Source organism: Apteryx mantelli, chromosome 1 (assembly GCF_036417845.1).
Source record: "Apteryx mantelli isolate bAptMan1 chromosome 1, bAptMan1.hap1, whole genome shotgun sequence".
Taxonomy (NCBI): Eukaryota; Metazoa; Chordata; class Aves; order Apterygiformes; family Apterygidae; genus Apteryx; species Apteryx mantelli.
The window spans coordinates 199374924-199519102 of record NC_089978.1 but is presented as its reverse complement, the minus strand read 5'-3'; the positions used below and the strand labels follow the sequence as shown (position 1 = coordinate 199519102).

General features: G+C 39.1%; 2 protein-coding genes across 5 annotated transcripts; both read left to right on the top strand.

Moving 5' to 3' along the window:
- Positions 1 to 17288: 17288 nt before the first annotated feature.
- Positions 17289 to 31576, top strand: ZNF800 (zinc finger protein 800). 4 transcript variants are annotated; one of them, XM_067289968.1, is made up of 6 exons: positions 17289 to 17324; positions 18052 to 18159; positions 20437 to 20532; positions 24360 to 24503; positions 27663 to 29409; positions 30085 to 31576. In XM_067289968.1, the coding sequence occupies exons 2-6, from the start codon at positions 18099 to 18101 to the stop codon at positions 30092 to 30094; spliced, it is 2058 nt and encodes a 685-aa protein (XP_067146069.1). In that variant the 5' UTR covers positions 17289 to 17324; positions 18052 to 18098; the 3' UTR covers positions 30095 to 31576. The 4 variants fall into 4 exon arrangements, with proteins under 4 accessions (XP_067146069.1, XP_067146072.1, XP_067146070.1 ...); XM_067289971.1 differs by having other exon boundaries at positions 30081 to 31576; XM_067289969.1 differs by having other exon boundaries at positions 17295 to 17324; positions 18049 to 18159.
- A 39073-nt stretch (positions 31577 to 70649) lies between these two features.
- LOC106495901 (metabotropic glutamate receptor 8-like) lies at positions 70650 to 139006 on the top strand. The gene is made up of 3 exons (XM_067298739.1): positions 70650 to 71159; positions 133104 to 133320; positions 138891 to 139006. Exons 1-3 carry the CDS (start codon positions 70650 to 70652, stop codon positions 139004 to 139006), a joined length of 843 nt encoding a protein of 280 aa, XP_067154840.1.
- The last annotated feature ends 5173 nt before the right edge of the window (positions 139007 to 144179 follow it).

Below are 144179 nucleotides of genomic sequence, written 5' to 3'. Positions count from 1 at the left end.
ATGCACAGATCCATGGAGGCACAACCACAGCTGGCAGCTGCTAGCCCCAGGGATAACGAAGCATGGGGCACAGTGTGTTTAAATCTGTCAGGTCTGTTCTTTGCCTCATATTGTAAGTCTAGCCTTAGTGTACAAATGCTGCCAGCAGATTGCGCTAAATGTAAAGCACAAACTGCTCCTCCGCTGAGCAGGATTAAGCAAGATATCTGGGTGATCTGATCTGAGTTTTCTGCCAAGGTAATACTGAATAAGGGAATTGTATCTATCTTAGTATAACATGCTATGCTTCAATTGTTATATATTGTGATTTTAAACATAAATAAGTAAAAGGTAATTTGAAATTGTCCTTATAAAACTAAGAACAAATCACCACTGTCTGTTTGAAAAATGAGAGAGGGGAATGTGATAAAACACAGGGAGAAAGACTAAGCAGTGAGTGGCAAGTCAATGGAGAGGAATTTGACTGTGAGGAACAGTTGCTGAGCATGTAAATAAAATTATGGATGGTTAGAGATGGAGTGAGAAAGAAAATAAATATATATACAAAGACAGCGTGCTTAGTTGGGTGCCAGCATACAGTCAGTCATCTTCAGGGCACATGTGAGCCCCATGGCCAGAAAGTCCTTTTCATAGGAAAATGTTCCTCTGTAGAAAGACGCTGGTATAAAAACTCTGAGTAATCAAGACTTTTGGGGGGTTTTTTTTGAGACGTGCTCTGAATGGTTTCTATATTGTCACAACTACTGCTGCAATCAAAAAAAACCCTCACCCAAACCCTTTCAGTGAGTAACTCTCCTTTTGTGAAAGAGCCAATAGGGCCTGAGGCATTTTGGAAATGAGTTTTAAGGATAAGTATGGCACAAGGTCTGAGCACACAGTCAAACATGACCAGCAGAGAGAGTGTGTTGTTATACAGTGGAAGTGGAGTCCGGGATACACAATGTAGTCAAGCTGAAAAACTTGTGTGTTGGAGAAAAATGGGAACTGGGTATGAAATGCAGAAAGCCACCTCACATACTCACTGAAACTTCCTGGGAATATTACTTTTACGGACCAGATATGTTAAGGAGAAAAAAGAGTTATAGACTGAAAAGATAGGGAGAAAATATTATCAATTTACCACATACGTTTCAGACAAGCCATTCCTCAAATGTCAGAAAAAAATAGGGCTCTAATGGACCTTGAACATTTATGTAGCCCATTAACCTCTCCAAGTCAGGATGAACTGTACTTAAACTCTAAAGATATAGATCTAACAGACTCTTTAAAAAACTAGGATGATAGAGATTCTACACCTTTCTGGGCAATCTACCCTAATGCTTGGGATATTCCTATTAAAAAGCCTTCTCTAAGGCCTAACCTAAATCTTTTTTTTCCTCTGTTTAAGCTTTCTACATCTTATTCTTTCAGCAGAGGACCTAGTGAACAATTTTTCTCCCTTTGATGCTATCTTTTACATACTGAAAGTCTAAATTAAAGATCTGTAATTCCTTCAATGTTTCTCATACACCGTATATTTTTGACATTTTATCATTCTAATAGATTTTTTCTGGACTATTCTTTTTGAAATGAAGTGCCAAAAACTGGCCAGTTTTCCAGCTAGGGATTTACCAGAGCTGAGCTGAACAGGAATATTCCTTCATATCCATGTTTATGCTTCATCGCTTGATGTTTTTTGTTTTCTGGAGATGCATGACATTGTTGACTCTTGCTCTCTTGTCATCCACTATATCCTGAAGAAGCTTTTTTGCAGAACTGGTGTCTAGCAAATAATTTACTGTCCTTCATTTCTGCATTTGAGAAGAATCTATGAACTTTCATGCTAGACTGAAAGCCAGTGCAACCCAGAACCTTGTTCACAACAGAAGCCAGTACATGATAATTACAAGAAAAGCATAAAAGTGATCCTCTTTTCTCAGCTTAGGCACTTCCCAGACTAAAGACCATCATGTTTTACAGCCACCAGTGGACTTGTTCAGTATCCAGTTGTCCATGACTTTCACAATTCATTTGTACTTTTGCTATCCAAAGCACTCTGTGGCAATGAAGCCCACTAATTAGATATTACATGAAGAAGTACTTGCTTTATTTATGTAAAACTCACAGACTGATGCTTTCATTGAGGAGCCGATGATAGTTTTTGTGACTTTGAAATAATTAATAAGCATTCCCTCTTCATCTAATTTGAACCACTTATGGTTTTATGGACCCATATCATATCCCTCTCCATCATCTCTTCTCCAAGCTTGGAAAGTCTTGGCCTGTTTTTCCCTCCCTTGTAAAGAAGCTGTTATTCACCTTAGTGACTGACTTTTTTGTAGTATTTTTTAGTTCTATTACATCTCTTTTCAAAAGATATAATCAGAACTGTATCAAGTGTTCAAAAGGAGGATCAAGATGGGTTGATACAGTGACATGATGACATTTTCTGTTTTGTTCTCCTGTCTTTTCCTAATAATTTATAACATTCTGTTTATTTTTTTTACCACCAGTAATTTCATATGTCTTTCTGAAATATAATAGATAACATAGTTTGAGCCAGCTGTGATGCATGTATAATTAGTGTATTTTTTCTTCATGTGCATCATATTATACTTGTCAAAATTGAATTTTGTTGTTTTTATTCCAAAGCCATTCAGTATTATGAGATCCCTCTGCATTCCTTTTCAGTCAGCTTTATATTTGATTAGCTAATTTTCATGCTGAAAATTTTGTCCTTTCACAATCCATCCCCTTTCCAGATGGTTATGACTGCATTAAACACCAAAGATTCTCAGGGGGGCCTCCACTGGTAATGTCTTCCCATTGTAAAACCTGATTATTTAACCTTATTCTTATTTTTATGTCTTATGTATGATTGTGTAACTTATTTAAGAGCCTTTGATAAGAGTCTCTGTGAAAAACATATCAATCAGATGACATTTATCTTATTACCTCCTTCAGAGCACTCTAATAGATTTTTGAGGTATGAATCCTGAACAGAAACTATGCTGACTCTTTGCCAGTATGTTATATTTATCTATATATCCACTAATATAATATTTAATTATGTAGAAAGCAAACTGATTGAAAATATAAATCAGATTTGTGGATCTGTAATACCCAGAATTTCTGCTGGAGCCTGTTTTAAGCTTGGTGTCATGTCTGTCAGTGTCCAGACCTCTGGCCTTAGAGACTAATTTAAACCATAGGTTTTGTACCAAAGCACTACAGCTCAGCAGTTTCATATTTAAAATTTTTAACAACTCTGGGATGATTACCATCTTGGCCTTGTAATTTATTATAGTTAATTTTATTGGTTTGTTCTAAAGCCTCTCATATTAATACTTTGAATTGAGACAGTTCCTCAGACTCATCATTTGTAAAGAATGGCTTCAGGAACTGCCCTGACCTTCTGTTTAGTGAAAACTGATGCAAGGAATGAATTTTGCTTTTTGTAACTTAGTTTATCTTCCTTGAGTGCTGCTTGTCATCATTGAACAGTTCCACTGATGGTCTGGTGAGCTGCTTCTTTCTGATGTGGTTAAAAAGGCTTTGAACCTTTCAGTAGTGACTCTTCAAAATATATTTTTCTGGACTTACTGCAGTTTTACATTTAACTTGATATAGCTTCTTCTTCCTCTTTCCTCTTTTGGACATGACTACTGCTTTTTGAAGGTTATTTCTATATTTTAATATCTTCCTTTGCTGTTTAATTACACTAGTGTTGTTTTCTTTTTAAATGCTTTTGATATCTTCATGACTGAGGGTATTCAATGACTCTTGGCCTATAGCATGATGTTCTTAAAAATCTCCATCCCAGTGCAAACTATTTTTATCTGCTTCTTTCAATTTTTCCTTCTCTTTTGAAAAGTTGACTGTTACTATGTGCCAGAGAAGTCTCATCTCCTTTTTCCATAATCTTTTCCATCTGAAGACGGGTTACTGCCACCTGCTTCCTCATTGCTGGGGATTCTAATCTCATCACAGCAAGTAATTGAAGTCTCTCATTATTACCGTTTCTGCCTCGCTAAATCTCTTTAGCAGTCCATAGTCACTATTGCCATTCTGGTAATCTGATAGACTGTAGTTCTAATATTATACTTTTCCTGTTTAGGAATATAATTCACAGAGATTCTGTGGTACATGTAGACACTAGTAGCATCTTTAACTTATTTTCCTGTCTGCTTTTTTTAACTACTAATGCATGTTTACCACCCACACAGTGTTTATCCTAAGAGCAGAATTTCACATTTTCCATAATGAACTGTGTGCTATTTTTCTAGGCTATTCATTCAGTTCATCAAGACCGTTTTGAATTCTAAAGCTGACCTGTGTGCTTACGGATCCTTCAGCTTGAAATCATCAACAAATTTAACTAATATACCAAGTTATGAATGAATACATTTAATGCTATTGGACCAGGATAGAGCCTTAGATAATTTTCCAGTTTGACAGTGAACCATTAATAAGTTATCTTTACATGTGGTTTTCTGGTCACCATAATTCCTTAGCTTGCTTAGGAGGATACTGCATAAGACGACATCAAAAGCCTTCTCGAAATCAAGTTAGATTCCACTTCTCTTTTTCCCAAGGCCTGTTTCCCAATAAGAAGGAAACGAGATGATTTGTCGCAATTTGTACTTGGCAGGTACATATTGGCTTTTACATATTCCCCTTATCTTCCAAATGCTTACCCATAGTGTCTTTCATTGCTTGCTTCAGTATTTGGGGGGACTGAAGATAAACTGACAGGTCTGTTAAATCCTTGGCTTCTCCTTTTCCCTTTCTTTAAATATAAATAGTGTGTTTACCATATTCCAATCTTTGTACCTTATAATACAGGATGAGTTAACATCAGTGCTAAGTTAATGGAATCTAATGATTCTTTTGTTATGTAATAGCCCAATACTATAATTCTCTATGGGTTATAGCTTATTCCTTTGCACATAGTTAACTGAATTCACTAGCTGCCTGGGACCCAGTCTATGCTACCTACTCTTTACAGTAAAAATGAAGAGATACAACATGTTCACCTGATAAGACCAGATTTATTTGGTTTTCAGAGCTATTCTCTAATAACTGTACTGTTTAATACTAGATAATTATGTTGACTGTGCAATGAGTTCAAGGAGAGGTACTATAAGTGGAGCAAGTGATAAAGGTGATTCACCTGGGAGGCAGCTGTCATGGTGCTTGGACAATATATTTTGAGTGGCCAATTAAATATCACGTCATAAGTTATTTCTGAGGATGTATCACAAAAGTGTGTCCAACTGATGAATGAAAAAAACCCTGCTTATTTGCACACAAAGCTTTTCATTAACAAGTTTTTTAAAAAATCAGTAAAAGTTGTGGGATAAGACAGCTTGAGCAAGAGTCCTAATGTCCTAAAGCACTCCTGCCTGGACAAAATATCCTCTGCAAGACCAGTTCAGCTAAACTTCATTAGCCTAGCAAGCTGCACAGGTGGTGTCAAAATATTAAAACTAGACCCAGTAGGCCATTGTCAGTGTAGATAAGCCCTGCTCATTATAGAGCTTCATCCTCTGTTGGCGGTTTGATTGCTTGAGACTATCTGTCATTGCTGTCTAATTTCAGCCTGGATGCAGGCTGCTGAAATGATGTTGCTTCTGACATAACTGCCCACCCTTCTTATTGACAAATACTATTTTTGTCATCACTTAATCTTCTGATTCCTGGTATTTTAGTGTATATCTTTCTTATGCATTCATGGATTTTGGACATTGGAATAGGAACTGCCTTGTGTCAATCTTTTTTGTCACATTTGTTGTACAGTCTTTTTTCTTCAGATTTGTGTTGTGCTTTGTACCTCCCAATTTTTACCTTTAGTTTATTGTCATTAACTTTACATTAATGAAAGTGTCCTTTATTTTGCCATTCCACTGTACAAAGGAAGACTTCTGCTCCAAATTAAACTTGCCGTGTACTACTGTCCAAGAGGCAAATCTAATCAAGCAGTGCAAATGATTTGTTTAGCTTTAATGTAGTGGCAAGCAACTGTCTATTTTAATAAATCTTATACTGTGCAACTTACTATATCCTTTTGCTTTCCTACAGTTTTAGCCTCACTTCCTAAAAGACCAAAACTTACTCAGTTGTACATCCTGTCAGTCTGTGAGTCTTGCAATGACTTTGGAACCTGCTTGAAAATTTCAACAAATTTTGACAGAGTAGTCAAGGTCTCAAAGCCACAACATTCTCACAAGCTGAGTGGAACCAGACGGAGGGAAGAAACCAGCCGTCTCTTACGGAGGGCAGATATGCACCTCCACTCATTTACATAGATATGCACTGTATGCAGAAAGGATACCTTAAATTTCCATCCAAAAGAGAATTTTCTATTAAAGCTTCCTCTGCATTAGACTTATGTAGACTAACTGATCAGTCATTGATCATTTACCAGTATTCATTAGGCCATGCAGTGTTTCATTTTCCTTTCAATTTATTATATAATTTATCATTTCTAATACTTTTTATATGATACAGGATTTTTATGCTGGTTGGGTTACTTATATTTAGCTATTTTATTTATACATTGGATTTCTATAACCTCTTGTTCTTGGGATCTTGACAGTGTTATTTCTGAAATTCAGCTTTCTTAATTTTTCAGTTCTCAGGTCATCAAACATCATGAAGTAGCTGCATTTGTTCCTTGATGTTGAGTAAAATCTTGCAATTTTGTTAATGAAATCAGTAGTTCCCAATCAAAGTTTAAAAGTTTGCTATTGTCTTGCAGTATGTGACTTGATTTATATACAGACACATACACATATATAAATAACCTCATGAAAAAAGTTTCCATTTGAATAGAAATAATCTCACTATTTCTGGATTTGCCAACATTGCTATCCTGATTAGAGCTAGGGCCTGGATGCTTGTTTTTATACTTTCTGCTTGCTTTTATTGCTAATGCTGAGAAAATGGTCAGCAAAGAGGATAGTACCATTACAAGTCATAAAACCACAGGAAACTAGACTGCTTGTTATTTCTTACTTCTTCCTCACTTTCTACCTCTCCCTCCCCTTTTCTATTATACTTCTTGCTGACAGTCTTGCTTGCATTATTTTTAGGCTATTGCACCTTCTTACCTCCTTTCATTATACATCTTTTCTGTGCCTTTCCCAGTTCTTTCTCTCCTTCTCCCATGAATCTGCCTTTCTCGCTTTACTCTCCCAGGTTCCTCCCAAATCTGTTTCTCTCACTCTCCTGTTTCTCTAAACTACCTCCCACACTCTGCTGCCTTTCACCACCTCCTACACTATATTTATAGGAGTGCACATGTACATATACACACACATACATACATATGTGCGCACAGAGAAACATGCCCTTCACCACCTCCCACATGCTATAAGCTACAGGAGTGCATGTGTACATATACACACATACATATGTGCACAATTGTCCACCTTTCTTCAATACCTTCCCCACACCAGCACATCTAGAGACAAGTTCAGAAGTATACTTCATCCTTTGCACTGAAAGGATTAGGCATTCTTCTGCCTTCTCTTCCTCCCTTTTCTCCCTTCAACTCTCTGCATCCTTTGCCATTACCTACAGAAAAAAAGAGGGAGCTGCTAAGGTTTTATACTGATTGCAAACCTTATTAGCTTCATAGATAGGAACAGTTTTTATATACACTATGTGGTACAGAACATGATCACCTTGCGAATCAGCAAGCTAGACCACACCTGCATTCTGCCTCAAATCACTTATCTAGATGCGTTCTCTTCCATTTCCTAGGACAGATCTTAACTATAACCAAATTCTTAAAATATACATATATCTCAATTAAATGATTTCTAGAAGCATGCATCTCACTGTGTTGCATTTTGTGTTTGTATTTTGCATTAGATTTATTAATTAGGGATCAGAACATGAATTAAATTAACTTTATGTTCATTCTATAGGAAGACTGTACAGAGAAAAAAAATCACTGGACTGGATGAAAACTGAATGTGGTAAGAAGATGCAAATTCATTTTATAATACTGTAAGCAAGACTTTAATGTTTCCTAATAGATTTGATTAGATGCTTTTTTTGGTTAAATAATCTATCTGCATTGTGAGAAGCATAGTTTTGTCCCAGCTAGGTAGGTAACAGTAAACTAAAATGGAACAAAAAGAAGGGAAGAGTATTTATGTAGAATTATGCCTTTCTTAAAGAAAGATATGTAAAAGAAATTATTTTCAAGTTTCAAACCATGCTGTACCTACTGGTGATCCATGAGGAGGAAGTGAGAATACTGGCAGATATGTCTAGAGAGAACTTCTTGGAGAGTTGAGCTAAGCTGCCAATGCTACACACAAACAATTTCCATTCATAAACTATCTAAGCTCTGTCTTCAATGCAGTTAGGGCTTTTTTTCCCCTTATTCTTTATAAAAGAGGGTTACTGACCACACTGGTCTTATGATTCAGAATGTTTTCTGTGGGTGCATTACAATGACTGCTTACTGTCACCTCCAATATACCAAAGCTTTTCTCCTCAGTTGTTTCCAGCTGTACAGACTTGCAAAAAAAACTTTTACTCTGTATGCTATCTAACTCTTCAGCCAGACAGAAAAAGGTGCAGCACGGAAATGGGAAATCTCGATTCCAGTCCCTGTGCATCTTTGGTGGGGACTGAACCACCAGCTTATGCTTTCCAGGAAAGTGCTGTAATCACCTGCTACGTACTAACTTCTAGGGTGGAACATTTTTCATGCCTCCCTGTTAAGCTGAGTCACTGTGCAACCATGAACAGTAGCTGAAGGGTACAAAACATGATCACCTTGTGAATCAGCAAGCTAGACAAGGCCTGCTTTCTGCTTCAAATCACTTATCTAGGTGCATTCTCCTCCATTTCCTAGGATAGTTCCTAAGTATAAACAAATTCTTTATATATCTATATATCTATATATCTATATCTCAAATGATTTCTAAAAGGGTTCTTTGTGCCCTTCAAAGCTGAAGAATACAAAGGGAATAAACAAGAGAAGTTGATCAAATGATGAAAAGGGTCTCCTAAGGAAGAGGTGAGCTGCAAATCATTCCCTGTGCTAAAGTTTATAGCACTGCGCTACAATGCACAGAAGGGATTTAGACCCCATTAGAGGCCTGGTTAATTACAAGTTTTATTAACTTTGTAAATAAATGAATTATGTGTAAAATAATACACAGAGCACTTTATTTTTACCCCAAAAGGGTAATGAAGCTTTCTGTTAACTGGGGAACAGGGCATGAGGATACAGCCGCTTGTTAGATTAGCAATTATGCAAATGTAGATTTGATGCAAATATAACTCAGTTAATTTTTAAGATTCCTCAAAATAATGTAATGCATACAAATACATACAGTTTAAACCAGCGAATACTGTAAGCAAGTTGTATTGCGTTATAAAATGGCATGGTAAGAATTAGTTCACATTTTGTTTCATTTGTACTGCACAGACAAATTTTCATGTACATTTTCAGAGTGATTGGCCTAAGAATGAAAGAGTTTTCTAAGTGATCCTCTTCATCTGAAAGTCAACAAGTCTGTGATTGAAAGACCTGTTTATTCATTTCCCATTTCAGCATCATTGCATATAAATAAATAAACAGCATTGGGAATTGCAACCAGAACTCAGTACTGATTTTCTCCTTCCCCAAGTTAATTGTATTCTCAATAGAATCAGCCTGTCTTTATTAATCTCTTTTTAAACCTCCAGATCTTGCAACCCTGATTGAATCATGGCATGTGTTCAACAAAAGGGGTCTCTAACCTGCAGTTTAGGACAGTTTCATGGAAAGACATGGGTTCCCGTCTCCCAAAGATCAGGAGAACAATGAAATCAAAGTCTTCTGCTTCCTTGGTGTGTGTTCTACGCATCTGGCCATCATGGAAACATAGACATTAACACATTCAGGCTTCCCAGGAGTCTTAAGGTGCTTGAAACAGTCTGAATTGCTCTCAGACTGTACCTGAAATTTGTTTAATCTGGAATTTATGAATGTACAGTTCATCATGAGATGCTTTCAGCGAGGGCATCAGATGAAGCCACATGAAAGTCAGTAAGATAAACTGAGAGTGATATGTTAAGGAATGCTGGAATGTCTGTGTTTGTAGTGACACATTTTGTGACTGTGATTTGTGACTTTGCTTGATTAGCTCATATTATGGGTGAGACTTTTCACGGCTTATTCAACTCTATTTCACCTCTGCTAAAATGAACTCTGTTCAGTGATGTGTCACAGCATTAGTTCGCTCCAGCTTAGAATTATTTTTTCTTAGGGAAAACGATTGTGAAGTCAGATGCTTCATCCAAGGTGTACTTAAATACAGCAAAAATGTCATAGTGTTCAGAGGGTATAAGCAAAAGTTTTGATAATGCAATCTTACAGCTCTTAGAGGTATAAACAGATGGCAAGGCATCTTAGCAGGTGTTACCGCCAGCCCTTTGGCAGAACAAAACATCTCAGTGGACACTAAACCTCCTATCAAAACTATTTGGGATGATGCTTCAACATCATCTACCAAAAAATACCTCCTGTTGTGAAAATACTTCATTATAAATCTTTGAAACACAATCCAATAACTAAGAGAAATTGTTCTGAATTTTGGATTTCTCAAAGCCATTAAACATGACTGAGAAACAGAATTAAAAAAATAACGTAATCAGAAAATTGCAACACAACTCTCATTCTAAAACATCTCACCAATTCCATATCATCTACAAGGCAAGGAATAAGCAGAGATGCTGTTAAAAAGTCTGCCAGCTATGTTGAGAATATTACCCAGTGGACAAAAGCAAAACTGAAAAAACTCCCCAATAATGTGTTCTATGCCTATAATTTACATGAAATGAATCAATGGGATTTTCATCTTTCTCTTTGTTATATGGAAAAGTATCTTGCACTTTTTGACAGCATGTGTGATTTAGCTGTGAAATATAAATCTTCGTTGGATACAATAAACATTTCTAATGATTCCCTCTCATAAATGGTACAGCAGAACTACTAAAAGTGCAGAGAAGGGTAGCAAGGACAGTACGAAACAGCTTCTGTGCAAGGGAAGATTAGAAAAACTAGAATTCTCAGTCTGCAGAAGAGACAATTGAGCTGGGATAGAACAAAATTGTGAGTGCCATGAAGAAATGTTGATATGTTGAATATATTGGTATGTTGAAATGTTGCATAGTTGATTCTCCTCTAATTCCTAGAATAATAATTCATCAATAACAATTCACTGATTCCTACAGGAATTAGTATGGAAGTAGTAGGCGATCGATATCAGGAGGCATATTTAACACAAAGAAATCCACAATACTTAATTTTGTGGAAATTATTGCCACAGGTTGTTTTGGATGCTAAAAGCATATTAGTATTTTCAGAAATAAGTAAGCAAATTCATGGAAAAAAGATCCTCATTTGAAACTATGGTGGTCCAAATGCAACTTCTGGTTCACAAACAGAAGACACAAAGAATCACTTGAGAGTATATTTTATGAATTTTCAGGACTTGTAAACTTCATTTGACAAGTCAAATGAATGACCTCAATGTTGTATTTTATTAGTAGAAATAAGAAGGCACATTCAAGAGAAAAGAGAGCACTCATAAGAAAATGTTAGGGTCATCATTACCTGAGACCCTGTCCTTGTTGGAAGACAAAAGTGGGCAAACCCAGAGAGTACAACATAGCAGCAGCAACTGGGAGTGCTGTGAAAGGAGACAGCAGTAATGAAGCCTATGCAGGCTGTACTTGTATTTTTCAGGATTCTTGGTTAAATTATAATTTGATTGTAAAAAACTGTTGTCTGAGAGGGCAATTATGTCAGAGATGAAAACAGCAAAGGAGATTTAACAGCTTGTATTGCAGTATAACTTAGCTGCCTAAGGATAGCATGCTGGACAGGCTTATGCAGATATACTAACACCCATACTGCTGCTTCATCACTGACATTCATCTCTTAATAGCACTCACACCAGCCAGGTGAAAATGAGGTGTGCTTAATCACACCTCTGACTGCAGTGGATTCTTAGCCTAGGCATAGGCATTAATTAATTAATAATTAGCAGTAATTGCCCTAAACTCATAAATTAGCAATTAGCATAATGTTTTAGTATCAGAAAGAATAGTGAAACTCTTAATTCTATGAGATTTTTTGTTACAAAGGTTATTCATCCTGAATTGAAAACACTTATAAATTTAAAACACTCTCTTAATATTTTATTTCTGCAAGATTCTTCAGCTGGATGAACCTAGTATCGATCTAATATTAAATCTAAATATTATTGTTATTCACATAGATGCCCACCTTTTTGAGGCTGAATTATTGCCATAATGGTTTCTTTTGACAGCCAGTTCTACAATCTAATTATGTATTGTGTGAAGAATTACTTCTTACTGTTTTAAAAATGCCTGTCTTTTAATTTCTTTGAATCTTTTTTTATTTAAGACAAAAAAGAGTTTATCCTGGTTTTGCAAAGAACCCCCTCCCCACCCCTATTTATAAAATCCATTTATAAATCTAATAATTTATATTATAAGGTATTTATAGATTCCAATTATCTTTCATATTGGAGAAATATTCCATTTTTCAAAGTTACGAAACATCATCTCCTTGTTCTTCTTTTAAACAATGAAACTCAAAAATAGATCTTAGTCCCAGTTTATTCTCTTACACGAAGAAATACAGCAGTTTGTTGCTAAGTGAACTTTCCTGGGATCTCTGACCTCTTGATCAAAAGTTCTCAGCTAGGAGGGCCAGTCACTGTCAGAATGGGTTCCCCTCTGCAAGTGTCCTCCAGGAGGCACCTTTAGCTGGATCAAGTGCAACTACCCAAGCTGTGCTGGTAACTTTCTTCCGCACCAGCGATGCTTTGCACATTATGGGCTATCTGACTGGTCAAAGTTTGGGTAAATTTCCTTGCCCACAATCACTAATTGGTTACATTATAAACTATATGATGAGTTAAATGCAACAGTTCAGGTCTTCGCCCCAAAACAAGTTACAAGGTCAAAAAAGTTACTGAGATTCATACATCTGTGCGACACTGCCTAGTTTTTCTGGTCTTTCTTAAGAGTGGAACTCAAAAAGTTATGAATATGTATGTAAGATAGAATGAGATTTCAGCTGTTACTTAGCCACTCTTTAAAAACAAACAAAAATCCCCCCCAAACAACCAACTAACTAGTAACTAGTGCTAGTTAGCTGTTAACTAACTTTCATTTAATTGGATTCCTAAAACTGGAAAAGGGGAAGACGAGGGCAAATCATGCTTGGTCAAACTCATTGCCTTTTATGATGAAATGACCAGCTCTGCGGATGAAGGAAAAGCAAAGGCTGTCATTTACCTTTACTTTAGCAAAGGTTTCCACATGGTCTACCAGAGCATGCTTGTAGTTAAATCCAGATCTAATTGGTTGGGAGGACTGCAAGGTAGGTATGTAAAAAACTGACTGGACTGTCAGGCTTAAAGAGTAGTAGTCAGTAGTTTGAAATCTAACTGGCAGCTGGTTATGGGTGGTGTTCCTCAAGAGTCAGTACTGGGGCTGATGCTGTTTAACGTATATGGTGATCTGGATGGTGAGTCAGAATGCACCCTCAGCAAATTTGTGCATGGCACGAAACTGAGGCAGTGGCTGATATGCTGGAGCATGGGGTTGCCATACAGGGAGACCATGAACAAGCTGGAGGGATAGCTGGATGCTGGAGGGATAGCTGGATGAACAAGCTGGATGGATGATAGGGATCTCAGGAAGTTCAGCACAGACAATTGCCACGTCTTGCACTCAGGACAAAATAACACCATGCAGTGGTGCAGGCTGGGGACTAACGGACGAGGCAGCACCTCTGCAAAAAGGGACTTGAGGGTCCCAGTGGATAGGCTGAACATGAGTCAGCAGTGCACCTTTGAGGTAATGGAGGCTAATTACATAACTGGGCTACACTAGCAAGCGCAAAACCATTAGGTAAAGGGAAGTGACTATTCTCCTCTATTTGGCACTTGTAAGGCCACATCTGGAATGCTGTGTCCAGTTTGGTCTCCTTAGTATGAAAGAGAGATTTCCAAGCTGAAAATAATACAGAGGAAGGCCACCAAGAAGGTTCCGAGACTGCAGCATATGACATACAAGGAGAGGCAGAGGAAACAGGGTTTCTTTGCTTGAAGAGTGTAGTAAGAGAGGACATAATCCCTGTATTCCACTCCCTGAGTGTGTGTGTGGGGGGGTTATTGAGAAGGTGGAACCAAACTTTACTCAGAGATGAACATCAAAATGACAAGAGGCAATGGTCATAAGATACAAGAGAAATTCTGAATGGCTATAAGGAAAACAAATCTTGAGAGTGGTCAAACACTGGAGATGCCCAAAGAAGTTGTGGAATCTCCATTCTTAGAGCTTTTCAAAACTTGTCAGGGCAAGGCTCTGAGCAACCTGACTTAACTTTGAAGGCCCTTTGAAGGCCTTTGAAGAACTTAAGCAAAAGACTATGCGTGCTAAAATATGCCTCACTGGGGTACTGAAAGACCCATCAGTGGGTTACAAATGAGGAAAGATATTGCCACTGATTTGGGCAGGCACTCTTGCTCTCCAACACTTCACTCTGTGCAGTGGTTCACCAGCACTGGATTTCTTCTCTCACTGTTTAATTCTTCAAGCATTGTCCTCATAAAGAAGCTGGCACTGGAGCGATTTCATTAGATTTTATCAGTGGAGTCCAAAAAATGGGTGTCTACTGTGGGCAAAATGGGATAGCCCGCCTTTGAAGGGACCATACCTTACCAAGACTTTTCTAAGGCAGGAGCGGACTTCTGGATGATTATTTTTGGAAATGCACAAAACCTATCTCCCTTTTGAGTCTGAGATGGATGGTGGCTGGGATTATAAGAAAACAGCGAAGGTTAGCAGACTTCCATTATTACAGTTCTCTTTGCTGAGGGTTTACCAAGAGATGAAGAATGATTATTTTCTTCTTTTTGTGCCAGCTGGTGGCACTCAGACGCTTACAAAAGGCTTTATTAATTCTTTGGTCACTGGAAATAGAGCTGAAGAGTTCTGAACTTCCACTGCTGATGTTTATGATCTGCAGTCTGCTTTTTCTTTCTTACTTTTTGGTCATTCAATAAAATGATATTGGTAACAGGTCTAATCCTTCTACTCTCATTGTAAATGGCCATGATATGAAGTTAAGCTGCTGTTACTATTTTGGCATTTGTAGCAGTGCAGTGGCTGTGCAGTGACATCAGCGAGGATGGAAGATGATCTTACCATCTCCTCTTTAAGGTGGGGAATGTTAATTCTCCAAGATCTTTTACTTCATGGGTGTTATGGAAAATATTAGGCTCACTGGCCACCATAACAGGGTCCGACCCTAGGTTCCCGCTGAGGCAGAATTTTGAAGTCAGATTGGGGAGAAATAAAATTTAATGATACTCGTGTGGTAATTACAGCTCGAGCTGGGTGTCTCTGAAGAGGGACCCCGAACAAAGAAATCCCTGGGCAATTATACCCTTACAATCTAAATTCCCCACCCCTTAAGCGATAGTTTGGACCAATAGTAACAGTTAGGTCTGGGGTCTTCCCCTTCTTCACTGGGCCCCTTCATTGTCTCTAGGCAGGCTGCTTCTTATCTTCAAGGTTGGCTGCTCCTGCTGTCATGTAACTTCTTTATCTCTCCAACTTGAACCGGCTCTGGGGCCCCCTTTTACTTATCTAAGTAAAAGTTCACAGCCTGAGGCCTAAGGCTTAAGCAAATTTAGCTACTAATGCTAAGCAAGTTATGCTAAGCAATTAATTCTAGACAGCTTCAGTCCGATATTCTCTAACAGTGGGCAAGTGCTACAGTGACTAGGTTACTGTGAAAAAATAAAGAGTTGACTCCTCTCAGCACTTTGTTACCCATAAGCTTTGCAGTTTTACCCAAGTGCATTATATATGGGTTCAGCATGCCTACATGGTTGGGTGAAGTTTAAGACTCTCCCTGCCTGTATCTAAAATACAACCGAGCCTAGGCTGCAGCTAAGTTCAAGACCAGAGCCCTTCTGAGTATACGCAGAGACCTCTGTTTGGATGCCTAACATGAAAGTTTGAATTGACTTTTGCTATGCTCCAGAGTTAAAATGCTACTTGAGACTGGGCTGTTTGAACTGTTCGCTGGTACTTAAGATGCCTAAAATTCATTAATGAAAACTCAAATGGAATTCATGTAGTTTGAATTTGGCCTCCTGCTGCTTTGGAGACAGATGATTGTTGGTGAAATATCAAAATCCTTATTTTAAAAGACTGTGTTGCTTACAAGTTGATGGTCAGAGATGGTAAAAATACTCAGTCTGATTTGAAAAACAGTAACAGGAAGACATTTTACTCCAACATAGTAGATTTGACTTCGAACTTTGAAACCATGAATCCTGTCTCCATTAAGAAGTGATTCTATCACAAGCCAAAACTTGACAGATCAGTTCCATGTTAATACCATCAGTCTTAGCATTTTTTTTCTGTAATAACGTGTTCATTCCTGGCATTTCCTTACAAATGCATTCCCTTAAATGCTGGAAGCTTTTCTGTAAGTGAGTGAGGATTTACTCACGCCCTTTTCTTTGGCAAAAACTGAACGCTACTTTTTCGCTACTCGAGTGGTTAATAGCAGTGCACCACCACAACCTGTTATTAAGTAGTCACCGTGTGGGAACACATCCGCAGGCACCGGCTTCCCAACCGTCTGGTACAGTGCACCAACGTCCTCTGGCTGATTTTTGAAACGCACACCGTGAAAGCCTCTCTCCGAAAAGGGATCTTTTTGTTGAAAGCACCGATCTACTCCTTCTCGTGGTGAATTTGCTAGGGCAACCGGTTTTTAGCCGCAGGAAGGGCAGGCCAGGCGGCAAGGGGCAGAGATGCCGCGGCAGGTGCCGCTGGCTGCGCGCAGGGCGGCAGCGGCGCAGCAAGGGCGCGCGCGGGCCGGGCCGGGCCGGGCCGGGCCGATCCGATCCGTCGCGGAGGTCCCGGCCCCGCGGCGCGCGCCGCCCGAGCAGCGAGCCCCGAGCAGCGGCGCGCGAGGCACCGGGCGGCGGCGCTGCTGCCCCGCGCGCGGCGGCCGCTGCCCCGCGCGCGACGGCGGCGGGGCGCCGCGGGGCCCCGCCGCGTGCCGCCGCCCGGCACCTGTGCGCCGCGGGCGGGGGCGGCGGGGGAGCGGCGGGCGAGGCGCCTGCGCACTGCGCGGCCCCTCGCCGCCACGGCCGCAGTCACTTCCTGCCCCTGTGCCCATCCGGCTCCGGGGTCAGCGGCCGCCGCTGTGGCGGGACACGGGAGAATAAAGTTTTTTGCGGGGAGGGGGGCGCGCACCCTTCCTCTCCCAGGTAGGGCCCGCGCGGCGGCGGTCCCGCCGCGGCCCGCCCGCTCCTCGCGGCCCCCCGCGGCGCCGCTGTCACCTGCCGGCTCGCGCCCCCGCCCACCGCTGCCGGGGCGCGTGGCGCCGCGGCGAGCGCGCCCGGCGCAGGCGGCGGCGGCGGCTCCGCGAGCGCCGAGCCCGGCTGCGCGGGCGGGCTGGGCTGCGCCGCGCCGCAAGTTTTTCCCTCCCTTCGCGGGAGCGGGCGGACGCCGTCCCGGCGGCGAGGGGGGCTGCGGGAGGTGGGGACAGAGCGCGGCGAGAGGCGGCGGGAGAGCGCGGGGAGCGGGGCCGGGCGGCGGCGGCGGCGGCCGGGAGGGCGAGGGGCGCGCGCGGCGCCGCCGTGCCGAGGCGGCTGCGGAGGGCGAGACCCGGCGCTGGGCCGCGGGCTCGCCCCGGCGGGCCGGGGCGCAGGTGGGGAGCGCGGCGAGGAGCCCGCGCCGGGCGGGCGGGCGGCCCCGCGCTGTGCGGGGCCCTGCGGGGGCCGGGCCGGAGCGGAGCCGGCGGCGCGGCGGCGCGGGCCGCCGCAGAGGGCGTCGTAGCTGCGGGGCAAACAAAAGCGGCTCTCCGCCCCGCCGAGGGCGCCGCCGACTCCGGCCTGCTGCCGTGGGGGCCTCCTAGGCAGCGGGTGTGCGCGCTTCGCGCTGCTTCAGCCCTCTGGACTTCGAAGGTGACAGTTAATTTGCTTGTTTTAGCAGAAACGAGCTGCTGGATGTAGAAGGAAAGTAGGTCGTGTGCGCAGAAAATGCCTCTAAGGGACAAGTGTTGTCAGACTGACCACCATCACCATGGATGCTGTGAACCAGGTATAGTGCAGTGCTTCGCTTGTCTTAACTTATTGCCACATTTAACAGTTTTCAGAAACTGCTGTGATGTTACAAATGTGCACTGTTAATGAAAGTTTCAGATATAAAAAATTCCCAAACTTTATTTGGAAATGTTTTTTAAATATTCTAGAGCTGTCATATTAAATTACTTCAGGTCCGTAATTTCTCAGTTCTTGGAGGATGTGTAATAATCCCTAAGCCCCCAAATGGGCAGAGGAATACAGTGAGCAGAGGAAGGCCAGAGATTACCTAAAAGCAGCTGGCATTTGTGCTTACAAAAAGTGTGATACTCTGAAATTTTGGTAATATGTCAACTCCTGCCATCTGTTTCACTCATTGTTTATGTTTATAATTTACATCTCTTCTTCTAATAAGTACTGATGAACTCAAAGGTCTTGCTCACAAGGAGTGGGGGGACGGTACCCTAAAGTCCTAAAACCACTATTTTCATTCCACTGCTGTATGACATGGAAGATGTTATTTGTGAAAGTATAATGCATACCACGAAGGTTCAGCCGTCTTTGTAATCTTTTTGTAATTTTTTTTTGGCCTACTGTTATAATATGTAACCCAAAAGGAAATTTGATTCCTTTCCTGTTGGTTCTTCTCTCTTGTTGCCTTGTTGTAGGGTTTGATGTTTGGATGCTTGTATTTATGTTTTGAGAAGAAAGACATCAGTTTTTGGAATTAATAGAGGAAAGCGTAGACCTGGCAACTTTGATAATACACCTTTAGATCAATGCAGTTTGAGAATAGGCATTATTCAGCTAGTAGAAACATTTCTTTGTGTTTAAATGTTTTTGAGTTGTTCTAATATATTTAGAAGATAGGCTAAAATACTTTTCTTGCCTTACAAATACTAATCATGTGTTATGTCTGCTTCACACATGTCACTTCTCTGGATGTCAGTGGGTGTTGCACATGCATATTAGAGGCAGTGTACCAACCAAAATATACTATTTTGAATAATGGGGAGTAGGCTAGTAGAATACAATATGTCATTGTGTTAGAGATCCCCAAACGATTAGCTGATTTGTAATGGTTGTTATGTATTCGTATATATAATAGTATATTATGGGGCCAGCATAGTTAGGTGGAGTGTTCTGTCTGTTGTTCTTTTCTTCCTGATGTTCTTTTCAGCTTGAATTTATTTATAATCTCACATCTTTTAGAACAACTTTGTTGTCAAAATGTGTTTAATCTATTTGCTCTTAGTGTCTGTAAATAGTTTTATTCTATGTCTCTACTGCTCTTTATTAAAAATAATTTTTTTAGAGATGCTTAGTACTTTGTTTTGAAATGGAAATTTTACAATGGGATTAAAAATCAACCAAACGGGTAAGGTAGGAGCCTTAGGTAGGAACCCATGAACTACAAAACTAGTTTTTTTTGTCGATAAGAAATTAACAAGATGAGCTGACTAATGATTTTCAAACACATGCTTGAATAAGTGCTCATATTCATTTAAATGCGGTTTTCCCTCTAGGGAAAGCTTAATTGCCTTATGCATATATAGCAATGGAATGCTATTAATTTCTATATGGATAAGTACTGCATAGTGGAATAACTAATAATTATCTTGATCAATAAATGTTTTAGTTGCAATACATTTTACAATGATTGCAATGTGGAGTGAAATTTAGGAAAAAAGGTATTACCTCAGCAATTTGCTTGAACCAAAAGTACTTCTTGAATGTTGTTCTAGTGGCTGCAAAAGAAATTGCCTCGTCAGAAGTTTGTATCAATTGAACTAATTCCCCAGATCTGTCTACTTGACTCCCATCATTCAAACAAACACAACAAAACAGATGTACAAAAAAGAGCTACCAAATTCAGTACATCTTCACAGTGTATCTGTGTGATTCCAATATTGTCAGTACATACTTAGCACTGAATTCAGATCCAAAAGTAGCAATGGTCAGAACAAAACACAAGCGTAACTAACTAGTATGTGCCTCAAACAGCTATTATAATATTTTATATAATTTTATGTATATTATATATAATATTATAATATTTTTAGCCACTAGAACCACATTCAAGAAGTACCATCAAAAGATAACATGGCTGGAAAATTCGGCAATTCATCCGATGTTTTTTTAATTCAGTGTTGATGACATTTTCTGAGTAACACAACCTTTACTGTAGTTCTTGGTCTTTCTTTTTAGCATGCTTATTGTATGCATAGAAAATCTGTAACTTAACAAGACATGAAAGAAAACTTAGGTGATTTTTATTATCTTTCGTGTATTTCAGTGCATATGTTGGAACCTGGTGATCCTCCGTTATTACAGCAGCCTCTGCAAACATCAAAGTCTGGTATTCAACAAATCATTGAGTGTTTTCGATCAGGTATGACTTTTGTCATATCATGCCATGTCAGGCAGATATACCATATCTGACTTTTTAAAAACACATTTACCTTGTTTTAAGAGTTATATATATTCAATATACATATAAAAAAACCTAACTTTCTACATAACTGCAAAATATATATATAGGTTTTTGCTATTAAGTACTGTTCCTTTTAATAAGGATTTTTATATAAAGTAGTGAAGAGACAGCTCCTGCTGTGTAGTCATCTGTCTAAAACTCAAAAAAAAATAGCTTTCTGTTCTGCTTTGTGTCATCCCTCCTGCTACTATTAATAAGTTTATCCTAAAACTCTAAAAGGATGAGAAAATTCAGTGTTTGCCTCAAACTCTTGCATAGGTAGTTATATTGCTATATCGTATTACTTGTAAGGTGTTATTCGACTGTTTTCTGCAGTTACAATACATAGCAATGGACCTAAGAATAACAATCGAGTGTTTGGGTGAGCATCCCAAAGATGATAGAAAACCCTGAATTTTTACTAGCTGGTTCTGCACTTCTAATATGGTGAAATAAACATTTTATTTTTACAGCCTTTAATGGAAGAACACAGCAATTATTACAAGAGTTAAAGTGAGTCTTTATGTGAATATATATTCTAGATTTTTCCACATAGAACTGTTATACATAAGAAATACATGTTTTTTTGTATGCGTTAGGATGTGTGCCTGGGTTGAATCTTGTAGAGTGGCACAATATTCAGTTTGTTCTCCACTTGCATTTGAACAACTTAATACAAGAAGGAAAGCTGGATGTGAGATCCGTCATTAGTGATCTGTTTTATAAGAAGTAAGTGTTTGGATGAAATTGCCTCAAATACGTGTGGCAGACTTCTTTCACTTGAAGCAGGTTAATGGAATCTCTATTGGTAATAGTGTGAACTAGTTGCAAGTAATCTGTCATCAGGCCATTTCCACATTATCCTCACTGTCCTGTGATAAATTAGTAACTTTATCCTCTTCATTCATCTGATCTGCACCAGGGAAGTTGGACAGAAAGTGAAAGGACTTGGACCAAGATTTTACTACTTCTGAAAAAGCAGTGTTTCATTATGGAAAGAAACTATTTTGATTCTTCTGGTAAACTTTTAAAGAAACAGAGATTAAAACTGGAGTGTTCTTAGTAATTTGAATTTAACATCATTAGAAAGTACTTACTAATATAAGTAATAAAATATTCTGTAGTATAGTAATATTCTATAATATAGCAAGTAATAATATAATACAGAAGTCTATAATTTTGCTATAGAATATAACGTGATTGTATAAGAAAACAGACTGAGGTTTTTTTTAAATATGCAATTGCTTGCCAAAAGCATAAACTTTAGTAATTCTTCTAGAGATGTATGTGTAATAGCTATGTTCTTTACCAGTTTCCTGTGACCATATTATTTTAACTTCATCTTTTACAAATATTAACAGGATATGACAAAGTATCCCTTGCCACAAGTGGATGTAGCTACAAAATAGAGATGGTTTTAGTAAGCTGGAGGCAATAAATGCTGGTGGGAAAACGGACTGCTGGTTGCCACAATCTACAGTTGGTGTAGTATAAGGAGATACTTACTTTTTTCTCTGCGTATTGTGTCCACAAAAGCAGTAGATGTTTTAAATGTCTCTTGCTTCCACAAGTCTCCAGAGCTTTACAGTTTAATTCACAAGGACCAATTTTTTTTTCACTGCTACTTATGACAAGTTTCATAGCTGGAAAAGGTTTGAAGCCAGAGGGACCACTACTGCGTCATCTAGTTTGACCTCCAGTGTGTCATAAGTCATTAAATTTCAACCAGTGCTTTTAAGCTCAGTAATTTTTATTAGACAAAAACATTTAAGTCCTGAACTGAAAGGATACTTAACTCCTGTATGCTGTCAGCATAACAACAGAGAGAATGAGGTATCAATAGACTTGTGTGTCCCTGCAGTGGGAGAAGTAGCATTTGTGAAACAGACAATTATTTTTCTTTAGTTGGGGGAGTGGTTTGTAATTACGACATGTATCAGCAGCACTGGCCGAATTTTGGTTTATCTTGTGTGCTGTCAGCAAATTTGAGGACTTTTTATTTGAACTGTAATTTGGTAACTTACTGGGATTTTGTCTATGTAGAGCATCGTCAGTTTTGTTCAGGTGGATTTTCTTCTGTGATTTTTCTTTTTACTCAATTCAAATGTGGATTGGTAAGATCTGGGTAAACAACTTGATCTGGGGGGAACTCTTTACAATTTTTAAATTTGGAAGCTTCGCTAAATCTAAGTATCAGTCCAGTAATCTGTGTTGCCTGTAAAATGCAGGTCAGGTGAAAGTGAGGTTGGTAACATTTGAGGAAAGAACAGCAGGAGGAAGAGGCAGGAGCCTAGGGCTTTGACACAGGGAAGGCATGGGCAGGGGGAGAAACTGGAAGGAAGCCTGATAGTCAAGTTTGGGCCCTAGTTTTAAGTAACTGTAGAAGTAGGGAAAGGCACCATGCTTTGCTAAAACTCACTTCTAAAAATTTTTAAAAATATTATTACACCAAGAAATAAAAGCTTGCTGTGGTAAGGACCATTTATATTGCAGAACTATTAGGTATTGTGAAATCTATTAGTATTTGAAAAGGCTTGGTCTCTGAAATAATTTTGTAATGCAACTCAGAGTTTGAGCTTTAAAAGGAATTCTTATGAGGAGTGTCTGTATGATGCCAGAAAACTTGAACTTCTTACTCTGTTTCAACTTGAAGAATATCTTGATGCTGTTTTTCTAATTCACAGTTTTCTAATTGTGATGTTATTTGTTCTTGGTCCAGTTTCTTTATATTTCTGCTTCTCTGACTAATTTTAACTTATTCCATTAAATAAAATAAAAACGAGGTAGAGAAATTCACTGATTTTGGTCAGCTAGTGTTTCTTCCAGTTTGGAGTAGGTAAGTGTCCATCATTTAGTGATCTGTTGCTAATGACTGTAGGGATTATGTTCATAGATTTAGCATGGTGTAAAATGAAGGAATGGGTTTGAAATGTAGCTTAAACTCTGAATCCTTTAGTTGATTAAGCAAGGCAGGAGCTGGAACACACAAACAATGCCAGATCAAACTGCATCTGCATCTTAGTGGGGTTTTTTTTGAAATATACAATGTATAATCTTGAAAACCTGCAAGTTTTGTCATACTACCTATTTTCTGACGGGAAAGTTTCCAAATTAATTTATTTGTATTTTACTTTCAGTAGGCTGAAAATGTGTCTCCAGTTCTGCTTTCTTAATAAGCACAATCGCCTTGATCTTGGATCAGATGCCTGGATGTAATAACATTAATCTTGACCCATTATTTATTCTCTGTATATTTTATTGTATGCTCTGTAGCTTTTTGCTTTACCTGGTGCTACTTTTACATGAAATAGCTGTATACATCTTGCTTTCTTAGCATAGGCGGAGGAGTTTTAAGAAAAAATGCTGCAGAATTATTTAAATACATGCATGACTATTCTTTCCTATTAGGCAATTGTATCACAGCAAACAGATGCTGTAGTATGAACTGCCATACTAATGTTAGCTGTTGGTTTTGATCATAAATCATCATTCATTCCCTGTTAACTGTAATGTGTATAATCCTTGTTTTGTTTTTTTGTTTTTTTTTCCCCCCAAGCCTAGGCTTTTTTTCATAGTGCAACTCAGAGTATGTCTAGTAAACGTACAGTACAATGAAGTAGAATTAACACAAGATAAAATGTTGTGTTAATGTCATGTTTTAAAACGTTTCTACTTTCATGGGATGATGTGTGATCTAGCAGATGAACAGAAAACCTGCTTTAAGTATAACATCTCTTTTGTTACAGGAACTAAACAACTTAAACATATCTTGTTAAAAGATGTGGACACCATTTTTGAATGTAAATTGTGCCGGAGTCTCTTCAGAGGATTACCAAATTTAATTACTCATAAGAAGTTCTATTGTCCTCCAAGCCTCCAGATGGATGACAGTAAGTTTTGCTCAATGAAATACTTGATAAATCTAAAAGTGAGAAACTTACCTTTCTGTACCATTTGTGAAAACAGACCAGAAGCAAGATGCAAAAAAAAAAAAGGCAGCCGAATTAAATGTTGATGGTAACATATGTAGATCACATTTGTGCCTATAAAGTAGATACAGCATGAACTTCAATATGGCAGTAGCAACCAGGACCCATATCAGTGTCATAATTTGGTAGCTGGTCTATAAGTCCAACCTTTTAATGCAGGGTGTCACTGGCAACACTTTTTATTCCTTCTGCCCCTTTTTCTTTGTTTTGTTTTCCCTCTCTATTATGAAAGATACTGAAAGGTATGCCAAAGTGCTCGGAAATTGACTCTCACAGAAAAGCTTGGATCTAACAAGGTTTTTTAGTTCTAGATCAGCATAGCTCTGCTGGACTCCAGCTGGATCCTGTAAAATCACTTGGATGAATCTGCATCACTGTCCCGTACTTGGGAAAGTCTCCGTATCATGGATGCAATCCTTCAGTCTTAACTCATTATGAAACACAGAGTAAAAGGCGGCCCTTTTCTATAAGAGCTGGAGCTTCAATAATACTGTCTTTCTTTCCCACCTTCTCACCTCACCTGACCCTGCTTTAAGATACTCTTGGGCCCTGTATGTAATCATGTCTAGTCCACTTCCTTCTTTGGAGAAATTAGACTTTTTTATTAGTAGTAAGTAATTTAGATTATGGGGAAATTTTAAATAAGTGTATTTTTATGGAAAACAACATGTATTAAAGTCTTCTCATTTCTAGTAATGACCTTTTGTTAATCTTTATCTATGAAAGGCTGATAAATTTGAAAATGTGCCAACATTTGAAAATGTTTTGTGGAACTCTCTGATTATCTTGATCCCTTCTTGACTAGATTATCATAGCTGCAATGAGGATTCTTTTCCTTGAATAATGCCTTCCTGCTTCAGTATTTCAAAAATTAGGAACCTACAGAGATTTACTTAGATGATTCTTTTCCAACCTTGTATTAGCAAGTGTTGTAAAGAAGGAGAGGAAAGTGAAAAGACTAGTAGTGTCTCCTCCCTTAGATTAGTGTGCTTGGCTAGTTGCACAGTCATAGAGCTCCTTTGTTGAAAGGGATGAGCTGTATTCTTAAAGCAACATTGGAAGTGCATCTGACTTAGATGTACTCATTTCTAAGCAAAATAAAACTACTCTGAATAAAGATCTCCAATCCAGCTCCTGGCATTCTAGTCGTCATTTAATAGGTTGGTTAGCTTCTGCATTTCATTTTTGACTAGGAAGGGTGCAAATGAAGAGAATAACACTAGACGCTCTCAATAAAACTATATGAAGACTGGTTTTATGTAATTTTGAGTGTGAAAATTATGGAATAAAATGCAAGTTTTTTTCAATGAACAAAGTTAAAAGATAGTGAACAAGAGGTAGGAATAAAAGTTCTGCAGTCCCTATGGTGGAAAATTATTGTTTCCTGAGGATCCCTTTTGAGATGTTTTCTATCTAGCGTAGTCATTGCATGGTCTGAAAAGGTGGTATAAAATGGGAGGAAGCACTTGATAAAAAATTATAGGTAAATATATTCTATATATCTATAAATTACTGATACTCTATCTGTAGTCCCATTTGAAGTTGACTGCAAAGGGTGTTAATCGTCCAGTGTCAAAAAATTGTTCTGAGCAACAAAACAGCCTATTGCTTTTACAGATACTCTTTTTCATGTACTTGTTGGGGATGTGGAAGAAAAAAACCTAAATAAGTATGGGCTTTTAATTTGCCAGGAATGAAATTGTTAAATCATTGTGGATAAGTTTGAACAGTATCACCTCAGTGCCTCACCATTTTGCTGTACTGCACTGGTTTCTCAGTTGTGCCAGTGCATGTGCTTAGGGTGCTGTGCTGGGAGCTAGATCACTGAACAAATTTAGAACTTAAAAACTGAGAGGATATTACTGAGGATTGTAAAATCATATGAATGGCATGAAGGGAAATTGGAGCAATCATTTGTTCATACTTTATAGTGCAAAAGCACTGGGGTATCCAACAAAATTACCAGACAGCAGACAGTATGAAAGTACTTCTGACAAAAATGAATCCCTTTATATTCTTGGCTACCACAATGATGTTATGTGTATTTAAAAAGCATTTGAAAAAGCTTTGTGAAAAATAGCTCTATTAAAATAGTGTTTTACAGGCAAACTTCAGCTTGAGAAATCCCCAACCAACATTTTCTGGGCTCAGGCAAAAAAGGAGGGTTACTGTATCCTTCTTTCTTGGTTTTTTTTTTTTTTTTTTTTTTTTTTTTTTTTTTTTTTTTTTTTAAATCTGCTCCAACTCATTATCAGAACAGAACACAGGAAGAACCTTTGGTGAAGCCCAGTGAAGTTATTCTTTCTTAAAATAACTACTTTGGCTCAGTTTTCATTGTTTTGAGAGATTGGAACAATTTTTTTTAGAAAACATAGATTTTTGTCTGTCCTTATACTTATTATCTTACTGTATCAGTAACTGATTTTTACTAAAAACTTTCCCTTCTCCAGAAGTTGAATTCTCTTTTATATCCTTATATCTTCATGCACTATTCAGGTTACATGGATCTTGCACTCTTCCTTAAAGGTCAGTTACTCCGGGATTGACAGAGAAGAGTATATTTCCAGAAATAGGTTCTTTTATTGAGAATGCCTGTCTCCAGTAGTAGGAAGTTCAGTTTCTAATGATACTTAAGGCTTAGCTGCACACCTGAAGAACAAGCTCAGTCTTATGTCCTTATTTCTGCAGTTGGTATAGATTTTTAGAAAATGGTTTAATTCAAGGCAAACAAAGTTTTGCTTTGGGTGGCCTTGACATGAGAATACTACAAGGATGTACTACTTCAGTTTGCTGTTGATAAAAAGGACACTTATACTGATGTCTTACTCTGATGTGATAAAAATTACTTCTCTAGTCAAAGCAAATCCAATTTGAATTAGTGGTTCAGTTGTTAGATTAAACAATACTTCTTCAACTTATAACTAGAAAAATAGTAAAAATGAATGATTTCTGCAAATACGGTAGTTGAATTGACAGTGAAAAGACACTTTGAAATCTGAAAAATTGAAATAATTTGAAACTATCAGTTCATTTTAAAATACCTTTGCTTTTTTTGTACAGACCTCCCAGATATAAATGATAAACAAAGCCAAGCCATAAATGATCTCCTGGAAGCAATCTATCCAAGAGTAGACAAGCAAGAATATATAATTAGATTGGAACCTATAGAAACTAATCAAAATGCTGTATTTCAGTACGTATCAAGGACTGATAGCCCAGATGAGAACACAGAAATTAGTACTACTGATCAAGCTCCAGTACAAATACAGGAACCCACCACTGAGCCACCCAAGACTGTTTCAGCTCCAGTTCCAACTCCAATTGGGGAAACTTTGGAATTACCTCCTGCTGATCCTGTTACAAACAAGGTGATACCTACTTCTGAAGAGCAGCCTCCAGCAGTAAATCCTGAGTTGGACTCTTCAGATAATTCTGATTTTGGCCACCAGTTGATTTGTTGCCTTTGTAGGAAAGAATTTCATTCCAGACGCAGTGTACGCCGGCACATTAGAAAAGTACACAAGAAAAAGATGGAGGAGCTAAAGAAGTACATAGAAACAAAAAAGAAACCAAATCAGTGCTCAACGAAAGGAAGAAATAAGAATGTTCTTGTAACATTAGGTAGAAGTTGTCCTGTATGTTATAAATCATTTGCTACAAAAGCCAACGTAAGGAGGCATTTTGATGAAGTTCATAGAGGATTAAGAAGGGATTCCATTACTCCTGATATAGCTACAAAGCCAGGACAACCTTTGTTCTTGGATACAATTTCTGCTAAAAAATCTTTTAAGACCCGAAAACAAAAGTCATCTTCAAAGGCCGAATACAATTTAACTGCGTGCAAATGCCTTCTGTGCAAGAGAAAATATAGTTCACAAATAATGCTTAAAAGGCACATGCAGATTGTTCACAAGATAACTCTTTCTGGGAAGAACTCTAAAAGAGAGAAAGGACCCAACAATACTGCCAATGGCACAGAAATAAAAGTAAAAGTTGAACCAGCAGACTGTGTAGAACCTTCACCCCCTTCCATTACCCTTTCTCCACAGAATGAATTAAAGGGAATGAATCATTCAAATGAGAAAAAGAGCACTCCGTCAGCACAGAAAAATAAAGTTAAACAGGACCCTGAAAACTCTAAATCAACCACTAAATCGAACTCTAAATCAACCACTAAATCAACCTCTAAATCAACCAATGCATCTGCTGCAGGTGGCCAGCAAAAAACCAGGAAGCCAAAACTTTCAGCTGGCTTTGACTTCAAGCAGCTTTACTGTAAACTCTGTAAACGCCAATTTACTTCTAAACAGAACTTGACAAAACACATTGAATTGCACACAGACGGAAATAACATTTATGTTAAATACTACAGGTGTCCCCTCTGCTCTTACGAAACACGTCGCAAGCGTGATGTGATAAGGCATATAACTGTAGTTCATAAAAAGTCACCACGCTACCTTGGGAAAATAACTGCAAGTTTAGAAATTAGAGCAATAAAAAAGCCAATTGATATTGTTCTAAATAAGGTGACAAAAAGAGGCCCTCAGAGGGATGAAACAAAACAGATTGGTTCAAAACAGGATGTCACCTCTAATTCGCCCAATAAAAAGTATGAAGGAGCTGATGTTGGCATTGAAGTAAAAGTAACAAAAAACTTTTCTCTTCACCGATGCAATAAATGTGGGAAGGCATTTGCCAGAAAGACTTTTCTAGAACATCATAAGAAAACCCACAAGGCAAATGTATCTCATTCACCTGAAGACAGTAAAACCAAAGGCAGAAGTACAAGATCTAAAGCTGTTGTCTGGTGAGGAAAAAATAGTGTTTTTTCTTTTTTTTTCTTTCTTTTTTTTTTTTTAAGAAAAAAACACTGCCTTTTATATGCTATTGTTGATTTATTGCTGAAAACATACTTTTCCATAGATTTAATGGTTTAGCAACTTAAGTACTAAGGTAAATGTCAAGTTTATTTTTTAAATTTTGTTTTTAGTGTTTTGGAAAGAAGTTATTTTCTAAATTTATCTTTGTAGGAAGTTGAAATAGAATATAGTTAAGCTGTCCCAAGTAAACTCTTTTTAAATTGATAAAAGGCATCTATTGTAATCAAACTAATACAGTACATTCCTAAAATAGTAAAATTAACAGTGCTTTTATCTGATTTTAGCACTGTTAATGAACATCTCTGTAACCTAGTTGCAGAAGTTCTAAAGGTACTGTGGTAAAAGTGGTTGACTGCAAAAAAAAATTCTATGAACAGACTGGAATTACCATTCTTTCTTTCTTCCCCCCCTCTTTCCCCCCCCCTTCCCCCCCCCTCTTTTTTAATCCTAATGTGTGCCTATGTAAAAAGTAAGGGTTTTTTTATTTTGATCATGAATTAAAAAATTAATCTCACATACAAGTTATTTATGTTGTACAACGTAAAACAGAATTAGATTGGTAAACTCAGAGTATTAATTTATTCCCATTTTTCCTCAGATAGGTTCAAGTGATGTTCGGAAAGTTTGGAGTTCATTTGAGTGAAAAGACTTTAATTTGGTGTTGGAACCACTAATGTCTTGATAATGGTAATATAAGGAGGAAATATTTTCATAAACTGTTGTTTTCTTCCTAAATTAATAACCATTCTGACTGCTTGTTGTAGGACAATGCCTCCTCCCCCAAACACTTTGAAGTAGTTAAATTGAATTCACCTGTGCTTCTAGCTTAGCAATTAACTATACTTATCTCTATGCAGTTGAAGCTTGACACAGTACAGGATGAACTTTCTGAACTTAAAAAAAAAACATACAGAGGCAACTTAACAAACAGCAGCTTTGGAAGAAGACTTTTATTTCTTATTTAGGAAATCATCTTCAGAGAACTCATCATGCTACTGACCCTCCCTAATACTGCTAACTGATGAACAGCTCTAACTTTTTTGTGATATCCTACTTTGGCAAATGTTGTGTTATGTACTGTTTTAAATATATTACAAATGAATGTGTAAGAACAAACAATGTAGTGTATATTGGCTGAATTGTACTAATTATTAGTATTTGCCGTAACATGTTTGTTCATACTGACTAATTTCCCAGTTTTGAGGCATTCCGAATTTCACAGTACTGAAGTTGATTCAAGGATTTCCATTTTTGTTTCCATATGTGGTTCATAGGACAACTTTGTAAACATCCAGGAAGTTTACAAGAATATCCACATTCCTCTATTTTTTAATTTTTTTTAAAAAAAATTTATACACAAGCACTTTAATGATAGTTGCAGTTTATTTTTCAGTTTATTTTTTGAAAGATCGACACACTAATGTTAATATGAAGGTAGTGAATATTTGCTGATGTATTATAGACAGACAATCTGTGCACAACCACTTATAATGTTAGCTTATTTCATTAAATATTAATAAAAAGGGAGGCTAGTTTGAGAGAAACTCAAAATATTTTTTCTCTCGAGATCATAAATGACCACTGTAGGTAGCACTTGACTTTGTATAACTTGGAAAATGTTTTAGATCCCTTTTTTATCTTTTAATCAGGATTTTAGTAAAACAGTTGCATGCCTACCATTACGAAATTCTTGGCAGGTTTCATGCATCAGTGGTTTGGGGGGTTGTTTTTTTTTACTTTTTAGAAAATATTTTGTTTAGTGATTTGTGTCAAATTGCTACAATTTGAAAGGTACTGTACATCAAAGAAATACCATGTTTTTTTATATAGGTTCACTCCCTTACTTAGGGAGGTGCCTCATGTTCATATATACTTCTTGTATAAAATATATCTAAAAATGTTGATCACAAGATCAGGAGTAAAAATACTTTTATGGATAGAGAAATACTTGGCCCTGTTAGTGCATTGCACTAAAAATACTGTGAATGGGAACTGGACTGTAACTGTTGCTCAATATGTTTTATACTGAATGTACATGCTTCTGTTTGGATAAATGTACCGTATTTGGTGGAAAATAAAGCAGACTGGAAATTACTTTTAAGTGTGCTTAAACAAAAAGATGTGGTGTTTATAAACCTGGAATGTGTGTCAGTTCACAATCTGCAACTACACCGTTTGCAGTTCTGTAAAATTTTATTCCTTGATCATTGAAACAAATTGCTTGTAATATTCTGTTATAATAAATGTTTTTTGTTATGAAAAGTTTGGCACTTGTGGAGTGAACACTTCTCCACATTGATGGTTGACCCTTGCTATATTTTTAAGAAATCCATGTTGATATTGACTTTTTGTCACTTGTAAAGGTATATTTTTCTAAACTAAGCAAAGCTTGCTTTTAAGGTCTTTTGAAAAACAAAATTGAATATTGTTCTTCTGTAAAGAAAGAAAGAAATCAAGTTATTCATGTAAGTGCAGTTTAACCCATGTTCCTGAATGTCTGTGGATTAAGATTAGGATATTAAAATGCAGGAGTAGTGGTAGAGTAACTGTTGATGTCTCAACTAATTCTTGTGGTTTCTACTGTCTATTCTGGGTAAGCATGCAGTTTGCATCTGAAACACTCGGAGGTGAAGTTACTCCTATTTCAAAGGTAAGCTTTCTGCTAAAGGATCTCCAGTTTTGCATCCATACAGGTAAGCAGAGTTGCAAAGTTTTTTTGCTCCACTTAAGGAGTGTACTTTCAGCTGCTGTTTGTACTGATAGTAGACTATTCCAAGAGGGGTTGTTGGCTAGGTGTAAAGATTCTCTACTGATCTTGAAAAAGGGATGAGAGGGGAAGTGAATTACATGGAATAATTTTTAGTTCCCTTTTATAGGGAACTCAGAGAGCTTGCATCCCAGTATTTATCAGTGGCAGTCTTCAAGTAGTAATCTCATAGACACAAAATGGAATGTAGCTTGAGAAGTTATGATAGTTGGGATTCCTTGATCCCTTCAGGGACCTGTAAGGTATTGGTAATCTCAATAAAAATGTTGTAAACTTGGAACAGTATCTCACAGGAGGAAAGAAAATCATTGACTTCAGAGGATTTATTGGGAAGTGAAGATAGCCTAGGCCTGTGATCTATGCTTAATATGTAGACCAAATATGTTTTTCTTTACAAGAGATTAAACTACTAACTCTGTTTCATCGTGTTGCCTGGAGCAATGCTGACATGGTTGTTATGACGTCTGGATGACTGAAGAGTGTTGTATAGTGCTATAAACCTATTCTACGGAAGTGGATTTGATAGTGTTTTTTACCTCACACTTGTGGATAAGATCGAGGTTCTATGTGTCTGTGATCCATTGCACTAAATCTGTTAGCATGGTAGCACTGGAAATACTGGTGATTTTTTGTGGTGGTGGTGTTTGTTGTTGTTTTCCTGCTATTTCAATCTAAGGCAATTCATGTTTTCATGGTCTGTCCTCTCAGCACTGAGCCTTTCCAAAGTAATAGCTAATTCAGTTCTGGTGGCCAAACTGGATTTGTTTTTTCAAATTGCTTATGTCCTTTGACCCTGGGAGTCAGCTCTTTTATTAGGGCAAAAGAATCTGCTTTGCTGATTTTGCTACAGTCATTAATGTTACCAGAAAGAGTTCTGTGGGCTGTGATACAGCATGTAAACTAAAAAGCATGTTCAGGGGTTCGTAGGATATTTTGTGCACATGTGTGTTCTTAATTTTTTTCCTCCCTTGCTTAAATGTTTTATTCTCCAGGATGCTCTGGTTTTACAGTTATCCCTGGTTCATAACTTTCTGCAGCAAACAAAGGGATGAAGTAGACAACCAGAGCACTGGTTCAAAGTGTCTTGTGGCAAGGCAGGTCAGGTGCAGCTTAGATATAAAATAGATGTGATCATGCAGAAAGTAATAATCCATTTCCTTCATTATAGTATGCCTAAATCCAAAGGGATTTAGGGATATCTGAATTTAGGGAAAGAGATTTAGGGACTATCTGTCACTTTCTCTTTGAAGAAGCATAACTAGCCAAGAATGAACAAGCCTAAAATGGACACATTCCCTCGTATAGATATGTAAAGCTGCATTTTCCACCACGAATACATTCATGATATTGACAAATAATTGAAAATCAGTAATCTCTCTTGTATCTAAAAGTGGAAGCAGCTTTCCAAACCCATTGAGAAATTTCCCTGAACACTGTCAAACTGATTATAGATTAGGTGCTGTTTAGGTTCTGTGTTGATTTTAGGGTATTTATTCCCATCAGTATAAGTGAGGATAACATGGTGCACACCTCTTTTGACCTTGGTCAGAACTGAACAGGCTGTGGGTGACTTTGTTCTTTTGTGTTAAATCTCGGTGGGTAAATATGGACCCTCGCTCCTCAAAGAACACTTGAATATGATAGACTCCACTGTGCCATTCCATCCTTTATTCTGTGTATCCGTGCGACTTGGGAACGGAGTTGGTAAGGATGCACGTGAGGCAAGCTTTTTGGTATGCGTACACATAATTGTGCATGCGTGATGAGACAATGTAAGTTAGCACTTCAACATAAAAATGAGAAAGTTGGGGGAATGTTGGGTTACTTAGGAAGAGTTTAGGCAGTGAGGCTGAGGTATATACATTCATCTTTAAATGATGGGATTGTGAGGTGACCAGAGTCTTGAGCTGAAAATGTCCCACCTCTTTTTCTAAATGGCTACATCAGTGACCTTCCAGCCTCTAAAATACACATCTTATTAGAACACAAAATATTAAACTAGAAGAATAATGCTTTATATCAGAACACAATCTGCCAGATTTAAAAGAAAAGAAAAGAAAACTTTGAAAAATGAAGCTCCTTCTATCCTGTGTGCTTGCAGGCACATTCTTTTTAGTACTTGCTAATTTTCAGTGGCTTTCTGGATTGCACCAACTGCCTGCTCTCTCTCCTGGGGTTTCTCAAGGACTCCTGTTCACCATGACTTTCTGATCTTCAGTTTGCTGCAAGTCCCTTGCTCCTCTTAGAAGTCCACTAGCATTATTGCAGGGTCCTGCCTTCCTTTCTCTCTGTCCAGCAGCCTGGTCACCTCTCCTCGCTGACCATGCTCAGTTATCCTCAAGGAAGGAGCAGCTCCCTCTTTCTTGGTTCTACTTGCCCATGGCAGCAGCAGCAGCTGTCTTATGGCAACCCAGTGTCTCTAATGAGCTTGAAGGTTCTCCCCCCACCCCCAGAAATAGCCTATGCCATTATCTATTGGGAGATTGAGCTATCCTGTAAGAACCATCTGGAGACTGATGGCAATGTAGAAGCTTGCGTATGAATGGGGCATCTTCCGTGACTTGTACTGGCTATCCTCTTCTTTCCTTTTGTCCAGAGCTATTACCACTACTGGTAAATCTATTGCACTTATAAATGTCCTTCTGAGGGAATCACCACATTCTTGTGATGTGTTGGCACCACTACAATACAGTAGGCATACACCCTCTCTTGTCCCGTCATTTACATAGGAGCAGTGCCTAGGTGGGCTGTTCTGACTTAAGTCTGCAAGAATCTAATATGCTTTTTGAATAGTCTGTGTTTGGGGGCTTCTTAGGGACATTGTAAGTTTCTTCTTTTTTTTTTTTTTTGAAAAAAAATTATATTTTCATAATGGAAAAACTCTTTACCTAACACTAAGTATCAGTCTGAGTCCTGTGGAGGTGATGGGTACATTTTGTGTGTGTTGTGCTAATGATGTGAGAACACTGAATGCCTTGGGTAGATGCAAAAATGGCTCCTTTTAATGAGGAGTTTTGGATGGAGTGTTGTTCCTAGAAGTTGAAGCCAACTGTTTGGTATTATGGATTCTTACAGATGCAAATGCTTACAACTGATTTAGAAAGCAGGCAGGAAACATGCTTGGAACTAATAAAAAATTAAACTTGAAAACTGCCTTCCAAATTTAAAAGATATAATGGACTATATTTTAAAATTTCGGATGCTCAGTCTGGGATTAGTCCCATTTGTGCAAGCTATAGCTTTTGCAATATAACAGCACATAAATATCTTGTAACTTGTTCTTAATCTGGCCGTTGCTATTCTGAGCTAAATAGTTATTATTTCATGATTCAAACTTCCAAATTTTTGCTTTTCTGCTACTAGAATCTCTTTTCAAATTTTTGCTTTCAATAAGATGTCTTATGGTTTATACTCATCTTCTCAAGATGCAATGATAAGTTTGTTTTCCTTGTCCTATCTTTCTGTAAATGTTAGTGGAAGGCACCTAACTGATTGCAGCAATGCAGAGTCAGGTACTTAGTTATGCTTTGAGTGATACTTCCTTTTCAGAAGAAATTTCATCTTGGAAAAACATGTACTGAAAAGAGTACCTTTGAAACTCTGAGAATGCATGCACAGCTATGGACTGACTCACTGTGGTAGGAAATGGCAAGAAAAGAGAGAACTATTAACATTCTTGACTTCAAAAACAGACTAATGGACATTTATCCTGAAGTACAAAACAATAAATGTGGGATTTTAGAGCTAATTTTATAATCTCGATAGCTTTGTTCCTAATGCTCAGAACAGTGTAACACAGGGTAGTGTTGTAAAGAGTGGAAAAAATGTGAAGATAGTTTTTTGACCAAGTATGGGGCAAGGCTTAATATGTGAGTAGGATCTATTAACTGAAAGGACAAAAGGATAGAACTAACCTTTTAGCTATGACATCTACAGCAGGACAGCTTTAGGACAATTCATCCATTCTTTAATAAAAGAGCTCTTCCCTTGTGGAAGGTGCTGACTGTCATTTTTCTTGTTTCAGTGAGGCAATCATGTTCTTACTTAGCTGTGTAGTCTCCAGTCCAATTTTTAATATTTCACTATTTGGATCTGTTTGACTTATACTGTATTATTATTTAGCTGCTTATTATTACTATTTTAGATGCTTTAAACACTCTGATCAACTCCATTTATTGGAAGTAGCAAGTTTGTTTTTTTTTTTTTTTTGACCTGCTCTAGTTAGAAGTGAGAGTGAGATTATGTGTCTAACATGCTGCAAACTAAAAGTTTTGCCTACGTAGTTGTTTTGAAACCACTTGGCATTTCATAGTGATGGGTCAGTGATTTGTTTCTGGAGAGAGGCGATACAAAGACCACTGATTTGGGAGTTTAAAATTTGGTTATGGAGTGACCTAGAAGATAATTTTGGAAAAGGCAAGGCAGAGCAGTGAGAGACCCAGGAAAGAACAATGTGGAGCCTCTTATATTTAGGCCTTTAAAAATAGGTTAGAGAAACAGTTGCCAGGAATCATGTATCTCTCCTTGCACTAGGACAGGTAAATGGCTTGAGATCTTCAGGTCCTGTTCTGCCTTATTTTTCTCACTATTTCTGTGTATCTGAATCAGAAATGAAGTGCTTATTTTTCTCTTGTGTTTTTTCAGGAGAGGTTTAGTGCACTTGAATTGTTCTCTTCATAGTCATTAAGTTGTCATTTTGAAACAGTGAATGCTGGCACGTACCTGAATCCGTTAAGAAATCCTGGTTTCTACTCTTGTGGATGGCCATGCTGCCTGTGGATCTGCACCTTCTTTTTATCTTTGGAGGGAAAAAAATGAAGTATCACAAAATGAGGAGTACCCTGTGCTTATAGATTCTTAAATGTTTAGTTTAGCCCAATTGTGCAAGTCTCATGAATGGACTTGAGGCTAGTGTGTTTGATTCGAAAACGGCTTTATACACAGCGCATATGAGAGGAACAGGGAAGTTCCTACCCTGAGGAGTTCACAGTCTTAGAATTGTGGTTTTGTCTTCACTTTACATAGTGGAACTTGGGGCTGATAGATGGTCAGGTATGAAGAGCAGTGGGCTTTGGGTGAGTGTTTTGCCTGTGGACAGGAAGCAAATGAGGGCTCCAATTATTGTTAAGCTATGTCTATCTGCTGTCATACAATTGTGTCCCCTTGCAAGAGAGGGGTCAGAAAAAGAACAGGGAGAATCTGAGCCAGGAAGGAATCTGGCTGTTCAAGTGGAAACTGGAAACGAAGAGCAGCAGAAAATCAAAATGTGAGTGAGATGTGTTGAGGGTGATGGGATGCCCAGGAAACAATGGAGCAGCTCAGAGGCCATGGGGGTTACGGCTTTTCAGGCACAGCAGCCAGGCTCAGGGTTGCAACGGCTCAAGAGGAGAGAATCAGAATTTGGGTAGACAGCCAGAGCAGGGGTAATCCAGTGAAATCTGGGGGTCTCATTAGAAAGTCCACACACACTTTTTAGTCCTTTTTTAGGTTGGAAAGGGCAACCTAGGCTGTAGGCCTGAGCAGTCTAAGCTCCTACTAGTCTGACTTTCAGCAGCTTGAATGAAAATCATTGTTGTTTGTTTGCATTATAACTTTTTTTTTTCCATAAAAGGCATTTCCAGTGTTTGTTTTACTTTAACCTGTTATCTGAGTGACTTGATGTTCTTAAGGGCTAAATGGCAGAAACTTTTTACTAGGATGATACTTCCTTAATTATCCGCAAGATGGCAGCACACAGTTTGCTATCAGGAGAGACAAACTGACAAGAATTTTGGAGATGGCAAATCTGTAAGCATTTTTAATATAGCTCATTTCTCTAAGCACATCCTTGGGGAAAAAAAGACCAATATTGTAAAAGTGAAGACAGCTGTCTGGAACTGGACAGTTGTTCCAGTTCTCTGGAAAGGTCAGCCCTGGTCAAGTCTGTGACAAAGGAATAAGTCATTGATGTGTTTTCCATAAACAATTTCTGGATTGTGACATTTGAAATTCCTGAAATGATATCTGTAGGGACAAACACTTTAAGTTTGGAAGTTGGGACAGGGCTTGGTCACATTTATGTGATATTTGTCCCCAGGGTTCTGAGATATCTGGGGACAGTACATTGTTAGTGTTAAGTGTCACCTCTTAGGATGCTGGCTTGTAATCAGCACATCAAGAACCTGCACAGTTCAACAGCATTTAAGCTCAGTGCTGTTATTTAATCCCTCACTGAATATCGACAGAGGAATTGTACTTTATCAATGTCTGTCACCTCCTCCAAGCTTCATTTAACTTATCTCTGCATTTAAAAAGCAAAATACTGACAGCAAAATTACTTCCACCTTTCAAAATGCGGACACTTTATCTTGGGCATGGATGAAGAGATATCTTAAATAGAAACTTCTGTGTTGTTACCCTATTTAGTATCTGTAAACATGTTGTTTTCAGTCCTCGAATACATTATATTCTCCGGCTTGTCATTTGGAAGGAGAAACACAAGTCATGTCTACAAATAGATACTGCCTTCTTTACCCTTTTGGTAAAGATGACTACCTAACTTTCAGTTAGCAAAGCTTCTGCCAGAGGAAAAAAAGAAAAAAAATAAATACAACTAACATTTTCCAAATAAGTACCTCAGCCTTTTTTTCAGCAAAATGGGGAAATAAATTAGTATCTCATATTTTGGGGAGAAATTTCAGGTGATACAAAAAAATGTTGGTAGCTATCATGAGGTATACTCTGTTCAGTATGCAGTATAGTGACTATTCTATGTCTTGGCTGATGGCCAAAATCAGTAGTGCCACGTCAGAGCCTCTCATTTTCAGTTTATGATTGTTTGGGAAGAAATGTTTATATATACTATTTAAAACATATGTAAAGAGCCAAATTATTCTGTGTGGTCACAGTCAATCAGATCTCTTCAGAAGATGCTGAGTTTACTGCATGGATGCCAATCCGTTGTCTGTGGGCCTATTTACATGTGTGTGCACTCTACAGCACTGCGTCAGATTTATTGGGTCCACACAGTATGCAGCTTGAATTTAATACTTAAGTGAAATGATGGGGTTGCTGCAAATGAACTGCAGAATTTGCTTCTGCAATGGTTATATCTGCAATTCTGAGCATTCAGAAATCTTGACTCAATGTGCTAAATCCCTAAATTGCACACCAAAACTTAATGCTGCACAGGTACTGTGGGACTGTGTCTGGCTGGTGAGGAGGCTGCCTGACTCCCCTGCCTGACTCCCCAATGTCGTGGTCACCCTCAGCTCCCAGCTCATCTTCCCTCGTGGAGCAGCCCCACACTTGCTGCTTCCTGACAGTTCCTGCTGTCCAGCCCTTTGCTGCCTATGTCATCAGTTACTAATGCTATCCTGCCAACTTCCTTGACACTGCAGCGTTTTATGACAATGAGGAAAGATGTGTCATCTGGGACCCTGGGATCAATATAGCTGTCTGGAGTTAACTTACCTGGTATCAAGTGCATTTTTGGCATTGAAACTGCCTGTGACTGTGGCATAATTTAGGGCACAGCTTGAGAGTGTTCTGGCCCTAGCATGACAGTTTTTCCTCCAGTTCAGAAAAGTGACACTGGCTCATTCCCTGGGCTATGGAGGTTCTGACTGTATATTATTGACTGTGTGTGCCCATGCACTTATGACTTATTTTTGTTATCCTAGACATAAGATTTCCAAGAATGCTATTTCTCTTTGGGCCTTCTGCTTATCACTATGTACTGCAGCCAGCACTTTCACCCAGGTCAGATCTCTTGCTCCTCCTAAACTTGGGGATTGATGGGTAGCTGAAGCTTCAGTTCTGCAGAGTGAGCGATATGCTTCAGGCTCTGAAGAACTTCAGCTGGAGGATTGTTCCATCCTGGTATCCATCTCATCACTATCATCTAATATAGTTGTTGCAGTATATACCTCACAACCAGATGATTTTAACAGAGATGTGTGACAGCACAGGAAGATATCAGAATTAGAATATATTATTATTTTCCTACTGCAGTCTGTGTATTGCTTTTAGGTGAGTGAAATGCTACCAGCATGAAGTTCCTGCCTTTCAGTCCTTGCTGTCACTTGGGAATTGCAGATCTTTCTGTTCTACCTCAAAATAGCAGAAGTTCGGTGATTCCTTATAGATAAGTACCCCTTTTTGGAAGGAGTCTCACATTGCCCCAGGCAGGAATGTCTCTGTCCATGGTGTCTCATTAGCTGTCTGGCGGGTTTGAGGTGTTCATGCTTGCATCCATCAAAAGACTTTTTAGTAGATCTAATATCTGCTGCAGGGCTGGGAGGGATGTGAGTGTTTGTGACAAAACCTCTGACCACTGTGCACAGTAGAAGTGTGTCTAAGGACCTTGAGACCCCTTGAACCTCACTGCATTTCTCTTACTGAAAGGGATTCTATCCCTATCCATTTTCCTTCCCACACCATTTCCATTAAAGGGGAAAATATACTTCATACTTTTGGATGCTGACCTGCTGGAAAGCAGCTCTGCGGAGAAAGACCTGGGAGTCCTGATGGACAACAAGTTGACCATAAGCCAGCAACGTGCCCTTCTGGCAAAGACGACCAATGGTATCCTGGGCTGAGTTAGGAAGAACGCTGCCAGCAAGTCGAGGGAGGTGATCCTCCCCCTCTACTCAGCCCTGGTGAGGCTGCATCTGGAGTGCTGTGTCCAATTCTGCTCTCCCCAACACAAGAGAGACATGGAGCTACTGGAGAGAGTCCAGCGGAGGGCTACTAGGATGATGAAGGGATTGGAGCATCTCTCATATGAGGAAAGGCTGAGAGAGCTGGGACTGTTCAGCCTGGAGAAGGGAAGACTGAGAGGCGATCTTATCAATGTGTATAAGTATCTGAAGGGAGGGTGTAGAGAGGATGGGACCAGACTCTTTTCAGTGGTGCCCAGCGACAGGATGAGAGGCAACGGGCACAAATTGAAACACAGGAAGTTCGGTCTGAACATGAGAAAAAACTTCTTTACTGTGAGGGTAACAGAGCACCAGAACAGGTTGCCCAGACAGGTTGTGGAGTCTCCTTCCGTGGAGATATTCAAAAGATGTCTGGACACAATCCTGGGCAACATGTGCTAGGTGTCCCTGCTTGAGCAGGGGAGTTGGACTAGATGATCTCCAGAGGTCCCTTCCAACCTCAACCGTTCCGTGATTCTGTGATACTTCAGATATCTGTTAACATAAAAGTTGATGGAAGTAAGCCAGTTAATATGTGTCTCAGTTTGTCATAGGACACACTGTATTAACACAGACACCTTCTGAATAGAGATTTTCACCTCCATTGAATTGTGCTACGAAACAGCTACATTAGATCCACTAAACAACTTGTATGGCTGTAGTGGCACAAACTTGCAGTTTGCACAATTTGTATGGGTCTTAAGCAATGTTGCAGTACTAGAAATCTGTATAGGGGATCATATATTAGCCTATTGTTGTTCTATGGTAAAAGGGTCACAGATGATGTTAATTTTGGCAAAGTGGTCCTGTAGTCATTATTTAGAAAGATGCCAAGCAACTGCTCCCTATAAATTATATCACTTCCTGTGAAAACTGACGGAGGAGTATATATTTAGACAGAGATGTCAAGAAGAAACAGTTAGGCTTTTTAAATACTGCCTCTGCTATCATGATAATGTATGTTTTTTAGTTCCATGTAGATTTACGCTTTTCCTTGATTTTATGCTTAGTATTCACTTCTGTCTTCATACAAGTGTTTAGCTTTCTGAGGCCAGAAAGGACCATTACAGACACATAATCTGACCTGCTGAATAGCAGAGGCCATAGACTACCATAGGCTATTGCCTAAGGCTATGCCTACGTTAAACATGTCCTCTCCACCTGATTTTCAACCAGTTATTTAAAAAGATCTCTAGTGTTGATTTTAATATTAACCTTCTGTTCTTTTTTTCTCTGTTTTGTTTTATCCTCTGTTACCTGTCTCCGTCTCCTTTTGGCATTTTCTATCATGCTTCATGCAGATGGAGTCCCTTTAATCTTTAGTTAATTGCTTTCCTGTTCTTCTAATAAAGCCTGAAGACTTCTTTTTCTGTAAGGAAAAAAGATTTTGTGTTAATTAGCCTCTGTGCATATGTTCAGAGAAAAAATATTCATGTTTTGTGTGTTGGGACAGTAGGAGTCCTGAATCTAATCCATGCTATATGTCAAACATTCAGGAAGCTGTTACACACCTTTTATTTTCTGTAGAGAGTGTTATGCTTTCATTATAACTTGAGAAATGAAGGTTAGTTTTAGAAGAAACTGTTTTTATGATTTCTGGTCCAATTACCCATTTCTCTGAATGCCTATTGTCCCTGTCTGCTGAAATAATACAAAGTTGAAATATTCTAAATTACGTATAGTAAGTGCATCTACAGTTCACTATATAATAGCTACATTTGGGGTCTGAAATACTGCTTCTAGAATGTATTTAAAGTTTACTGAGCAGTGGTGGAAGGTTGGTGGGGAGAAGTATCTTGCTCACCTGTAGAGCAAGTGTAAGAAGTACTTAATTTTTGTTTCGGTAACAGGTATATAGAGAATAAGGTCTTCTAAAGCTTGTTCTAAATTCCCTATAGAGTCAAGGAAGAGAGATAGGCAGCTTTGAAGGCTTCCAGATAGAGGCCTTGTTTCCCTAAGCTTGATCATCTCAGCTGTCCCCAAAGTATAGTCAGATACCTTTCTAGATAGGCAACACAGCCATGCATTACTGGGAGATTGTTTCACCAAGTGCAAATAAGACATTTAAGTTGATATGAGAAGAAGACTACCTTGTATATCACACAAGAATATTGGATTAGATGTAATATTCTTTGGATGTTAAGCAAATAAGAGGTTTGTATTTTCCTTGAAATAATTGTTAAAATGCCTTGTAAGAAAGCCTTTTTTTTTTTTTTTTTTTACTGTCATCTTTTCCCACAAGGAGAGACTAGTAGGTCTTGCACATGCAGTCTAGGTTTCTGTAGCATACAAAAGTTGCTTATAAGTGCTAGATCTTTATTTTATCATTTGTTTAATTTACATAACCACCATATGGCAACAGTCCATCTACCACATACTGTCTGTAACTAATTTTAACATTATTATTCATCTTTCTTCCAGTAACATAAGGAAAGAACTTCTGCTGTTTTAAATTGTATACATTACCCAGTGTGTAGTAAAATGGTGTGTTCTCCCTTAGATACAATGCAGCCTGATCAGTGCAGAGCTGAAAAGGGGAAAACTGAATACAGAGAACTGGAAAACTGAACTAATTCCTGAATTACTTCTGTGTCGTGATATTTTCTTTTGATCAATGGTTACAGTCTCTCTGCTTATCTGTTGGGAATGCAGCAGTGATGGCCTGTTGAGCAAAGTGGTGTAAGTCAGGAATAGACATCTGAATAGATGGTTAATAATGAAGAGAAACAATTGAAAGAATGAAGGACATTGAGCTGAACAGTCACTCTGTTTGAAAGAACAGAAGAGAAGCTGGCCAAGATCTAGATTAGCTGACTGATCCCTAAGATGTAGTTTCTAAGCCTTGAAAGCTAGCTATTAATCATCCATAAAGGTTTTTGTATCCTCTGTAGGGTATTGCGTACAGAAAGCAGAAATAGCCCTAGAGTATGCACAGGAAATTGGAGAGTATAGGCAGCAGCTCTGGACTAAATAAAACCTGTGTGCTAATCCAAGGAGGGCAAATAAGAGAGCACAGAAACACAGTTATCTAATCAGCCAAAGACGGTGGCAAGTCATGGAGGAGAGATTGCTTTTAAAGGATGCAAGACCTTTGCTTCTTTTTTTATTATATAGGCAAGCTGAGAATGATAGGGCTGAAAAGGAAATTTGGAGTTTATCTTTACTCCAAAGCAGGGTCAGTTATACCTTTTATCATTCTGGAGGAAGGTTTGTTTGACCTCTTCTTCAGGCAATCCATTCCCGCATTTCATTATTCTTGCCAATGGAGAAAATTCCCTTGTGTTAATGTGGAATCCTTGCTGTTAAAATTTAAGTCTGTTGCTTTTTCCCCCTCTCTTGGGTGGACACAGAGAACTAACTGTTCAATCCCTCCCTGCAGCAGCCTTTTATGTGCTTGAGGGATGTTATTATGTCATGTCTTAGTCTTATGTTCTTTAGATTCAAAACATCACTGCTCGATTTTCCTCCAGGGTCATGTTTCTTAGGCCTTTGATTGTTCTTGCAGGTCTCCTCTTCATTCCTTCCAGCTGGCCCACATGGGTGGGTTTTTGCAGAGGGAAATTTTGTTTTGAGAACAAGGCAGTATCCAAGGCAGTATCTTCGACCCTTGTAGTGCAGGGTAGAAGAACTATTTAATGTATTTTGCGTGCTATATTCTAGCTCTTTGGTACTTGCAGAATCCTGTTAGCACCTGAAGGAATCTGCCTTTCCTGTAGTATTGTGATGTTGACTTAAGTTCAATTCCTGTTCGATATAGTTTCAGATCCTTTTCTACAAAACTGATTTTAGCCAGCTGTTTTCCGTTCTGTATCTGTGTGGTTGATTTGATTCTATAGTACCTTGTATGTGTCCCTGTTGGAATCCTTTCCGTTTTTTCCCCGTACCTTATTTCCATTTTTGTCAAGATCATTTTGTCCTTTTCTAAACTTTCATTTCCTCCTAGGTTCTTGCCTTCTGCAAATTTAATATGCATGCTCTCTTCCATCAGCTGAATCATGAGGCAAATACTGAAATGTATTGGAGCCAGGACAGGCCCCTGGAGACCCCACATAATAGAGCCTTCCTTTTTGATGGTTACTCATATATAGCAATGCTTTGGGATAGATGCAAGCCTGCATTCCCAATCTGAGAATTTTCTGGCCACCAGATTGTCATTTAACTTTCTTCTTGATTTATCTATCTGCATTAATTAATTCTATCTACTTTAACCTGGGGAAATGTAAATAAATATGCCATCTAGAAGGATGCAAAAGTTGAAAAAGTGTTAGTCACAGATAGAACCACTAGTTTTGAACATAATCTTAGCCTTTTTTCTTTTCTTTCTGAGGACAAGAAAAATTGCTACTGCATATTGTTCAGGGCAGTTTGCAAAGGACAAATTGGCTCATACAGGGGAAGAAAGGGAAAGAAAGACTGTGTTGTTTGAAAAAAAAACAAACTATAATTGAAATTGGAACTCTTGAAATAAACTGCATCTTAGTTGGCAGCAGGGCCTGCAAACTTAAAGGAAGATCAGCTTTGTGGTTAAAGAAAAGAGCTTTTGGTGTGTGTGAGTGTGTGTGTGTGTGTGTGTTTTAACTTCCCATTTTTTTATCCATACCATTAAACACTGGGGCTGTATTAACCACATCCATGTTTACCGTATAGCACTGCCCTATTGTAACTTTCTTTATGGGAAGATCAGAGGGTATTAGAAACTTCACTTTCCAAAAAATGCACCTCTTTTCTAGGTACTGAGCTGAAGGAGGAGTTGAGCATTTATGTCATCTTCCTCTTTTGAAAATATAACTTTGTAAGGAAAGCTAATTGTTTTTGTGTATGATCTATATTTTATATCATTTCCAATTGTTCTGGAACCTTTGACTCTAATATCTACTCTCTAAGGGGATCTCAGATCATCTTATCTGAGCAGTATTTGCCTCCTCACTCTTAGGCTCAATATCACAAGAAACTTTCACTCAATTTCGGTCAATTAAGAGTTATTTGGATGATGGGAGGGAAATATCTTTTTATGTAGTTTGTTGCTCTGCTTTTCTTCTTTTGCTGCCAACCTTTTCATGATTCCCAACCTTCCTTTATCCTTCATTTCACTTTTCTTTGTTCCCCTTGAATACTTTCCCTTGCTTTTCCTCTTCATTCACTTTTGCTTGTTCTCTTCTGCACCTGTCCTCCATGAAGGAGGACCTTTGGTGTGTGGAGGGGTGAGAAGGCCTGTTTTCGTTCAAAATATCTCCTATTTTTCCACTCTTTTCCTTCTTTCACACTTATTATTCCACTTCTGACAGCAGTGAAGCCTCCCAGTGTGAAAAAACTCTATTCTTTCTCATGCTGTGGGGACACTACCAAAGGCAGTCCTCTTTCTGTTCCTGGAACGTGTCATAGGATCCTGAGTCAGAGAAAGTTTTTAGGTGAATTTGTATAGACCTTTTCTTATATTAAACTCTCCCTCAAAAACTATTTTTTTTTGTACCTGAAACAAGCCAATTTTTTTTTGAGTAAAAGCTAGATAATTGAGTTTTGAAATCAAGAGAACTTAAAGCTCTTAAGAAAGGCAGAAAGGAAATGAAAAACTATCAATAACTATGCCCTTGCAGATGAGTCCTTGCTTTAGCCAACTCAGTGACCTGCTGAGTTGAAGCAAACTCTGTCCAGTCTCCTCCATCCTAGGAAGTTCTTGTGTCCTCTCTGAGGCCTGGCTGGCTACTTGTTGCTCCTTGATGCTTCCTCTTTCCATGCTATGACTCCCTTGCTTGATCTGTTAACTTAAGCATCCCTTAAGCATGATAAGGAGCACCCAAAAGAAGTTTCAGGTTCTTCCCTCTGAAAGGTTTCAACTAACACCTTATTTTTAAGAGGAAAAAAACAGCAACTTAGGAAATAAAACAGATGATAGAATCTGTTACAGAGCATTTGAGAAAGAGGGATTGTCTTCAGCATCAGCATTTGCCTAGGGAAAGAGTATATGAAACTGGAAATGCATAGTGACTCTAGTATTTTGTTAAAAGAAAACTTCTAATGAAACAAGATGAATGAAAACCAGGATTCTGAACTTCATTACTCATCTGGGATTTTGTAAAAGGAGCCTAATAGTTAAGACAGGGTATAATTTTACTTAAGCATCCCCAATGACAATAGTGTTATTATTTATTTGTGCCAGTGCCCACAATTTGCTGAACACTTTCCAAACATTCAGCAAAAGACAGTCTGTGGTCTGAGAACTTGCTGCCTAAGGACAGAGAGATGAGTAGATAGAGATTAGCTATATTTATTGAATTTCAAATAGATAAGGAAGATGCTTTACTTATACTGATGCAAACATCTGCTTATGCTTGATCTATTGTATAAGAACATTTTTTTTGCCTGAACTAAGAAAATTTTCTTGTACTTGAAACGAATAAATCCACAGAATTACCTTTGTATTTATAACATTATCTGTTTTAATAAGTCTGTTTTTCTGAAACAAGCATAATACAAAGATTAGCAAGTATGAAAAATATATTTCTTAATCTAAAACTGTAAGGCAAAAGCATTGTTGTTATGGACTTTAAAAAAACTTATCTGGTATATGAAATTTTTAAAAAGCAAAAGTTGTAGTTACGCTTGAAGAAAAGCTGACTGACACAGAATTTGAGTCAGTGATGTGCCAATGATCCGCATGGAAAGAAATTTTTCATGGTGTGTTGAGTGTGTTGTGTGTTTCTCTTTTTCATTTAGTTCTCCAGAGTTTAGATTTTCTTTCTCCTTTTTTCCCTCGACAGTACTGAATTATTGACTGGAATCGTTCTGCCCACTTGGTCCTGTTCAGAGCATTCCACCTATAATCTAATATATCACCATAAAAAAAAAAAAAGTCTACTCATATTTTTTTTCTTTTTAGCTCTTGCATGGAAATGGTGGGGACATAGGAAGTGCTTTGGCCGTAGTGCTGTACCTGTAGATATAAGGCTGCACTTGTTTTCGGGTATCTCCTCCTCTGCAACTGGTCTATAATCTTTAGTTCTTCCCATTGCAGGACTGGGATCCTACTTCTGAGGGCTCCTGCCATTCCTGACCCCTTTCCATCACGTCAGACCCTTTGGGAGGTGGTGCTGTTTCTTCCAAATATGCTTTGGTATGGAAGGCAGCTGCTTGAACGGAACAGGGTCTGATCGCTGTCTTATTTCTTTCCCCATACTCTCAGGCTTAAAACTAAGACGATCTCCTGCATAGTACAAGCTGCAGGACATCACCTCAGAAATTCAGCATTGAGTCCTAAATTTGTAACTGAACAACAGCACACCTTTTAGAAAAGTAAGGACTCCAAGTTTTGAATGGTTTATGGTAATCCCAGGTTATTTGTTCCAGTGGGTAATTACCTGCCCTAAAAACTGTTACCTAATTCCTAATTGAAATTCATTTGGCTTCTGGTTCTCCTGTTGGGCTTTGTTATGCTTCTGTTGAACTAGTAAGTTACGGGAAACATTTGGTCTCCCAGCCCGTTTCCAAACTATATCTTGAAGAAGTCTGACTTCACATCATTCTTGCAGCTTGTTTATAACGTTTCTTGGCTTCCTGTATTTTTAAATATTGGCATTGGACTCAGCATCCAATATTTGAATTACAATTTCAACTGAGAGAAAACTTGATTTCAGAGATTTCCTTTCCCAAATCATTATAAAAAAGAGAAGATCTTAATTTCTACAACTGTAGATGCAAAAGTAATCTTGCAGCAAGTATCAAACCCTTCATTTTAGTTTTGACTTTTTAATTTTTTAATTTTTTATTTTTTTTAATATGATATGATGTTACCTAACATTTTAAAAGTCACATTAAATTTTAAAATGAAACATATATAGTTAAAAATACAGAGGTAGTATTGTGGTAAGAAAGAACCTTTTTCCATTTTTTCCCCTAAAGAAAGTTTTATTTAAATTCTACCTCCTCATGAACATGTTAAATTTTCTGATGAAAAATATTTTAGAGAAAAAATCTCAAATAGCTTTTCTCAGTTTTGTGGTATATGGTCTCCCTACTTCTAGCAGATTTATTTTTATTTACAAATCTGAGCATCATACTAGCCCTCCTATTTGCACAGTCATGCTATGAGCTTATTTTTCTTTTGCTATTTTCCTTAAACTAGATTTCTTCTCAGAGTCATTGAATTACAGGTTACTGCTTTTCCATACCTGGATATTTGGCCTATGTTCTCTGTTCAAATGAAAGTAGCACTTGTGTACCACAGTCTCTGTGTTTACCTGACCCATTCCTATCATTTAGAATGCTACTAGAATTTGTACTTTAGTAGCAATGATTCTTTTGTGTTCAATTCAATAATAAAGATATTTTACAGTGCTGGACCAAGAAGAGGAGCTCTGTGCAACACCATTTAAAAAAAACCTCCTGTTTGGAAATGTTATCAGTCCAATTTCCATTTGAAATCCATTTCTTATTCAAGCATCTGCAGCTGGAGGATGAACTAGAGAATCTTGTGAAGTTTTTCATCCTATTTTTCCTATAGCATTATACTTATTTTGTACAAAACTTATTTTTAAACAGAAAGTCCTGCAACATGATGTAAAATACTTTGTCAAAATCTGTTATGTCAATATAATTACCTTCATCAACTAAACTTCTAATATCCTCCAGTAATGGTATTGGCGTGACAAAATCTGTTCTCCATAATCCTTCCTGAATGGCATTAATTATGCTACCATACTGTTATTCAGCACAAATTGCATCCCTATCAGCCCTCCATCATTCTGTGTGTGATCAATACCAGTCTATCACTTTAGGTCATCCTTTTTAACCTTCTTAATATCAAATTAGCTTTTTTGTAGTTCTTTCTCCTTCCCCAATTATACCAATATTTGTTAAAAATCAATGCCAATCTTCTCCCAAACTTCCTTGCTTCTTGAAGAAGCTCAAGGGCAAAGCTCTTTTAATTAATAGGGAATGCTGAAGCTGTATGAACTGTTCGCACAGGTCTAATTATCAGATGCTGAGAAGCCATTTGATAACTAGCTGTGTTACACTCTGTCGTACACTGTAGGGAAATGTGGTTCAGGTGAAACTTTTCCAGGGATGTGAAAACTTTATACTCAATTGACTGTAATTTGAAGAAATGGATTAGACTATAACACCTTTAATTTCTTAAAGTGATCTTGGCTAGACAACATGCGGTTGCCTCTCATGTTATTGTTAGCACTCGATTGATGGGCCAGAAAAAAAGGTAAAGCAACACTAGAAAGGTAGCAGGATGCAGGTCCCTGAGCACAGCCTGCAGCTGGGAGACAAGGGCTGTCCTGTGTCCCAGGCCAGCTCACCACTTTCCGTGTTGCTTCACATACTTTTCTTTCAGGTAAGAAATATTCTGTTTCCTTATCTGGAAAACGAAGGATAGCATCCATCCTTGTCTGGGAGCTGCCAAGCGCCCCAGCTGAAAAGATTATTTACAAATCATAGAGCTGCCTTATCGGACAGAGTTCTTCAGTCTGTGCAGGCTCATGAGTCACAGCCTGGGGCTCTCATTTACTCTCCGAGGAGGAGCGGATGACTATGTAGTCTGTGTGTGTGCTTGGAGAACCTGATGGAGGCCTGTCCTTCGTGGTACAGATGCGCAGGTGGTGGGGAAAGGGAGCTTGCTTTATGTGGAACTATATTAACCTTTTTTTATGCTTTGCAACCCTGCATTTCAACTGTCTTTGGTTTGACCTGCTGTAGCAAGTGACCTTTGTGGTGGTAAGCTGAGGTATTATCACTGGTGTCTGCAATTTGAGAACTGATTGGTAAGAAGATGACACTAAACAGACATTAAAAAGACATCAACTAGCTGATGTGTGTCTTGGACTTAACTGAGTTTTATCTGAGTAGAAGGGTTAATATGTAAAAGCCAATCAGCTGTTGCACCAGGCAAGCACATGGCAGAAATGCACAATGACTTTCAAGTTTTCTTACTGTTTTTTATGAACCATACTTACATTGCCTTCTTAATCTCCTCTGGGCTGAGGAGCTGGAACTCGTGACTTATTAATACTCCAAACAAGAAGGTCTGTTAGGTAAAATGAATATATTTTCAGACATAAATATCTGAGTCAGATCATATTTATTCTGTCAGAGCTTCACTTGTTATACACCACAAAAATTTGGATCAATCAGATACAAGTTGAATGCCATGCTATGAATTTTCATGCATATAAAGTGTTAGCTTCACAATGCCTAGGATATAAATGTTGAGATCTTCAAACATCCAGTGTTGAAGCACATGGAACTAAAGTATTATTTTAGTAAATGGATTCCCACTGAGAACAACAGAAAAAAAGCCTTAGGCTGGTTGGTGGGCCAAGTTCCTACTGATTTCAAACTGTCATGTTGATGTCGTCTCCTTCATCCTGTTTATATTTCCCAGTCACTAAAAATTAATGTCTTGCTTTTTGTTTTAAAATTGGGTTTAACTTCTGTGTGAGCCTGGTCTAGCAAATGTGTCCAAGATCAGCCTGTTTGTCTGAAAACAGGACAAATTAGTACTTCTGGATATACAATTAGATATAATATCATCTTTGACTTCACTAGCACTGCCATTTATCTGTGAAAGAAATGTAAGATTCTTGTGGCACAGTTTTTGTCAGAACACATTGAAGGCAATAGTATGTGAGGCTCTCTCTGTCTCACAATATTTAAAATGGTTCTATTATACTCTAGCCCTCATCTGCCCATTTGGTATTTGCTCTGGAATGATATGTATCCTCTGGTTTGAGAGTATATTCATTTTGAGTATAATTGCCAGGGGGGCTGCCAAGCTAAACAGCAATTGGCAAAAGCCTTCTCCATCATGCGTCCAGAATAGGCAGCCTGCTGGGATAATCGCTCAGTCCCAATGATGTGTAGATGCTTTTTTTTGCTCGCAAATCTGGTCAGCTGGACTTTCACTCTAGAACTAGTTATTTTTCTCGGAAACACTCATGGATAGATTTCTTTATCAATACAACTGTAAAATCATGTATGGTCTGTTTGACACCCGAAAGAGAAATAGGAGATATACCTAATATCACTTTTTTGTGCTCTCATTTCCCAACAGGTTTACAATATGCACCTGCAGAACTAAGTCTGTGCTTTGCTTTACCATAATATTTTATTAGCAAAATAAAGCATATAGGAGATCTCATGTGTTTTCAGCTGGTTTTCACCTCTAGATAATTGGTCAGTATTTACTTCTACTGGCAGTATCTTTCTTCTTCTCAGTGTACCATAGAGTGAAGGCAAGGTACAAGATTTGCATGCCTAACACAGGGTTTGGTCATTATATAGGCTTATTTCAGTTGCTTAAACTGAGGTATCTAGTTCTTTCTGTGAGGCTACAGAGTATCTGCTGGCCTCCTGCTGCCACTCCAGAAAAGTAGAGTCCTCCCATGTGGCCTGTGTCATATCTCCTGGCTACACCTCCCTAGGATGTAACGAATGATACTAGACACCATTTATGGTTGATATCTGCAGTACTGAGCCTAGCTGAGGTATAGAAAAGTCTATGAACAACTGGAAATGGTAAATGGATGGTATAAGTATCAGAAGGTTCAGACTGAAAAAGGTGAAATATTTCAGATCATTCTAGCATGGATAAATTGTTCATTCATCTGATATTACAGATCACTTGATCCCAGGTAAACCACTGTCTGTGAAACTTTCAAATGAGGCTTTGTTACCAGCCTAACAAGAGCATTAACTATTTCTCCTCTGTGGGAACGTTCCAGGGTCATTATCTACACTATCTACATTATCCATCTATTTTTTTCTTTTCTCCACACTATTTTACATCATTTTGATTTCATTAAATTAATTTTATAGAGCATATGTATGTACTGTGATATGGAAGAAAATGCATGAGTTTGTAGTAGTATTGTTAGCACCAAGTCTTTTATCAATAGCTGCTGAGGGCTGCTCAGTTCTTAAATTCTAAAAGTATTGGTAAAACTCAGTAGTCATTACCCAAACAAGTAGTACCAGCAGATTAAAACATGCTATTTTAGCAAAGTAATTTCTCAAAGAAAGGGTACTAAGTCATGCAAATGTAATAACCGATGGCTTATTTTAAGTTTCTAATAAGTCACATGTGCTCTAAATAGTCATTGAAAAGCAATGTTATTTTGAAGGGGTAGTTGTTAAGAAAAAATCCTTAAGCAAACTTCAAATGTACAAGTAAAAAATTGGAATGTCTCTATTAGCTGTTCATTTAATCCCAAAATTAAAATTGAATCCACTGAGGAAAAGCTTTAAAAATTATCCAAATTAGCCTAATTAGCTTTTCTGGAGATTTTAAATTAAATTGTAAAAGGTATATTTTTAAATGGCAAATACCAAATTAAATTCCATTTTATTTTAATAAATGTATATATTTTTAATCTTAATTTGCTTTAATTTAATGAAATTCTTTTCATGGTTGGTGTGACACAACTTTAAATATTACAGCTTGGAAACAGAAGCTTTTCAGAATCCTGATGAGGTGTATTTTCAAACAGTCCTCTCTAAGGCTGGAATTACAAACATTAAGCATTAAAATCCTGTTTATACATTAGTTAATTCATGGGATATATCCGTACTGCACTGAGAAACCTACATCCAAATTCATCCCCTTCTGGGTTTCTCCATATGCAGACAAATATCAGAAGATTTCTAGAAGCAGATGTTTTGGCTGCTTTGGGTGCGTGCAGCTGAGAAGTCGCCGAGGATCTATGGCTTACAAAGGCAACACGAGAGCTGTCAGTGCCAAGGTTGTGGACCAGGAGACTGAGGCGAGCTGGGAGAGGGCAAACCCCTGCCAAGCCTCTCACCAGGAAAACTGTGCTTGAAACAGCGGCAAAGACCTTGGGTCCAGCCTTCTCCCAGCCAGCAATGCCTTGGCTTCTCGTGTCTGGACAGGCACAGGTGCAGACATCTAAAGCTAGTGTCAGTCTGTGTTGGTCCCCTGAAACTCCGCCTACGGTCGATGGAGAGAGACTACCACGTCTAGAAGCCAATTTACCAGGCTGCTTTTAAATACCTGTCTTGGATTTATAAATCCTTTGATATGACATTAAATAATATGATTAATAATAACTTTTTTATAAACCACTATATGATGTTTTCCATGATTTTTTTTCTGTAATTCAAGAAATAGGAGCTAGATATCATCTTAAACACATAATGGAATTACTAAAAAAAAGTTATGGGCTATGTAAACTTGTGTGTGCGGTAGGATGGAATGTGACTATTGACTCGCAGCCATTACTTCCATGGGCAGCATCCAGCAGTTAGCAATAGTGCTTGTAAAGATCTATCTGCACAAAACTGATTCCTGACAGAACCGGCTGAAACTCGAGTTTTATGAAAAATTTTGAAACATCTTTTTTTTTTTTCTGTTTGAGAGTGAATACAGACTTTTAAATGTTTCTGTGAGCCAAAAATAATAAAAAGAGGCATTTGGGAAACCTCAACACACATAATTTCCAGATGAAATACATGTACTGATGACTGAAACTGAAAATCTTGACTATTTCTCAACGCGTGTGGAGCATTTCTGCAGTTAGCTTGTTGAAGGCATAGTACCCCAAGCAGCAGGGAATTTAGGCAATTTTACTACAGACCACTGAGCTGCCTGAAAAAGGGCTAAGTATCCCTGCTGTCTCATCTATCTGGACTCATTCTTGCATGCAGTCTCTGGCCCAATGGATATTTATCAATCTGAAGAGGAAACATTTGCTTGACAGAAGAAGAGAAGATATGTAGAGCAGGCAGCGAAGCACAACAGGAAGAGATCTGCAAAGTGTCGCAATGGGCCCCAAGGGCCCGGGTCCCCACTGTACTGCTCCAAGGTTTTTCTTAGGACTCAGGCTAGCCTGGCTCTGAGGTCTGAGTGCCCAGCAGGAGCTGGAGCGCAGCTTTGAAGACAGCCTTTCAGCTTCATCTCAGGAGACGATCCAGTTGGGTTTGCTCCAAGACAACTCTGTGGTACAAACCGAAGCGCAGTAAATGGGGATGAAATGGAGGCTTGCTTCAACATAGCACTCCTGATCCAAACTAAAATGCAAATTTAGACATGTGCAATGAAACCTGTCCTGGAGTATGCTTGCAATTATAGTAGTCTCTTGTTGTCAGGGAGTGCTGGTTTGAATCATTGGTTGCAATGAGTCAGAGGACTTGTGCATGTATTTCTGTCATGGCAAATGAATAACCTAGCTGCAAGCTTGCAGTAGGGGTCTAATCCCACCTGTTTCTCCTTTTGCATATCTGCTGTCCTTCATTTTCAAGTTTTCTTTTTGATTTTTTGAGTGTTGAAAAAAATCAAAAAAACAAAAGAGCATCTAAGGAGTGAAAAAAAATGTAAGAAAAGAAGGGAGGAATGTTTTGCATGATCCCAAACTACTTATTTTAATTTGATTTCATTCAGATACATCATGTATTTGATCACCTTATCTCTCTGTTCACATGTTTGCTAGTTAGTTGCCCAGATAAGTTTTAGCCTATGGACTATTTCAACTAAATTGTCTCCAATGATAGAAATCTAAAGATACTATGTTCCTCAAGAAATATTTTATTTCTTGAAAGCTGGTGGCTGGATACTCAGATTAATACTTCTACTGAGCGAAAGGCTTCTGTATACATTAAAAATCTTTTTGTTCCGTTTTATCTCCTCCTGTCCAGTTAACACACGTGTATCCTCTGGCCAGTCAGCATACACACAGTTTTTTTATTAGACCCAGAATCATGAATATTGAGAGCTGACACTGAGGAGAAACACAACGGTAATTTAGGAGTTGGAAATATTAAGGAATGCATACATTTTATGTCAGGGTTACAACCTAGCACACTTTTTATAAATACATGGAAATTAGAATATTATTTACTTTGGTGCATTTCATTTATCCATTAACCCCCCCCCCCCTTAAGCCCTTATTAAACCCATATAGACAATAGAATGCTCAAGGCAGGGGCAAATTGATGATCCTTCCTATAGTTCCTCCACTTCATTTTCTGCATGTGAGTTTATGTTCTCCTTGCAATGGTTTTGAAACCATGTTAATGAAAAGCCCACCCATGGGTGTCTTTGTCTCCTTGCTAAACGCAAGTTGAATGAAAATGTACAAGGAAACATTTCAGCATCTAACATAGTACTATAGTAGATGTATTTCATGTCAAACATCTCCATGCCCGTTGCCAGTCACAAAGTTGCTCATTAAGATGACCAATGAGGTGGCAGTTAAGAACTGTAAATATTTCTGCCACAGACATATTCCTGCTCAGTTAGTGTCTGGTACAAACACTCTCTTAATTATACCATTAGTGATTACCAGTCTCTAGGCCAGACTTAAGCAATGAAGTACGATAAAGCAAGAATCATTAACATTAATACCAATATTGTGACAAAGTGGCTTTTAGATGTCCCAGGTGATTTTTTAAAGACAAGAAAGTGCCAGTATCGTAAGTATACGTTGCAACTGGTCTTTCTTGATTAAAAGAGTGTCATTGTTTGTTTTGTACTTTAAACAGCATTTAAATAATGATGGGATTTATTAAGATCATCTTACCATTGATAAATGAAGGTAATTCCAGAGCTGGAGATTTAGAGCAGAACACTAGATGAGTATTACATCATTGTAGACTTAATCTTCCTCCCAATAACACTGATTAGAAGTTCTCTCTTGTTTCAGTAGCGCAGAATCCATGGCAAATATAGTCACATACACATTTCCTGATCCTGTAATGTACCTCCACTGTATTAAAAAAACCTCACTGTCTTCATTTATGCATGTAAGATGGAATCACGTGCATTAACTACAGCTGGTGAAATTTAGTTACCATTAAATAATGTGTTTTTTTTTTTCAAATTTATGCTATGGATTAGGCTAGCCCTTGATTAGTTATGAGATCTGTTTAGCTTCAAACTTCACTCCAGTCCTTCAGCTCTGGCCCTCAAGGGAGTACTGGGCCAGTTTTCAAGATCATAACCTCAGTCCTACATGGGCTATGTCTATATTAACTAGTAGTGTACTGCAGAGCAGATCAATAGAGCAAAACAGTTGGTGCCGGTGATCAGATGTCTGCACTACACATGGTTTGAAGGATCACTTCACAATAGCTCTGCTTTGGTCTGTTAGCAGTTGTAGCCCTTCAGGTGTGCTCCTGGAGTGCGACCTCCAGGTTAATTTCCCCTGAGAGGAATCCAGTCCATGTGCCCCAAGGCTGCTCTGCTACGGTAGCCAAAGCACACAGTAAGTGGGGAAAGCTAGGAGATTTACTTCAAAAATGTGCTCATGATCCAAGCTGAAATGTTAGTGTAAACTCCCCCACAGAATACCATATGGATGTAAAAAGTCATCATATGTGAGTCTTAAGCTGCAGCTCTGGATTACGTCTTGTTCATGTGAAAGTAAAGCAGAGAGCAGGAAAAAAAAGCATGGCCATTCCTTTACTCACAGGCAGTGAGTTAAAGTGATTGCATAATTTCTTATCAATTGAATTCATTTTTTAGGAAAAAAAAGTTGCAGAATTATTTCCTTATAAACATAAAATTTCTCAGTAAATGCAAAATATTTATTTTTTTCTAAGGCCTTTTCACTTTTACATACTGGGTGCATAATAGATCTCCCTCTAATGACCATTTGGAATATTTGTCAGCAACTTACTGTGACGAGAGAGAGGGAAGAAGTAGAGAATCTTTAGCACTGGAATATTTCCTGCCTTCAGATCAGACTTAACGAATAGGAAAGCTGGTCATAAATAGGTGGTGTGTGTTTTCAGAACTCCAGAGTGACCTGTGTAGACATACTTACTGCTGTCTTTACTATCTCCATCTTCCTGTGCTCCAGTAGTGGATATATCTCACCTCACTTTGATCATCTACAATGCAGACATTTACATCTAAGCCAGTTGTCTAGACTTTTTATAGGCCATGGAGAGAAAAGACACTTCTTGGGCATGATTTGCATATTCTATTTAGACATCCATGGTAATATCAGATGACTCACTCCCTGGAAAGTAGCTATTTCTTTCCATTTCCTTTTTTTCCCATTTACACAGACAGCCTAGAGGAATAATTTTGATACAGGAGTTTACATTTTAAATGTTGGAGAATCTACTCTGAAGACCTACATATTTTACCCACTCAAGAAAGCTCACCTCCATTTTAATGTCTTCTTCTAACTAAGAACCCAACAATATATTTATATCATTCTTAACGAATAGTTTCAGAAAACAGCAGTAGCTATTAGGGCATTTTCACCTGCTTACTCTTAGGTTATGGATAGCTTGTCTGGGCATGTGAAGGGACACTGTAATCTACTTAACATGATTCTTGTGAGTTTATGTATCCACTGGGGCAGTAACCTCAGGCTGAATGTGAAGCTGCACTTATATCCGCTGTCTGGATGGACACTGTATGAGAACCATGGTTTAAAGGGAATTCTCAGAGGTTTCTCTTACAACATTTAAACTTGCAATCGCATTTAAGCAAAGCATTTTATTACATCAAATGGATCTTCATTCATGATTTTGGTGATTCCTAGAGTTGCAATTCTATTGCTGCTGCAATAATCCACAGAACTAAATGCCTGGCTGTACAATGCAATACCTTGAACTCTAGAGGATGGAGTTATGGTTTGGTTTCTTGCTCTCTAATAGGCTGTATTAAAAGTAGAATCTCGGTTCCTTGTACTGAGCCTTGAGTGTGTTTTTAATGAGGGAAAATGCAGGTTATTTTGCACACCTAGTTTAGCAAACAGTCTTCTGACAAATTCTGCTCTCTGCAAAAATGATGAAAACAGCAGACCTGAAGATTAGCTATTTGCAAGCTCTGCTAATCTCAGAGGATTTTGCTAATAGCCTACAAAATGGCTGGAAGAAGGAGGAGCATGATCAGCTCCACCTGTCATTTGGTAAATGACGTGTTGCATGCAAATAACTTTGTTTGAAGGGTGCAGAAGTGTAAAGATTTCTACATGTAAAGTAGCTGTGTCAACCTGCTGTCATTTAAGAGGAAAGGTTAGGGCTTGCACGTTGAAAAGGTTTATTTCCTGATTTAAAAACCTTTGCTGTACCTCATCTCAAAGATATCTGCATTTCCAAGGCTTGAAAAGTCTTCACTGTATATAGCTTTTTATCATTTTTGGTAAAGCGGTTTAGAATGAAAAGCACTCTTAAACATGGTTTCATTTTTCCATTGGTGAAGGACAAAGTGAGAGATTAAGCTTTCAGAAGCTGCAGAACTTGCTACCTATATAGATAGATACTTTATTAAATATATATATAAAACTACACAGTCATTATCCTAAATTACATGCTAGTGGAGAGTGTCCCCATTATAAAGGTATAACAGTGCATAACTCCCTCTGTGGGTGCTGTAATTTTTAGTTAATTAGGATTGAGTCTCTCTTCTCTTTAGCAAGTATCATTTTCCTTCACAACTGTCTCTATTAACTTCAGTGTTCTGACTTGTGAGGGAGAGGGTTTTACCAGTTCATCGCCCACTTGTATTTTGGAAACACTGTATTTGATCTATAAATATCCTATTCCTTCACCTACATTTAGTATGAGTCTACCATCATCTAACTTCTGGATGGGTCTCCTTCAGATTTCAGTCATGTTGAGAGGCATATTCTTAAACTGTGTGTTAAAAAAAAGTATTAAGTTTTATGGCAGTGTTCAAGATGGAATGTTTCACTGTCATCCTCCAGCTCTGGACATAAAGATATAAGAGATTATAGTATGCATGGACGCAGACCAGATCTGTGTCAGAGCCATGGGCCTTGACTGCTCCCAGGCGCAGGCTGCCTGCGCTCAAGGCCAGCTCTGATGTGATGCAGCTGTGTGACCTTGGACCAAACTGCCGAGGAGAGAGCTTTGCGAGAAAGCTGTAAGAAACCTCCTCAGGGGCTACCCAGCATCACTCAGGAGCTTTTTTAAGCTCCAGACTCACTCTTTGTCCCTTCCCAAGCCATTGCAGCCATGCCATGCCTGGCCATGTACATCTCTGTTTCAGATCCTGATGCTCCCACTTGATGTCCTGCTTGACCTCAGACCAGCCCCATCGCTGTAGACTTTTCTGGCATCACTGGGCTGTGCTAGCTCCGGTTACTGCCACCGGACCTGCCAGTGACCTACCATCACCTCTTGTCCTCTGTCTACTGTGGGACTGCATCCCTCGTCAATAAGGACAAGCTCCTGCCTGCCTTGCTCTTACCCTCGGCTCCCAACTTGCCCTCCCTGGCAGAGCAGCCCACTGTTGCTGCTCCTGAACAATATGTAGAGATTCAAAAAAACATTTATAGAATGGTAAGTTCTGCATTGCTGCTCTTTCCAGTTGAGAGATAGTCTGCAACTGTTAAAATCTTCTAAAATATTGGAGTTAAGGTTAGACATATTTGTAAATTAGCTACTAAAAATACTCTGATTCTGAAAATACCTTCCCTGGAAACACAGTGCTACCTTTCCTATATGATGGCTACCTTTCTTTTTCATATTCTAAGCTTTGACACCCCTTGTTCACTGCTGGAAAGTTTGCTTGAAATAAGTCACAATTGGGGCCTTCCAAAGGTATGTTCTATTTTACAGATGATTGCACACTTTCTTTGGCTTCCAGATAACGCTTGTTTGTCATAGTCACTGCTGTGAAATGCCATTTCTCCCTCTTTTATTTTTTCACCATGTAATACATTTTGTAAAGAAGTATTAGCCTTAGAGTGTCAAGTAAGTTCTCTTTTAGTAATTATATTTCTTGAAAAATTCAAACTCACACATATTCTAAAATATAATTCAGAACCCAGCATTCACTATCACAGTTATGGAAATCATTGACTTCATGCCTCTGTATTCCTTAGTGGCTATTAATCAGCAGACCTTTGCCTAAAAGTGATTATTCAAGTGGTTTTATCACCTCAGTAGTTTTAATTCCTGTGTTTGACTAACCCCAGAAGTTGTATTTCACCACTTGGATGACAACACAAAAAAACCCCCAGAAAACCCTACCAGAATTCAGAGTGTCTTACCTTGCACTATCTCAAAGTTACAAAAATCAGACTCATTCAAATTTCACTGAAGTTTGTCCCAGTGAATGTGGTTATTGAATAGCGCCTTTTAAGCATGAATTGATCAGCCAAAGTCACTGTTTGGATACAGGGAGATGTAATATCTTTTCTACAGAAGGAGAAAGAGAGGCATAGAGTAACTGAAGGATGGATACATTTAGTTTTGCTTGGCTTTAAAGAGATGTTTAGAGCAAGAATTTATTCTAAGGAGTAGTTAGAACTGAAGTCTCTCAGGCTATGTCTCTAGGGTCCTGACATTTTAGTGTGGCCCTGAGTCCATGCCAGTGTCCAGACACGTCAGATGCTTCCTCTGAGAATTAGGACTTCTCACTCAAATAAGGGTGTAAAGAGAATTTAAGAGCTCCTTTAAGAAAGCTTGCTCTGCAGAAATGGATTTCTTCCATCCTGAGTCAGTTGTGCTGGTAGTAGATGTCACCAGTTCTGACATTAGTCTTCTGTACAAACTGACATTAGCTGCTGTTGGGGTTGAATCAGAAGGAATTCTATTCAAAGAATGATGGATGTATTTTGCCTCTCTTTTGTGCCACATATCCTCATGAAATAAGACCATTTTCATGTAAAATTTTCTTTTCTCTTCTCTTCTCTTCTCTTTTTTCTTTTCTCTTCTCTTCTCTTTCTTTTCTTTTCTCTTCTCTTTTTCTTTTCTTTCCCCAGGAATATTTATCATCTGTGCTTATATTTACTCAAAACATGGCACACACTGATTAATTATGCATATTTATCATACTCCTGCCTAAGAGTCTTTGTGCTACTCACTGTAAACATACACAATAAGATATAGTCCCTATAGTCCCAAAATTGTGCCCTAGAAAAGATGTGGCTAAGAAAGAGAGAGAGAGAGAGAGAGAGAGGGAGAGAGAGGCAATACGGCCAAGTTAGAAACACATCAGAGGTTTCCTTTCCTTTCTTTTCCTTTCTTTCTTTTGGACCCTGCCTGCGTCTCTAGCTGCAAGATATACACAATGGTTCAAGCAATAGCTGTGCCCACAGAACAGTGCTTGTTTTTGCTGAACTTTCTTTGAAGCTGCTAGAATTGCAGAGTGTAAGTGAAGTTGGAAATTGGTCCATATTGCACCACAGATAATGCATGGCTTATTTTCCTAATGCAGGTTAAGGAAGATCCTTGCTTTAAGATGGAGCATTGCTCATGCTTTAACATCAGGGTTTAACCCATGAGACTATATTCCAGATTTCTAGGACAGAGCCATTGAAATCACGGCTCCTCAGTCTTCTCCCAACAGGGAAGGATTTCAGAAAAAAACAAATGCAAAAATGAGTTAATAAATTCCACCTAAGACCTGGCTAATTTCCCAGTGCCATTTTCCAATAGTAAAAGAAGAAACGTTACAGGCTCAAAAGACTCATCAGATATTGCCAGAGTCCTTTGGCTTGCCTGGGACAGGCCTTTAACACATAAATCCAAGCAGCACCATGTAACAAAAGTAATCGTGTCAGCACTGGTTGGATATGTTAAATCGTGCTTACGAGTATTCCTCCTCCCAGCACTGCTATCAAAGTAAGTAAGAAAACTCTGGGCAAAGCAAAGCAAACTTTTCTCAGTTATTACAGAAAGAAGTTCAGAGAAGCCTGAAATGGGAAAAGATCTAGTTTAACAAGCCTGATGAACCTGGCCATCGTGCGCAGGCTGTTGGGACTGGAGCCCTCTCCCACCGCTCGGGGCCAGGGCAGCGGAGGAGCCGCACCGTGCGGAGCCGAGGCGCGGGAGCCGCGCGCGGGCGGCGGGACCGACGGCGGCGGTGCAGTTGCGGGCAGCGCCCTCGAGGTGGAACCTTCGCACCGAGGCAGGGCCGGGCCGGGCCGCGGAGCCGCCGCGCCGGCGCTGCCCCGCGCTGCGCTCCGGGCGCGGCGGGGCCGGGGGGGAGCCGGGGCTGCCCCGGGGCGGGGCGGGGCGGGGCGGGGCGGGGGGGCGGAGCAAGGGCCCCTGTGCTTCCCGGTGTGAGCGGAGCGGTGGCACCGGGAGGGCGGGGAGCTCCTTTAGGAAGAGGAGCAAACTCTTCCAGACTGTTCCAGCAAGCTGCTCCCGGCTGGGTCGCTTACCCCCCGGGTGGCCCGTGCTCCGTGCTCCGGGAATCTTGTCTTGGTGCCGAGGAAAAAGCAGGGAAGCCCTTCATCTGGCATCAAAGCTGGAAGCCGAAATAGGGCACGGGAAAATACGTGTCGGGAAACCTCCCCTAATATATCGATCCAATACAGAGGGAAATTACTGCCAGCAGACGGCGGGACGGGGATGCGGCCCTCCGCACTGCCCAGCCCTTTCCTCCCTAGGGAGCCCGTGCTAAACGGCCACGGGCCCTGCTAGCCCACATGTCCCCCTGCATAGCCCCCTCCCTCCCCGCCGGCCGCCTGCGCCTTAGCTGGCTTTCTCCGCAAATAAATCCCGCTGCAGACACCCGCCCGGGATGGCGCCCCGGGCGGCAGCGGCGCGGTCCGGGCGGGGTGCGGACAAGGGCGCTGCAGGTGCCGGAGGAGGGCCGCGCCGGGCCCGGGGCTGCCCCGCGGCTGTGCGCGGAGCCGCGCGGAGGAGACTGGCTCCGCCCGCCGCCGGGCTGGGCGCCCCGTCCGAGGCGGTGAGCCGGGCGGGCCCGCAGCCGCCAGCCCGGGGGACTGGGCATCACATGGAGGAGGCTCCGCGCCGCGCCGCGGAGCGCCGCCGCCTTCGGCACCGAGAACAGCTACACGTGCGGCCCCGCGCCGCGCCGGGCACCATGCGCTGACATGGGGCTGCGCGCCGCCCCGCGCCCCTCCGCGCCGGCCCGGCCCGGCCCGCCGGAGCCGGAGCCGCGGAGAGGGCGGGCGGCGGCGTGGCGGGGCGCAGCCGCCCCCGCGGGCGCCGGCGCTGCTGGCGGGGGCCGCTCCGGCGGGGGCGGGCGGGCGCCGCGGGGCGGGGGCCGGGGGCGTCTGCTTCCTCTGAAAGGCGCAGCCGGGCCGAGGCGCGTGTCTGCCGCTGCAATCGAGCGGCGAGGCGGCGGCGGGTGAATATCGTCACAGGGGCTGAGCCACGAGTCCCAAAAAGTTTTTTTTTTTTTTTGAAGAGGGGGAGGAGGAATAAGGAAGGAGACGGTGGAGAAGGTTTGGCTTGGCTAGTCGCAAGTGTTATGCAGCACTATTGAAATCGCTCTCCTAGATACCTGTCCCAGGCTGAGCTCCTGCGTATTAAGCTGACGCTACTGGGGAAAGCTATCTGAGACGAGGGTTGTACAGAAATGCTATTCCCAATCGGCGCCCCGTATTAATTCCAGTGACCTCTGCAGTAATATGGATATGCAGCTATTTTCGATCAAGGTATTTGTGCGTGTGTGTGTGTGTGTGCGCGCGCGTGTTTCCTTCAGTTCTTATTTTAAGGGGAGATGAGTCCACGAATAATGCAAGTTTTGCCTCAGTTAACGTCTGTGGGCTAGGCAATCCTCTCTGCCTGGTTTGCGGCGCCGGGGGCTCTTGTTTATTGCTTTAATTATTTATCATTTTTATTGTCGATATCCTCCCCCAATCAGCTCTAACGAAAGAGATCCCGGGCACAGTGCCGTCATAGCAGCCACAAAAAAGGGAGGATGTTGGTGCTCCTGAACAGCGAGATCTGCCCCTTGCCTCCTTAAGCGGGTCCTATCCCACTCCACCGAGCGGAGGGAGGGGGCACCGGGGTTCACCCGAGCTCCCCGCCGTCGTGCTCACATTTCTTTAGCCAGGAGGGAAGAGGGGGCTCCCTTCGCGCCGGGGGGGACGGGGCGAGCCCTGCGCGCCGCCGGCAACTTCGCGCTCGGCTCCGGGGCCGGGCGAGCGGCCGCCGGTGCCGCCGCCGGGCGGGCTCCGCTCCCCCGGCCCCGCGCGGCCCGGGCAGCGGCTTGGACCCACGGGCCCCCGGGGGTGGGAAAGGAAGGGGAAACCCTGGCGGGCCCCCGGGGGTTTCCCGCCCCGGATAAGAGAGCAAGGGCCGGCCCGCGGGGAGGTGTTAGCTGTCTCCGGCGTGGAGGAGCACTCCCCCAGCGCTGGGCATGTGTTTGTTGCGGGAATCCTGAGCGTTGGCAAGGGAGTGCATAACACGGTGAAAAAAATCCCAAGTAATAAAAATCGACCGCTGACCCACAGTGCATGCAAATCCGGCACTGGCATTTTGGAGTTTGCAAGCTTCTGGCCTCTGGGACCAAGGATTCATTTAAAGAGTCTTAGGTTTTCATTGAGGGGAACCCAAGCGCATTAAAGCTGACCATTTGGCGTGAGGAGAGGAAGGAATCGCTGGCGGCTGTAAATAACAGGCGACGCTTGTTTGCGACGCCGCTGGCAGAAGGTGCGGTGCTCCCGCCCGGCTTTTACGGGGAGCAGGGCTCGGAGGAGCAGCGGATGCGCTTGGCTCCAGCGGGGCGATGTGCGGGTGCCCGCCGGCTGCCTTGCGCAGGCTGCTCGGCTGGAGGGCCGGGTAGTGAAACAGTTTCAAAAAATACTACGGCAGCTAACTGCAAGGAGGGCGGCCCCCGGAGAGCCGAGCTGAGGCTGTGTCGGAATTCCTCAACACGAGACGCCAGCTGGGGTAGGGATGAGCCTGGGAAGAGAAAAAAATAAATAGCTCGGCGAAGTGAAGTGCAGAACAATAGGGGGCTCCCTTCGAGGGGGAAACACCGCGGTGATGGGCGATGGCCGAGGAGTTCCGCGGGGAGCGCGGGGAGAGGCAGCCCCGGCCCCGGGGCGCTTCCTGGCCTTCCCTCGGCGCGGGGCGCGGGGCGCGGGGTGCGGGGCGCGGGGTGCGGAGCGGGGCTCGCCCCGACGCGGGCGCCCCGCGGACGCCCCCGCTGGCCGCGGCCGGGCGGAGCCGGGCTGGCCTGCAGGGTGCCCGGGGCGGCCCCGGCGGCCGCCTCCGCGGGCAGCGGCGTTTGCCGCGGCAGAGACCCGCTCCGGGGCACTGGCGGCGGTGGCAGCGCCAGCTCTGAGTGCCGGCTAGATCGGCCGGGGTCTGCCGGGAGCAGGGCAAAATGAAAACAAAAACAGAGAAAGGCTCTTGTAGGCTGCTTGGGAAAAGCCCCTTGATCGTCACTTGCCGGACCAGAGGTGAAACCAGCTCTAAAGGTGTTATATTGATGGGGTTTATTCAGCTGTGAGACCAGGCAAGGGCAGGGTTGATGCTGTTTCCTACTTAAAAATTTTAAGCTTCTGTTAGTCTAAGCCCTGCAGAAGGATCTGTGTTGTTTTAGCAGCGTAGCTTGTTTGGGAGACAGATATTTTGGGAGATGGTAGAAAGTGAAGACAGGAGCTCTGGGGTATTTGAAAAGAGGTTGATGAGGCTGAATGGAGACATTTCTCTCACAGTGCACTAGGACAAAATAGTTCCTGTAAACAAGATGCTGAGGGTGACTTGCCTTGAAGTCCTGATTTTACTGTAAAGGTTACCTCAGTGGCAGGGGCACAGCAAACCATTACAGAAGAGCTGAGGTAGATAAGATGACTTACATCAGTGAAGAATCCTCCAAGTTAGGAGTTGCGATGTCAAGGCTTAAGGTTTTCTAGATTCCCTTCTGTTGTCAGCAAAACCCATTAATCTTCTGTATGTATCAGGTTATTGTATCCAGGTGGCAACTGTTTACCTGCTCTATGTTCAAATTCAGCTATTTGTTCATCTCTGAATGTTGTGCAGGAAAAAGAGACAACTTTTAAGATTACTAAAATGAATATTAGCAAGACACAGTCTTTATTTGATAGTCTCGAAATAGGATATCAGCAGTAAGAATTCAGAATATACATATTTTGCAATTTTTTTCTCCCCAGAAGTTCAGAATGGAAGTTGCTGTTATTTTGTTCTCATTCAATGAAACCAGACCAGTTTTACATTACCTGGACAGTCTGACTGGTTTTTGAAAAGCAATGTGTGTAGAAGTGGGTCTTCGCCCTAAAAATCTTCCTCTTCTAATTCACAGAATATCAGTTATTTTTAGTTCGGTACAGTCCCAACTGTGTTTCAAATGTAATAAGTGATTTTTTAATGGAATAAATACTTTTTCATAGACCTTTCCTTCCCACCCACTAAACAGTTTGTTTTTTTTGTGTGTCCCTCAGTAAAGTGTCTGGCTGGCAGCTTCAGTTAAAAAATGTTCCATGAAGTTCAGTGAACAGATTTTCCTGTTTACAGTGCAGAGAATACTGTTTTCTCCTGCAGCTGTCTGTAATTGTAAGATTCTTTTAAACAATATTTGCAGGTGAACGTACCGAATCTTGCTATGATTTCAGCTATGACTTCACTGTTAACTGAAGATTGCTCTTTCAGGAGTTTTGCTGCAAAAATAAAGATTTATATATCACTTTCAGCCCATTATTTAGAGTTCATTAATGTGAAGAACTCCCATAATGAGACCAACTCCCAGTGGAGTAAGTCCATGACTGGAATCATGACCAGATCTGGCGTGTGCCGATGTGCCCGACTCCCACAGCGCCATGCTGAGGTACCAGACCTTGTGTAGCAACTGGCTTCTAGGGCTGAATGCTCGTTGAAGGGAGCAATTTCTGAACCAAATGGTTCATCCCGAAAGAAGTTTCCAGGTCTTCTGTCTTGCAACACCCCATATCCTGAGGTTTAAAAATAAAGCTGTATTACAGTAAAACAAGTGGAGGGCTGTGCTGAAGTCCTTACTTTAAAATAGTAGTATGCTCTGGTAGTACCAGGTATTTTTAATGAATTAAAACCATGAGAAGCATGTATTTCAAGGTGACTAGAAGACAGGCTTGGTGGTGCACTTGTTCTTGAACTTGTAAGCCCCTGTGCCAGGGAAATGTGTGAATTTCTTCTCCGAAGTTATGTGTCTAGTGAGTACTAGCTACTACAGTGAGAAACCTGGTAGCTTGAGAATGCATTTGCATTAATTCAAACTTTTATGATCAATTTGAAAAGGACAGCATTTTGGTTTGAAAGAGATCTCTGAACATGAGGAAAGATCATTCTGACTTTATAGTCTGGGAGCCCATGCTTTTTTCACTAAAATTCATTGATAAAAATGGAATTCATTTAGATCAGATGCTTTCTACTTAGCTACAGAGGCTTATAATATTCTGTTACAGTTAATATTAATTAATATATAAAAAGCAGTGTGGCATGAATAAATTAGGCAGCATAATAAAAGCTTTTATTTCTTCGGTAACATAAAAAAAGACTAAAAGGTCTTAAATTTTTAAAAAGAACATTTTACAATTTTCCTTCCATTTTTTAGATAAGTGGTGGACGCTGGCAGCAAAGAAGCATGTACTTTTTCAGGAAATTATACAAGCTGAGGCAGAACAATTAATGCTTATGTAGATTGTAATACTGAAAAATGCTTATTCTGAATTCATTTAGCTTTTAATCAGTTCCAGATTAGGTATTGGACTCAAGATATTGGGCTCACTTTAACTTCTTCAACTTGTTTGGAATTCAGGTTGCAATAGTTGAATTCATCACTGCTTGTTTACACACAGACTGACAGTTGCTTTAATTTCTGGGTATTCTTTGGCTGTAAGAAATTGATCCAAGGCTGAGCAAGAGAAAAAGCAGCAGTTTTTCCTTCATGAATATTTTCATGTTTTTGGTGGTGCAGTCTTGTTCCCTAAGTCCCCGCAGAGTGTTAAATAAAAGCAGTCTTATCTTTTATTGCCTCAAAGAATTGGTTCCTGTATGGGTTGTACTGTATAGTAGCAGTGTTGTAGAGTATAGTAGCAGTGCATAGACTAATGAGTTGGTTGTTCATTATGAACCAAAAAGGAAATTTCATCTCTGTGTATTTTAGATGTAGATACAACTTTTAATCTTTGCTATTTTGAACTCTTATCTATGTTTTTCTACTATCGCAATCAAGATAAATGCCAGTTGTGGCTAGCTGATAGCTAGCACAACCTTTTCTCTATGGTGCGGGCCATAGTCTATCTGTAGGAACCGTCTTAGGGAATCAGATCGACTCACTGGGAGTCAGTGATGTTAGCCAAGTGCCTGCATTTGTAACTGATAAGTTCTGCACTGGTGTCTTTAAAGCCACTGGTAAGCTCTTGGGGCTGAAGCCTGTGTAGATTTGCCCTCCATGTGCTCATAAGGAGCTGAAGGAGAATGATGGGAATGTGACATAAAGCAGCACAGAGTTTGTTTCATTTAGATTCAACGCTGGGTAAAATTCAAGCAAACCAAAATATTAAGAGACACCGAAAGTCTTGTGCTCTGCTATTCCCAATTGCAATGCTTCTATTCGCAACAACTAAACATGTTTCATTTGCAAGTCTTTGCTTTGTTACCAGATCACAGTGAGATACCGTTTCATAAATAGAAGACTCTCTGTTCTGAATATTTTTCTCAGGCCCTCAAATATCCTTTATTTAAAATTTCTTCTTAGGTTTTGTGAGCTTAGTATTATCATTTTGGGAAAATGATGTAACAAAATAATTTTAAGAACAAGATGATTGGTTTAAAGCATTATCAAACCACATTTTGAGATTTATTACCACAGAACATAGGAAAATCTTGTGAAAAATAATTTTAAATGTCTTTTTGGAAAAAAAGTATAGTTCTATCAATTTTATTCTAATCTGATTATTTGTATGGTAGGAACCAGTCAGATCACTTGGGACAAAGTATGTACCTGCAGATGAACCTGTGGTCCAAATGCAAGCACAGAACAGAGATGTTGTTAATGTTGGATCTCAGAATAAGTAAAATGTCAGAAAAGGAATACTGTATATTTAGGTGTTTTCTTGACAGAATACATTGTGCTCATTTTGCTTAAGCAAGCAGTTACTTTTTGTTAAAAATAATTTAGTATTTGAAATTATCTAGAAGGCATTTTAGATTTATCTTAAACCTAGAAGAAAATGAATTCCATTGCAGAAATAATCAGTTTAATATCCAAATGAGTTGAATGTTCTTGCACTGCAAAAGCTGAAGAGCGTACTGAAGTTTAGGAATTCTGATTATTCCATTGTCATGAATGGAACTTCCCAGTGGGAGTAAGTGTAAGTAGTAATTGCAATTCTGAGAGTTGGAATAGAATGATACAGCAAAATATAAAAAACAGTGTGTTATGGATCAAAGCTGTTACTGGATGTCCTGCAAGGCAAAGATAAACACAAATTACTGGTCTGACTCTGAACATTAAGCTAAATTTACTTACCTTGATTTTGCTTTTCCTCTGCTGGCATCATCAATTCTTAGCTGGTAGTACAGTGCAGCCAGGTGTTCAAATGCACAGAAGGCCAAGAATTACTCCCTTACAGAATGTGGAAAGTAAAACCTAGGCAATGTAATTCATATTCAAAAGTAAATACACTGTGTGACAGATATAAAACTGCTGAACTAAACGGTATTTCTCACTTTTTTTCAGAAGTACCTCAGCTTCAGGGTAAAATACAAGGACATGAGCTACTGACCTCCTCCTAGCATCAGGACCAGAGAAACTACCCTACATTTTACCATCAATTAAGCGCAGTTGAAAACCACCTCTCCAAAAAGCTGATCAATTCACAACATCAGCAGACATCTTTTGTAAAACACGTTTTATGTACTTCCGCTGAGATCCTTTTTCTACCTGCTGCATGGTTCTATACTACTTACTGGGCACTGATGGTAGCCTCCAGAAAGTGCAACTTCAAATGGTCAACTTCATCCTTTAGCAAGAAGAAAATCTGGATACTGGATTGCAGCGACATCTTCAGAGAAAATGGTATACGACAGAAAGCGATTAGTTTCCTGCCATTGTTTCTTCCTGCTAACAGCCAAATTCTACTGGATGCTCACCATGATGCAAAGAACTCATGGCCAGGAATATGCCCACTCCATCCGACTGGATGGGGACATCATCTTAGGAGGACTGTTCCCCGTCCATGCAAAAGGGGATAGAGGGGTGCCTTGTGGGGAGCTCAAGAAGGAGAAAGGGATCCACAGACTAGAGGCAATGCTGTATGCAATTGATCAGATTAATAAAGACCCCGATCTTCTCACCAATATCACTTTAGGTGTCCGGATCCTTGACACGTGTTCCAGGGACACTTATGCTTTGGAACAATCCTTAACATTTGTGCAAGCGTTGATAGAAAAAGATGGTTCAGATGTGAAGTGTGCTAATGGGGACCCACCTATTTTCACTAAGCCAGACAAGATATCAGGTGTGATAGGTGCTGCAGCAAGTTCCGTGTCCATTATGGTTGCTAATATTTTAAGACTTTTTAAGGTAAGGAACGTTTTCTACTCTTCATTTAAATTTTAAGGAGAATAAAATAAGTGAGATGATTGTGTCTTGATGCTTTCAAGGAAGAAAGGACTGAAATTTGAAATGACTGATTTGCCCTTTTAAAGCAAAAAAAAAAAAAAAAAGGAGAAAAAAAAAGAGCAATGACTGCAGACCCTAATTTAAGGTGCCAAATGCCTCTTTTGAAGTTCTGAGCAACCAGAGCAAAATGTGCACACATTTTAATTCTTTAGGGTTTTTTATTCTTATTTTTTTATTACTCACATTTGCTCCATATTCAGTGTTTATGCTCATCAAGACTAGGTTGAGATTTATTTCACAGATTTCCAGGAGAATGAAATAGAAGGTTTAAATACTAATCCATTTGTAGGAGGACCAGATAATTTCCCTAAATAGGAAGACAGGCCAGCAATAATCTAGTGCTATTGATGTGCATGTCTAGCCAAATGAAGTGTATTGAAATGTCTTTGATTTCCTTGAAATCTTAACCTCCTCCATCATTTTCACAAGGTGATAATTTTTCCAGACTTTGTTATCACTTTGTGAGAGATTACTTTTGGACAGCAGTTCTACTGGCATATTGTTCATTTCCTTCTGTGTATTTTATTAAGCTCTGCTCTTATAAATAATGGAAAAGTAAACCTGCCACTTTTAAACTCACCAAGTTAGATGGAAAGATGAACATATTCTAATCAATCAACTTACCTGGAACAGATCAGGCAGCTAATGTTTAATTTTTAATCCTGTGCAATGGTAAATAGATCATGGTAAGCTGAGCACTCTTTTTCTATGCACAGAATGGCTGTAGCATTTTATCTGAATCTATTACTGTGCTACTGCCTACTGTTATTGACTGGTTCCTTCCATTCAAAAATCTTGCCTTATGTCCTTACAACTTCATAATCACTGAAAGCCATGTTAAAGACCATTTCTTTGACTTTGGTGAAGAAGATTCTGGTACTATTAAATATTGCTGTTGTGTATTTTGAAAACTGTTGCACTTGCCTAACTGTTGTGCCTGAGAGATTGTACAGAAGCAAGAAAAGATTGTCCTTTTTGAAGGTTTCTCAAACTGGCAAAGAGTATTTTGGTCATTTATAGGGAGATTACTGTCTGTCCTTCCTTCTGGTTCTCCTGTGAAGGACATAATCATGGCTTATAATTCAGTGGAGGAGTGAAGTGTCTGCTGGGTTGTGGTCAGGTGTTTGTTACAGCTGCAGAACTGAACTCTGACTGCATTTACTGCACACATTTGAGAGTTGTGGACTTGTACCAGCCGTATGCTTTGCTTGTGAAAGTCAAGTACACACAACTAAGTTGAGATTTAAGAATACTGTATATGGAGATCACCTTTGGAGCCACGCCTGGGGGAGAGAGGGAGGGTTGTCCTTCCTGGGAGTAATCATGAATGCTGCAGGACATACCTATTTTTAATTTAATGTCCTTTTTCAAAGTTGTGTTACTCTATTAAATAATGCATAGCTCTGAAATAATGATAGATGGAACAGTCACTTTAATACCCATCATAATGCAGAATCACATAGAATACCACTTACATCCAGTTTTGAGTTGAATACGGTGTAGTAGACTGATTTAAGAAACTAAGCCTTGTAAGACATGCATTAACTGTGAATTAAGAGCAGCAAGAAGGAAAGAGGCCTATGAATTGTCTAAGATACCAGCAATTTGTCTTCTGAAACCATGACAGCTACCTCCTGATTGCCATTATGCAGTAAGATTGCAAATAACATTCTACTGCAGTCTTAATCAATAGAGGGCCACGTGATATCCCCTCTGGGGAAAGATCTTATTTACCCATTTAATTGATGTAACACAGCTGCTGGCAAAATGAGGAGACATCTCTTTTAGTTTAATTATAGATCCTGCACAAATATTCCTAATAATGTAAAAAATGACAAATGATGCCCTTTAACGTCTCATGTTGGACCAGCATCTGAAGTCTGTTTTTACACCTTCCTCTCAGGAGTAGCTTTGTTACCCTTGGGGGGATTCTTTGCATGAGTGAAGGCTTCTGGATGGCCCAATTTCACTATAAAAACCATGCACAATCGTTATAAGCAAGCACAATAGGAAATTAAGGATCATTTGCCAGACATATAGAAGTATAATCTGGTTGGGGCTAACCAAAGACATGGGCTGAGGTTCTCAGTTGATGCAGCCCACAGGGCTGTGTGGCTGAGGACCAAGACCATGGTCCATGCTCACAGGGGTTCTTAGGATGAAAACAGTGTTTGCTGTGTCTGGGTATATGTCCAGGCTGGACACTCAGCTGGTATAAATCCCTGTAATTTCATTGATGCTGATGATCACCATCATGCAAATACCTATTTCCATTATTACCAGGATGAGTGCTATTCATCCGTATGGCTGCCTAACAATTCTATTTTGCAAGTTGACCCTGTAATTTGAAGTTCAGTATTGCTTTTATCTGCTTCGAAGTTTCTAAATGTCAGGACTACATATTTCTTGAGAACATTGTTATCTAGTGAAATTTTAATCTGTGATGAAATTGTGAGAAATATATTATATCACCCAATGTGAATACACATACAAAAACAGCCTGAGAAATATTATGCTCAGCAGCTGGTATTTTTATGCTGCTATTTTTCTTTTTTCTTTTTCCATTTTTTTTCTTTCTCTTATCGATTCTACAACGTAAAACACACTGGTCAATAGCCCTATCTGATGATCTGTTGGATAGCATAAACTGATTGATATTCATGGTATCCTTATATCTAAGTCTGTTTTCATGAGAAGGGGGGGAGAGAGAGTACCACAGAAAAAGTTCTTGATCTATAGCCTTTCTCCTAGCCAAACAGCTCACCTTGAATTTTTCTCTGACCGTTCTTTTTTTGTGCATCTCTAGGAGTTGCACCACTTAACAGGTGATTTTTCTGCCTTTAGTAGGTCCAAGACATTAAGGTTCGAATTTGGACAGCCTAAATTTCACCTGTTGATGGTTTTAGATCTTTCCGAGGCACTTTGCAAACAGGAATCATTTGTTCAAGGAATTAGCTCGTGGACCTGTTATTCCTTGATATATGATAATAAAGAGGTTGCTTATATTACTCTGGTACTTGATGAAAAGAATATTGTGTGAAACAGGTGTTTATTAAGCTTTCAGAACTTGGAGGCTGTCTTGCTGCAAATATAGTGGAATAAGGAGAGGACCTTCAGAGGCAAACACAGAAGTACTGTGCTAGATATTAACACAGTAACTACCTGCTTAAGCAGTTCTGCTTAGATCTTAGGACAGATTGTCCCTAGCTGAAGTTGCTGGCTTATCATTTTATGAAGTTGTTTTTGTCAGAGTACCTCAAGGGTGGGCTGCTCCACAAGGGAAACTGAGCCAGGAGCAGAGGGTGACAGCAAGACAGGCAGGGCAGTGGTCTCACGGATGGGAATACAGTCTCACAGCACTCAAATGAGAAGAACAAAGCAGGTCTGGACACGGTAACCAGGCTTAGTCAGCAGGCCAATGATTTCCAGCCAAGTCCCTAGTGATGCGACAGGTCTGAGATCAGCTAGGAAGGCAAGTCAGCAAAGCAAGGTCAGACCTGGCAAAGTACAAGGCCAGGAACACGGCTCAGGCAGGGCCAGAGCTTAAATGCAGTGACCTTAGTGAAGGGGAAAGGGCAATTTGACGGTTCTTTAGTATTTCCCATTGGAAGTTACTGTAGAAATAGGGTAGACAAGTGTGGACCTGCTTATTTTCTTTCTTCTCGTGAACGAGGAGCTACTCTTTCCTCTGTTTAATGGGAGGTGACATTGTTAGGTCATTGTTTTTTCCAGTCTGGGAACTCAGCTGCCAAGCTGGCTCCTCTTTGGCTGGTAGATTGATTCAGGGTCCAGCTGTCCCTGTTGGCCAACACTCAGTAACCAAGAGGGAACTCTTTTTTTTTTTGGACTGGATTATTCAAGAGAAACTTCTTGCACTCACCCCCTTCCCTGGCTTTGTCTCTCTAGAATTTTGGCTTCTAGCAGGGCACTCAGGTACGACCTAGTGATGCCCTTTAGCTTCTTTGTGTGAAACTTGTAAGTGCTTGGGCTGTTCCCAGTCCCTCCAAACTCAGCTTAGGAAAACAAGAGACTCTGTAACTCAGCTCACTTCATATATTGTGTTCCTTGTATTCAAGGCTTCTACTTATTAAAATGTCTGACTAACCCTATTTAATGGTTAAAGTCTACTGGAGAAAAGAGAGACATTTGTTTACGCTAGTTTCCTTCCATCTAAAAACCTCACGCTATTCCTGAACTCCTTGGTACACTCCATCTGTCACCTTCACACATCTTCTAGCCAGTGTCACACTGGGAGCAGCCTAGCGACAATGGCTTGCATGTGAATCAAGACGAGTAGACAATATGTTTGCTGAACTGTGATGTTAAGCTTTTATATATATGTATATATCTATAAATGTACGTGCATGTAAAGCCAAAAAATTCCTTCACAATTTTGCTCTTCCCTTCCCTTCCCTTCCCTTCCCTTCCCTTCCCTTCCCTTCCCTTCCCTGGAGAGACTAATATGTACTTTGTGCACATTTGCCTTATACATTTCATATGCATTTACCTTTTCAGAAGTACATACTACGAATGACATTTTGAAGTTACTCTTTTGACTTTATCTGCAACCATCTAAAAATGCAAAGAACAGTTTCTTTAAACAAATCTAGAAGTGAATATATCAGTTTCCCAAGCATTTTGTCTTTTTGCTTTGATTCTTCGTTTGCCTTGTCTTGGTTTTTAACGGATAACTTCAGCTGGCAGCCTTGTGCTGCTAGCAGGGCTGTAGCTGGATGATGCTTTTTTGGGGTTCAGTTGCAGGTCTTTTCACCTTTAGCTGGCACAGGGCTCTGTTGCTGGGATGAGTTCCAGACCTTCAAAGAACATCAGAGAGGTTCCCAGAAACAAAAGAGGGGAGCACAGGGATTACAGCTGTGCAGAGCCTATCCTGACTGAGCCTCATAAATACAGGGCTTTCTATATAGTTGTGTCAGTACTGTTTTTTCTCACAATTGAAGGGTATATGATGTGAATAATACTATTACATTTTACTACTTACTTTCTGAGAGCACTTATATACTTTCGTGTGGCAATCTGAACTATATACAGCTCCTGATCCATATATATGGAAATTTTTGTACCTTGTGAACCTTACTGACTTCAGAGGCTCCAGAGTGGTGCTGGAGTCAGCCTTCTCCATATCTGACTGCAGAGCCTTTCCATAATGGGGAGAATTTTACCTTTAACTTTGAAAGAAATAAAGAACAGGCTCAAAAATTTTACCTAGCATATTGGCATACATTAATACAAAATGTGCTGCACTGACTAAAATATATCAATTTTCTGTTCACAATGTCACACTACATTTGTCAATAACATCTCCTGCAGCATAGCATTTGAAATTTGAAATAGGATACTATTTTTTTTTCTGTGGTTAAAACATTTGTGGAAAATCTTTTGTGAAGTGTGAAGAAAAATTGTTGTTAGTAGGGAGAAGAAGACTGAAACATTTTGAAATCAGCTCTTAAGATGAACAGATTTGTTTTACTTTTGTTCTAGATAATATTTTCACCTTCTGAATCATTTTTAATTATAAAAGGAACCCATTGCCAATGCATCCCATTTAATTTTACAGTGTTTTTTTTGTAGCTTCTTACAAGCACAAATTTGTTTAGTGCCTAAGCATCTTGTCTTGTTATTGGCTGGAAAATACCATTATAAGCATTTGATTTTTTTCTGTTTTTTCATAATTCAACTTCTGTTAGCTAGAAACTGCATCCATATCTCTTCATATATCCAAGTACCTACTTGGGTTATGTAAAAAACATTTAATTCAGTCATGATTTTTCTTTCAGTGCTTAAAAAAATGCTTAAAAGTGTCGTTGTCAAGACAGGCAAATGCCAGGTCAACACCAAGGATAAATGATATGTACAACAGGCACTTTACCAGTATCAATAATGAAATAGCTGGGAAATTTTTTAGCTGCAGCCAGAGGAAATAATAGGTTTCCAGATTCTGTGAAAACTGCTAGGACTGATTAGCATCAAATTTTATTTGTGCTAAGCTGCTTGAGGCAAGGGAGTACAAAAGCAACTTGATGTTAGTATTTTACAGTATATTAGTTCCTTAAATATTCCTCTAAAGATCTAATATTTCTCAGTCTTCTCCCATTTGTGGATGGAGTTATAACTAGTGGTTAGAGCAAAGTGGCAATCTGATTTTCTGTATTATTTTCCCATGTTTGTCATTGGTTTGCAGTGAGGTTTTAGAAGAATCTCTCGACCTTTTTGTGCTTCTCTTTTGTCATTTTGATTTGATGGTATTTTAACTATTTCACGGGAACAATTGGGAGCTTGATTAATGTTTGTTAAATGGTTTGGGATGTCTCCTCTGTTTTTGTAGGCAAGCTGAAGCTGTCTAAAATGTTGAGGTTTTTATGTCATTCCATAACCACAGTATGTGAGCACCTTACAAAGAGACCAATGGTCTAATTATCTTTCTACTTGCCCCAAGGCAGCTGGGACTATATATATGTGTGTATATACATATATACGTAATTTTTTTTCCCCTCGCATGAAGGGAACTGCATATGTGGAAAGAATTATTTCACCCTTTCATGGCTGAAGTTTGGCCAAGTTCTTCCCCACTGTATTAAAGTTCCCTGTGTATGACAAAAGTCCACTGAGTTATTTGCTAAATAATACTTGTATTAATATAGGTATCAGTCATGACTCCACAAACAGTAAGACCAAAAGACTAAGGAGAGGAGTTTAGCTGTTCAGTAAGGGCTGACTTCTTCACAGAAACACAAATTCTGCATGGAAGTTTTTAAAGATCTTTCATTAACAGGAGACTGTCTTTGCCTCTTTACTGGTAAAATGTGCCTGGCACGGTTCTCTGTCACTGAGGCCAACTGACGCGAACAATCTGCATCCATACCATAAACTCTCCTAATCTCCCAAAAGATGGGGCTGCATGCAAACTACTGGGAGGGGATGATCCCTGACTCACGTTAACTTCTGAAGCATGATGGAAATTGTTTGGGAGACTCCTGGCACCGCTCATACCTGAGCTATTTAGCAGTGCAGACACTTGAGTTCAGGAATGTGGTATGGGACTATTTCATTTCTGAGTGTAGAAGCTGCTGCTGATTTCTCAGGTCAGAGCTCCACTGCTCCTGTGTTAAAATGGAAGGGAAGCCAAAGCACTTCAGGAGTCATCGATGCTGTTTCAGTTTTTTAGTACAATGACATTAGTTTTATTAGCCACAATGAGAACTAAATTAAGATTTTTTTTTTTTTCTGGATGGATATTTGTTTCAGTAGAGTGACAGCTGTGCAATATTATTAGACTTGCATTCTGACTGTCATCAGAAACCAGGCAGTACCATGTGTTACTGCCAACTGGTAGGTTTTGTGGTTTTGTGTAGTTCTATCCTCATTATTTTCCCTAAAGCACATTGTGCTTTTAGGATTAAACTAGTTTACAGTGCTTAAATGTATATCCTTTTGTTTGCTAGAATTTATCAGAGAAAAATAGCCTTCCAAACAAAAGTCTGACTGAAGGACAGTAATTCCACTTGAATGAATTAAATAGCCAAGAGCAAAATGCTCCTCTCGGCTGGAATCTACATATGCTCCCAGATCAGAAAAGCGAGATATTATGTCCCCTATTCTTCTGACAGGACAATTAAGCATTTAAGCGAGGCCTTAAATTAGGAGGCTCTTTGCCCTTGGCTGCCTGTGTCCTCAATAGAGAGAGTAAAATGCTTTCAGAAGGGGGCTGAATCAGGTCTATGAGAGTGAATGCATCTTTCAGTGTTCGAAAAGGGAATGGGTTTATCGATTGCTCCTTCCTCAGACAGAACATCTCACTGAAAGGTTTTGGGCAGATTTTGGAAGCCTTCTATGAAGTCATAGGTGGCTTTATACACATTTGTGAGAAGATTTTGAACAGCTGCATGGGTGGTGCCATTTTCTTAATTCCTTTATATCCTTTCCTCTTCCATTTTTTCTTCCACTGTCTCTATTTCTCTCTCTCTCTTTTTATTTTTTAAGAGAACTTATGTTATGACCAGTACCCTCTATTTCTCTCTCTCTCTCTTTTCTTTGGAAAACTTACTTTATGACCACTGTCCCCCTGATTTTTTCAAGGGATTATTTCATTCCATATTCTTCAACCAAAGTCTTTGTCTCACATATGCTGAATAAGCAAGGCTCTGTCTGGGTCTCAGTTTCTTGAGTCATGAGGTTCTGCAGGTCAAGAAAGAGCTGGAGTTTGGGTGGCTGATGAGCAGCACCTATCTATCTGTAGGGTAATCTGTCTGGAGATAATAGCAAATCAGGGAAATGCTTTTTGAGAGACTGAAGCCTCAGTGGACAAGGGGTTCTCATTCTGAACTCGATCTGGGATTTCTTGTCTATGAGTTCAGAAGAATACCTGGCTCTAACTCTTCTCAAAAATTAATTATTGTTGATAGGGATGCTGAGATGCATGGTGGTATTGTGAGAGCTCTTTTTCTGTGGTATTTCTCTTAGAGCTTGGGACTGTGGAATAGGAGCAAAAGCATTTTGTCTGAGTAGTTCGTATCGTGAGGTTTGCCTTATGTTCTTTCAAAGAAGGAGCTTGCAGCATTTAGCTGTGTAGCCTCAATATTTGTGGAGGCAGAATCAGGGTCTTTATTCCTTCTTCTCTGATACATATATGTACATGGCTCTTCTATAAAGTTGCAAGTAGCAAAAGGACAATTGCCCATTTTGGATATCATTCCATAAAAAGCTCCTAACAAATTGCGTTGGATTTTGACTTTGACAGTGGCTCTGTCACATTTAAAATGACTTTACAAGCTTTCATATTGGATAAAATTTTGTCAGCCAGCTTCACTGCAGTATAGTAAGACAATATACTATTCCCCCATAGTGCCTGTTACTCTTATTCAGATAAATTTTCTTTGTTTATTGTTTGTAAAGTCCTTTGAAATATAAGGTCTTGGTGAAAAGCTATCATCATGCTTAGGCTATCCATTAGAGAAACATGTCAAAGAGGCTATGCATCCCACAATAGTTCTCCTCGCCTGACAGTTCCAAAATGAAGCCCAAGAAAAGAGCTTAATATAGGATTGGCTTTCTTAAGATTTCCTTTTTTTTTTGGTGCCATGAGTAAGCTTTGCTTTTATCTACAGTGCTGAAACACAGTAAGTTCTCATCAAGAAGAACCAGCTTACTTGAGGGATGTCCCCTAGACAGGAACTCATTGATCTAGAAAGGGTGCCGTACGAACACAGGAAATCACAGGAAGTCTCAGGACTTGCCTATTCAGATGATGTGTGAAAGGATTATTAATTAAGTGGAGTGAATCATAGGCTAAAGATGTTGAGAGGCACTGATATAGAAGACAAGACACATATATAGGCTAATAGTAGGAAGGAGGAAATATGTAATGGCTGTGTGTGTGCTTTTGCACATGCATGTTTGCTATGTTATTGTATGACTACAAATTCATTAGCTGTGGACTACGTAGACCAAACAAGCTTTCAAGAGAACTCTGTGAGAGAAGAGAATGTATTTTGGTAATCTGAAACAAGGAACTCATTTATCATTAGGAGCAGCATAAAAAATCCTGGGGATTCAGACTATGCTCATCACTGTGCTGTCTGGGACACAAAAACATGTACTGCAAAAAGAGACAAATGGGCTGTCAGGGCTGGTGTCTTGCATGGAATGGAAAGCGTGAAGGCCTGGGAATCTTGTAACTGCGGAGGGCTTGCTGCAGGGGCAAGGCTTGTTCTCTAATTGGGATATCTGGCTTCTGCCAAGTTCAGGAGAGGAGCAGACAAATAGAGTAAGTGACTACATTCCTCTGTGGCCAGCTGGATAGGACCTTTTTGTTGAATTCTGAATACTCAAAAGGGAAATGGAGTCTGATTTTTGTGTCACTTAGACTGGTTTAAATGAAGAATAATCCCTGGGAAAGCAATGAATTCCAGGGAAGCTTGTGAATTACACAGCTGTAAAATCAGATTTATCCAGAGGGAAATAATGAATATCAGCTCAAATTGTGTGTCCATGCAATATTGCATCCCATTGGTATTACTGTCAGTAGGCTTCTTATCCAACAAGGAATTTGAAAGACGGGTAGCAAAAGCAGCTGTGGGTCCTTAATTATTACTTCATGATGTTAACAGCTATGATCATGATGATGTTCTTTTGGCCTTGGTCCACAGAGGGATACAGATATGTTCATTTGGAAGAGATGGTTTGTTTTTGTTGGACAGCATTGATCTTGGCTGAACTGACAATCTGATCTCTACAGGCATGCCTTGGGGGGGGGAGATTTTATAATAGCTATAAAAATAACACCCCAAATTCTATTTAAAAAGAGGAATTAGTAGAGTACAGACATGTATGACTAAGATGTTGTTACGGGAGGGAGAATTAGGTCGGCTATTAGAAAAAAATATTTCCAAGAAGCACCCTGTGGTACATTGTCTAAAGATTAATCCAGTTATGTAGGATGGGAGAAATGCCAAATTTCCTATTTCCCAGCTTTCTGAAAATTAGATTGGACAAAAGTATAAAATTATACATTGTAGTATCAGCAGGAAAATTGTCTAGGTAAAGCAGCCAGTATTTTCCACTCCTAACTTTGATGGTTCTGTTTGCAATCCTTTACATAACAAAGCACAGGATTTAAAAGTTACCAGCTGCTATATTTACTTGCCAAAGTGTGAAGACAATATGTATTGTCCTGAGGATTAAAGGGCTAATTTTATTTGTGCTCAGTTCAGGCAGAACTGAAGAGTTTTCTAATGAAAGTAAAAGCTATTAGAAAGCATGAAACATGAGAGAAAAAAGTCTGTTTGTGTCTTCTTTGTTGGATGGGATTTGATGACGCCCTTTGAAAATTTAAGTGTAAACATTTATCTTATTAACTAGTGTCTTTTTCTTTCTGCATGTTACAAACAATTTCATTTGTAAAACCTGAATGCAGTCAAAGCTGTTGTTTCAGCCTACTGGGAACCATTTTGCCAAATATCTTCTGAAAAGCAAAAACTCATCATCTGCAAGCTGTATGCCATCTCCAGTAACACCTGAACAGCATTTTGGAAACTGGATATGTAAGCTATTTGAGAGAAGATGTATTGCAGAGAGAGAAGAATATCACTAGAGCTAGTCTCTGAGACTGGAATATAGAGGGATGGATAACTGTGCTTTATGCTGGAGTGTGAAAAACTTGCAGTTGGAACAGATGCTAAGAATGCCCTGTGACTCAAGGTATGATTTCCTGCCATTCCTGCCAAGTATCAAAGCTTAAGTTTTCCTTTTTTTTCCTTATTTCTATTTTTAGGCTGAATAGCAAAGGACCTGTGCTTCAGAATTGAAGATCTGAAATTCATAGTTAAAGTTCTACTTACTTTATTGCCTCTTTGCATAAGGATTAAATAATATTATTTCTGGTGTGCTGGGGAGAATGAATGTGACTAAGATGTCACAAGCTTATGGGGAAAGCACAGGGTTTTTTGAGGATAGGTCAAATAATCACTTGGCTCAGCAGCAGGCTGCAAAGCTTTGTCTGAGTGCGACAGACTGTCTTGGTTTTGCACTAGCAACCACTGAAGCCTTACCTGATTTGTCTTGCTTCACCACAGATCTTTCTCTGTGACCTTGGGCAAGGCACACACACAGAACCAAATCTTCTGACTTTGACTGTTGATTTCCATGGTAGGTGGATGCCCAGATAACACTGGAGGACTGACCTCTGGGGTCACCTTGCTTCTGCTTCTTTAATGTGGAATGTAGGTTACCGCACTTCTATGCCTTGCAGAGATTTGTGGAATATAAAGGCTCCTGGCTAATCAGATATAAGAGTGAGGGGTGGGGGCATATAAGTGCCTCAGATAGCTAGTTCTTAATGAGGGATTCCTTATATGCTCTTACACAATCCCCTTCCCTGGGTTTTTCTATGAAAGGGGATTATCCAACTGACTGTATGATTTAAATGTGCAAGTCATCAGTCACTGGAGCAAGATATGAAACCTGCTTGACCTCCAATTAGAGGCTGTACAGCCCCCTTAGGAAACCTTGACAGTCAAAGGGAGGGGGCCAAAATTCAGGAAAAAATACTTGTATTATTGCCCAGTAAAGCTGAAATTGTTAAAACTCGTCTCTGCAATCTATATTAGAGTGATTGGGATAACACATCTGCCATTATTACAGCAAAGCATGATATTAAGTAGTATATGATAAAAAAAAATTAAGACAGGTGTGTGAAACTGTATGTTCTATCTAAGTGAGTGGATATTTTTTTCTTAAATGCTTGAGAAGAATGCCAGTCAAATCAGATTTGAAAAGAGTTGCTAGCTGGCAGTTATTCCAGTTTATATCTAGTGACACAGGAACCTTTTTTTTTTTTTTTCATTTTAAAGCTGACTTTATTAACATTTTATTTGCTTATGGGTACCTTGAGTAAGAGCCCCTATGAACAGTGCAGGGTCTGGCACCTGGAAGGCAAATGACAGCCTAGTCTATTTACCGTGGAGCAGATCAAGAACTAAGAGTATCTTTCACACCTTTTAGAAAAGGTGCTTCATATTTTTAATTTTTCTCCATTTCAGTTGTTTTTCATATACCAAAAGCATGAATGCAATATGATAAGCAGGGCTATGCAAATAATTAATCAGTTTGACAGCTGAATGGAAAAATAAACATTCATTTTAATTTGAACCAAATTGATTATGTTGAATTGGGGATTTGGGGCTTTTTTTGTTTGGTTGCTTTTTATTTTGGTAAGGAAAGCTCTCCAAAATGTTTTGTTCTGTATTTAATGATATCTATTCCAAATGGAACAAAATATTTTATTTCTATTTGGAATATTTTATAATTAAAAAAGCAGTAAGTTTGAAATACCAATCTTGGATGCCCTTCATTAAGTGGTAGTGTTCCTGCTCATTTTACTGCTTGGAGTATTTGCCCATAAAACACAAGGCTCATGATCAAATCCTTCGTTTTGGATTCAGAGCAGGGAGTGAAATATAGTTTAGGAGATGGGACAGCTCAATTCCACAACAGATATAAATATTTTATACCATTCACAGAGAATGAGAACACCTTACCTCACTCCTTCTTAGAGACTGGGGCACTCTGTATAATTTAGCTTTCCCTCAATCCCAATCTCATGACTTCTTTTTGCCCCTAAGGGTCTTATCCTGCAAGACTTCTGTGTGCAGAAGTTTCGCTGGAGAGGTCTCATCTCTGAACTCCTGTCAAAACAGGCCTGTAATTGTGCATCTGCTTCTTTGAAAACTACTTCCCGCTTTCCTCCTTCTGAACAGCTGTACACAAGTTAATGTAGCTCTTGCCAGATGCTGCCTATTCACTGCTGATATGCTTTCACAATGGGAACGTTTTATTTCATCTATGCTAGAATTCATTAAATATTCATTGGAGCAATGATTTGAACTTACCTATCCCTGTTCCTTGTTGAATGCTGGACTACAGAGTGAATTACCCTCGGATGGGTCCGATAGAAGTTTAATTGTTTATGAAAACATGAACGGCTTCAGCAGGAGAGAGTTTCATGTCCCCAAACCCTATAACTCAATGGTTAGTTGTTCCCAGCTGAGTACTCTAACCACTAGGCTATTAAGTATAATACAGGCAGCTACTACGGACTCGTTTCTCCTTTTGGAATATACTGGTGCATTGTGAGGATAAACTGACAAAAATATGACAGATGGTGGTGATGACAGAGACCAAAACCAGTGAAAAACCTTTAAGGAGATTGAGGTGAATGCCATAGGGAGATCTAACAGTAAAGCACATTTGAATACTGTAACAGTCATTTACATGTTAACTGTGGATTCCAGAGCTTTTATCTTTAGGATCAAGTTTGAAGGTCTTGGCCAAGACACAAACACACAATTCATCTACCAATCTTCAGCTGCCTAATTTAAGACAGTCCTCGAAGACAGACCCCTGCATTCATACAGTGACTGATTCCTTCCCCCATGAGCCTGAAGCGTGAACAGACTCCTGGGAGCGCCTGTGTTCATCAGCATAGAAGAAGACCTAGTGACTTCTTAAGACTAGGAATTTCTAACTGACCATTGCTATAATAGAATGAGCATTTTGCTTCTAGAGGATCTAAATGTCAAGCAGGTGTTCAGGTCTTTCAGTATGTAGGGTTGAGCTCTTTGCAGTGTAGAAGCTTTGCCATGAACTGTCTCATTCATATGCTCTCATAAAATATAAATTCTGCATGTTGTTGGCATACAGGCCTGTAATTACTTTTGATTTGTTTTTACAAATACAGCTTTATATAAGGACCATAGAGATTTTTGTTTCAAATATGGAAAATTAGAGGACATAGCAGGTATTGACTGTGATATTTGTCATTCCTTCTTTCTTCAGGCTATTGTGAATATTGTGGATACTGTAGTTATTTAGGCAGACTGATATCACAATAATAAAAAATGTTGCATTTTACTTTATAGCTCCTATTTGCACTATTGCTCCAGGCATCTCCCTATAAAAAACATTAAATTATTAAAACAGAGACCAAATGAACCATAAAAATAATGCCAAATGGACAAATAAAGCAAAATGATTGGACTGTGACAAACTTTTTTCCCCCCCATCTTAACATGTCCCTTTAAACAGCTTAGATCTGTGGCATTTCTTAACTGAAGGCTCAGGATGCAGGGAGGGCTGGAGGAGGCAAGGACAGAGCATATAACTAACATTTTCTGCGAGTCAGAATGAAAGAATACAGTAGTTATGACTTTAATTAGGATACTTTTCAGATCTAGTGGCTGAAAAATTTGAGTTGCAGAGTTAGATGTCAATGTACATGAATCTCTCTGATTTTAATAAAAGCTTCCTTTGAAAATATTAAGGGAAAAAAGCATTGTTAAAAATATACACATATTTATTCCCACTTCATAAGAGCTGATTTCTCTTCTCCTTGCACTGAACTGCATGCCAAGGAGAACAGAAAATGATGACAGGAGCTTGCAACCTGTAACCGGGCAGCGCTCCGTAGTCTCAGCTGCCACCCCTAAACAGTGCACAGGAGTGCCTGAGGAAACGAGAAATGCAATACTTGACTCAAGTGGCTGTACTTTTGGAGAAGTGGAGTTGTCCTAGACCCCAAATCAGCTTGTCCATATGCCACTGTTAGCAACGAATTTTATCTGACAATACATCAAATAGTATGGACATTGCTTTGGTTTACAAAAAATAGCCATATGTGTTCTTTGATGTGCTGGAGCAGCCTACCCTAAGCCAAGAAGTTAAAAACCACCCACCCTGCCTACAGTGTGAGGTTGTCCTTCATGCCAGAAAAGTCTCTAGCAGCTTAACATTGGATTTGCAGGATGTAGTTCTTAGTATTTTGGGCCAAGTATTCTCTTATGGGCATAAGCTTATTTTCCACTGATTGTCAATGAGAATATCTGAAGCTTGTCTAAGGGCATAAAGTAACTCATGGAAATTTAGTGCCAAATGGTATGTGAAAATTTCCTCTTCCTTTGGTTGCTGCTGGAAAGCATTCCAGAATGTTATAAATTAAGAAACCTCTATTGATGGCCAGAGACAAAAATTAAAGAAATACTTTGGTCTTTACACCAGACAGGGCAGTGTAGTGGTTTGATATGGCTGATGATCATTCAAGTGACTTGAAAATTCTTTTTAGAAAACAAGTAAACAAACCTTGATAGTAATACTACAAATTGCACAATGTAGTTATAGAGTTGTCCTAGTAAGGCTAAACAGTATTTAATGTATCTTTAAGTAAAGGATTATCAAGTAGGTGCAAGCATAAAGGCAAAGTTAGTAAAATTCGTGTAAATACACGTAAAACCGAAAGTAGCAGCAATAGTAGTTCCATACATCTTTGATCATTTTGCAGGGCTACGTGTGTTTTTTGGAAAGTGATTTAACTTGCAGTAAATGATGTCTGAACTGGCCATCTATCACAGTTTGTCTGCAGTACTTACAAATCTAACACCCAGAATGACAAGTGTAATTACATGCTTCTGAAACATATGCCATAATTTATGGATATTGAGCAAGTATAAACAAGAGATCAAATTCTAGTGTAAGCAGTCATCCAAGAAATCATCTTGACATTTATTTCATTAAAACCTTTCTTTCACTATGACAGTAAGAACATACCTGAGTATCACTATCAGTGCATCTGTAGATACTTGCCAATTATTGCATGTTTGCAAAGCAAAGAATCAGGTACACATGCACAGTTAACACTTAATTTTCAGTTGTACTGTGCACACGTACTTATGTAGGAGTTTATCATGCTCCCTTATTAGCCACAAGAGATTAATATATAGGACATAAATAGTAACAGCTTTTCCCCCCTGTTATTTATACTGTGTGTATCTTAACCTTCAATGTAACTTAAATTAGAAAACTGTGTAAAATGGCTCGAACTATAGGAAGTTGGCAGTTTGTTGTCTTGAGACACTGCTAGGAATCGGAGCAGAAAAAAGGAGGAATGAGGCTGGGTGAACTGGTTCAGGTGTCCCCAGCACGGCCTAGCAGCACCGTGGTGATGGTGAACCACTGCTGTAGTGCTAAGGCGCAGGATATTCATTCAAGCTGCAGCTTTTCTGTGTCTTTCCTCATGCTACATATAGCTGCAAATGCGGCCACAAGGAGCAGGCTGTGCACTCAGGCACCTGCCGGGAGCTGCCAGGTCTTGTGGGTTACTGGAGTACCAAGCAGGCAACAGGGTTGCTAATATGTGTAGATTATAAAATTGATTTCTGTTTCCCGTTGTCAGCATTTCCCCTTAAATTCTTTGCCTGCTTTATCCCTCCTGCTAAGCAGTGCTTCACTACATGAACACTCCCAGGGAAATCTGAGACCTAGAATGAGCCAATATTTTGAAAAGGGGAGAAAAAAGGCAATACTGGCAACTAATCTCTGCCAGGGGCAAAATAATGCAACAGCATATATAAAACAGTATTAATGTAGAATGAAAGAATCATGAATGCCAGCCCACAGGCAGGAATGGAAAATAGTTCTTGGTAAATAAATCTGATTTTCTTTTTAGCAAGATTTTGAGTTGTAATGGTAACTGTGGTGACTTTTGTAAAAGTAAAGTTTTGTAAAACTTAGTGCCACAAGTTATTCCTAGAGGTACTGATCTAGTTCTAGCCTAAGCTTGTTTAATGAGACTCTCATAACTATTTTTACAAATTCAGTTCTTAAGCACTAATATCAATGGTAGCTTAGGGTGTAGCTGGATAAGCTTTTGCTTGGGATGTTTGTCAGAAGAGAGGTTCATGGGGAAAAGTCCCTCTCCACTGAACTACTGCTGCTATTGCTGTTATGCCAGTGTCTGATTCAATGAAGGAAATAATTGCTTCCTAAATTAAGGGGCTCCTCTACAACCCCTCTGGACTCCTTTCCCCATTATGAACTGGAAACTGGGGATTTGTTGCAGCCAGTTTTCCTTGAATCTAGTTAAATATCTAGCTTGTTTCTAAGGTTTCCTTGGAATATCTGCAAGGCATAAACAAAGCTTGCTGGTGGGAGCAGAAATCTGTGTATTAGGAGCTCTCTGACACCCTCTGAGAGAACATAGCAACGCAGAGGGAGGGCAAGACAATTGTCTGTGAGAGACAAGGAGATAAGAACATATATGGTGAGGAAACCTATAGACAAATTACAGAAAGTTTTCACGGTCTCTTTAGCTAGGCGGCTGGGAGCACAAGGTCAGTGAGTTCAACAAACAGGGCTTCACTTCTATTTGAGAGTGCAATGAAGAAAAAGACTTTGAAAATCATTAGAAGTAGTAGGTAACGTATTACAGTTCTTTCATGGGAAAGACGAGGAGTACGTTTGTGGTGTCTTTTTTGGTTATTTGTGGTCTTGTAATCTGTCAGTCATGTGGGTAACCTACAACATGGAACCTACAACCTGCAACAAATCCAAGCATTTATTTTCAGGATGATGGTAACAGTCAGTCCATTAAAAGTGTTCACTGTTATCACATATCATTTGTGCAGCTTACTCTTCCCAAAGCAAATGAGTTTACAGCATAGTTTATCAGTGTTACTCTCTTTCCAAGAAGAAGTTGTTACATCTTAATGAACGTACACCCACCTTAATGAAGAAGTTACACACCAAAGGTTTGGAATAAATGGAAATTTTATTTTTTTAATTTTAAAAGCTATATTGCCAGGGTTTAAAAAAAAAATTAACTTCAAAACCTTGTATCTTCTAAAATGCTGATTAATTGTTTTTCTTCATTCCGTAACAGCAGAATAATGAAGTTGAGGTGGTTTTTCATACATTGTTGTACATTTCCGATTTTACTTCTTTCCTTTGTTTGATCATAAGCTCCAGAAACAACATACTTCTGCATGAGGAGCATCTGCCTCATTGACAGGCTCCTCAGGCCCTTGTGTGAGCATTTTGCAGTTGCCTTAGGCAATGGCCTTGTGGTTAAGTTACATAGGTAATGTCTGAGCTGCCTTGTCCTCTTTTCAGTGCATATAAAGGTGCTCTTTACTTTGTACTATGCATTTGATTGTGCTATTTTGCAAGCTGGTACCGATTGTATTGTATCATTTGAATTTACTGTCTTCCTGGTTCAAGTCTGCCTAGCTCAGTTTCCCAAGCTATTTCAAGAGATACACACTGAGCCGAAAGAAAAGGGGTTCATGGGTCAGTGTTACTTTGTATGGTGCAATATAAAATCCTAGCTCTATAACTGGAATTAAAAAATAAAATCAAGTAAATATAGTCTTTACCCAGAGGGTATGGCTAAAATTGTCCTGTAGAGAGCTTGACCAAAACCATCATAATTTATCAGGAGATTAGGAGACTAGCTACTGCTTAGTTTGTGCTTTGACCCTAATGATCAACTGGAAGAAGAAGGTTGAGCAAGAATAGTTACTGAAATATACAAACAATATCTGAAAATTAGTCTTGTTTTATAGAATATCTTATTGAGTGATAGGTGGATAGAAGGCAATAATGACAGAGTAAGAGGTAGTGTGGGTACCACTATGATTTCAATAGGAGGTTGAAGATAGAAGACATATTTTGGCCTTGAACTACCATGTGAGCAATTCTAACTTAGTAATGCAATATTGTGGTCTGAAGGGTCCTGAGCCAGAGGACTGTTTGAAAGATCAATTGTCTGAAAAACATTTGTTACCTGATGTCTCTCTTGTCTGCTTGACTTTCAGATAGATAAAGTCTCAACTTCTTTGCACTTGAAATGTCTTTTCAGGCTGGAAACACTTGATTTCCCCAAATACACAGAAACTATGCTTGTTTATAACCAAACATAGTATTATAAAGGTGGGCATGGAATAATGAGATATAAACTCCCATGCTTAATGTTTTCTTCTCCACATTACTTTCTTGGGCAGATGTACTACTTCTCAGAATATTAGTTGCCTTGAATTTTTCTACATTTTTTGGAAGGATAGATGTTAGTCTTGAAAATGCTATCAATATTTTCTTTGATTCATTTCACCTGGGAGGTTTCTGGTACTTGCATGGCCATGGGAAGATAGGGAATTGTTTGCAAAAATCATGATCCCTCCACAACCTTCTTTTACAAGGGAAGGAGTATTATTAATGTTGCTGTCTTAGTCCATTCCCTGCAAGATAATAATATCAGACCTTTTCTAGTATCATGAACTTTATTGGTACAAATAAAATTTGCTCTGGGAATCCCTTGCTTTAACAGAGCCTATTCATTATTCCTAAGTTATTCTCCTAAAAGCTGTTTGATTTAATTTACTTTGCACCACTCTAGAAAGTGGTGGCAAAGCTATTCCATACTCATTGTTTTTTCAGCTCTTTGAGATCTTTCTCAACTATACCTGCAGTGTACCTCAGTATTACTGCTTTTAATATGTGCATGAAGGCAAGTCCTGGATTCATCTGTACATGCTAACATAAAGGTGCCATTGAGAACTAGAGCATCACACAGGGATCCTGTTCAGACCATGATCCTATATTTCATGAAACTCACAGGCTCTGGTTCACGCTAAACTTTTAAATCCCTTTTTTTTCAGGTGCAACAATTTTCCCTTTTTTGTGTTTGTTCTTCTTTGTAAGATTTGATGGACTCGTAAAGACTTATGATACTAAACATGGTGGGTAAAGAGATAGGTTACAAACTAAAATTCGTGAGTGCTGAGGGACCTGTTTTTGTTCTTGTTCAGATTGGTGCTAACAGTAACGAAACTAAGAAACTCCAGACCTGCTGTGTTAGATGCACAGTTTTTTGCTGAAAATTTTCAAAAAGTAGAAAAGTTAGGAATAGAATTTAAAAAAAAAGGGTACACAAATACATATTGTGTCAATAATTCAAAATAAATATTTCATTGTTTATTAAGAAAAAGAAAACAACTCTACATGCTCTTTCTTCATGCTTCTGTTTGGTAAATTTTATTTGCGGACGTAAAACAAGAATTCACATATGTCTTTTTTCCCCCGTACCAGCATTTCCTAATCCAGATCCTCTGTATGGCTGTTAACATTTACTTGCTTTGTAGGACATATTTCAATAGCATTAGTAGCAGAACTTCATGTGTGATATATTTTTTCAAGTTTTAAAAATAAACCAAACAAAATGCTATCTGTTCAGTTTGCTTATGGAAATTTATACATGAATGGAAAGAAGGGAAATTTCAGTATACGTGACTAATAAATTAGCAGCCTGTGCTCCAGAGAGAAATGGAAAATTGCAGCATTAAATCAATTTTATGTGGTAACATACCAAAACAACAGATTGTTTGGGGTACTCAAGGTAACCACCTTTCCCTGGTAATATATGATTGTCAGTAACACTTAGTAACACATTCTTCATCAAGTTTATAGTGAAAATTTCTGACAGTGACAGGTTAGGAATTAGTTTTAAGGATGATGTCCTTCTGGTGGCTCATGCTGAGAATGATATTATTTATATTAACTGGCAAAATAGCCTGGCAGCACACAGGCAATTACCTCAATTTTATGTTTAGTGCTCTTCTCATAAATCTATGTAATGATGGCATCTCTGTTATGAGCTTACATTAACTTACTGGTTACAGTAATTGTATTGAAACAGGTAAATGTCCATTCTGTGATGAAGGTACTACAGTTATGGTATTCCAAATAAATAATTGCTTGAGATATATATACAGGAAGAACAGATCAGGGCTTTATGAAACTTTAATTGTACGATTAGGTAGAATTTAGGTGGTAATCCTTCCTGTGTATACATGAATTTGGTCTCCATAAGGATTTGGTCTTGAGAAGGCAAAGCGGACATTGTTCATTTGTTTGTCTGCTAGGTCCTGTCCTCAAAACTGGTATTTAAAGTCATCAGTGGAGTTGAAGCAAAATACAGCATATGTCACCTTGATCTTGCTAAAAATCTTTTCTTCCCTCCTGATATCTGAGTCTGAGACTATCTATTCAGATGGAAGGATGCAAAATTTGCTGTTTCTTATGCTCTTACCTGAGGCGTTTGTTACTGGCCACTGTCAAGGAGGATATGTTAGGCTGGATGGCTCTTTGGTTTGACCCAATACAGTTGTTTTCTCATGTTCTAGTAGTGTAGCTCTAGGAAATGCAGAGGTTTCTGTGGGTGATTTATGTTTGATATGAAGCTGGAATTTACAAAAATGTATATCTGAAGTGTCAGGCCAAGCTGAAATCACACCCCAAGTGCAAAAAACTAGTGCTTTGTCAACTAATATATGCGGTGTTTTCATACAACATATGAAACCTTTCTTATTTGTGTACCCTGTTCAGATGGGAAATGGGGTATCCTTATATCTTTTCAAATATTCCTGTATTAGTTAATAAAGAGGGATTGTAGTTGCTGTTATCTTAAGGGAAAAGAAAAGTTCCAAAAATATTTTCTCCTTCTGTGAACATTAGGAATTCATCTTAATGTGCTGACCTTGGCTGTGCACATTTAAAACGGGTGCATTAAGGTAAAAATAGCTTTTGAATTACCCAGTTTGATAGGCTACTTGACCTGCTAAGTACCTGCAAAAAATTCATTCAGGTGTTCTCTGTTCAAGTGCTTTACTATCTGACAGCAACTGCTTTTGCAGAGCTGTAGTAGGCTTTTGCAGAGAACATTAGGAAAATTCAGGAAACAACAGTTTTAGAGCATTTGACTTACAATCCAATATACCAAAATCACTGCAGAATGAAGCAACAAAATCAGATTTGCCACAGGAAGGAAATGAGAGAGGGCTTGCAAGCCCTCTGTATTGACTTAATAATAATGGTGGTCCTTTGCTTGTGAGTAATTCTGAATAAATGGTTTCTATGCTCTGGAGATGAATTCATAAGTACCGCATTTGAGAAATACTGCACTTTATGGAAACTATCACTGGCAAAGGTTTGGAATCCCATGCTTTTAATAAGCAAACACATTTGTAGTGATGACCCATCCAGAAAACAGCTACTCCTTGCTGATATCCTCAGATACTTTTAAGATCCCTTCTGATCTCACTGCTCTGTGATGTCCCCAGAAAGTTGCACTTTTGGATTGATTTGGTAAGGTCATTCAGCGTGGCTGGCAATGCTCTGTCATTACCAAGGGTTATGCTGTTAGGGGCTGCCAGTTCTGGAAATAGTGTGGGAGCCTCAGGTATTGAGAACGTATGAAAGGAGTTCAAAAGTACTTGCTTTCATCTCCTTTCAGCCTGACTGTTCATATGATGGCTTAGGAAAGGGCACAAGCCAAAAATGCTGCCTCTCTTTGAGAGCTATGGGAATTCACAAGGATTTCAGCTATGAGAGGAAATTCTAGCTATTACGGTTTGCTTGCTGAGCAGTAGCTGGCAGGAAAGGGTGAATGTCACAAGTCCAGCCCTGCAGGATTTGAGCTGTGTTTTCTGGGCAAGGTGGAATGAAATAAACAGAAGAAAGAAAAGATGGAAATGGTGAGATAGATACAGCAGTAAAGAGAGAGGGAGTGTATTGCAATCAACACAGCTTAGAAACCAGAGAATTATTTTTGGTTTACTTCTGTCTGATAGTAATAATAAAAATGATAATATTATGGTCCTGTCATCAATGGGAGGAGTGTCACTGTGATCCTCCAGCTAGTCAAACAGCATAGCTTAGAAATTAAAGCTATGGATTGCTTTGACATGAGCAATTTTTTTTTTCTTAAAGAGTACCTCTCTGAAAATAGATTTACCTCTGCTAAGCAGGAGAGCAGGTGCAATATTCTACAGCATGCAGGAGATAGATAGTGTGTGGTTATTACTGCAACATGTATCATTTCAACACGAAATGTTAGTCAGTGAACTGCCTGGGCATCTCCTTATCAAAGGAATTTCCCCAGATGACGAGCACTGCAGGACTGCACAGGCTCCACTTTATGTAGGAATGGCTAGTTCATTCTCCACTTTGTTTCTGTCTCAAATAAACCAGCTAGGCTCCTCTCTCTAATCATTTGAAAAAGGATTTTTTCCTCTAGCAGATTTTTTCCCATAAAAGCTCGCTTGGTTACCTTAAACATGTGACATTACTCAAATGGCTCTTTTTTGTTTGTAGTACTGGATATGATTTTAAAAGTTATTGCATTTTCCTCTGTTGTTGCCTTGAGCCTGCAAATCTTGTAAATAATGTGGTTTTTTAAGTTTTTTTTCTTTTTTTTTAACAGGCGTGTGTTTACTGACGGATACCAACCCAAAGCCAAAGTCAATGGAAGGATACTCTGAAGTCCAGTGTTCTTTGGCTTGGGTCAAAATATTGTACAAATAAGATAGGAAGGAATGTTATCTGATACTTAAATTCCTGTAACTTCCTCACATCCATTTCAGAGCTACAAAGAAGCAACTGATCAGGGATTTTGCTGTTACATTGCAATAGCATTGTTATTTCTTTTATCCCTGCCAATGTGTCTGTGATGGCAGTAGCCCAAAAGCTCACACCCCAGACAGAGAAAACTGAGTGTAAAAAGTGAATTAAAAAGAGTACTGGCTGGAGCAGTGGTCACTAAGGTTGACAGAGGAAAGCCTTTGAACTGGAGATGGCATTGAAAGACAAGCCGGTGGAGCTCCATACATGAAAAGCATCTGGAGGAGAATATTCTTGCCAAATAGCATCATTACTCCCAGTTTTCAGAGCAATGAGATCCTCAAAAAGGATTTCAAGAGGCAAAAGTAGAGAACAACCATAGGGGATAGCTGTGCAGTTTGACTCTCAAAAATGACACAGAGTCATAGAAGGCTTTCAGGAAGAAAGTCAGGTAACTTGAAAACTAGATTCAAGAGAAAGGGAGCTAAAAAATAAATAGAAAAAGATAAAATTAAATGTAACTTAAAAATAGCCAGGGGATTGAAGTACTTTTCTAATGCTGTCTTTAACAAGAAACAGAAAGAAAAAGAAGGCTAGGCAATTAGAAAACAACTGCGATCTTGCAAGAACACATTTGGGGATTCTTGGAAAATGTAAACAGAGGCAAATCAATCATTCCAGATGATGTATAATCAGAAATAATCTACAGAACTCTTTGAGCATCTGACGACTTAAAAAAACCACTAACTACTGGGATGGCCAGGAAGAAGAGTGATAGCAGCAGTTACTATCCAATAAGGACTGCAAATTAAATGTAGTCATGCTGTGTGATAAAGTTATAGAAAAGGACAGTGTGATTTCAGTATGCTTTCATAGACGGATCATACCACAAAGGAAGGAGGTAAAAGTTCATGTCAAGTATTTGTATAATTATTTATCCACATTTTTTTCGCATTACATGGACAAGTTGCAGCATAATTTGAAGGATGAACAAGAGGAATTTTTGGGGTCTAGAGAAAATCACTGCAAGGAGAGATATAAAGAGCTTTAAGAGGAGTTAATGTTTAAGAGAGGAGAATACAAAAGGAATATTTGTAAGAATTGAACAGCAAGGTGAAAGAAGACCAGAGACATCTCTGTTTATAGAAGCTTATTAGATCATAGAAAATACATACACATGCTTACATGCTACTGTGAATCTCTGCCCTGGCAGAGTGATGGATAAGACAATTCCATAAATCTTGTCCATCCCTACCTTCAGTAGGTCTGATTTGCCATCCTGCTGTTCAGTTTTACCAGCATATAATGTCATAGACCTCTGGAGATCATGTATTAAGAAGAAATCCTGGCAGTGAATAATACTGAATGATCTTGTTCCTTGTACAATATTAATAAAACAGTTTTGGGCCATTCTTGTCTCGGTTTTTCAGCCTTTAAAAAATCTTTTGCCCTTTGTGCCAGGAGCTCGCATCCATTTCGCTAAATTGTAGCCCTTCCTGGCCCAGGTTTTTCCCCAAATTCAGCTTGGCCCTGTTCTGGGAGGGTACTTGTTGATCCAAGCCAAAACTGTGCAGTGGGACATGATAACATTTCTACAGTACTGGTGATGGTATGCTGGAACGAATCAGTCTATAGTTGTCTATAGTATGTCTCTATCTGCCTTGTTTAGTTTATGTGTTTAGATGGAGGCAAAAGCTGCAAAAAGGCTTCTAGCTAAGGACTAGTGTAATACCTGTCCAAGCTTTGAACTGAGTTTGAGCACCCCTTGTGTCAGATAACTGCACAGCTTCTGGAAAACAGGGGGAAGGACAATGTTTGTGTCTCTGAATGAAGGAAAAAGATTGGTCTGTATGGTCAGGTCATTCAGATCCACACATGCATCCAGCATTCAAGTTCTCAGCCTTCAAGGGGCTGCTGAGGAATCTGTTTGCACTCCTAAATGGGAAAATCCTTCTATCCCATCCCTGCTGAGTCTCCCAGGGAAGACTATCACAGCCCAGCTGTGTGGCAGATCTGAAATTTTCACCTTAAACATCTAGGAGACCATTTAACGGTCTGTAAAGCTTAAGAAATCTTTCAATGATTGCTTCATAAAGGTAATTGTTGATCCTGGCACAATTGCAAACTAAGACAATGAAGCCAAGTATTAGTAAAGCTTTTTTACAATGTCTCATGAAATCCCAGTTTTCATGATAATTCAGATAGCTTTTTGACATGAGAATTTGGTAGCTGGACCACAGTGAAAGGTAATAACAAATGCCTAGGTAATAAATTAGGGGGAGTTGTCCAGCAGGGTGCCAGAGAGATTATTCTCTTATACAACATCTTCATTAATGATCTAGAAGAGTGGTTTGACAGCAAACTGATGACATTAACAGATGATAATAAGGAAGAAGAGAGGAGGAAAGGGAAGACATATTTAAAGGCTAAGTGGGAATAAAAGAAGATGAAAAGGTGGAAGGAAATTCCAAGGATGGGATTAGAAATTCAAAAACAAAACAAAACAAAGCAACAAGAAAGAGAAGTAAATTACTTGTCCAGCTTTTCTCAAGAAATGTGGAAAAACAGGCTTCATCTCCTATTTTTAAAAACATAATTTATCACATTTCAGAGAAAAGTAGCAGTATTCTTTGGGATGCAAAAATCCAACAAGATTTAATACAGGAAAAGACACAAAGATAGAATGGAAAGCAAATCTGATGAGTGGGAGTGTAGGAAAGGAGCAAAACAAGCCCATACATTTCGGGATTGAACAGAGGGGCATCAAATAACACAGAGCGGTATAATGGTTCCTTTTCTGGATGCCTGGTAGTGTTTCAACAATAACGTTGCCTGCAGTTACAGACGCATTATCCTCACAAGATATTCACACATAGGGAAGCTCCGGTTAAGAGACAGGAGAAATAATAGATACAGAGGGTGGATCAACTTAAAAAGAAAATTCACCAGAGTTACAGGGCCTGAATCCTGGGTTTCAAAGGAGGTTAGCTATTCCAGGCCACTTTTAACTCACTGTGTACAGTTTGATGAATTGGTAAGTCCAAGAATGCCTAAAAGAAGTGGATCATAATCTTTATCTGAACAGCATAAAGACAGAGGAGAGCAGTCAAAGTCTTTGTCCTTTTAAAAGAGAAATTGCAAAATAAAAGTCTGATGTTATATGGTGAGATTTTGGCCCCCTTGATTTCTCAGCAGGATAGATAAGATTTCACTCACTGGATATTTGCAGATAACTAATTATGAATGACTTAGGGTGGTCTTAGAGTTTATAGTAAGTAATTAAATGAAATGAAGAAAAGAAGCATTGACCTTGACAATCTTTTTATGCCTGTAATATTTTCAGAGACAAACTGGCCTCCTGAGGAAGGAATATATCATATCTTGTGCAACATCTAAACCTGGACTGAATGAAGCACCAGAAAATGTCCTTTTAAAAAATAAGCCATCCTGACAGAAAGATGGAGTGGATAGTAACAATAACAATTTTTATTGATATATAATCTGCTTATAACAGATAATAGCTCTTTTCAATTTTAATTTATCCCATTCTACAATTTAATGTAGTGCATCTATTGAAGTCAGTGGGGATGGCACAGGTACTCCTGAGGACAAATTAGTCCCTATTATTCTGTTTTGCTTCTCTCATTCAGTTTGGGCATGCTGTGTCAGTGTTTTGAGTGTTTAAATTCAGTCATAGTCAGGCATGTCCATCTCATCTTGAACATAAACAGTTCAAGTCTGAAAGCACTAGATACAAAAGTGAAAGGTTTATGAATCTGTTTTCAGTAAGGAAAATGCATTCAAAAGGAAATGAAGATAAGCTAAAACATGAGTGTTTCAATGAAAATAAATGTTTTTTTTAAAAAAATGTTCAGTGCATCTGCATCTGAAAACAGCATGATATGGGCTAATTTTTCTGTCATTTGGAAATCTTTAAATCTGCGCTGGCTTTTTCTCATTTTTTGGTCTCCCAGAACGCTCAGATCCATTTCGTGTAGAAGGTGTATAAATGTCAGTAGTAGATCAGAGAAGAAATTGTGAGTCATGATAGGGGAAAAGAGACTGTTGACTTTGCAGTTCTTTCTTTTGGTTTAATGATCCAGACTATAGAGCTGTGGATGAAACATGAAGTCTGAAAGGCTCTTACAGTTGATCAGCTTTGCTCTGAGGTTGTTCGCCTTGCTAGCAGAGCTTTTATTGGAAATAAATGAGTATTCTATACTTCAGATTAAAGGACGAGACTAGAAACTACAGTTCTGAGTATTTGGCATATGCATAATTACCTTATGAATTGTATTAATTTCTTTTTTTTTTAAACAGAGCATGCATTTGCTTGAATTGTTGGGCTAATATCAGAGCAGAGAGGATCTAAATTTATATGGTCTTAAGAAGTTAAATCTTAAGAAGTTAATTCTTAAGCAGCTAAAGTCTAAGCTTTGTAAGTTTCCTAATCTGAGTGGCTGTAGACTCTGTATATAATAAAAAAGCTAAAGGAAAGAAAGGGATGTGAATAGAAACCTTTCTATTGATCACAACAAATTCCAGGAAAGGAAGGAAGAAATTCTAACTCTCAATTGTTCAAGGAATCTTACCTAACAATTTACATAGCTTTTGGCTCATAAGATAGAGTATTTCCTCCGAGAATTATTCAGATGACTTTCCAGTCAAGAATTCTAAAATCTCACTCTACCATTCCTTCACAGTGTGCCCTTTCAGCTTGTCCAAATTGAAAATTGTATTTTGTTTGTCTGTGGTGTTGGCATCATATGCAAACATCATGCAAGCAGTTGAACACTCTTCTTCTGAGGCAGCATAGTTTGAGCTATCATGTAGCTCATTTCTAGGTGCCTGTAAGTGAACTCTGAAAATTAGAGAGAGGAGATGCCATCCACAAGTAATCTAAACCAGGAACTGGTTTAACTCAGTTAAAACCGCTTTTATAATAAATAACATAATAAGTACTTGTGAGACTGCTCAGTGACATCTAATGTAACCAGAGTATCTGTATATACTGTTGTGAAATGGACTTTAAACCTCAGGTCTGCTGTTACAGAAGTATTTGCAGCTAAAGTGTACTAGACTGTTCTGAAAATTAGCTCATCTGAAATTTAAAAACAATCTTATGGAAACTCCTTAGGAGGCCTTCTGAGTTGTACTTAAACAAAAACAAAGCATCTTGGGGTATAACAACAGCATCTGTTTGTGATGTATGGTACTTAAGGAAATCCATTTAAACCGAGGGGTAAACCATCTGGCCTTATGAACCTGCTAAACCCTACCATTGTTCTAATGTATTCAGAGAGATACTATTACCTGAGATAAACTCTGCCGACCGGTACTGATTCAGCTGCAAGAGCGTTGGCTGTGTCACCTCCTAGACCCTCTAGCTGTGGCCCAACTCAGCTACATTAACACATTTACCTTTATTAAAGCCCCATCTTGCTTTACTATTCCAGATGAAATTCTCATTTCCCTGGGGATTTGCCTGTGTGAAATGCACAGGATAGTGCTGGTATGTGCAATTCTGTTCTGCTGAGCCTTCTTCTGTAGCACAAGCATCTTGGAGAGTTTTAAAGAAGAATGCACTACTATTTACCATAGGATAAAGAAGTTTAACATTGATTTCCAAAGAAATTCCCAGAGCAAAACTTTCATGAGACAGCTGGGATCCTGGTCACAATTTTATGGGTATTTTAAGCCATGTTACCACATAAGAAGCGCTCCTGTGCAGAATCAGACCACAAAAGGAGGATGTTTACAAATATTTGTAAGCATATAGGAAATATTTCCAAATTAACTGCATTTGGTGAAATCCACATCAAAAAGGTGGAATCTCCAAAAATGATCTCAGCATTATGTCTGCTGTATGCAATATTTAATAAGGAGTCATTTGTCCCATTTCTGGGAGATTAATGTAAGCCTGGTTCCCTTAAATTTGGATTAATTGCTCATTTAATTCTGATTTTCATAGTGACAATTAGGGGAAATAATAACAATTTTAAAATCTACATCAATCTTGGTAAAATGCTGGTGATTTTAGAACCCCTCCATTCTTATTATTCCAGTGTCAATATTCCAAAGGCCCCCGTTACTGGATCAAATCCTGAAGTGCTTGATTACTGTTTTATGCACTGTAATCAATAGGAATGTTGCCTGTACTTAGTACTTTGTTGGCATACTCAGAATAAAGTATATTCTTGTGCTGAGAAAATAGAAGAAAACAATCTAAGTTGTGCAGCTGTAAGATATTAAAAACTGCTTTTCAAAGTGAAATAAACGTACCCTCTCTAATGAAATGAATAGCACTATAAGATGACAATTGTCGTATTTCAGCCAATACCCAAAATAAAAGATTATTCATTTGTTATATGCAACATAATGTTCATAAAATTTATCTGCTCTGTCATTCTGTTTTTATTGTTAGTCTTTGTCATTGTACTTTGTTTTCATCAAGAGGCAAATATAGGCAGCCTTTTAGGCAGCCTGTTTTCTGGTTTGCTCTTTCTCTGGCTGGGGTTCTTTCTCCTTTCCAATTTTTTTTTTCCCCTTCTTTACTTGCAAAGTGGTTTTGCTCAGCTGTCATTTCTATTCTTTGCTTAAAATAGTGATAAGAATCTGTAATTGCACTGATGGAATAAAGTTAAAAGAAAAAATAATGAAATGACAGTATTAAACACCTGGAGAATTGTTGGGCTAAAATAGCCTCTAAGCAAATTCTCCATAGCTAGAATGAATATAGGTTTTTATCAACAAACTAACCCTTAGATACAGATTCCCTGGGAACTGTCTATGTTTAGTAGTGTTTCCTTGTTCTCAGCCCAGTAACTGGAGGAGTTCGGGGCATAAAAGGCTGGTAGAGGGCTGCAGTGTTTTTTGCCCTCCAGAGGGGTATTTAGCTGCAGTGAGACATGTTCAGATGGCCTATGCAAAAAGAAGTGTAAACGCTTCAGATCACCCCCAATGCTGCGCTGCATTTTCAACTCAACCAACACAGTAGTTGCGACTTTTGAGCAAAGAGCCTAATTAGAGAGTCTGTCCTACTCTGGTAAAATGATGAACAGCCAAGACTTTAACACATACCTGATGGAAGTCGTGGAGTTCTTATTAGTTGTTGTCCAAACCTTTGGTGTATAAGACCATAGCCAGCAGGGAGCTGTGGTGCACTGTTTGCACTGCTCTTTGTGTGCTAATGCAAAGGCACAGCACGCCTGTTAGCAGGGGCTGTGCTTCACAAGGCACTGACCCCTCCGAACCCACTCATACTGCACATGTGCAATACATGCATATATCCTCAGTCAAGTGCAATGGCTATATTTGTCTCTCATAGGACAACAAAACACTTCTTTCACCATTACATCCAGGCCACCGATAGTGTAATTGGCCCTTGCCTGTGGATGGACTGAGGAAGACCTTTGCTTTGCTGTTCCCCATACAAAAACCTTTCTCAGACTGGCTGCATTGCATGAGTCCGTACTTCAAACCCATCCTTAGGTGGCTGTTTAGAAAAACCCGGCATTCTTAGAGGCAAATGTAATTATGCCTTACTACTTCTAAATGCACAATACTTTTGATAGAGGTGATTAGGTGCTGAAAAAGTGGAGTGTTTGCTCCTAACACTGAGTAAAGGTACATAGTATGTGCCTATGTTTTGTGGATGCGTGTACACACAAACCCTGCTGAATTTGAACTGGAGAAAACGCTCTCAGGGGGAGAAATTGCACCTAGAATTCACAAAGGTTTAATTAGAGCTGGTATCTTGGAACTATGAAAGATAGGGCTGCATTTTTCTCCCATTTGCATCAACCGCTAGTGAAAAGTAATCTTTTTTAAGATTTTTTTATTTTACATATGTGATGATGGATTATCTTCCCCATTTACCCTAGTTAAGATTTGAATGCATAGTAGTTTAAAAATGATATTTTGGCCACCAGAGGGCGGTGACTTCTTCTGTTCCTAGAGAATAGAGCAACCTATTTTGAGTCGGAGTCAGATGTTATTATAACCCCCAGACGTTTTTTAAGCTTTCTAGTAGAGATACTTTCACCTCTAAGTTCAAACCTGGCTGCTGTTTGTAATGACTCAAAATTCCTTGCTTTTGATAATTAATTGGCATATGTGACGTGAGTGTGGACTTTTCAGTTCAAATTTTTAGGAACAGATGTTCACATTAGAGAATTGATAGTTGACACCTGTTCTAGCAGGTCAAGTAAGACCAAATGAAAGCATTCATAGGGAAAAGTAGCGGTAACATAACTTAAAACGTAGCCTCTCAGAACTCAAGGATTATAAATGTGTATTCCTTGGGTTTCCTGTATGACTAGTGTTTATGTCTATCTGTCTATCTACACTTTTACAAACATATAAACTCTCTACATTTAGAATGAGTTGATTTCATTTTCACTAAAGAGCATATTAAAATGATTTTCATATAATAGCTGAAATTGAATAAATTTGAATTGGTTTTATCCCTTTTATAAATTACCCATTGAGTTATTTTTTTCTAACTGGATTTTGAGTCATTATCATAGCTTTCAATTAAAATTCCAGTAGGAAGAGTCAGGAGCTATTCAGGGAGAAAACTATTGAAAGTTATTATCTCTGTCTTGTAAACAAATTTCATGCCAACATGAAGATTTAGCAGACAAGCTGCCAGAATGAATATCTTGCCACAAAGCTTCTAGAGATATCACTGAATAACTGTGGTCAGCAGATTTGCAGTCTTTTTAGATTATTGAAGTAATCTGGGTGAAGGCACTCCTGAAGCATGGATCCATCCTGAACAGTTAGTTTATTCATCTTGGCCTGCTTTGCAGTGGTTCTGAGTGGCCAGCTGTCCTGTTGTGGTGACCAGGCTCACAAAAATCAGGCCATTTGTCTCAAGTGAAACACACATCGGGATGTCCTTTGAGACAGGTTCTCGTATTTTGGTGGAAGTATGATTTGAGTTATGTGATATAATAAATAGGACCAATGTGGTTTCTCCGAGTATCCTTCTGCCATTTCCATTTGCACAGTCTACTAGAACCTTTACAGACAGAAGGGAGGGCTGCATCTGAAAGAGAAGGGAACTTTAGCATCTGTTTTGGAGCAGATGCTCAGCATCATGTGCTACCCAAATTAGCTGGCCATCAGCCTCAACCTTGCTGGAGTCAGCTCCTGTCCTAATATTTGGAAGAACAATCCTTTCCAGTAGGAACTCTTGCTGAGAGATCTGTGAATTTATTAATTACAAATCAAGCTGAGCTGTCACATGAGCCTTCTCTTCCTGCGTTCAAAGCCATAAACGTTTTCACTTAGGAAGTACTGATTGCAACTAACATACTCAGTGAGCTCCTTCATAGACATTACTCCTACAACACATCTGTGGTACTTAGGGAAGTTTGAAAAAGTATTTGCTGTAGAGAGGCTTAATGGATTGCTAGGAAAAAAAAAGAGTAAGCATTTAGACTAGTAGTGGATTTTCAGACTTACTGAACAGACTAGATTTATAATTGATAAGTCAGGTTTGAAATCTTTACCATTTTTAGTTACCAGACACTCAAATCTGTGTAAGACTGTCTGGGTCATCCCCAGCCAGGCTGTGTGCACATCCTCAGAGCACGTAGATTTAATTCTATGTAATGTGATGCATATGTTTTCCACTGTAGGGCCAGCTCTGCTCCTGCAGCAGCAAGCTAATGAAGGAGAAATGAACAGTGGTTACAAGTATCTTGATAGGGTATCCTAGGTGCTGGGAAATCTCTGCCGGAAATGCAGCTGTCTTTCTGCTTTCAAACTCATCCCCTAGCACAGCAAGCAAGGAAAGGCAGGAGCACTAAGGAATGGTGCCCTGGTAACAGCTCAGTGCAAAGGAGTCAGAGAGAGGACGAAGAGGGCGGTAAGTGGCTCCTTGATTAAATTCTCCATGCAGTATCTTGCAGAGATTGCAGCATAACAGCTTATGAAGTATCCCAGCTACTTTCACTCCACTGAAAAACTAGTCGAATTTGGACGAGTCAGCTCAGCTATTTTAAAAATATGAGTATTTGATGTAGAATGAGACGGCCGGAAAGGTCAACTGATCAATCACTCAAAAAGTATTAATTCTTGTCCCCCCCCCCCCTGCTCCCACACAAAGAGCTGACTAAGAGGTGCTTAGTTTAAGTGGGTCCACAACATGCCATCACAGACTAAAGTCGTTGCAACACTCCATAACAATGTATGACCTTCAGTAAGAGTCACCAAAAGCCACAAAAAATTACTGTGAGAGAGCAGGATATCTCAGTCTCCAAGGTCATCACAAATTAGGAGGTAGATTGAAAGTGCGATCTTCTAAAAGTTTTCTTTAATTTGGGAAGCATTTGACTTCAAACAAAAAATCCTGATCTGAGCACCTTAAAACCTGGCTTGGTTTGCAGTCTGCACTGCAATTTAAAAGTCAACATTTTATTTCAAAGATAAAAACAAGAAGGGATTTCTAGGCAATGGAACAAAACTTTCTTAAATTCTAATCATTGAGACTTTTGGAAGGATAAGGACAGTTTTACTCATCGTAGCTTTGGGTATTGAATATCTTTAGAGTCAGACTGTTTCAACTTAATTTCTAAAATGAATATATTTCATATATCTAATTTTATGCACACAAGTTTGAAAATGATGATACAGGCTGATAGACTGTAATTTCTTGTCACAGCACTGTAGGCCAGATCCTGTTCTCTTAAATCCTATCGTCTGAGCCAGAATGCAAGCATATGAATTGCACTTACATCTCCAACAGCCATCCAGCCCACCTACTTGTGTGCTTAATCCCTTAAATACATCCCTGCTTGGCCTAAAAGTTCCTGTGGTGTCTAAAGTTAGCCTCCCATGAGAACTCAGAAGTGTTATGTTCTGGAGAGATAGATGTCTCAACTTTATGGCTATTTAGGTTATGTCATTTTCTGGTAAACACCCAGAAAAGCTGCCAAAACCAGTCAAATCGGCCAAGTCACAACAAAGTGTGGTGGCAACCTCTAAATAACAACGAGGTGACTAAAACACTTACCTGTGGATGGAACCCAGTGGGGTGGTGGAGGAAGAGAAAAGGGACACCGGTAGTCTTCCTCAGCCTGACCAGGATCTGGCTGCCCATTTCCTACGCTGCTAGGAATGGCCAAACCCCTGGAGTGGGGGGATGCTGGGTGAGAGGCTGTTGCACTTCAGCTTGCTCTTCGTTGTCTGTGCAAATAGGAGTGCTGGTTTCACGAGCAGAAAGGAGCTGGGACAGCAGGAACCTGACTGTAATTAAGATGAGTTGGATGGCATTACCTGTATTCCTGTGTATTTTTTTCCCTAATGGTAATGTCATATAAAATGAATAAATATTTCCAGGAGCAAGATCTTCCTTCCTGGATTGCACCCAATGAGAAAGATGGGTAATCTGACCCCTCCTCTCCTCTCTCTGAGCACCCTACTGCTCGATGGCTAGGGCACTGGCCTTAATGTAGATGTGTTTAAACCTAGTCACACTGATTACACAAAAGTTCAGCAGGCACCAGAAATATATATATACACCAGTGCCTAAATTAGTCATTCTGAAGGTGGGTTTATATTCTGTAACAAAAAAAAAAAAAGAGAGCAGACTAAAATAAATCAGTGTAAAGTAGTAGATTCAGAATATTAACTATGCATTAACAACATTTTGGATACCTAATTTAAAAACCTTAATGCTTTTTTCTAAAAAGCAAAACAACACAGAAACCCTTGGGCATTTCTGACACTTTCTAATGACAAGAGAAGTGAAATTAAAATCTGTTTGCAATATCTGGTGATTTTCAGCTACCAATGCATGTGCATATTATTGCCACTATTGTTTTGGTAAATAGTCACACTGATTGCAACTTTTGCAGCCTTGTCGTGTGAGAAAGAGCTTTGCTGTCCCCACAAGCCAGCCTTTGCTGTAGCCGCAATCACAATGTTTTATTTCTTCTGTGTTTAATAAATGAATGAAAGGACAATTCTGTGCATGATTTTTGGAATGTTTTTCCAGTACTAGGTAAGAACACAGAATTTCCCAATAGGATATTATGCAATAAATGTATACAATACATATGCAACATACCCTTTTAATAAGTTGGTTTTGATCTTGTGATTACTATGGTCTAATATTCCAAGTGGGATGGTGGTTTCTCCAGTGAGTTAATCCTTATGCCTTTTGGAAAGAATCAAAAACAGAGCTCTCATTAGTTTATGAGTCATAACATTGCCTCTATGTCTAATTGGATAGCTAGTATGAGTGAGCAGCATAGACTGAAATTGACTGTAATTTTATTTTGATTGACAAATGATTCATTTGCTACAGAATAATAAAAAAAACCCATAAAAATAAAACAAGTGTGATATCAACATTTGGGCACCGGCAACTACAGCTTGTCTGGATTTTTGTGATGAATGTTGGCTTTTTTTGTTTTAAAATGATGATTTATTGAAAGAAACTTTTTAACGGCAGTGTACAGTTTTACTAAAACTCTAATCCTGAAAAGTTTTCCAGATCCATTAAGGAGTTTCTGAGCTTCTGCACACATATACCTTCCAAATTACCTCCAATCCCATTTGAGGTATCAGTGAGTCATTTTTCAGTTCCTAGTTAGAAGCATGTAGAAGCAGACATTTCAGCTTCAGGTTTTCACATCTTAGAAACACCTCACATGATAAACCATTGATTCATTTTTGTGGAAAACTTAGACAGGTCTTGTTTCCATCCTAAAGCAGAACAGGAAACATTTTGAAATCTTGAAATTATCAGTGGAAAGAGAGACCTTTCCTACCCAGCTCTGACAGCACCTAGTTGTAAAATATTTGAATAAGCATGTGCTTGAAAATGCTATATTCATTTTCTTCAGCATTGTTAATGGTTTTCCTCAGGGTTTTTTAATTATCCTCAAGTGTCATCATCCGTACTTCTAATTGCAAAGATTTCTGTATTGATAATTGCTTTCTTGCATCTATGCACCCACAACAGAAAAAAACCAGTCCAATATATACAGAAAATCAAATAACAAATGAGAATTGCCTCCCTAATCCAAATGGTACATGTAAGAACAACAGTCTTTGTCACTGTGCTAGGAAATATGACTGTTTAAAGATCTTATGCTACAAATCATAGTTTCTTGCATTGTTAGAATAAATGTAATTTTTCCAAATAAAAGTCTTTAGACATACTAAAAATGCATTTCATTACAGATATGTGGGACATATGAGAGACTATCTTTACACACCACAGGAACTTTTAGACCAAGCAGGAATGTATTTAAAGGATTATGTACATGAGTAGGTAGGCTGGATTGCTGTCAGAGTTGCGAGTGCAATTCATATAGTTGAATTCTGGCTCAGGTAGGATTTAAGAGAACAGGATCTGGCCTACAGTCTAAATTGTTATGTTACAAGAAATTACAGTCTATCAGCCTGTATCATCATTTTCAAACTTGCATGCAGAAAGTTAGATGCATCTAATATATTCATATTGAGTAGTAAACTGAAATGGAATCACTTTACGTAGAAAAGTCTTGAGCATACTCAATATTTTATAGATTTACACTTTCCTCCCTTTTTCTGCAGTGCCAAAAAGACTAGTATTAATGTTGTTGTAATGCTCTTTATACCATGTTGGCATAAAGAGGTAAGCTAGCCAAAGTTTGTAAGGCAAAGTGGTACTTATAGCTTGAAGCTATTTCTATTTCAGCCCTAAAGAAGTGTTGCGTGCACAAAGCATGGCTACTTTTTTAGCTGAAGCTGTATGCCTGAAATGTGATTGATCTACCTAAGCTGTGATGTTTTCTGAATATCTGTACTGGATGTTTATCTCTGTGCTCTAATCTCTTTATTCATATGCCGTAGTAAACACAGTCCTTTCCCATTTTCTGCTTTTTCACTCTTACCTTTTCTCCCTAGGGAGCGAAAAAGCTTTCCTCAAGAGATGTAGTAGCAATAAGAGGATAGTGAGAGAATAAACAGATTAGTGTGGAAGAGGAAAACTCAAGTAATCGAGTCTGTTGTGGGCATATAAATTGAGATTTCTTAGGCAAGAGGATATCTTAACAGATGTATTCTTAGCAGAGAATGCAATGTGAAAACGAGACACAATTTCAGGACCGGTGTAACTTTAGGATTTTTCTGATAACTAAGAACTCTGCAGGAGCAGCAATCTCTCAGACAGGCAGAGCCCAAAGTCACATATGTATAACTGCACGTTTGTAACCACATATGCAAATCCTTGCAGGCTGATTGGCTGAGGGGGTCTGATTTGCATAACTGCGGTATGGTTATTTCTCAGTAACTCTGTGGCACATAAATCCCTCACTTCTGACAGTTATTCGTCACTATTACCTAATCAAAGCACAATTATTTGCAATAATTGTGGTAATGGAAATGTCTAGCTTTAGAACCATTGGGACACAGAGAGCCATTGGTTCCAGTTTTTATTTTTATTGGTGAGAGACAGTGAGGAGCAGGGCTCAGTTCACTGATGGGCTGTTCCTGGCAGGGATGAAAGCCTGGCTTTGAGCGTTCATACAGAGTGATAGCAAAAGTTTTGTCAAGAGAGTCATTTTTCAGAAGCATTTTGCCAAAAGCATTTTGCCAGAGGCAGTCTGTTTAGCAGGAGATTTGTCTAGGGAGACATTCCCTGGAAGCATTTTCCCTTGCAGGGGCTTGTCTGTAGAACTGCTCCCTTGACGCTCTTGCCTAAGCACACAAACATATTTGTGTTACAATTCTGATGTTTTAAAAACATATATGGTTTTTGCATGATTTTTTACTACATATATACATATATAAATAAAAATCAGAGAATGGCTATAGTCTTAAATTGACTAATGTAACCTATGTCATAAACAGGATTCTCCAACCACCTCTGCGATTTATGATCTTTAGTGATGTGCTAGCCTCAAAAATGGCCACTTCAGCTTCTCACTTTTTTCAGCTGGAGCAAATCCACTGCTACCTTCTCACACCCCAGACTGCATGTATAGACTCAGAATTGTTCTACCCTCAATGCATTTACACAGCTCTCGTTACTGCTGATGGGAATCGCACATACCAGCAAAGCAGGAAGATACCATTCTACACTTAATTCTTTCAGGTAGCAGAACAAAAATAAAATTCATGTTCTCATTTTGGGTTTCATATTTTTCTTAAAAATGATCTTCTGTGTGAAATGCTCTATTGTATTTTGCAGTCTTTAAAAGCTCATCTGTCACCTTTTAGTGAATATGAAACATCTTTGCTTTGTTTTTATCATTTGATGCTTTTCAAAAAATGTCTATGCATCCGATGACAATTACTAAGTAAAGCTTGCAAGTGAAATGTGCACCTACTAGCTTTCCTTTCTGGCTGGATTTACAGCAAGTTACTGTATTTCACCCATTTCAGCAGACTCACTCTTCACTTACACCCTTACAAATGGTGAATTAAGTAAAAGCTTTCAGAGTAGGAAAGGAGCATCCCCTTTTGTGGGTTGTGGCTTCTGAAGTGCCTCCTAGGCTCTAATCTTTGCGGTATTTAAATATGTGAAGTCAAGGAGACAAATCATGTGCTCAGAATTAGGTACCTAGTAAAGGTCTTTGCTGGAATGGACTCCTAAAGGTTTTTACTCTACTCCCTGAAGTGGCTAGCTGTAGAGAATGCATTAATTTAGGAGAGAGAGTACAATCAAAAGTCAGGGAATTCTCTTTTCAGTGTGCTGTGTGGGAGCCGTGTTTTAGACAGCTGCATCTTTTTACTGCCACACAGTATTTACCGTCATCTTTCCCAGGATTCTCTTGTCTTATTTTCAGAAGTTTGCCTTGAAGTACTACTGATTTTCTTTGGCCTTGACTATTATGCATTATAAATATGATTTGCTTAGGAGTTTGTAATGCCTTTTTGTCAGTGTTTGGTATGACTGTGCAGCTGTTTGGCAATTACATGCTACGGAGCTGAGCAGAAACTTTAAGACATGAAGTATTTGTAGGGAAGTTTGGTAATTGAAAAACACCTGGGCCAAAAGTGATACCTCAAAAACTAAAAAATGGAAATAGACTTGTCTCTGAAAATGTTATGGTGATTTTGAATGTCACTGCATTTGAAGGAATATCCACAAGGAGAGCACTGGGATCAACACCGATTTAAAACATGTCTCCTCCAGTAGAGAAAATTAATTTTAGATGTCATCTGTTTAATTGTTTGTTATGCCTAATTAAAAATGGTAATTTATTTGATTTATTTGTAGCATACTTAATATGTTGATTTATTAAAAAAATACAGAAATTTGATTTGCTGTTTCAAAGATTGGGGATTTCTGAAAACATCTCTTTCAAAATGTTTTTACCTTGGGCCAAATTAAGGCCAGTTTGGCAATGTGGGGCACTATCATTCCTAAAAGATGGATAATGAGAATGGGAGCATTATATCTTAATGACAAATTATCCTTGCCCTATAGATAACAAGCGTGATAACAAGTGAAAGTTCCATCTTCCCTTCAAAAAGATTTAGCAACCTGTGCCCTTATTTATTTTCAGAGTGACTTAGCCAGAGCTTTTCTTGTGTTTTGGGGCATACACCACAAGCAAAGGCTGTACTTTATTTTGTCCAGGAGACTAGAACTGAAGTGGCACTTGTGCTGGAGCAGTAGCTGTAAAGGTTGGAATGCAAAATAATCTGAAACAATGTATTCTGGAGGAAGGATTAAATGCTCATAAAAATTAATGAAATGTTCTGAGAGCTGTTTAATGTGGCGGTATTTAAGAAAAAGAAATTGATTAGATGAGATGGACATTTTTCACAAAGAACATCTTCAAGTGATGTGGAAAGGGCAGAAATAGAGATAAGGTTTTTCATCTTTCTTTGCGGATATGACATTGACCTTTTTAGCTGGTTGATGGAACTGATGTGTACTTCATTTTTTTTTTTTACAAATACATAAACAGCAAGATGCAAAACTATCTTGACTTTTCTAGGTGGCGAAGACTGTGATTCTTAATATTGCTCTGCTTCTGTATATGAAAAAGAGAAGGAAGACTTGGAAGGCATCCTTCACTTTTTTGGAAGTCTTTAAGGACACTGCTGCTCCTGGTGTGAGAATATCATGTATCTCCAGAAACTGGGCATTAGCAGAGAGAGGTTCACACTTGCCTTATCTTATTTACTGCCCATATTATGGGATCAAGATCAAGATGCATGGAAGAGCCAAGAAATTCCTTGTGAATTTTGCTAGAAAGGGCAATTTTAACCATTAGGGCTGCTGCAGAGTGGAGTAGAGTACCTCTGACAGTAACTGGACCTCACTTTTTGCCATGTTCTGTTTCTGCATTCTGTGCACGTGCACACATCCATATTTTAAGAAATCATGGAGGTTAGTATATGGGTGAATGCAACCCCCCCTTTTTGTGCTGTTGCAGCATGATGTGCTTACATTCACATTTGAAAGTTTCTTTTATCATTTACTGTGGAATCCTTCATGTCTGTTTGCTTTTTAAGGCTCTAATGTTAAAAATGCAGCTAGCAATATCTTGTAAATCTCTTTTATCGTTTTCAAGATTTATTGAATGAAATCTAATATACCTTTTTTCCCCATGGGAAGTCTTAGAGAAAATAACCCCAACACCTGACTGTGCAGCTGCAGTTCCTAAGGTAACAACAAAATCTGTACAGCTTTAGGATCTTGCATGTTTGCACTGACTGTATTATATTTACTTTCCACTGTCAGGACATAGAAAAGAACTAAAATTAGGTCAGATAATGCCTACTTCCATTTAAATTCTAAATTTAAATGAGAATTGAGACAAATATTTGCTGGCTCTTTGATAAATAGATATCTGGATATTTTTGAGGCTGTCACTTTAATCTAGGCTCCATCTACAGTCACTGGAAACAAACAGGTCTCCAGCAGAGGTTTGTCAATCCATTTAGATGTCAATTGCCCACTGAAGGTGCCTGTCTTTCTTCACTGACTACAGAGACTGGCTAGGACAACTAAACTCAAAACCCAGTCATCTTGCCAGTAAGGTGGGATGAAGGCAAGCCATAGTTTCTGGAAAGAATACGCTGGTTTCTAGTCCAGCCTCCTGCTCAGATCAACGTCAGCTATGAGATCAGACGAGGTTGCCCAGAGCTTCATCCACTTAGGTGTTGAAAACCCCCGAGGACAGAGAGGGACTGCACAACCTCCCTGGGCAGCCTGTTCCACTGCATGACTGTCCTCATGGGGAAAAAGCTTCTCCTTATATCCGTCTGAATCTCCCTTGTTTCAACTTACATCCATCATCTCTTCTCCTCTCAACATGCACCACTGAGAAGAGACTCCCTGTAGGCATGGGGGGGCTGCTGCTCATTCCCTCTGCAGCCATCTCTTCTCCAGGCTGAACAAGCCCAGCTTCCTCAGCCTCTCCTCACAGGGCAAGTGCTCCAGCCCCTGACCATCTTGGTGACCATGCACTGAACTTGCTCCAGTTTGTCAACATTTGCCTTGTACTGGGGGGCCCAAATTTGGGCACAGTACTCTAGATGTGGTCTAATGAGCAGTGAGTAGAGGGGGATAATCACTTCTCTCAGTCTATTGGATGTGCTCCTGTTGATGCAGTCCAGGAAGCTTTTGACTCTCTTTGTTGCCAGGGCATTGCTGGCTCACATTCAGCTTGCTGTCTGCCAAGACTCCAGGGTCTTTTCTGCAGAGCTGCTCCCCAGCCAGTCAGGCCCCAGCCTGTATCACTCCAAGGGGCTGTTCCTTCCCAGATGTAGGACTTTGCATTTGTCCTTGTTGAATTTCATGAGGTTCCTTCTGGCCCAGCCTGGATAGATCCCTCTGCATGGCAGCCCTGCCCTCCAACATATTAATTGGTCCCTCCCAGTTTGGTGTCATCTGCAGACTTGATGAGAGTGCACTCCATTGTCTCAGTGACCTGGAGGTCATTGATAAAGATGTTAAACAGGATGGTTCTCAAGAAAGAGTCCATCTGCTTGTGGTACTCTGCTTGTTACTAGCCTCTGGATAGAGTACAGCCGTTTAATCACAACCCTTTCCTGATCATTCAACCAGATTTTTATCTGTCCAGTTGTTTACCCCTCTGGGCTGACCAGCCTCTGACCAGTTCACTGGAATGACTGGCCTTTTTTTGCAAGTGAGTGCAACATTAACTTTCCTACTGCCATGGGGGATCTCCTGGCTCTCCCCAATCTTTGAAAGATGTTAGAGAGTGATCTTGCAAGGATATTGACCATTTTTTTTCTGTACTCATGGATGCAGCCCATCAGGGTCCATGAATGTGCAAAGGTTGATCTCTCTCAAGTAATCTCTTGATTCTCATCTACTGCTTGAACCCTTTCACTTAGCACACATGCTTGGGAGACCTTGCTGGTGAAGACTGAAGTAAAGAAGGCATTGAGTATCTCAGCCTTATCTGTGTCTGCTGTTACTAAATCACTCACCCCATTCAGCAATGAGCCCACATTATCCTTGTTCAGCATTTTGCTACCAACATATTGGAAGAAGCTCTTGCCCTTGATGTCCCTTGCAAGTTTCAATGCTAGGTAAACTTCGGCTTTTCTTACACCATCACTGCCTGTCCAAGCAATGTTTTTAAATTGGGTAGCTTGTCCCTGCTTCCTCCTCCTGTATACTGCCTTTTTATGTTAGAGCTTCACCATGAGTTCCCTGCTAGCCAAGCTGGTCTCCTGATACTTATCATCAGGATGGTGCTTATTTTCCTGAATATTGGGATGGACTGTTCTTGCACTTGTAGAATGCTGTCCTTAAAGATCTGCCAGCTTCTCTGAGCTTCTGTACCTTTCAGAACTGCCTCCCATAGGATCCTACCTACCAGTTTTGTGAATAAGCTGAAATCCAGGGTCTGTACTCTGCTATCTTATATAAGATATCAGGAAATAGAGGCCAGCACAGTTTTAAATTGCTGCATTCACCATTAAATATCTTTATGTAATTTCTAGTCCTAATTTTTTCTAGTTTCCCCATTTGATCCCCTGGATCATGTCATGATTTTATTTATATAAGGAAATAAGTTTTCAGACAATGGAAGACACTAATGTAGTGTACAATCAAATCACCTCTTGATCTCTAGTTGTTGAATTCACTCTGAGCTCAGCTGCAAGACACTACCATTAAGAAGCAGCTGTACTAACAGGTGACTCATGTAAGCAGGTGGAAATTATTATCATATCTGGGATATAGAAAACTTTCCCTGAAGCAGATATAATTAGGTATTAGAGCAAAGGTAGTTTTTAGAGAGCTGCTGAAGATGCACTCAGGGAAAAAAAGCTTAGTTTTTTGTTTTGTTATTGTTTTAGCTAACAATAAAAGTCAAAACTGAAGGAATAGGTAAGTTTTGACTCTATAGAGCATCTGTTGACTAATCAAAGCAGGTATTCCAGATTCTACCTTCCAACTGTTCTTTAGATTGAATGTTTATAGTCAATAAAAAGATAATATATTTTTCACATTCTGAGAAAGAGTTCAGTATTTAACTTGCTGCTTTTTGCATCTGAAATAGATAAATTAACTCATTTTGACTGTATGTCAGGAATTCATTATTAACTGGTAGGTTTGAACACATTAATTTTTTTCTTAGACTGTTTCTCCAGCAGGTATGAACAGAAGTGAGATAAGATGTGGAAATTGATGCAGTGTGAGAAGAATCTCAAGTGATTCTTATTTCTTGAGAATATGTAGGCGTGTATATAGAAGCTTTAAAAAAGATGTGGTGTGTGAGAAGATCACATTTCTGATCATCTGTTTGATTTTTGATTCTTTAGCTGCTATTTTCAGGTAAAATTCCATGACTATGAAAAGCTTTTGACTTTAATAAGCACTTGAATAGTGAGCTTCTGGAATTTGGGGCCTGAACCTTATTTTTGGAGTAGTCAATTCAGGGAACAAAGGAAATGCATTAGTCTTGCTCTATAGTTTCAAGAATTATCATAAGAAAAGGCTAATGCTCACATCATTTGAGAGCCTGTCTGTTAATTGTATTTCTAGAAGTTTACAAAGATGAGATTCCCAAGTCTGTGGTGAAATGGTAGCATGGAGACATCCCAGTAATTTCCATGGAGAAAGACTTCTTGCTAGCTGTTTCTGTTGTGCACATTCAAACCATGAAGCAAAGGTGTGAAGAGGGTTTAGTGAAAGAGGGTTTTCCTGTTTGTTGCTAGGAAAAGTTGAGAAAACTCAACTAATAATATAAATAGTTTGCTGTTTGAAATGATCACTCCTGGAGCAGGGGAAAAATCACCGAATGGAAAAAAAACAGTGGTAAAATGTGGCTGACCGATTTCTTGTGTGAAGATTGAGACCAGATCTCATATCTAGCCAGCTTCTAGTGTTTGCAGAGCCTTTCTGTGCCTCTGTAAGGTAATCTATGGGTCTTAGTGCAATGGTACTACCTGCACATTTAGTGTCTCAGTCTCAATGGCGTATCCCTGACTAGGAGGAAAGTAATCGTAGTCTTCCAGAAACACTTTTTTTTTCCCCCCTTCTTCTCTTCTTTTAGGTGGAGTCATGAAATGCAAACCAGGGTACTGTAATATGCTGTGTCAGTATACATGGAGCATTTCTTGTATGATCCTAAAGGACAGAATCACAGAATGGTTGACGTTGGAAGGGACCTCTGCAGATCATCTAAATCCAACACCCCTGCTCAAGCAGGGTCACCTAGAGCACGTTGCACAGGATCGCGTCCAGGTGGGTTTTGAATATTTCCAGGGAAGGAGACTCCACAACCTCTCTGGGCAACTTGTTCCAGTGCTCTGTCACCCTCACAGTGAAGAAGCTTTTCCTCGTGTTCAGATGGAATTGTCTGTGTTTCAGTTTGTGCCCGTTGCCTCGCGTCCTGTCGCTGGGCACCACTGAAAAGAGTCTGGTCCCATCCTCTTGACACCCTCCCTTCAGATACTTGTACACATTGATAAGATCCCCTCTCAGCCTTCTCTTCTCCAGGCTAAACAGGCCCAGCTCTCTCAGCCTTTCCTCATAAGAGAGATGCTCCACTCCCCTAATCGTCTTTGTAGCCCTTCGCTGGACTTGCTCCAGTAGTGCCACATCCCTCTTGTACTGGGGAGCCCAGAACTGGACACAGTACTCCAGATGTGGGCTCACCAGGGCTGAGTAGAGGGGGAGAATCACCTCCCTCGACCTGCTGGCAACACTCTTCCTGATGCACCCCAGGATACCATTGGCCTTCTTGGCCACAAGGGCACATTGCTGCCTCATGCTTAACTTGGTGTCCACCAGCACTCCCAGGTCCTTCTCCACAGAGCTGCTTTCCATCAGGTCAGGTGGCCTGTAGTAAACACCCACAACAGTGTCACCCATGCTAGCCTGCCCTTTAATCCTTTCCCATAAGCTCTCGACTCGCTCTTCATCCACCCCTAGGCACAGCTCCATACATTCCAGTTGCTCTCTCACATAAAGAGCAACTCCACCACCTCGCTTTCCTGGCCTGTCTTTCCTAAAAAGCACGTAGCCATCCATGACAGCACTCCAGTCATGCGAGCTATCCCACCATGTCTCTGTAATGGCAATGAGATCATGGCCCTGCGACCGCACACTGATCTCTAGTTCTTCCTGTTTGTTCCCCATGCTGCGTGCATTGGTGTACAGGCATTTCAGAGAGGTGATCGAGCTTGCAGGTTTCCCAGGAGGGATGCAAGAGGATCCTCCATAGCTACATCCCATGCGCACTTCCCTGGCTGCCTTCACCTGCTGGAGGTGTCCTGACTTGAGCAGTCTTTTGCCAGCTACCCTGGCACTATAACTCTCCCCTTCCCCTGTCTTTCCTAGTTTAAAGCCCTCCTTACCAGGTTGGCCAACCTTTCGGCAAAGACACGCGTGCCCCACTTAGTGAGGTGGATCCCATCTCTCCCCAGCAGTTGTTGATCTTCAAACAGGGTCCCATGGTTGTAGAAACCAAAACCCTGCTGCCAACACCAGCGGTGCAGCCAGTCGTTAACTTGGAAAGTCCATCTCCTCCTCCTCTCATCCATCCCCCTCACTGGCAGGATTGAGGAGAAGATGACCTGGGCTCCCAGACCCTTGACCACCATCCCCAGAGCTCTGAAATCCTGCTTGATGGTCTCCAGTTTGCCCTTGGTGTCATTAGCGCCCACATGGAAGAGCAGCAGAGGGTAATAGTCTGACAAGTGGACAAGTCTTGTCAGTCTTTCCATGACATCTCATATTCAAGCCCCTGGCAGGCAACAAACCTTTCTAGACAAGAGGTCAGGTCAGCAGATAGGTGTTTCCATCCCCTGCAGCAGGGAGTCCCCCACAACAATCACCCACCGCTTCTTCTGGGCATTCCCACAAGGCACAGGGTCTGCTGTCCTAGTTGCTTCCCTTGCAGCCATGCCCAGCTCCTCCTCATCCTGGAGGACACTAAACCTATTCCTTAATTGCAAGTCCTCAGGAGGACTAGGAGCCTTTCTCCTCCTACAAGAGTGACCAGTTTCCAGCCTTCTTCTACGATATTATGATGTACTGTTTCACACAGCACAGAGCCCTCCGGCAACTCCACTGCTGTGGGGGGTTGGGACTCCTGGAGCTGCACAGTCTCCGAGAATACCCTGTCTATCTCTTGCTCATCTTCTCGGATGCTGCGCAGCCTACTGACCTCCTCCCGTAACTCCCTTACCTGACGACACAACTCGCCAACAGCAGCACACCTCCTGCAGGAGAGCTGGCTGCCAGCCCAGGCCTCCCGGAGAGGCCTCAAGCACTCCCTGCAGCCTGAGACCTGTAGAGCTGCATCAGCTGTCAGAGGGTCGATCTGGGTCCCAGCTTCCGACACAGCAACTCCAATGGCTACTGGGGAACACACTCTGCAGCATGTCATGAGTGTACTTGAGCACACTTCTGCACAAACTGCTGCCTCTGCTGCACTCTGGGAGCTGTGCTCTGGGCCTGGCTCTTATATAGGCCTCTCCCTAGCACTGACTCCCAGGGTGCTTGACCCGCCCTAATCAAGGGCCACCTGGATCAAAGGCCCCAACTCCCTCTGATCGGGGGCAACCAAGAGTGCTTGTCAGTGGCAGCTACACCTAGCTAGAGCTTCTCCTAGGAGGAGTTAAGGCCTCCTGTAGTTGTCCTTACCTAGCTCCCCTTTCCTGTTCACAGCAATCACCTTCTGGTTCCTTGGGGGTCCCCAGAAAGCCCCACAACTTCCAACAAGGTCCTCAAAAGTTCTAAGCAGAGCCCAGATGCTGCTGAGCAAACTGCTGCGTCTGTTCACTGCCTCTGTTAGCTGTGCTCTGAGGAGGCAGCGGCTGTAGTACAGCACCTGAAATACAGGCACAGAAGAGTGTTTAACTCCTGTGGTTCCAAGAAATGTGTAAAGCCTTTAGTTCTGCTATAAAGAGTGAAGAATTTAGTGGGCTTCTTACAGCCTTGTTCTTGCTCCTACAAGGTAAGTGTGCTAGGCTGCAGAACCGTGCTCTGTCCCTTATTTTCTTCTTGAGGCAGAAAAAGGACTTGAACCTGTAGTGAGAGCTCTAACTGTGGAGCTCTCTGGGTTGGAGGCTAGGGGATTTTCCTTCTCCGCAAGAACCTCTGGAGGGTGTTCAGGCTGAGGATCCTGAAGTGAGGAAAGGATCTTCACGCACCTCCAATTCCAAGTCTCTGAGGAAGGTGATGGAGGCTGGGTCCTCCTATTTAGTGTTCCCTAATGATCATTATACTAGCTCTCTGGAGAGCATGTTGCATCTTGTGTATCCTGTTCTTATCTATGCCTCCCCACACACTGTCTAGGGAAGTAAAGTGCTGAACTTGAGGATGTGGGTTTCTGCAGCCGACTAGCCGTCTGAAAATAAGGTTTTGCTCTATAATGAGTTGCATGATACTACAGGCTCTTGAGGCTCTAGTCCTTAGGTTTGTATTCAAGCTCAACATAGCTGAAACGTCTCGTCTTGGAGCTTAGTTGCCTAAAACTTCTAGTCAATGTAAAAAGTGAATTGCCTTATGAAGATGCTCTTCTCTCTTACACCATAGGTTATAGATGGACTTTATGGCTGTTGGCTACCAACATAGGCACTGAATATAGTTATATTTCTGTTCTTACATGTTATGCACAATATTAATCTCTCTATATAAAGAAGTAATTTGAAAACATCCTTTCTTTTTGTTAGAGTCTTATTGTTGTGACATCTGTGTATATAAAAACAAAAATCTCCATCTCTTGAGCAAAATATTGTTAATTGGTGGGTCAGCCAAATTAAGTCAGTGGAAAGGATGTACATTATGAAGAGTGCATATGGGGCGGGGGGATGCTCAGAAATAACATGTGAGATTGATTGACATACAAATCTATAGAAAATTTCATTCAATTATATGGCGATTTTGTCAGATGGAAACTTCTCTTACCCTAACAGAGAGTGAAGTTGCAACTCTGACACAGGGAAGATTTAAAAATTATTTTGGAGACTTCTACATAACACTATTGGACCACTTATAATCTGGAGAGTTGTATTTGGGCTACCTAGCTCAGATGAAATAGGTAAGATCTTGCTTAACCCTTGTATGTGCCTAAAGTGGCATTCAGACAACTCAGTCTGAGAACTGTATAGGTTTTCTTGGGTCTGTGAAACTTTTGGTGCCTAATTTTGTCCAATAAAGCTCTCTGAGCATTTGTAGTTCTGTGACTGCATGTCCCCACAAAGGCTGCCATCTTGACAGCTAGCTTATTGCTGGCCTTATTGCCTAAATGTTTGGCCTTGAAGAAAATATTATTTCAAGACTGACTCCTGGGACCTACCCCAGCTCAGAGGCATTACAGAGCAATGCAGTAGTGTTCTGTTGTGCTTGTTTGTTCTCCAGCTTTATAAAACTTGGCTGCATGAGCTCCTGCCTCTGGGGGAGGGTGACAGAATCCTTTCCACCTCAGTCTTGCCGATGTCTCAGTGTTTGGGCAAACCCTTGGGACACATGGTTCAGGCTGTCTATATGCTAATGAATGATATAAGAGCCATGTTTCACACTTTGGCTTCTGCTCTAACCCGTTCTGTAGTAGTTTCTAAACTAGCGGAAACACACTTGTGGGAGCCCTACACAAAGAAGGGCTCTTAGCTAAGAGTGGGGATGCAAGTAGATAGACGTGGGCTCTGGCAAATAGCTTGTCTTAAAAATAAATAACTAAAAGCAGCTGGAGCTGGTAGCATTGTCCTTTTCTCCAGACATCTTTTTTAAGAGTAGTGTGAGCCAGTTCAGTGTGGGAGATGGCTCCGAGTTATTAACTGCAGTTTGTTCCACCTACACCAAAGAAATGCGATTTTGCACACATCTCTTGCTTGGTATTTCCTACTGGCTAGCTCAGGCAGCGTCACGTGAATCCCATTCCAAGGTGCTTAACTTCTCCATATGTTGCATAGACAGCCCACGTGCCAGACGGAGTCTGCAAGTTCTGTTCCAGTAAAGCTGGATGCTCTGTTGCCTTTATGATAAAAAAGTAAGTTCCACAAACTGTGAAAGAGAAGTCAGGTGAAAGACATTAGAAAAAAATACTTCAAATTGATGGATTTTTTTTCTGATTTGTTTATTTTTTTGAGAAATGTAGATGACATTGATATTCTGTTTATGTGGGGGAAAATGTTGATTTCTTTCAATTGACAGTTCTAGACCAACTCTTTCAGTGTCTGAAAGTGAACAGGTGACACTGATATGCAGAAATATATTTGTGACTGATTTCAATAAGTGGATAAAAATGGAACTGTATCAGGTTCAACACAGGCTGGCATTCCCATGCCACTTGTCATCAGGAACGTCCACTCAGGCTTTTGATGTCTCCAATATTTATTCAATGCACTTGACACTTAGTTAGATTTAAGTGTAATTTTGCTTTTGATGGGGTCTTTTAACATATGCAGCAACAGATTGAGGGAAGACAATTTCAAAATAAAGGATGTTTACTCATCAAAATCTGATATAGCATTCAGAAGTGGTGCAATGGTACTCTAGTTCCTAGCACAAGTCATCTGTGCACAGTGTACAAAAGGGGATTTCTTAAGGCTGTGCAATGCATTGGTGCACTGAACAATACAGTAGCTATAGACTTGTGGACTGTCTGGCAAATGTGGCGTTCTCTTAAAACAGACTATAATAAAACTGGATCCATAAAAATGGGTATTCTGCTCATTTTTCAAAGGAAAAATCTTCAACAGTCTGAAGTGTGTAAAGGCTCTCAATATTTGGCCAGAGCAGGACCAATCAGTTTCTCATTCAGCCCGCATAAAGACAATGAATTCTGTGAAATACATCATGTGTTAATGTGAGCTTTTTCATCCCCTTTTAGGTAAAAGCAAAAGTTTGTCTGGAGCCTCATGGATGAGGTTCCTTTTCCTGCCTGTGGAAGTGCTATGTGGCCTGTGCTGCATGCCAAGGTGTGCTGATAACCATAGGTGTGAATGCAGGCAGAGAAGTGGCTTTTCAGAGTAGTGGAAAGCAGTCATCTGTGCACACAGCCTCTGACTGTAGATATCCTACCAGAAATGTGGGGTATTACTGAAACTGCTGAAAACAGGAAAGCTTCATGGTTCATTTTTTCCTAACTTACCGAGAGCTTCTCACACCCTCTTCTTTCAGCATCCTGCCAAACCACTGAAGTACTGTGTTCATGGTAGGGCCACACTTACAGGATCAAGTTAACTGAAGAGGACTTTTAAGAACCCTCCAAAGGGCTTATATATCGTGTATATATTTGGACTTAGAGATATTGGAGAGTCACAGCTAGAGAGGAAATCTCCATCACACTAGCCAGGAAGGCTAAGGCAAGCACTCAAACTGTGTAGTGGTGATAACACTGTGCAGTGGTGATAACAGTAAACTGATTTATACTTAAATTGCAATGAACGAAAGTAGGGGAAAGGAGAATTTGCAGAAATTATGTGAATTGCTCTTCCAATAGAGGCTTTTCTCCTACACCAAGCATTCCTATTGCTGACATCATGGATGTGTTCCCAGTACAGTCAGAGAGTGAAGGCAGGTGTGATGGGGAAAGAAGTTTTAGTCAGGAGACCAGAGAAAGGAGTAACCTTGTCCAAGCTTATTTCACAGAAGAAGGGTTCCCCTTTGACCTTTCTGCTGGTCCAAGTGGAAACAGTGAATATTTGTGAACAGTCAGCTGCCAAAGGGGAGAAGCAGAGCTACATCTGATAAGCCCAGGTCAGCTGTTTAGCAGCCAATTGCTCTTCCTCACACTTCAGTCAAATTTGTGACTGAGGAGGCAGGAGGAAGTGAGAAGAGGCAGGGAAAACCAGGAGTGAAGGAAAAGATATCTGGAAAGAAATATATGTATGTAGGGAAGATATTTAAAATACAGAGAGGATAATGAATGGTAGGTATAAGTTGCTGAAAGGAAAAAGATGATCTAAAATGTCTGACAAAATGAAGTAAGAATAAATTATAGGAAGAAAGGGAAAAAAATAGGAAGCAACAGGGGGATGACATAAAAAAGTACCTATATATATATATGAAGCACCTGTGTGTGTTTGTATGTATATATGTATGCATACATTTTACTTGATAAAGAGTGTCATTGAACTGCTTTCCAGAAAGCTTGCCCTCATACTCTAAATATAGAGAAGCCAAGAATATACTACTGGACAGGTAGGAAACCTCTGCCAGATCTCTCCTTTTCTGCAAGTCATGTTATTCCCTTCAAGCTGTGCTTTTCTTAAAGCTTCTTATTTTATGTGGGGAGAAAATATCAGCTTATAAACAAAATTTTGGTAACCTTCCTCTTGGGGAATTATAAACCACTAACTACTCCAGGTCAGAAAGAAAAGCAAAAGCGACACTCTGTGTGTCTGTGTGTGTGTGTACACCCCCATTCCCAAATCATGACTTTCAGTACAATCTTATTCCTGTTTGGAGATTTTACTTATGATTGTTGGGAAGGTAAAAACAGATGATGTATGAGCTGAGACTTAGAGGGTACCTCTGATATAACAGACCATGGAGTAACAACCTACTTGTGTGGTTTAATTGTTTTTGTGTGTTCAGTAGGATTTGTAATGCTGTACCTTTCCTACCTGAATGACAAAACTTATGAAGTATAATTATTTATGAAAGCTGATGATTTTGCTTTCTGTTTGCTACCATATATTATTATGGTATTCTATACATTCTATTTAAAGTGCAATTTTTTTACTTAAGCTCTAATTTATCAGAATTCTTTGGTCTTTCTACCTGGTTAGAAAGATTCTGAACAGAATTTGTGCTGTTCTGACTTCTTGGCCATGGACCAGCCTCCAAAGCACCATGCACTCCATGAACAACTTTCAGGCTGTCCGCACAATGAATCAGTGGACCTGGTGGATACTCTGCTGCTGTGTGTGCTTGGACCTGCAGGTTTCAGTGTGTATAATGTATATACATACATACATACACACTGAAATATGTATAAAAATATTTCTATAACATATATATTATATATATATATATTTTTGAGGAGGAGACACGGTGGTAATAGTCCACTTAATCCTGAGCCCATCTTTACAAAACCTCTTTTCTTGTGTACTGAGACTTGGATAGTTATTTTTGTGAACAACCCAAAATAGTAGATAATATGTTTATATGCCCTCTGCATTCACTTTTTAATGTTGCAAGGCTGTGATTTTCCAAATGGCCAGGGACAATTAGGCTGATAGCAGCCAGGTTGTTCTTTTGAGAACTCCAGTCTCTGACCCCATTAAACACAAGGAAACCTAGGTCATTCCTACCATTTAAGTCACTCTGACCACATAATGAATTTACAGAGAAAAAATACCCTTCTTGTTACTTGTGAATTCTTCATTTCCAATGCATCTGTCCAGTTCATGGAGTTTAAATATTTAGGTATTCATAACTCTTTAAAATTCTCTAGGGTCTGTACTGGAGATACTTTGTCTGACCAGTTGGGGGTGAAGGTAGCAATTACAGTCCTACTTTATAGATAGATATATCTGCACAGTTGTGCTCTCACTTGGATTGCCTGGATTTTCATCTCTCTGCCTGCCATGATGCTTTTGACAAGAGAAACCATGACTCTATGTAGTGATAAATCATGGCCAACATTCAGTTTAAGTGAGAAATCAGAATGGAAATCTGGTAATGATGGAACAGAAAATACATCACCATATGGTGTCCAGGAACCTTGCAGAGGAGGATGCTGTTTTTTCCAGAGCTGCCCTACTATTTTTAAAATAAAGTACACTTTGAATAGAAAGTAAGGCTTGGATATCACTTTTATGGGCCTTAGAGCTTAATTCCCAGCTAACTGCCAATCTTTTGATTTGGAGTGTTTTGCATTTTGCTTTAACTTTTCTACCAGCAATGACCGGACTCAACATTTCACCATGGTAATACAGGTATCATTTAAATCTTTCAAAATGGCTTAGGACTGTCTTTTCTTCTAGGTTAAAAACTCAAAGTAAAATTGTTCAACTGCAGAGGTCAACTTTATTAAAAAGAAAAAATACTTCATTTCTCTTTTCTAAGTCTATAATAGTTGGATTTAAAATGTTGTTTTATGATCCCTTATGACCTGGTTATATTCCAGAAGGAATTCCTAGCTGTAGTGAATCACTGGTGTTCCCTTAATGCTCTCTGATATGAGGGAAACATGAAGCTTCCCTTACCAAGCCGCATCTTTGTGGGAGAATAAACTGTTCATCAAAAGTAGAAGTGGACTTCAGTTTCCTAAATGGAGGAAATCTAGTATCATTTTTTGGTACCTCAGGATAGCCTGCCTAGCCTCTAGCTGGCCTTTTTTATGTGATGTCTTGGGTATCCAAGTCATTAGTGTGGGGCAGACAGATTACATGGAAATTACAGGAAATCTGAGTCTTTTGGGGTGGCAGATGGAGTGTAGGCGGTATAACCTAAAACACCTGGAAGCACCCACTGAAGCACTGGGCATGTATATTTGGGCAACTGAGCCAAATCTGCATATCTTTACAGCTCTCTCCACAATTGTGAACAATACAAGATTTGCTTTCCCTCCTCCTGAATTTTTTCAAATACTCGTGTCTCATGACATAAAACTGGCACCACAGATGGTAGAAGGATAGTATTACTGTTCAGCCAGCGGTGTAAGTAGAACTGGCCTTGCAACATTAAAAAGTGAATGCAAAGAGCAGAACTGTCCATTAAGCAGAACACCTGTCTTGCTTAGAGCACCCTTTTCTTACATATCATGTTCCCTGCAATCAGAAAATCTCTTGCAGACAACTGCATGTTCTCATGGGTGAGTCTCCGAAGTTGGCTGCAATGTTCTCTAAGGTACTAATTAGTAAATGAATGTAAAGGAAATCTGACTGGACAGAAGAATACTTTCTAGATACTAGATAATTTTATTACTACTGAATAATAATAAAAAAGTCTGCTTTTAGTTCAGACCAAAAGTAATGCACATCTCTGTATACTTTCTCAAACTCATCAGAAGTGATTACAGTTCTTGAAAGCAGTGAGAAGACTGGCCCTAATGAAGAAAGTAGGGCTAAAAAGGCTTTGAAATATCGGAGTTCACACTGTGCTCAGCAGAGCTTGGCACAAGTCTAACATATTGATACACATAATTAAGTGTGGGTTTCCCTGATAAGTAGAAAAAGAATTTTAAAAGTTTAAGTCCCTAAAGCTATCTGACCATCCTGGCTTCTCCTCTGATCCGATGATTGGACAACATAAGAAACAGTGAAGGAAGTGCTAACTGCCATTCCCAAGCTTAAAATCCACCTCCCCCCACCTCGCTCCTCCATGTGATGTGATCTCTGTGTGAATATTACCCATTTGATCTACTGTTTCTTCATCTTATCATTCAGCGCCTGGACCTCAGCTGGGTTTGAAATATTTAGAAAGAGCTTGTCTACAGATGGTGGATAACTTAATGCACAACTGCTTAATGTAGATGGTTTTCAGAGAGGCAAGAAAACAGGATTTAAAGTGATGTGGAAATACCAGAATAGAGCTCCCTTACTGAGAAAATGCCATTGTTAAACATTTATCAATAGACTCTCTTGCACAGAACACTGACAACAGTTCAAGCTGTCCTATAGATGGATTCCCGTCCTCCTGGAGATGCACAGCAGTGCACAGTGTGACAAGATCTGCTTCAGCTGTAAAAATGTTCATAATGTGTAAATATCCTTTAATGTTTTTGCCCTAAAGTGCATCACAGAGCACAGAGACCCATACTTTCCAGAACGGTGAATTTGTTTTCTAGATGCTGCATCTATTATGGGATTTGGGATTGTGATAGCACTTTTTTTTTCTTTTTTCTGTAGTATCCCTTGTGTGTAATTAAAAGTAATGACTTCTAATGAGTCCCTGACCTACCTCAGCCCACTGGAAAGAAACAACTTCTTAAATTCTAACACTATATATTACATAAATTCCTCTGTCTTGTCCTGTTCTTTCAGAGCAGCACAGCAGATCATGTAAACTAACACATTCATTCTGTAACATGTCTGGTTAGGCTTTATGAAAGATGTATTTTGACTGATGGTGATAGAATGCAATCATATATAGATCTTTAATATTTCTGCATCCCATAATCTGACACTAAGCAATTACTTATGTTAACTATAAGAAATTAATTTCTCTAAGTTAATTCAGTTTATTCAGAATACCATGGTGCTAGTCCATTTGATCATCAGAGATCACCTCAGAAATACTTAGGTGGGATAGATCATTTCTGTTTTTGTGGTTGGGGAAAAAATGAGAAAATCAGTAATAAAGGATGATTTGCTTATTTGATATTATCTCCACATTGTCACTATGATGGTGGCTGCATCTTCCTCTATAATTTTTCACATACCAGGCCTACCTATGATGGCTGTAGAAATAATTTTATTAGCAACAAACCATGCTGCATTCTTTCTCCACTGTTCATTGATTCACAGCTACGTCCTTTTCTCATGAAAATCTCAGTGCAGCTCATTGAAGATGTATTCTGCTCAGGTTCAAGAACCCAGAAGATAACTGATGGCAATACAGGCAAAGTAAAGCCAGTGAAAAGAGTAATAGGGAAGGAAAAGAAAAAGTAAAATTGTTCACCTTTCTCAACTTTGAAACATTTAGGTGTGATGGATCACTTCTGTGATTTGGGAAAGAAAATAGCAATAGCTGCGTTGGATTTTACCACAAAGACCTTATCTTTGAACGGCTACATATAAACATATAGATGCCTTCCAAAAATTTTGAGACTACCTCATCATTAGCTCCTCATCATTAGGTGTCTGAATTGCAAGCACCCTTGACAGGAACCAGCATGATATTTACTGCAGATAGAATGATTTGGAATAATTCAAATGGATTAAAAAAATTCTTGCATTCCAAGTGGAATCAGCTAATGGCAGCCTTCAGGTTATACCTATGCTCTTTCCCTTTCCAAAGCTTTTAAACCCTACTTTTTTTTTTTTTTTTTAGAATTAAATGCATTTCAAATTGCAATTAGGCAAAAAGCATAACTGTTTTTTGTTGTCTTTGCTCTAGCTGATTGAACATATTTTTTTTCAGTAAATCTGTAGTAGCTCCTGAAGAAGATACCTTCCTGGACACAATGACTACTGTTTGACAAATGTCTCTCAAACTATATCAAAGTCCTTAACATAAAGAGAGAGTGTAAGCATATACTTCTAAATAAATATAATTTAGAATTATACATGTATTGGGAAAATATGTTGTGAGAGATTGCTCCTCCTCGCTGTAAAGTCCATGGAAAGAACTTTAATTAGAAAACTTCATATGCTGCATTTGGAAACTTTTTCAGGACATTATTTCTAGGTAGGTTTCTAGGTAGTTTATAGTCAATGGAGCTGGAATGGAGCTTCATTCTTCTCAGCCACTCTGAGCACTGAAAAGGGCATCTCATATCTCTGAAGACATTAGAGTGTTAATGTGTTGTATCTTCCCAAGATGATCTAGTGTTGGTTTATTTCTGAAAATGAATGAAACTAGGTCTCTAATGATGGTATGGGTCACCTATTCAGTTTTTGTCATAGATGGAGAGATGAAGACTTTGCAAAAGGAAAAATCTAATATTGATCATTAGCTGTACACAGATGTTTTGAAAGTGAGGTGTAGCTAAAAGGAGTGGAACTGTAAGGTTCAGCAGAAGATGTGTAGCTGTTTATAGTATTGTTCTACATAGTGTAGATAACATTTGAATTAATCTCGCAAGCTCCCTTTATAGTCAGTGCAGGGAAGCAGGCAGTTTTAGGGTGTGATTTATCTCCTCCTACAGTTAGTAACAAACCAGAACCTTTTTAATCTTGTTTGGTATAGCACAAGATGTTATCAAGTCTCATCAAACTCTTTTGAATCTTAAATGTCTATCCTGAATGCCTTTAACATTACTTTACCACAGAATGGCACATTTTTTGAAAGTGAAGGCAGGCTAAGATGATGTTCTGGCTGATAGTAATTTACAAATGTGACTAATAGCTAAAAGATAGTGACCTCAGCTCCCATCCAGCAACTGTTCAATATCTAGGCCCTGAGGATTCATTTCACTGCTGTGAATTTTTTGTGTCCACAAACAATTCTTTCTTTCAGTATAGAGGAGGGAATAAAATTCATGAAAAGACAGAGCCATTAATGATTAATGATAGATATTTAAAAATCAAAAAAATCACCAAAATGAAAATGTGTTACCACAGTCAAATTTTATTTCAAGCTTTTACTCCTTTGCTAGCTTTATTAGTTAGTGGTGAAATGCCAGTTGATATTGAGCCATTGCTAACCTCAAGTTTATTGACTTCAATCTGTTAGCTACAATTATTTTCTATTTTTAAAGTACTACTGCTAATATTCCTCAAAAAAAGATGGCTTCTCAGTGATGTGAAAATGAAAAAGGGAAATAAAATGCTAGCTGATATGTTAAAGTTAGTAGTGATAGGACTGAGTGGGTAGTGAAACTGAAGATATGAGTGATTTAAGCCCATTAGGCTAGGTGACTGTACAGGTTACTGCTGTGAGTATAACTCATAATCAGTAATGTTCAAAATTACTGGTGATTCCTTTCTGAGGTCTTTTTTCAAACAAGTTTAGCTCATTTCACTGTGTCTACTATTCTGCTTCCAAATCATACTTTCACCTGAAAGGCTATATAAAGGAAGATGGCATTTGAAATCACTGATACTTTAAATTGACAAATGGAGCATGCAAATGGATTTGAAAGCTCAATAAAATAAGGATCCACTGAACTTTTGTCCAAAACTTGGAGAGAATATCACAGAAGAGAAGGCATACTAAGAGCTGCCTGCTGTAATAAAGACACTTTACTGGAAGGGCAAACTGAGTCATGTAGTAATCTCTACTATTCTCAGTTCAGTACCTCTATATGTTTGGGTTTGGATCCCAGCATTGGACTGACCAGAACAGATCCAGAGTAATACTCCTCTGTGAGTAGTCCTGGATTTGGGAGTCATGGATGGCTCTCATTTTCACTGTAGGGAGGACTGGAAGTGGTTACCACTTCACTAAAATAAATGAAAAGTCACCTTATCTGCTCTTGGAATTGCTGAAGATGCCCACACCTTCTCCATCAGAAAGTAAAAGTCCGTTCTGTAGTAATGTTTCCATAGGTATTTGACTCAAAAGTTGTTCCTGCTTTGCAGTGGTGGTCAATCGCACTTTATGCACAGTTAGTTCTGAAACTAACTGCTCCTTCTTGTCTAATCCTATGGAAAAAGATCTCTAGAGTCAGATTTTAAATGAACTTGGTGATGTATACAAAAAGACCCAGGAAAATTAAAGACCATGTTTGACTGTTGATTTTGGCATGAATCTAACTTGAAGGCTTAGTCCATCTACTTATGGCAGTTATGTTTTATTTGCCTTTTTTGTTTCAATTTTTTTTTTTTTTAACAGGGAAAAACATTTTCTTATGCCAATGACTTTGGATAATAGAGAGAATGAGATGAAGCCACCCCAAAAAGGAAATGCTATTAACAGTGCTATGTAGTATTTAAGTACAAAATAAATGTTGTATATTGTATTTAATTTTGAAAATTTAAAATGAGAAATTTAGAATGAGAAATATAAGAGAAACCCCCCTTTTACAAGTCTCTTTCAAAATGCAAATTTACATCTCAAGGGACCAATAGAACTTAAGTTATAAATACAGACTGTATTTAGGGAGTTTTAAAAACACATATTACTGAATTGATAGAGCATAACAGTTCCCTTGCTTAGGCAGCATTACGCTCTATCTTGTAAAATGTACTTGGGGACATGTAAATGGTTTCTTAAGCCTACAGTCCATAACTAGAGTTGTTATATTTTAATGTATATATTTTTCATTCATGGATTATTGAACCAGTAAATTCTAACAATTTGTCCTCACGCCAAACAATTTCTTTGAGTGTTGTTCAGAGTCTTTTCAGTAATTATGTGATGCCTCAGATCCTCACTTTTTAAAACTATTTTCCAGTGCCTCCCTGTATATACATGTTGTGTGTCTAAAAGCAGGCAAGTGAGGAAGCTGTTGTTCACTTTTGCATAAAACGCTTTACAAAGAGAAGTCTGCGAGATATTTCTAGATAGGAGATCTGCAGTTTTGGAGAGAAAATACCTGAATGTGACGTGCTGTCTACAACCATGAGGGATGTATATAAAAAGGAATACGGAAAATAGCTAAATATCATTCCACTGTGTGTGGAACATTTTTCTCAAAGCTTAGGCAAACGCTTTCTTTATGGCTTGCTGTTTAGAGTAGCTCTCTTTTACACAGCGTATTGTCCTTTCATACTGTTGAAAAGTTGGCAGAGGCCTACTAGGTGTGCCCAAGAATTTCAGAGGTATTTGGTTTGGACCATATTTTTCTTCCATTCACTTCCATTGTTATTCGAAATAACTCTTGGGAAGAAGCTGAACTACAAAGAGTGAAGTAGAAAAGTAGCATCTTTTCTCTGCGTTTCTGAGGGCCCCAAATAAGTGATATTAATAGTACGTAAAATATTTCTATTGATCTAAAACATCTCATTGCTATGTTATACCAACAGCTCTAATATATATCTAGGCTGTGTCATCCGTCTCATGCCTGATGAGAAACAAGAACTGAGAAAGTTAATGGGTATAACTCTGTGGTCTAGATATCAAGATTTTTAACAACAGACTGTGTTAAGCTAAAAGATCTCTTAAGGATGTTGATTTTATGAACATTATCTTCAACAAAGCAACAACCCATAATACTGGGAGTATTTCATCAGTTTTATTTTAAATCAGAAAATCATTCCCATTTTAAATTATTTAAAATTTAAATAAATGTTAATTAAACTTTCTTCCATCAAAATACTCTTCAGAATAACTGCATGTTGCCTGTGGACAGCTTTTTCTGAACATTCCCAAACCACTTATTTCAGATAACCAAGTTAATGTAGAATCAGCCCAGATTCTTTATTTTCTGTGAAATTACTAATTTATTTTAAAAAAAAGTATTTTAGTTATTTAGTGTTTTTTGTTTCCATAAAGATGAGCATGGTGGAGGGCCATAAACCTTCCTTGTGACCGTTCTTCTCCTTTGTGTGTGTATGGTATACGGGCAGTGGTTTTTTTTGGTAGGATTTTCATCGTATGGATTTTGATATTTACTGCAGAGTCTGCATATTCTTAAGTCATGCACAATACCATATTGAAAGTGGAAAATGAAAAAATCTGAGAGAGAGAAGACTTGACAAAAGGGAGAGACAGTGGGAAAACACAGGCATGCATATACATACACAAAACAATGAAATGGAAATAATCTACACTTTACTGCTCAAATTTAAGTATAACATTTAAGAATCACGGTCATCAAAACTGTGACCTTTTTCCTTTCTATAGTAACAGCAGGAACTCCTTCCACTCCCCCCTTTCCTATCACAGCCAGGATCAAAAAAGTTGTTATACTTACATGTCAAGAATCATGACATCTGGAGAAAAGCAGAATGCATTATTTCTTGGTGAGAGTGTTATACAGTAAGACTTGACTGACATTTTACAAAATCTGAGATGCTTTCTGATCAGTTGATTTAATTAAACAGAGATATTCAGTTCTGCACAGTGCCTGCGCATGATCTATTTTAAGCTTTTCAGACATACAAGTATATAGTGGAAAATGATATTAGATTGGCTTGAATTACTTGTCATTTTATTTGCAGATACCTCAAATCAGCTATGCATCTACAGCTCCAGAGCTAAGCGATAACACCAGGTATGACTTTTTTTCTCGAGTGGTTCCACCTGACTCCTATCAAGCTCAGGCCATGGTTGATATTGTGACAGCCCTCGGATGGAACTACGTGTCAACGCTGGCTTCTGAAGGAAACTACGGAGAGAGCGGTGTAGAAGCATTTACGCAGATCTCAAGGGAAATTGGTAAGTGCACCCTTATCAGGTTTTATATTTAGAGTTGACAGGTTGCGAAGCATGACTAAACATTGCCCGGGTCTACGCAGAATGATCCGAACGCCTGCAGAGGCACAACCTGGATGGAAGTGGAGTGCTTTATGAATGACTTTGCTGCTTGCAGGTCTTTCAAGGTGATGTTTTCGCACTAATTTAACAGGAGCTCCTGACAAAGGCGAAAAACGCATGTGTCTTGCCCCTTTTGGAAAGGGAGAGCTTCTTGATAAATTAGGGGCTTGGCAAGCATAAGTCTCACATAGTATGGTTGCTTAAAAGTGAGACATATTAAACTATTATTGGGGCAGAAAACCACCCCCAGTTGAATTACAGTGAAATTTGAGGAGATGTGATTGAGCTGACTTTGGAAAATCATGATGCAATGAGCCCTCATTTCCCATACTCCAGCATTCATAAATCTAGTTAATAGGGTTTTTAATCTTGCTAAACTTTAACACAACAACAACAAAAACTATGAAGTACAAAGACATACCCTAGTTGTTGTTCCTTCAGATTGAAAAGTGCTATATAAATATAGGCATTAGTATGAGAAGTATTTTTAAGTCCCTTTGATCTTTTCTCACACTACAATAGTTATTTCTGGCCTGAAAAATTGGCTATTTCTCAGAGACAATAGGTTTTAGATGCCAAGTAATGAGATGATGAGTAGCAGGTGGTTTGAAAGAGGGAAGAATGGGTCTTTCACTGACTGCAATGTTAAAAGACACAAAATAATATCCTTACAGGAAAAAAAATGCAAACAGCTTTCCTGTCCTTTCTCAGAAAGCCTGAGTTAATTTTCTGGACATGACTTTGAGGGCAAGGGCCAATAATCTCTGGTTCTTTCAAGGCAGTTTGAGTGAGAGAACATGATGAAATCTTCCATTTTCAATAACCACATGTAATTGTAGAGATCATCTCAGTCATATAGGTGGTGCATGTATGTCTAAAGTACTTATGCCTGTACCATGAAGAACATTACTAATTGCTCGCAACAATTTGACAGTAAGACAAAAACACAGGAATTTGTTATTTAGAGTACTGTTGTGTATAATATGCTGGATGAGTTAATTAATAAATATGCTGTTTCCAGCTTCTAATCAATGCTCTCTGATCCTATGTGTGAGCCAAGGCAGTTCATTGTACAGTGATTTGATCTGGAATTAGAGAGGGCATGGCTAATTTTTCCAAAGTTTATAGCTAAAATAAAATATGGTGAGATTCTAAGTCTTAGTAAAAGAAGAATTCACTATAAGCATTTATAGCAAAACTAAGCTTTGGTCTGGCTGTACTGCAGATAACCTTTGGCACCTGAAGATGCAGCTGAATAGCCAGATAAAAAGAGAAATCAGAAAATTCTAATTCTGGAAGCAGCACTGCAGTTCTTGATTTACAGACTTCTAAAATCATTGAGTTATTAGAAAATTTTTTTTGAATATTATGCATGAAAAGGGAAGGCCTATCCTTTGTGTCAGATATTGAACTGAATAGATTGGCTGCCCCAGACACTCACAGCAAAATTCATTGGTTGAAAATCACTTTTTCTTGAAACATCTGCGGCCCAACTAGTTCTACTGAGTTCTGAAAGTAGATAAATAAAAAAATGCTCATTCTACTGTTTCTCATTTCTAGGAATATGAGAGTTCTTCAGATCACTACAATAATGAGAATTGTGATTTCATTATAATGGCAGTGATTTGAGTTTGTGTCAATTGGACCTTGATCAATCCTAAAATAAAAAAGACGAATTTATTACATGAATAATCTTAATTTAATGAATGATAGTATGACTGAATCCAAAGAACTTAAAATGATGAATGGGAATCCTAAATGTTACAAGATCTGCGTAACTCCAAGAGATGTATAAAATAATGCACTCCCCCCCCGCCCCTTATGACTTTTAAGGCTCTAGAAGACAGTTACTCTTTACTAGGACACTCCATTTTGGGAACCTCCATTTTGGTAGCAGCTCATCCACTGTTTTCTTTGGTCATGAGGACTGTTACTTAATGATCAGGCAAAGTTATTACGAACTGGTTGTAAGTAAAGAAGGAAAGCAGAGGAGAAGCAGGAAATTATAAATCAAACAACTTATTAAACAAGGAATTAAAATTCCTGGAAAAAATGTTGAAATAAATTATCAGGCAAATTATATGCAGCCACAGGGACATGATTGATAGCCAGTGCAGGTTTGTCAAGAACAAATAGTATTAAACCCATCTTATATATATATATATGTGTGTGTGTATGTGTGTGTATGTGACAGGATAACATCTTTATAGTTGGAGAAGAAGCACTTGATGTCATGTCTCTTGATTTAGTAGTGTTGTCTCAACTGTCACGTACAATATTCTACTAAGCAAATTTAGTAATTGTGATCTAGATGAAAATATCATAGGCTGGATGCAGAGCTAGTTAGAAATCTATGCTCAGTGGTTTCTATTTAAAAGGAAGAATGTGTTGTGTCATGTTTTGCAGGGGCCTGTCTTGATCAGGTACTAGTCAATATTTTCATGTTTAGCCCAGGTGGAACTGGAATGAAGGATATGCTTATACAATCTGGAGGTAACTTCAGGATGGGAAGAAATAGGAGTATATTGGAAGAGAGGGGTACAATTCAAAATCATCTTGATAAATTGAAGATATGGTCTGAAAAAAACAGTATGCAATTTAAGAGACAAATGTAAGGCATCACACTTCAACAAGATGCATCTGTACAGTGAGAAAGGCAAAAAGACTGGGTAGAAAAAAACATCTCAAAAAATTATCTGAGCATGATAATGAATTATAACCTGCCTATATTTCCTGTGTCGTACTGGAACATGTAGAGAGGAGTACAGTGTGTAAAATACTTTGAGTAATCCTCTAGTTTGCCTGGCTGTGGTGAAACCTCAGTTTGACTGACTCAGTACAGGTTTTGTTCCTCACTTTGGGAAAGGTGAGAGAGCCAACAACTGAGAACAAAGATGATCACAAATCTTGAAAATGTGGCCTGTGAGGAAAGACTGAGAAATACGGTTCATTAGCTGGAAGAAAAGCTGACTAAGAAGGGAAGGTGATGGAAAATAATGTTTTCAAATAGACAAATGGCTTTTACAGAAAGGCAGAGAAGCATCTATTCATCAAAGTACAGTGTATGTGAACAGAAGCAATGGAATTAAACTCTAGCATGATTGAGTTTAGATTTGAAGAAAGCCCTTTTTAATGGCAAAGATATTAAAGCATTAGAACAGATTGCTTGGGGACATGCCGGAACGTCCATCACTGAGAATCTGGAAGAACACATTAGACAAACACCTGCCCAGCGAATTATATAAGTGTACTTAGTTCTTTCTTTGGGCTAGGAGATGGATTGAATGATTTCTTAATGTCCCTTCCAGCCTAATTCTGTTATTTAGTGTCCTCAAACTTTTCACCTGAACCATAGGGCTGGAAACTATTTTAAAATGGAGAGTTCGATTAGCATCTAATTATTAGGTCTGGGAAGCTAGGATTATAAAAATCCTCAAATAGTATGAGACTGCAGCTAAAACAGCACAAATTACCAGCATTATGTTAATGAAATGTGTGTTAAGAGAGCCTATTCAGGACTTCAATCCCCTTGTGCTGTGGGCATATGAATGCACAGGACAACGCAACTTCTTTTTGAATAGTTTACTTTCTTTTTAAGATAAGCAAACAACAACAGGAGGCAAAGTGAATGTAAAGGTACGTATAATGGAAAGCAACTGATTTGGGGAAAGGATGTGAAAGAAACTGATATCTTCATTTCTGAAAAAAATGTGGTGACTAAGAGGACACGAGATAGCAGTTTTGAAATTCTAAATAAGAAAGGTCCCATCTTTTTCAAAGTTTTCTCCAGTCAAACAAGAGTGAAGGATAGGTAGAGTCTTTAATATCTTTAAGGCAGAAAATATCTCTTGGTTATAGAAGTACTTATTTGTCATGAGCTTGACTCTTTGATTCTAATTTCCAGTTTGATTGGACCTCTATTCATCTTCTATTTCTTGATCATTAATAGAATCAGAAAGGAGGGAACAGGCTTCCAAATGAAATGTGGAATACTGAAAAGGTCAAAGTGGTGCCCCCCTGACATGTTACAGAATATATTATATATCAACATTTGCTCTCATTTTGATGACAAAGATCATGTCTGTGAAAAAGCATAGCTGGAAATTAAATATTTTACATGACAATAATTGAAAGGAGGATAGAGAAATGGTATTTATTCTAACTCATTCTGCTGTGCATCATTGTTTGAAGACAATGTTTAAATTTATATATATAAAATTTTATATTATTATTTAAATTTAAATTATATTTTCGACTCCCATTACAAAGTTAATCAATGACATTACTATAATCATTCTGGCATAGTGATCAAATTATTTTGGTACATTGGCCAAAGGAATGAATTGATACAAAATGATAATGCATAAGAGAACACTGACTCACTGAGAGAAAATAAAAAGAGGAAAAGAAGGAAGCAATTTTACCAAGTCCTCATTAAACTGTCATGCTGAATACTGTTCTTCTATTTACTTTGCCGTTAATGATGTTTGACAAAATATACATTGGTAAGTCTCTAATCAGACTTTCTTTTAATGGTTCATTTCCTCTGCTATTAGATATCAAATGAATTTACCATCAGATAAAAATATGAGATGCTTTTCACTTCTTTACAAGATACAAAAAGCTTGGTTCAGAAAGATCTCTTTGGGGTCAAAATACTTGCTCAGTTAGTGCAATATTTGTATTGTAAAATGCAAGAAAATCCTGGAGTATATAAAATGCCAGGTGACAGATTTTATCCCTACAAGTGGTCAATGAAGCATCAACATGAGTTCTGATGGGAAATGGCAGTGAAGCACTTATGGAACACTATTGAAAGGGTGGTAAAAATGCTAAAGGCAGGAAACCATACTGATCATTAAGGGAAGGTGAGAAAATGTAGCATTGCTTGCCCCTTTTTGCTTGTAAGTCTGGAAGTCTGTACATCTTGCCAGAGGTGTAAAGCTGATAAGAAAGAGAATTTAGGACTGGATCTTTACTGAAGTAAAATGACATAGCTTAATAGCAACTTTATCCTAGAAGAGAACTGTATCTTTAATATTAAAGTGTACTCTGCTTGATTTTTAGGAGTAGGATTGTTTTGTAGTTTTACCTGTTGTCTTCATCCTGATATAGTGCAGTTAATAGCATTTTTCTGAGAGGGACCACGCTTACTTTATGGCCCATCGTAATGTTTTACCATTACAGTCACACTGATAACTATATACTTAATTTTAATGAAAGCATGTTTTAAAGAATGCATATGAAGAACAAATGCTACGGTAGATTTATTTAAATTGTTTCAGGTTTCATTATAGCTAGTTTACATTTTTTCTGCATAAAGAATGGTCAGTGAAAACATTTCTCAACATAGTTCTTAGACCACTTTGTCTCTTGCCTGTTCTTTTGTGTCTAGTTATGTACTATATCTCTGCTTTTCTTCAAATTAGTGGGTTATTTCATACCTTTAATAACTTTTTGGACTTCTAAAGCTTTCAATCGAGAAATTGAAAGTTTAGCGGAAAGTGGGGAGAAAGTTGTGCAGAAAAAGAAAACTTCAGCATGTGTTACCTTTCCTCTCCGCTTAGATGATTCATTGATAATTTAGAAATAAGATTGATCGCTGTTTAGATTAATTCACATTTCCTGCAGTAATCTTTGTATACTTTTAATACCAGGCTAAAGCTTTTTATAATTTGGTAGGTAAGCTGACGAATATATATATTTTTTTGTCCCCCTCCCACCCAAGATGATATTTAATAGAAGATTAAGAATATCTTGCTGTTTGAAGACAGAAAGAATAAAATATGTGAAATGTAACCTTTTTTCCCAGAGATATATTCCTTCTTTAAAGAATGGATTCAAGCTTAACAGATTAATTTTCCTAACTAATAATATTATAACAAACCCTCACAAAGGGGAAACAGTTTAATTCAATTCTAAGTTTTACTTCTATTTTTATGCAGCTGAACTCTATTGATAATGCTGTATTTCAAGCTGCAAGCTGTAATTAATAATAACACCATAAAATTGGCTACAGGAGCTTCAAAGAAATGTTTGAAAAATTACAAAATCAGATGATAGGTGTATTAATATTGCAAAAGCTTGAAAATGATTCCAGCAGTTTTTAATATTTGTACCAATTAGTACCTGATAAAGAAGAGCATAATTTTTAAGGGTTTATTATGAAGGGGCATTTAAATTTCTCTCACTGAGGCTAATCAATATGGTATTCTTCAATTTTAATTGTATGTTTCTTCCTCTGTAAGTAAGTTTAAGGAATTATGTAAGAGCTGGAAGCACGTAGTGGCACTTTCCTGGAATGCTCTCCGACCCTCCAGTGATTGTTGGAAGAGGGACTTCCTTAATAGCCTCTTGACAGGTTTCTTCTTCCATGAATTAGTTCAGGCACTTTTAAAACCTGTTGTAGAAAGCTCACTAGCTACAGCAGGGGGAGGGGAAAAAAAAAGTAAGAAAATTTGTATGGAACAGCGTTTTGTACCTGCAGTACGTACCTTACAATGTACTGTATTAACAGAAGTTACAAAGCTAAACTTGCTTCCTAAACCAGTGTGACAGACTTGCTCATGATCTTGAAAGAGTTGTATTCTATCCATATTTCTTATTCTTTGTAGATAACTTGAGCAGTAATATCCCTCATAAGGTTATTTTTTAAAGGATCTATGACAAAAAACAAAAAAAAGCCAGAAACAGTTGCAAAAAAGCCTGAGAAATGCCATTTAAGTAATTTACAGACAGTGTAATTTTTCATGGTTTTTATCTAAGGAAAAAGTAATATTTTCACATATTTGAAAACACCATTGCACTCATACTCTTGGAGCGAACTAGTGGTTATGAGAACTGGCGGAAGTGGTCCCCTATTTATCATGGAGTTCTATTGGAGATATGCTACAAACTTCCTCCGTTTCCCCTATTAGTACAAATTATTTCTGTTCCACAGGAGACAATTCACAACTTGATTCTGGAAAGTGTTCTTGTGCAGGAAATGGGGACCTCTGTTTGTGCTTGAAACAGAAGTCAGTGAATACTTCCCTGAATCCCATGAGGTTTAGCAAAGGATTATATGCGCAGGATAAGTATCTCTGAGGTTGCCAACAAGGCTCAGAGTGGGAGCACCTCACGCTTCCTGGTTTTCCCAGCTGATATTTACTGTCTTAAGCTGGCAGGGGTGTGGACTGTGGTTAAGACTGAGTTCATTAACTCCTTTTGTATGATACAGTTACCAAATAGCTGTGATATCCAGTCTTTTGAGTGTGAACCTGATTTTGTTCTGCTTATAGCGGTCAGCTCTCGTAAACTGAGGGAACTAAGCTCCTTGGAGCAAGGACCAGAACATTTCCACAATGACACCTACTGTGGTGACTACTCTAGAAAATTCACCAAAATAAATGGTAAAATCTCATTACAATATGGAAGCCCTCTGCCCTTTGTATATTACTCACATATTGAACTTTATTAATATGAGTATGATAGGAGTCACTGGACTTTATGGCATGGCTCACCATGAAGTTAAGCAGAAAAGATGCACAGATCTAGGTGATGCTTTTTCTTTTTACTTCACTTCAACACCAGATAATGCCATTGATAGTGAGCACAAATTCAAAGGATATTAAAAATGGCCAGGAAGCAAATTTTTATTTCAGCAGTGCTTTTAATGCAATGCCTTATTTGTAGGACATTATAATGTAGTCATGTTATCTAGTTCAGGATTTTTAAATGTAAAAATGCAAAAGAAATTATACATGTATCATGCTAATTTTAAAACAGCAATCTTACTAGATTAAAAGCATACTTTTGTTGAAATAATGTGTGGTATTTTGTAATGAATATACATTTTCATAAAGTGGTTTTCAAATACAGAGCTCTTTGCAGCAGAGGTTGGGGATTACAAGTTTCAGTGGCTATAAATTAAAGTCAATAGTTTAAAAAGGAAACAAGTTCAAATAAGATGTGAATTTTTTTTTTTTACCTTTGATGATATCAAAGGTAACTGAGCATTAAAACAAATTATTAAGGGATACTGTTATATTTCTTCAGGGTTTAATTCAATAGCAAAAATCTTTCTAAGGGGTAGTTCTCTACAAAATGTTGGGCTGAATATAGAAATTACTGCTTAAACTATAGTCTATACTATGTTTGAGATCAGACCAGTATGATTGTAGGATTCTTTCTGGACATACTAACTGTTATTAAAAACTCTAAAATAAAAAGTAGGATAAATATATAAGTATTGTCAGATCTTTATGATGACAGGAATGAAATTTCTCAAATGCTGCTATTCTCTTTATTACAATATAACAGTGGCTTCTTTTAGGTTCTGAGACTCTCTTTTGCTAGAAAGAGTCTCAGAACAATAATTCACACACAATGAAAAAACTCTTGTGAAAGTAAACTTAGAAAATGTCTGAATCAAAATGTAGCCATTCTGGCTGTTTATGACCTAATTTCACACAAACCTATCAATGGGAAGGGATTTTTAACAATGTTAGTTCCAGTAGATATTCTTGTTGTAAGTGAAAGTATTTGTAAAGGGGATAGTAAAAGTTAAACCATCAAGGACAGGTGAGTTGCATTCTGAAAAAAACTGCCTATGCTTTTTTCCACATTACAATTTGGTTGTGGTGCAAGGTGGAGGAGAACTATGGGAAATACTTTGATAGCTTAGTTTTCGTGGTGGTTGTGGTTCAGTTATAAAAAAATTCCATCAACAGTAAGTCCCAGAAACTTCACAGATTCTTCACTGAGAGTGATATTTTTCCCCCCTTCTTTATCAACAACTAAGAGCTCCTTTGTCCTTTACTTCTACCTACTTAATTTTATCGATTTAATTTTTAACTTCTGCTATTGCCACATTCTGCAGAATGCTTGTTTTCAGGCAAGGTTTGATGTGGCACCTTTTGTATTGCAGTGATGTGAATAATTGTTGTGAGTTCAACTTAAATCAGATATCAAATATGCAAACCATGATGTATCCTTGATCAGAATCTGTGTGAGTAAACTTTGACAACAGCACATTTAATACTTTTGCTTTCCCAGCATGCACAGACTTTTGTAAGTAAAGTCTGCATTTAAGAGCACCATCTGAGCAAAGGTGACAGGAAGGAGCAGGGTGGTGCAGGCCTGGTATGTATTTACCTATTCTCTTTTGTTAATACATCAAAGGGTTCACAGTACTTGAACTGTAGTCTTGGTTGTGCTCCACTAGTTTGGAGTCAGTAGTCTAACTCACCTTAAGAAGTTGCACCTGGTGAAGAGAAGTTCCTGTCTCCTGAGTTTCCTCAAAAAATTGCATTTCCTCCCTTTCTCCCTTTCTCCCTTTCTCTCCTTTCTTTCAGAATAAATGTGCTTGTGTAGCTTTAAATGTTTAGCATTTTTGCTTTCTGCCTGGGGAAATGTGCCTCCTAAAAATCACACCTGAAAAATGTCTCATGAGTGAATGATGTCTCATAAGTGAATATCAGCAATTTGTTTTTACTAGCAGCTCTTTCATGATCAATGTCTGCAGTTTAAGCAATTAAAACACTGGGATTGCCATACTGAGTCAGATACTGCAGGTCAATATCTTGTCTCCGGTGGTGGCCTCAGTTAGACGAGGAGAAAGGTACCAAAACCTGTCTTAATGGTCACTGGCAGAATAATGTATCCAAAGAAGTCTTCCTTCTGTAACCTCACATATTTAGTGGGCAATGTCTAGATTTACTGAAGCATGAAAACTTATATCCATTATATTTTCTTACTGTTAACATTTTAACCTTACTCACTGAATGTCCTCTTGTTTTGATATTGTGAGTGGTAATTGGAGAATCCAGTTAACCTCCTTCATAGCATACCTTCCTACTTATCTTAACTCTGAAATAGAAGATATGAAATAATTGAAGTTTAATAGTTTTGGATTCTGGATTCCTTATTTTATTTATATCTCTGTTAAGCTGTGCAGCCAAGACTGAATACTCCAAGTGAAGCCTTATTGTATGATTTATGTAGTGTCATTGTAATCCCATTTTTGTTCTTGGCCCATTCTTTATAAATCCTGACAAATTGTAAGCTTTTTCTGTTGGCTGCTGGGTATCAGGCAAATTATTTCCAAGAGCTATCTATTTTGACATTCAAGGTTTATTAACAAATGGCTACAGCTGATTTAGAGCTCAATGATGTGTGTAAACAATTCCAGTGTGTACTCTCTTGCATTTGTCAATAATGAATATTTTTCTGTGATGCACTTGTTTATCTAACTTTTGTCAATACTCTCTATATCTCTTCTCTCTGTTCTTGATTATTTCAAATAATTTTCTACCATCTTCAAATTTTTCCATCTTTCTGCTCACCACTCTCTCCCTCCCTTTTATTTTAGACAGCATTGTGTTATACAGTGCAAGCCATAGCAGGCATTTCTGTAGCACATGTTTTGTTAGTCTTTTCCAGTGATTTAAATTTGATTGTTTCTTTCTATACACTGTTTTTGATCCTTAGGGGTCATCATTCATTTTCATTATTCTGTGTAGTTGCACAGTATAATATGTGACACTAGGTACCTTATATGTCACAGCCTACCACATAATATATGACTATATCTTCAGTAGTAGGATATATACATAGCCAAGTCTCCTCAGTCTGTTATTAACTTCATGGCAGCTATCTTAAGACTGAAAAAACTTATTGAGACATGCCAAACAGCATCCTGATTGGCTTTTGGGGATTTTGTTTATCTAAGAGATAAAGAATGATAGTGTAAATAAAGACAAAACAAAACATGACCTAGT

Coding starts and splice junctions, on each gene's coding strand:
- ZNF800 (XM_067289968.1), top strand. CDS start 18,099: ATGCCTCTAAGGGACAAGTGTTGTCAGACTGACCACCATCACCATGGA. Junction 18,160..20,436: donor CCATGGATGCTGTGAACCAG/GTATAGTGCAGT, acceptor CGTGTATTTCAG/TGCATATGTTGGAACCTGGT. Junction 24,504..27,662: donor AAGCCTCCAGATGGATGACA/GTAAGTTTTGCT, acceptor TTTTTTGTACAG/ACCTCCCAGATATAAATGAT.
- LOC106495901 (XM_067298739.1), top strand. CDS start 70,650: ATGGTATACGACAGAAAGCGATTAGTTTCCTGCCATTGTTTCTTCCTG. Junction 71,160..133,103: donor ATATTTTAAGACTTTTTAAG/GTAAGGAACGTT, acceptor TTTTATTTGCAG/ATACCTCAAATCAGCTATGC. Junction 133,321..138,890: donor GCAGATCTCAAGGGAAATTG/GTAAGTGCACCC, acceptor GGACTTCTAAAG/CTTTCAATCGAGAAATTGAA.